This window comes from Barbus barbus, assembly GCF_936440315.1.
Source record: "Barbus barbus genome assembly, chromosome: 35".
NCBI classification, from domain to species: Eukaryota; Metazoa; Chordata; class Actinopteri; order Cypriniformes; family Cyprinidae; genus Barbus; species Barbus barbus.
This window is the reverse complement of record NC_136763.1, coordinates 24,522,898-24,624,032: the sequence shown is the minus strand read 5'-3', so window position 1 is coordinate 24,624,032 and position 101,135 is coordinate 24,522,898. Positions and strand designations below refer to the sequence as shown.

Sequence of the window (101,135 nt, the reverse complement as noted above, 5' to 3'; positions counted from 1 at the left end):
AAAAGCTCAATAAAGTCGCTTTAGTTGGCATGAATTCTCCTTTTTTACTGTGACTTCTTTGTGCAATTGTCTGGCACATGATTCAGCAACTGCTCGCATCTTTTTCCTGTCTTCATGTACTACTTTTACATGCTCTTTACTCAACATTTTTATTATTTAACCTTTCTCTTTTCTAATAGTAAATTCAATCCACGCATTCCACTAAGCATTTTTTGCCCTGCACTAGCAATATGTTTTGAAAGAAGATGTTGCTTTGCACCAAGTCTAAAACCCACAGTGTGTAAACACTCGCTTTCTGTGCTTGATGGGCACGAAAGATGTCAGTACACAAAACAAAATGCATGGCCCTTGGCCAGTTTTAGCCAACTTTAGTCCTTGAAAGTTTCAGAATTAGAGACACACATCCAAACTTTAGTTGAGGATAGTAAGAATGTGAGGGCTGTAGATACTGCTTTGGATGCGACTAGCTCAGGGAGTCCTGTACATTGATCGGTTCCGGTTGAGCCCGTGCAGCAGGGCAGCTGGGTGACTGTCAGGCAGCCTAGTCGCGGGTCAAAACACCGCTCTTCCGTTCCGATCAGAACATAAAACAGGTTCTCCCCACTCAGTGACGCACACACTGAGAAACCTGATGAATGTGCTCTGGTTATTGGCGATTCTATTGTACGGAACGTGAAAATAGAGACACCAGTCACCATAGTCCATTGTTTAACGGGAGCCAGAGCGCCTGACATCTTGGCAAATTTAAAAGTGCTGGCTAATGCTAAATGTAAATTCAGTAAGATTGTTATCCACATCGGCGCTAATGATGTTCGACTTCGCCAGTCGGAGATCACTTAAAATAATGTTAAAGAGGTGTGTGAATTTTCTGTGACGTAAGGTAGCGGCTAGCAGACTGGTTTAGCCAGTCTGTCTGTCTTGGGCCCCAGTTAGTCAAGTACGAACTCTAAGACTATGTGCCATATTTATAGAGAGAAGAGCGGCACCAACCCAGGAGGGATGAACACCATCTCTTTTCAACAGGTCAGGTCTGCCACAAAAACTCATCCAATTGTCTATAAAGTCTATGTTATTCTGCGATCACCACTTAGACATCCAGCCATTGAGTGACGACAGTCTGCTATGAATCTCATCACCCCGGTAAGCAGGGAGGGGGCCAGAGCATATTACAGTGTCAGTTAATTCTCAGCACATAGAGACTCCTTCACCCAGATATCAGAGACTGTGTCTGTTCCCCGAACTAGAAAATACAGAAAATGTCCAAACCAAATTAAGAGTAACAATTTAACTGATGTTCAACAAATAAAAAATGTTTACAATACAGAGAAACAATTGATAAAGCTTGGCTTACTGAATATCAGGTTCCTTTCTACAAAAGCACTTTTTGTAAATGATTTTATCAATGATAATAATCTAGATTTTCTCTTTTTGACAGAAACATGGCTAAAACCAGATGAATACATTACTTTAAATGAGTCCACCCCCCAAGATCACTGCTATAAAAATGAGCCACATCCGAAAGGTAAAGGGGGAGGTGTTGCTACAATTTATATTTCTCGGTAGTATTTCTCGGAGGGCAGGCTTTAAGTATAACTCATTTGAAGTTATGGTGCTGTGTATAACATTATCTAGAGAGACACGTGTTATTGATAAATACCCTGTGATGTTTGTACTGGCTACTGTATACAGGCCACCAGGGCACCACACAGACTTTATTAAAGAATTTGCTGATTTTCTATCTGAGTTAGAACTGGCTGCAGATAAAGTCTTAATTGTTGGCGATTTTAATAGCCATGTCGATAATGAAACAGATGCATTAGGATCAGCATTCATAGACATTCTGAACTCTACTGGGGTTAGACAACACGTTTCCAGACCTACCCATTGTTGAAATCATACTCTAGATTTAATACTGTCACATGGAATTGATTTTAGTGGTGTTGAAATTCTGCAGCAAAGCGATGATATCTCAGATCATTATCTAGTCTTGTGTAAACTCCATATAGCTAAAACTGTAAATTCTACACCTTGCTACAAGCATGGTAGAACCATCACCTCTACCACAAAAGACTGCTTTGTAAGTAATCTTCCTGATTTATTTCAATTCCTCAGCATATCCAACAGCGCAGGAAAAACTTGATGATGTAACAGAAACTATGGACTCTCTCTTTTCTAGCACTTTAGATACAGTTGCTCCTTTACGCTTAAGGAAGATCAAAGAAAACAGTCCGACTCCGTGGTATAATGAGCACACTTGCACCTTAAAGAGAGCAGCCCGCAAAATGGAACGCAGATGGAGGAAAACAAAACTAGAGGTATTTCGTATAGCCTGGCAGGAAAATATACCCTATCCTACAGAAAAGCATTAAAAACTGCTAGATCTGATTACTTTTCGTCTCTTCAAGAAGAAAACAAACATAACCCCCGGTATTTATTCAATACAGTCACTAAATTAACAAAAAATAAAGCATCAACAGGTGTTGGCATTTCCCAAAAGCACAGCAGTAATGACTTTATGAACTACTTTACTTCCAAGATCGATTCTATCAGAGATAGAATTGTAACCATGCAGCCGTCAGCTACAATATCGCATCAGATAGTGCACTATAGATCCCCTGAGGAACAATTTCACTCATTCTCTACTATAGGAGAGGAAGAATTGTATAAATTTGTTAAATCATCTAAACCAACAACATGTATGTTAAACCCTATTCCATCTAAACTACTAAAAGAGCTGCTTCCAGAAGTCATATATCCTCTTTTGGCTATTATTAATTCATCACTGTCATTAGGATATGTCCCCAAAACCTTCAAATTGGCTGTTATTAAGCCTCTCATTAAAAAAACATAACTTGACCCCAAAGATTTAGTTAATTACAGACAGATATCAAATCTCCCTTTTCTGTCAAAGATACTAGAAAAGGTAGTATCCTCGCATTTATATTCCTTCTTAGAGAAAAATAGTATTTGTGAGGAATTCCAGTCAGGATTTAGACCGTATCATAGTACTGAGACTGCTCTCATTAGAGTTACAAATGACCTGCTTCTATCATCTGATCGTGGTTGTATCTCTTTATTAGTTCTGCTGGATCTTAGCGCTGCGTTCGACACTATCGACCACAACATTCTTTTAAATAGACTAGAACACTTTGTTGGCATTAGTGGAAGTGCATTAGCATGGTTCAAATCGTACTTATCTGAATGCCATCAGTTCGTAGCAGTGAATGAAGAGGTATCATATCGATCACAAGTGCAGTACGGAATACCTCAAGGCTCAGTACTAGGGCCATTACTTTTCACGCTTTACATGTTACCCTTGGGAGATATTATCAGGAGACATGGTGTTAGTTTTCATTGTTATGCTGATGATACTCAGCTCTATATTTCTTTGCAGCCCAGTGAAACACACCAAATTGAGAAACTAACGGAATGCATAGTCGATATAAAAAACTGGATGACGAGTAACTTCTTACTGCTAAATTCTGAAAAAACAGAGGTGTTAATTATCAGACCTAAAACCCCCACATGTAATAACCTAGAACACTATCTAACATTTGATGGCTGCTCTGTCAATTCTTCTTCATCAGTTAGGAACCTAGGTGTGCTGTTTGATAGCAATCTTTCACTTGAAAGCCATGTTTCTAGCATCTGTAAAACTTAGTTTTTCCATCTCAAAAACATATCTAAATTGCGACCTATGTTCTCAACGTCAAATGCAGAAATACTAATTCATGCGTTTATGACCTCAAGGTTAGACTACTATAATGCTTTATTGGGTGGTTGTTCTGCAAGCTAGATCAACAAATTACAGTTGGTCCAAAATTCAGCAGCTAGTCCTTACTAGAACCAGGAAGTACGACCATATTAGCCCGGTTCTGCCAACACTGCATTGGCTCCCCATCAAACATTGTATAGATTTTAAAATCTTGTTAATTACTTATAAAGCCCTGAATGGCTTAGCTCCTCAGTACTTGAGTGAGCTCTTATCACATTATAGTCCTCCACGTCTGCTGCGTTCTCAAAACTCTGGCTATTTGATAATACCTAGAATATCAAAATCGACTGCGGGCGGCAGATCCTTTTCCTATTTAGCACCCAACCTCTGGAACAATCTACCTAATACTGTTCGGGAAACAGACACACTCTGTCAGTTTAAATCTAGATTAAAGACACATTTCTTTAACCTGGCTTACACATAACACACTAATACACTTCTATTATTCAAATCCGTTAAAGGATTGTTAGGCTGCATTAATGAGATCAACCGGAACCGAGAACACTCCCCATAACACATGATGTACTCGTTACATCATAAGAAGAATGGCATCTACGCTAATATTTGTCTATTTCTATTCTGTTTCTCAGTCCGTGTCCGGATCAGATGGTGGATCGGCGCCGGGAGATGATGTATGTGGCCCTGATCATCGGCGGAGGCCAGACACCTGGATGAGCCCCAAGGACATATCCCCAGTCACCGTAGCCACCCAATCCGGTCCGTATCCAGCCCAGATGGTCACTGCAGTCACCAGATCCAGTCCGTATCCAGATCAGATGGTGGATCAGCACCCAGAGACGACCTCTACAGCCCTGAACATCAGCGGAGACCAGGACACCGAGATGAGCGCCAGAGACAGATCCCCAGTGAGGACCCCGCCACTTAGACAGCCATCGGGAAAGACCACTGGAACCAGTTGAGCCCTTACAATCTGACTTTGCTGCAGTTGGAATTGAACTGCTGGTTCGTTTGGCCCAGAGGTGGAAAGAGTACAAAAATATTTTACTCAAGTAAAAGTACCATTACCTTAATGAAATTTTACTTAAGTACAAGTAAAAGTACCAGTCTAAAAATCTACTCAAGTAAAAGTAAAAAGTAGCTCATTTAAAATTTACTCAGAGAAAAAATTACTTAGTTACCTTTTAACAGTGGGAGGGACGCAAAAATGGGATAAGCCAAGGGTGTCAAACTTGCCACAGCCCTACACAGTATAGATATCAGCTGGATCAGCTGTGTTTAATTAGGGTTATATCTATACTAATCTAATCATTTAGGCTTATTTGAAAACTACATGGTATGTGTGTTGGAGCAGGGTTGGAACTAAACTTAAACTATTTGGAATAATAAGACATTTGGGCTGTTACCAGGCAAATTAAATCAATATCAGCAAAATTCATCTTTGCAATGCAGAGGAAACACAGAAGCTTCATCTGAAGTGGCATTTAGATGTAGTTACACATGTTTAATGCAGGACATGAATACATTTAACCTGCAGTAACAAATGCAGAAATAATGTTTTGATATATAAGACATAAAATGTTGAATGCTTATTTAAAAAAAATATATATATAAAAAAAAAAATCTAAATATACTTTAAATGTGAAATGAAAACCAGTAGGTGTCACCAAGTCACTGTTAATAAGTGAGTCATTGTGACTGAACCAAATCATTTAAAGGGTTGATTCATTCAAGAACGAAAACACCCTCATGCTGCTCAGAGACGCAAAACAGTGCAGTGGCTGTGTTTGGGATTAATTTTGTTGTCGAAATAGAGCAAAAACAGGCAATATGGTGTCTAAAAGGCAAGTCTCTTAATTAACTCCTTGTTTATTGAACTGTTGTTAATATATATATATATATATATATATATATATACACATATATATATATATATATATATATATATATATATATATATATATATATACGTAATCATGCTGATTTTTGGAGAACAACGGCACTCTTCATGTGATATTGATTTACTATATGAAATTATATAAATATACATTTTCTGCCCCTATATCTTCAATTTTGTGATCATTTTGAATGCATTTTAACAGACTGAATCACGAAAGAACACACTTTAAATGCGTGCGCACACTAGTCTTATCTAGACTTCACAGCATTCTGTAGGAGTTTGTTTGGTTTTTGGCTAAATACTGATGTCACTAATGTCAAATCGCACATCGTTAAAACAACAATTACAATATTATCGCAGATGATATATATTGCACACCCTGCACCACTGTCTTTTTGGCTAATTTGTGTAAAACCTTTTGCTAAACTGCCAAAGCTTCATTTTAACCACCAATGCAATGATACAAGTATTTAGCCAGTGTTGGGGAGTAGTTAACTACAAGTAGCGACGCTACTAACTTAACTACATTTTTCAGTAGCTTGGCAGTAGCTCAGTTGCTTTTTAAACAGTGTAGCTTTTCCAGTAGCTAACTACTTTTTGCAGCAAGTAGCGGTGTAGCGCGAGCAAAAGCATTTTTTGCCATTACCGCCACCAGTTGTTTAATCACGCATCTTGTGGCTAACGGTTCACTGACGTACAGAAGTGGGTTGACACACCCATATTATCCATGATGGAGCAAGACGTGGCGGCAGATTTGGAGGATGGAGAAACAACTAACGTTAATTACCCATGGCCTTATTTGTCCAAGTTCATGTCTCTCAAAGAAACGACAAGTAAAGGTTACACTTTTTGTAACAGTCTGAGATATTTGAGTGTTGTGTGTAATAAAACAATACTCTTTGAAATCATAATTGTATTGCATTGTTTTAAACACTAAATATTTTACTTAAAACATTCCTCAGACACTTATTCAGTTATTTATAATATATGTTGTTCAAAAAAATCTAAAGTAGTTTCAATGTAGCTAGCTACTTTTTGATAGTAACTTGTAGTGTAGCTAACTACTTTTCCAAAAGGGTAGCTTGACTGTAGTTTAACTACTTTAACTTACGAGTAGCTTGTAGCTTGTCAAACTACAGTTTCAGAGTAGCTTCCCCAACACTGTATTTAGCTTACCTCTACATACTTGCGAAGGGGTGATGTCAAGATTTTATAAGCTGCTAGTTTGGTCTCCCTAGACAATCCGTCTGCATCTTTCTTGTGTTTTAGCGCCTGTTTGTTCTCCGGCCCATTTACTGCAGTAGTTTCCAGGGAGCGATTTTTATTGATTTTTTTACTCAGTAATTAATGCGTTTTAAAATGTAGCGAAGTACAATACTTCAAACAAAATGTACTTAAGTAAAAGTAAAATATATTTATAAAACATATTTGAAAAATTACTTTAAAACTCAATTACAGTAATGCGAGTAAATATAATTAGTTACTTTCCACCTCTGGTTTGGCCAGAGGAGAACTGGCCCCCCGACTGAGCCTGGTTTCTCCCAAGGGTTTTATTCTCCTTTCCGTCAACGATGGAGTTTTGGTTCCTTGCCGCTGTCGCCTCTGGCTTGCTTAGTTAGGGACACTTCATTTCCAGCGATATCGTCGACCTGATTGCAAAGACACTATTTAAACTGAACTGAGCTGGACAATGACATCACTGAATTCAATAATGAAATGCCTTTAACTGAAAATCTTTTTTTTTATCTTTTCGTTTTACATTATTGACACACACTTTTCCTTTTTTGATATTGTGCAGTTGCTTTGACACAATTTACATTGTTAAAAGCGCTATATAAATAAAGGTGACTTGACTTGACTTGTTCCAATTGCGGTTTAAAGAATGAACCTGTACCAGGATATTGCCAGGATATGTCCTTAGGAGAGGGTGCTGTGGGCTGACATTAGATTAGGAGCGCCAAATGAGTAAGGTTGCTGATGTTTCTGCCACTCAGTTTATTACACCCAGCAGCTGCTATTTGTTCTTTCCAGGGGATGACAAAGAGGAGTTCTTTCTTTAGATCTGTAATTTCAGATTCCAGCAGAAGCTGTTAACTTGTGTTATTATACTTTTACGAGCCCTTCAGAGATGTGTCTAAAGTCTTATGCTTTTTGCTTGTTAAACTGTGCTCCATTCTGACTACTGTTGATGAACTTAAAATGATAGCTAATGCGCACCACCCATGAACACAGTCAAACGACTGCTCGCCAATCAAGACCATTGTTTGTAGGCACATTAATCATACAGTATACACATTTTAACCTTAAAGGGGTCATGAATTGCCTCCGTTTTATAATTTATACTGTTCTCTGAGGTCCACTTATAATGTTATAAAGATTGCAAAAAAGTTTCAAAACAGTGCCACCCAGCAGTGTGCAAAAATACTCTGTGTGCTGTTAGATTCCTTGGTTAATGCCGATTCTGACAATATGACCAGATTTAATAAACAGGGCAGGATTTGTCTGCTTATTCTACCTATTTCTCCCCTAGGGTATGAACTGTCACGGTTTTTGGTAGTTTAGACTGTGTTTGTACTATTTTCTCTGAGTTTTTCACATGGTTTCTGATTTGAGTTCGTCATTGTGTTCACAGCGTCAATGTTACATGTGTTACAACCTTCCCTCTATGTGGATTTACCTATCTGGGGATTTATTAATTGTGGAGTTGTGGAGTGTTTACCTTCATCTTCGTATTTTGTGTGTTTAGAACACAGTAACCCATGAGAGAAGACCTAGTGAACATAAGGTATAAGTGGCGTGTTTCTCTGCATTTTTTTTTCAATCAAATAAAGTGCTTCAGCTGCCTGCTGACACCAGCGGTGGATCCTCCATGCTGGATGCCAGTCTGGGATACTGACGAAATGACTTTGGAGATCTGGGTGCAACAGACAGGAAGTGACAAGACTCTGGATGATCAGCTGTGACATGACGAGACTCTGGACGGTCAGTTGTGACGTGACAAGACTCAGGAAGATCAGCAGTGAAGATCAGAAGTGAGATGACAGCTGTGACATGACGAGACTCTGGAATGGCGGCCATGATGTTATGAGACTGAGGAATGGCGGCCATGACAGGATGAGACTCAGGAGAAGTAACCATGACAGTGGAAGGCTGCAGTGTGGTGGCCATGTAGTGGTCCTCCTCCACCACACCCACACAGCAGCTCAATCGCAGTGCCAGATCAATATAAGTGTCCAAAGTCCAATTTGGGTCGTGTAGTGGCATGACAGTTTGTAGTGGCTCAGCTAGGCCTTTCCGAAAAAATATCATCAGGCAGATATCATCCATAAAAGTCAGATAGGCCAATTCAACAAAGTGCGCAACATAATCCTCAATAGAACAATCTCCTAGGCAAAGACGCATTATTTGGACTGCTGGATTCAAGACCTGGTCTGGATAACTCCATAAAAGCTGCTGGATCCGGGTGTGGCTGGTGATTGTGTAACGAGGGAGGCGTCATGACGATGGAATGGAGATCCAATTGCAGGCTTTATTGAAAGAGCGTGGTCAAAACAGGCAGAGTCAAAACATCAGTAAACAGAAACATCCAAGGCTCAAGCAAAAGAGTAATCCACAGAACAGTCAATGGTCAGGGCAGGCAGCAAACAATCCGGAAACCATGTAAAAATATAATATAAAATAAAATATAAAATAAAGATATAAAAACACGAAGGCAAGGCAAAACAAGGAAACACGGGAAGGAACACGGAAACTAGGAAACATTCAGGCTAACATTCAATCACCAGCAAAGTCACAGAGTGTGAGTGCTAGGCTGTATCCAAAATTGCCCCCTATACCCTCAAATAGTGCACTGATCCACCATCTGATCTGGATACGGACTGGATCCAGGTGGCTGCAGTGACCATCTGATCTGGATACAGTCTGGATCTGGGTGGCTATGGTGACCTCGGAATAGTGCAAATTGTGCACTATTTGAGGGGGCAGCCATTTTAAGTGGTATTCGAAATCATAGTGGATGTTCTCCAGTCCACTCATTCAATCCCACAATGCCCCGCAAAAACGAGTGTACAACCGATGTATAGAATCCCTAGAATACACTGTGGGAGTCGTGCGCCAAATGAATTCCCGGGTCTCGCCAGAAGATGGTACCTGCAGCTGAATCATCCATCCATTCATTTTAGAAGCGCTCGTCCACGGCGTAATACAGCGTAATACAACACAGGAACAAAATTATTTGTAAATTGACTATTAGGGTTAATGCATCATTTCCGTGACAGAGTTCAAGATAAATCCTTCAATCTTACTACTGGAGCTGCCCATATCAAATGATTATTAAACAGCAAACAAACTATGCAAAAGCGACAGTCCTTCCGGTGCACTCAGTGTCCGAATTCACTCACTTGTTTTCATTCACTCCTTGAAGTGAACTGTATGAGTGGACTAATGAAGGGAATGGTGAATGAGGCTATAGGGGCGATTTCGGATAAAGCCCTACTTTTAAAGTCCTTCTAATCTGAGACAGCTGTGAACTGATGATGAGATCTGATGAGAGACAGGTGACTGGGATTGATGATGACCCAAAACACCCAATGTACTTGTTACATCGTTAGAAGAATGGCATCTACGCTAATATTAGTCTGTTTCTTTCTTATTCCGAGGTCACCGTAGCCACTCAGATCCAGACTGTATCCAGATCAGATGGTCACTGCAGCCACCCAGATCCAGACTGTATTCAGATCAGATGGTGGATCAGCACCTAGAGATGACCTCTACAGCCAGGACACCTAGATGAGCCCCAGAGACTGATCCCCAGTGAAGACCCTGTCTCCAAGACGGCCATCGGGACAAGACCACAGGAACCAGATGAGTCCATTGCACAATCTGATTCTGCTTTAGCCAGAGGAGAATGACACTATTTCAACAAACTATTTCCCCGTCTAAATACTGTAAAGCTGAAATAAAGCCACCCAGCTTTATATCAAGCCGATGTAAAGCTGCTTTGACACAATTTGCATTGTTTTTTTTTTATATATATTTTTATTAGAATTTTGTATACAAGTAACAAAAAAAACCAAAAAAACAGACAGAAAAAAAATACAGAATAGAAACTATAAGCAAAACAGAACACAGACACAAAAAAAAAAAAAACGGCATATTTACAAAAAACAACAATAATTAAGTACACTGCTGCACCGCTGGCACTAGAATCTCAACACAAGTACTAAACAGAGATGGTGAAGGTGGTTGGCACTCTATGAACTCCCTTGCTGGTCAAAATCAGTATTGTATTTGTCAAGGTGAGCCAAAAATGGCTGCCAAATATCTGAAAATTTATTAAGATTGTCCATCATGTCATAGCGGACCTTCTCCATATGCAATATACCAATGAGCTCATTTAACCAGATCCTAAACTGAGGCACAGTATCTGACTTCCAAAGTTTTAAAATCATTTTCTTTGCAACTACCATTCCATACATAATTGTGCTTTGCATTGAAACACTGTGTTTAAGTAGAGAAGGAGAAACCCCAAACAATGCAATCATTGGGTCAGGTTCAAATACACAGCTGTAAAGTAAAGTAAAGTCAGTAAAGTCGTGACGTATTGTCAAGTATGGTGACCCATACTCGAAATTGGTGCTCTGCGTTTAACCCATCCAAGTGCACACACACAGCAGTGAGTAGTGAACAAATGCACACACACACACACACACACACCGTGAACACACACCCGGAGCAGTGGGCAGCCATGCTGCGGCGCCCGGGGAGCAATTGGGGGTTCGGTGCCTTGCTCAAGGGCACCTCAGTCGTGGTATTGAGGGTGGAGAGAGCGCTGGACATTCACTCCCCCCACCTACAATCCCTGCCGGCCGGGGACTCGAACCCGCAACCTTTCGATTACGAGTCCGACTCTCTAACCATTAGGCCACGACTTCCCCACTGTACATGTCAGAAAACCATTTAAATATGTTACACCAAAAATTATACAGTTTCGGACAAGTCCAAAAGATGTGAGTCAGAGAGCCCTCCGCAGATTTACATCGGTCACAAAGCGATGAAATGGTGGGAAAGATTCTTTGCAATTTGGTCTTTGAGTAGTGAAGCCTGTGCATCACCTTAAATTGAATTAACTGATGCCTGGTGCTAATAGAACAAGATCGGATCCTACCAAGGCCCTCCCCCCAAACATCATCTCCAATCTGCATTCCCAACTCCTCCTCCCAGGAGTTTTTCAAAGAGTGTGTAGCATAAACTGTTCGTTCAGAGAATATATTTACAAAGCCAGAGACCAATTTTCTAGAATCAGGTGGGCCCAACAAAAGCTTATAGATCATTTTATCTTCCGGAAGAGACTCAAAGTTAGGCACACATTGACGAACATAATTTCTAATCTGCAAGTATCGGAAAAAATGTGTTGCGGGAAGAGAAAACATTTTGTAACTGTGCAAATGTGGCAAACTGTTTATTAATAATACAACTATGCCATAATTATTCAACCCCTATTTAATATTGCTGCTTGTTTTAGTCACTTGTATGGTGGAGAACAAAATTGTCTTAAAAACAATTAAACCTTTAGAAACTCCATTAGAAAACAGAATTAGTTTGAGAATATATAATATATATGCTCAAGATAATTCTGTTTTCTAATAGTTTCTAGAGATTCAATTGTTTTTTTAAGACAATTTTGTATGCATGTATGCATATATGCATATATATATATATATATATATATATATATATATTTATTAATTTTTTTTTTTATTTTTTTTTTAAATCAAAGATGAAATTCGTTTGTTGAAAATCATTTAATTCAGATTGCACTGAAGATTAGTAATGAACTGTGAAATCTACTCAAAATTCAGCAAAGATCACAATATTTGTACATTTGTGCTAAAGCCTGTAAACTGTATTTACTTCAGTGGTACTTGGGGTGTCTGTAAGTCAACCCAAGAGGATTCAAGTCAAGTAACGCATCCAGTGCTGAAATCACTACTTATGTAATTGTACACATCCCAGTGTGTTGACCCATTTTTGCAGAGAGCTTTTAACACAGTTAACAGAACACTAGAGAAGTGGTTCATGACAACGACCATGACTACATAGTGGCAACAAAAACTGCATACACATTTAATTCACATTCAAAACTGTCTACATGTCACTGAATTAGATGACAAAATGAAATTAAGTGGCATCCAACAAATATAATACTAACGTTACATTTAGTAACTTTTCTGCAATTTAACTGTGACTTAATTGTCTAAATACTTTTCGGGACCACTGTATGCTACATCCCATTTAAACATGCATGTTTGCAGCTGCCACAATAACCACTTACTAAACCACAAAAACAGGCCTTAGAAGCTAACTTATATCAGTAAAGACATATGTAGTGATAGACATGGTAGTGACAGATGTTTATCTACAAACATACAAAGTGAGGACACGACTTCAGCTTGTACGCAATATATGCGCAACATGTAATATTAATAGGCACAATTCTTGTAAAGAAGTATGCTAAAACATATCTTATTACTGTTTTATGTTAAAATATAATATATCATGGACAATCATACATACCAGACCATATCAGATATTCCTGCGATCAGCAATCTATGAATATGTAACAAGTATTGTTAATATCTCCGCTCGCAGTTAATCGTTTAACAATAGTCATAAATAATCTGAAATCAATGGAATTCAACCAAAGTTTTCTTATGATCCAAGACGACATCTAGCACACATGGTGCAAGGCACGCTCATCAAAACTGAAATGACGCCAGGCCGTGGCACCCTGACTGAGTCCTTAAAGGAGCCTCGGCCTATCTTTGCAATTAATTAGATCCACAAGGGAATTCTTACTGTGATTTCATGTTTAAATACAATTTTCCTGTTGTTCATAAGGAATTTCTTACAATTGTTAAAGCTATTTCAACTGGTCTTGTTCACTTAATGAAATGTCATCTATCGTTTGAAGTGATTGTAAAAAGGGAGCCGAAATTTGTGGTTGATGACAAGTGTATTGACAAGTGTATGACCCAAAATGTAGTAATAACATTATAAGAAATGTGTTTCAGTCAAGGAAAAGAATTAGTCCAAGCGGAATTTTTTCTTTAATAGATAAGATAAATTGGATAAAAAGCATGGCTCTTACCTTATAAATTCTGTGTCCCCAATAAAGTTAAAAAAATCCATTTAAAGATTTTGCATAATATATTTAATCCTCGTAATTTGGTAATCCTCATCTGAATTGCAATTTCTGTAATGTCAGTATTGAGTCTGTAACGGAGGCGCGTTACATCTAGGCGGCCAAATATGGACAGGATTCCGGTAAGAGAATCAAGGATTGGAGAAGAGATTCTTCACAAAGATGCAATTATTAAACAGTCTTTGAGTTGTCATCTGCACCAGTTATTCTTTGGTAATGAGATCTGTATTAATGGTCTAAAGAACAATAAAGAAATACAATTACAATCGTATTCTGAAAATCATTTACACACTGGCATGATAGTCAAACAAAATCCATAAACAATGATTAGACACTCAAGTCTGCATCCATAACATTAATAGCAGCCTTAACAATGCAAATAGGTATGATATAATTGTGCAATGATACGTTATTAATGTAAACACCCTTAACGCAGTTTAGTAATACTGCCGCTGTTAATGCTGATTAGCACATTTTCTCTCACTGCAAATTACAGCCGCAACGGCGCTCAAACTCGCCGATGGTAATCGCAGAACGATCGTGGGACATCAATAACATACAATCTACAAACATACATGTGCAGATGTACTTACATCAAGGCATAAACGCATTATACAGAACATAGAACGAGCGTGCAGAGATGAACATTCACCAAACTGTCTTTCTGCGTGTCTCACTATATCAGTCCGTGTGATCAACAACTTTGGTTCTTAGGACAGGCTTTCGTACACAGCCGCCCCCAATTATCTGACAGGATAATTGTAAACACCAAGAAAGTTTGTCTACAGTGTTCAAGGCTCTTCCTCATAACTACAGAACTATCTGATCCTGATGTCTCTGCAGTGTCATCTAGACCGGCGACGACATTTCATGCTCCTGGTTACGTTAAAGCATCTGTGCCTTTGCCCCCAACTGCCTACTCACCTCAACCGGGTCTAGAGTTCCTGTTCGCCTCAGCCTATGGCGTTCCACGACCTACGTTACCAGTTTTCGAAAGTGGTGCAGAGAGTGACTTCGCTTTGTTTAAGTTAGCATCGGACAATTTGTTGAGTAATCACTATCATATCAGTGAGCAGTATAAATACCATGTTCTCTTAAGCCATTTGAAACTTTCCAGTGCTCATCAGCTCGCTAAAGCCTTCATGTATCACCCCCAGCCTTACACTGCTGCCCTGCAGGCACTTCAAGACAACTATGGACAACCATGACAGCTTGTTCAGTCCGAGTTGGGTGCCATCCTCAGCACCCCGCCTCTTAAGTTGGGTGACGCTAGTGCCTTCGACTCATTTGCATTGGCAGTACAGTCTTTAGTGGGTATGCTGAAGACTCTCGAGGGCCAAAATGGTTACGAGCTTTTGTGTGGCTCGCATGTGGACCGTCTCTTGAGTAAACTGCCACCAGCCTATCGTGACAGTTTTGTTGAGCACTGCCTAAGTAGGGGTATTTTACAGACAAGCACCGACAAGACCTACACACTTCCTGATTTTGCAGACTGGCTCCAGGTCAAGTCCCAAGCGAAACGTATCTCTAGCAGAGCTGCGGCTATGTTCCAGAGTGAAATTCTGAAGGCTCCTGGTAGAGCTAGAGGAGCACCTTATCTAAGAGAGCAGCCAAGGCCAGTTCTCCTGACCCGTGAGAGTGTAGCTAAGACTCCTGAGTCGACAGCCCCTAAGTCAAGCTCCAAGTCCAAGCCATACTGTCCCCATTGTGACAACAGGGATCACTACCTCAACTCTTGTGATGCATTCAAGAAGTTGACTACCTCCCAGATTGTAGCTTGGATTAAAGATGGTAAACGCTGCTGGAGATGCGGACGGTTCCATACTGTGGAGTCTTGCAACCTTAAACGTCCATGTAGAATCTGTAAAGAGCTACATCTTACTGTTCTTCATGATTCCATCAAAGACACCACCAGTGCTGTCCTCACTGTCAGCCTCCCATCGATCCGGGTTTACTTGGACAGACCGAACCGTACACCCAGAGTCATGCTGAAGGTCGTCAAGGTCCTCGTCCACAATGGACACCACACAATGGAGGCACATGCCGTTCTCGACGATGGGTCAGAGAGGACACTCGTGCTTTCCCCAGTCGTGCAGCAGCTCGAGCTTACCTGTACCCCAGAGTTACTTCATTTACAGACTGTCAGACAATCTCACACAGAACTGGAAGGGTCGTCTGTTTCCTTCGAGGTCTCAGCCGTCACCAAACCCATGCAGAGGTTCACTATCCCCAATGCCTTTACTGCGACCAGTTTGAGTCTTGCAGAACATAACTACCCAGTGGCTGCGCTCCAACGAGCTTATAGTCATCTGAGAGATCTTCCTCTTCCCCCTGTTGACAGAGTCAAACCACTACTCCTCATTGGTTCTGACATACCGCACATCTTAATGCCGATACAGCCTGTATGCCGAGGACCAGATGGATGTCCAATAGCCATCAGAACACAGCTGGGTTGGTCTCTTCAGGGTCCCATGAGCCCAAAGCAGCCTTCACGGTGTTATCAGTAGTGCCTTCATATCACCACCGCTCCACCTCATGATAATCTTATTCGGCATGTCGAACGACTCTAGCAGGTCGACACCCTCCCGTACAATGAGAGAATGGTCACCAGGTCTAAGCAAGACAAAGACGCTCTAGCCATGCTCCAGGAAGCCACCACCAGAGTAAACGTAGATGGCGTTCAACGTTATGCCACACCATTGCTCCGCCGTATGCCCATGACTATCTTACATGCCAACAAGGATGCTGTTCTTCCTAGTCTTCGAAGTACAGAGCGCAGATTGGCATGAGATCCTGAGCTAGCCAAAGCCTACTGCACTGAAATCCGCAAGTTGGAATATGCTGGATATGTAGCCAAGATAACCACAGAAGAAGCGCACAATGCTTTGGAGTCCTGGTTCATTCCGCATCATATCGTACATCACAATGGCAAGGACAGGATCATCTTTAATTGTTCCTTTCAACATCAGGGGCAGTCCTTGAGCAGTCAGCTACTTCCTGGTCCGATGCTGGGACCATCTCTGTTAGGTGTGCTCCTGAGGTTCTGACAACACACGATGGCCATGATTGGGGACATAAAGGCTATGTTCCACCAGGTACGCTTGTTGCCGAAAGACAGGCCAGTGTTGCGGTTCCTTTGGAGGAACATGTGCAGAGACCAGGAGCCTGAGATATATGAATGGCGGGTGCTTCCGTTCGGAACTACATGCAGCCCGTGTTGCGCCATCTACGCTCTCCAGCGCAGTGCCCAAGAACACCAGAGTGACCAGGTCAATCTAATTAACATAGTTGAGAATTCCTTCTATGTTGATAACTGCCTGCACAGCACTTCGAGCTCTGATGAAGCTAAGGAAGTAGTTGATGGGCTGTGTCAACTGCTGTCTGTGGGAGGCTTTGACATAAGACAGTGGGCCTGCAATGTACCCTCTGTCATTGAACATCTTCCCGCAGCAGCCTGGTCTGCTAACAGTGAACTGTGGTTGACCAAAGCCAGTACAGACCTACAAGAACCCACTCTAGGCCTAAGGTGGGACTGTCTCAGTGATACCCTGGGCTATAATTTGAGATCAACCAAGCCTCTGGAGCCTACTATGAGAAACGTGTACAAGACCTTGGCCAGCCAGTATGACCCGCTGGGATATATCATCCCGTTTACCACCCGGGCAAAGGTTCTCATCCAAGACCTCTGGAAGCAGAATTTGGGCTGGGACGATCCGATAACACCTCTACAGCTAAGAAAGAAGTGGTTAACATGGATTAGAGATATTCCTAATCTCCTTCAGATGCAATTTCCTCGAGTTTATGCCCCAGCCTGTGCTGATTACCCTAGTGCCGTCCGAGAACTCCACATATTTTGCGACGCATCAGAAAGAGCATACGGCTCAGTGGCCTATTTGCGCACTACTGATGATCAAGGCCACATCCATGTCGCCTTTGTTTTGGCCAGATCCAGAGTGGCTCCCAGGAAATGCCTCTCCATACATCGTTTGGAACTGAGCGCAGCTCTGACTGGAGCTCAGTTAGCCAAAGTGATCCAGACTGAGCTGTCTCTTACCCTCCATACAGTCACTCTCTGGTCCGACTCAACAACCGTGCTGAACTGGCTTACCTCTGAATCTTGTCGCTACAAGGTATTTGTAGGGACACGAACAGCAGAAATCCAGACCCTCTCAGACTCAGCTGAATGGCGGTACATTGATTCAGCTCACAACCCTTGTGACCACATCACAAGAGGCCTGACACTGACCCAGCTAGCAGGTCCCCACCAGTGGAGTTCAGGACCAGACTTCCTCCGTCAACCTTCTGACACCGGTCAGAATGGGCCATCCACACCCATCACTGAGGTCGAATCAGAGATCAGTGAGTTGAGGAAAACTGCATTCATCGGTACTGTCACAGTCTCCAATCATTCACTTCCGGACCTCAATAAATTCCACACATGGCTAGAGCTTGTTGAGGCCACTGTCAGGTCCTTACACGGGGTGGCTGCTGCAGACAGTGACTCTTCACTGCAAGCTGATGACTATGTTGAAGCAGAGAAACTAATCCTGGCTCAAGCTCAGCAGGACTCATTCCCCCTAGAAGTCCAAGCTTTGAAGACTGGACAGCCGATTCCAGCTACCAGCCGTTTGGTATCCCTTGCACCAGAGTATGATAAGGACACAGGTCTCATCAGAGTAGGGGGACGATTACGTAGAGTGAGTGACCTCGACCTAGATACCATCCACCCGATATTGTTGGAGCCTGGTCATTCAACAACGAAGCTGTTAATTAAAGAGACGGACCGCCGACTACGGCATCCTGGTTCTGAAAGGGTGCTAGCAGAGTTGTGTCGCCAGTATTGGATACTTCGGGGCAGGGAAGCACCAGCGCAAATGCCAAGATTGTCAGTTCTGATGAGCCAAGCCTGAAGTCCCCCAAATGGCCGATCTTCCATCCTGCAGGCTGCAGCTTCACCAACTGCCGTTCTATTCTACTGGGGTAGATTGTTTCGGCCCCTTTCCAGTTAAAGCTGGTCGTCGCCACGAAAAGAGATGGGGCATCCTTTATAAGTGCATGACAACCTGATGTGTGCACCTTGATCTGTTGGAGCACCTTGACACTGATGCCTTCCTGCTCTCTCTGCGTCGCTTTATAGCAAGACGAGGTAAGCCCATGGAATTGCTCTGCGACAACGGGACCAACTTTGTAGGAGGGGTTTGAGAATTACGTGACACATTTGATGTCATGGCACCCAAGCTTCAAGAGCTGCTTGCTCCACAGAAGATCAGATTCCGCTACATTCCACCTAATGCTCCTCATTTCGGAGGAACCTGGGAGCGTGAAGTCAAATCTGTAAAGACTGCACTACGGGTCATTCTGCGAGGGCAAACGGTGCCAGAACCAGTGCTGCAGACGTTGTTAGTGGAGGTTGAGGGCATTCTAAATGCCAAGCCCCTCGGGTACGTATCTTCCGATGTTGCAGACGTGGACCCAGTGACTCCGAACCTACTCCTTATGGGCCGTCGTGATGCCTCCTTACCTCAAGTCTTATTCGGCTCTACCAACCTGCTCGGAAGACGCAGATGGAGACACAGCCAGGTGTTGGCGGATCATTTCTGGACTGCCTTCATCCGGAATTACCTCCCAAGTTTACAGGGTCGGCATAAGTGGAGAAAGGATGGCAAAGAGCTGACTGTGGGCCAAGTGGTTCTCATTGTTGATCCCCAACTTCCTCGTGCCCTCTGGCCTGTGGGCACAGTGACTGAGACGTTGGTTGGACCTGACGGAAAAGTTTGCATGGCTCGTGTCAGAGTTAATGAGAAATCCTACACTCGCCCAGTTGTTATGAAATCCTACACTCGCCCAGCTGCGATGACGTCACAGCTGGCGAATGGGAAGGGAGCTGCTGGGGATTAGAAGACATGAGCTGTGGTGAGCCTGACTGCGCTGGGATGCAAGCTGTTGTGCGTTTGGAGAACCAGAGTCGGTAGGAACTGGAGTGGTTACCCTTATCTGCATTAGTTATGTCCACCAAGAACATACAAATTCTGTGTCACTACTTATGCAGTTCTTATAAGACAGTATAATAAGGCAATAATAAGTCTAAATGTCTGAAAGACACATCTGAAAGAAAAACGTCTCGGTTACGTACGTAACCCTCGTTCCCTGATGGAGGGAACGGAGACGTTATGTCGTGACGACATTAGGGGATTTACTTGAGAGCCCCGACTGCCTCTGATAAGAGAAAACGCCAATGAAATTTGGCTAGTGGATTTTGCATACCTGAGCCACTCCCCGTGCATACGGGTATAAAAGGGCGACAGGTGCATCCACTCATCAGGTTTTCCGCTGAGGAGCCGAGAACGTGTCCCTGGCAACCAGCGATGGTTCAAGATTGTGGCATGGGGACATAACGTCTCCGTTCCCTCCATCAGGGAACGAGGGTTACGTACGTAACCGAGACGTTCCCTATCTGTCGGTCACTACGAGTTATGTCGTGACGACATTAGGGGTCTATGGAAAGCGCCACAACCTGAACCCCGTCACGACCTTGTGGCATGCAGATGTTGACAAGCTAGCGCGTGACAGACAAATGCGATGCGAAGGTCGCAACCTTCCCGTCGCCCCAGCGCAAATTCGCTAACCTTGGTGCCCGCAGGGACCACTGAGTACATTGCTGCTGGAGATAGCCAAGCCGCTGTTCCTTTCCCCAGAAATCGGAAGGGATTTCGACCTTCTATGAAAGATTGCTTCAAGTCTTTCCTGTTTGTTGTTACAGCCCGGCAGTAACGACGGGGAAGCGAGCCTTCCGGAGAAGGGCGCTACGGAGGCCACACCCTGCCCGAAGGGAGGTAACGTGTGGAGACACTGGTATGGACTGGCCCAAGCCTGGGGCAGTGCTACATACGCCTGGACCCTGGGGCAGATCCTACCTAGGAGAAGGGAGGAAGGCTGCCAGCAGGGCCTGACAGAGCTCTGTCAAAGGGAAGACACGGGTTTACCATGAGGGAAACCGTACCGTGGATGAATACACGTGTGGGATCACCCGAAGGGAATCAGGCCGCACGGGCACCTAGCCGAGTACAGGGGCTGACCGGAGACCCGGGCAAGCTAACACCGGTACTGGGCCTGGCGTCAGACTGCTCCGCCCAGCCTGACTGCCGGGGGTGCTGGAGGAACTCCGCCAGGGTTCGCCGTTCGGGGAACTAACTGGAGGAGAGAATAGGCGCTCGTATCCCCGGGTAAGGGGGAATGGCGCAGCAAGCGTGACACCGGCCAACTCTTCCCGCCACTTACCTGTTACCCAACACACGGGAAGAGACTGGCTCAACGCGGAGACTGTAAAATCTCGCGAAGGTGTTCGGTGTCGCCCAGCCCGCAGCTCTACAGATGTCTGCCAAAGAGGCGCCGTGCGCCAGCGCATAGGAGGAGGCAACACTCCGTGTGGAGTGAGCCCTCACCCCGAGGGGGCACGGCTCGCCTTGGGATTGGTACGCCAAGGCGATGGCATCCACTATCCAGTGGGCCAACCTCTGCTTGGAGACAGCCTTCCCTTTCTGCTGACCTCCGTGGCAGACAAAGAGCTGCTCAGAGCTTCTGAAGCTCCGGGTGCGGTCCACGTATATGCGCAGCGCTCTTACGGGACACAGCAACGCCAAGGCTGGGTCTGCCTCCTCCGAGGGCAGTGCTTGCAGGTTCACCACCTGATCGCGGAAAGGCGTGGTGGGAACCTTAGGCACGTATCCAGGCCGGGGTCTCAGGACAACGTGAGAGTAGGCCGGCCCAAACACAAGGCACTCTTCGCTTACCGAAAATGCTTGAAGGTCCCCGACCCTCTTGATGGAAGTGAGCGCGGTCAGGAGCGCTGTCTTGGCCGACAGGAATTTCAGCTCGACTGAGTCCAGCGGCTCAAAGGGACCTCTCTGAAGTCCAGCCAGGACAATAGAGAGATCCCGGGAGGGCATCAGGGGTGGCCTAGGAGGATTTAACCTTCTGGCACCCCTCAGGAACCTCACGATGAGATCGTGCTTCCCCAGGGACCGGCCGTCCACTGCATCGTGATGGGCCGCAATAGCAGCCACGTACACTTTCAAGGTGGAGGGCGACAGCCCGCGCTCCAACCTCTCTTGCAGGAAAGAAAGCACCACTCCAATCGTGCATCTTCGGGGGTCCTCCCGCCGAGAAGAACACCAGTCCGCGAACAGACTCCACTTCAGCCTGTGGCAGGCCACTCAAGTCTGCCGCGTCCCATCCAGGAGCCGCACATGGCGGTTCCACAGAGCCGGACGCGGGTGCCGTATGGTGCCGAGCCCCTGAGAAAGAAGGTCCTTCCTCAGAGGGATGCGCCAGGGAGGGGCTGTCGCGAGGAGAGTGAGTTCCGGAAATCAGGTCCGGGTGGGCCAATATGGCGCAACCAACAAGACCTGCTCCTCGTCCTCCCTGACCTTGCACAGTGTCTGTGCGATCAGGCTCACTGGGGGAAACGCATACTTGCGCAGAGCCCGAGGCCAGCTGTGTGCCAGTGCGTCCGTGCCGGGGGGGGGCCTCGGCCAGGGGGAATACAGCTGGCAGTGGGAGGACTTGCGGGAAGCAAACAGGTCTACCTGAGCTTCCCCGAATCGACTCCAATCAGCCGGATCGTCTCGGGATGGAGTCGCCATTCTCCGGGGAAGTGAGCTGTCGTGAGAGCGCGTCGGCTGCACGATTGAGCTCCCCCGGAATGTGGACGGCGCGCAGCGATTTGAGCTGTGACTGACTCCAGAGGAGGAGATGGCGGGCGAGCTGTGACATGCGGCGTGATCGTAGACCTCCCTGCCGGTTGATGTACGAAACAGCCGCAGTGTTGTCCGTGCGGACCAACACGTGCTGGCCTAGGAGCAGTGGCCGGAACTGCTTTAAGGCCAGATGCACTGCCAACAGCTCTAGGCAGTTGAAGTGCCAAAGCAGTCGAGGCCCCATCCAGAGCCCCGAGGCTGCCTGCCCGTTGCATATAGCGCCCCAGCCCATGCTGGAGGCATCTGTTGTGACAACAACATGCCAGGACACTTGTCCTAAGGGCACCCCGGCCCGTAGGAAGGCAAGGTCCGACCAGGGGCTGAAAGAGCGGCGACACGATAGCGTGATGGTGACACGACGTGTCCCGCGGCGCCATGCCCATCTCGGGACCCGTGAGTGTAACCAGTGCTGAAGTGGTCTCATATGAAGCAACCCGAGCGGCGTGACTGCGGCTACGGATGCCATATGCCCCAGGAGCTGCTGAAACTGTTTCAGCGGAACCACTGTCCTGCCTCTGAAGGAACTCAGGCAGTTCAGCACTGATTGGGCACGCTCGTCCGAGAGACGTGCCATCATACTCACAGAGTCTAACTCCACACCGAGAAAAGAGATTCTCTGCACGGGGGAGAGCTTGCTCTTTTCCCAGTTGACCCGAAGCCCCAACTGGCTGAGGTGCCGGAGCACCAGGTCCCTGTGACCACCCAACTGTTCTCGCGATCGGGCCAGGATGAGCCAATCATCGAGATAGTTGAGGATCCTGACGCCCACTTCCCGTAACGGGGCAAGGGCGCCCTCCGCCACCTTCGTGAAGGCACGGGGAGACAGGGAGAGCCCGAAGGGGAGGACCCTGTACTGCCATGCCCACCCCTCGAACGCAAACCGTAGGAACGGCCTGTGTCGAGGGCGAATCGAGACATGAGAGTAAGCGTCCTTCAGGTCGATCGCTGCAAACCAATCCACGGAGTGAACTCATCTGCGTCAACATCTTGAACGGGAGCTTGTGTAGGGCCCGATTCAAGACTCGCAGGTCCAGGATTGGCCGAAGGCCACCGCCTTTCTTGGGCACGATGAAGTAGGGGCTGTAAAACCCCTGCCTCATCTCGGCTGGAGGGACCGGCTCGATTGCACCCTTTGCCAGAAGGACAGCAATCTCCTCGCGCAGGACAGGTGCATCTCGGACTGCCACCGAAGTCTCGAGGATGCCGCTGAACCTGGGCGGCCGCCTGGCGAACTGAATCGCATAGCCGAGTCGAACTGTGCGAATGAGCCAGCGAGACGGGCTGGGTAGCGCAAGCCACGCCCCCAGATACCGTGCAAGCGGCACCAAAGGCCCAATCGACGTGCCCGCAGTGGTGCAGCGAGGGGGAGTAAGGTTGGATGGAACAGAAGGCAGTGCGTTCTGACTCATCCCCACAAAACTCCCTAAGTCCCCGGGGGGACTGGCTAGAGGTGCGCGGGGAGGCATCGCGTCCCCAGACCGCACTCTCTTGGCCACTGGCAATATGGGTCTCGGGTGAGAGTGAGGAGGCATTGCGTCGCACACTGTCAGCCCGCAGACCTGGGAACCCGGAGGGAAGGGAAATTGCTCTTTCTTTGACAATGTGGGTACCACTGGCCCTTGAGCCAGTGGCGGAACAGAAAGAAAAGAAAACACAGGATTCTCCACCCGGCCCTCCTCCGGGGGAAGGAGCGACGCTAGCCTCGTCGTCTCCTGGGAAAGAGCAAATTCCTCCATCTCCGGGTTGTGCGCGTCAGGGCCGCTTTGTCGTCTTCCTGGAGGACTTGGCGGCCGGCTGAGGCGCAGGGGGCGCCGCACTCCTGCGAGAGGCTCGACGCACCGGCCTAGGTGACGACTCAGCACGGGGCGGAGCAGCTCTGGAGGACGCAGGAGGGCGCCCACGGCGACCAGCAGACTGGGGCCTGGCCCTTGGGCCAGCGGTGGCAGCTGGAGCATCCCGCCGTTTAGGGAGGATGTGCTGAATTGCCTCCGTCTGCTTTTGTACTGCCGAGAATTGCTGGGCAAAACCCTCGACAGTGTCGCCAAATAGCCCCGTCTGGGAGATGGAGGCGTCGAGAAAGCGTACTTTGTCGACGTCCTTCATCTCGGCCAGATTGAGCCAGAGATGGCGCTCTTGGACCACTAACGTGGACATCGCCTTCCCGAGGGACCGCGCCGTGACTTTCGTCGCCCGGAGAGCGAAGTCAGTCGCCGTGCGCAGCTCCTGCATCAACCCCGGGTCGGGACTACCCTCGTGCATTTGTTTTAGTGCCTTGGCCTGGTGAACTTGCAGGATGGCCATGGCATGCAGGGCAGAGGCGGCCTGGCCCGCAGCGCTGTAGGCCTTGGCGGCGAGTGCGGCCGTCAGCTTACAGGCTTTGGACGGGAGACGCGGACGATTCCTCCAGGTGGCGGCGTTTTGCGGGCACAGGTGCACCGCAACCGCTCTCTCCACCTGGGGAATATCCACGTACCCCCTGGCCGCCCCGCCATCGAGGGTAGTGAGGACGGAGGAGGGAGACGAGCGGTTTCTGGCCGAGAAAGGGGCCGTCCACGACTTCGTCAGCTCCTCATGCACCTCCGGGAAGAAAGGCACCGGGGCAAAGTGCGGCCGCTGGTCGCGTTTTGCGCCGATGAACCAATCATCCAGCCGCGAGGGCTCGGGACTGGGCGGTCTGTTGACCTCCAGCCCGATACTCACGGCTGCCCGGGCAAGCATGGCCGTCAGCTCTGGGTCCGGATCGGCAGTGGCGACAACACCCGAGGGGGGCAGCCCCGCCGATCGTTCATCCTCAGAGGACGAAAGCCCATCCCCCGATGCCGCGATCGACATCTGATCCTCGGGCGGCGCACCGAATGAAATGCTGGCGGCCCCGTGAGGCGAACCAGCGAAATCACTCGGGAACCGGACGGAACAAGCGCTGCGGGAGGAGTAAGAGGTCCGCGGGGGCGTGCCCGGCGGAGAAGCTCTTACCGTCACCCTCAGATCTCCCAGAGCGCCAGCCGGCGGTCCTCTGCTCGAGCCAGAGAGACCGGGACGGGTGGCGGCAGAGGGTGCCAATCCTTTCAGAAAGGAAAGGCGAGAACGCAGCGTTGCCATGTTCATACGCCCACAACAGGCGCATGACTCATCCACAAACGCATCTTCAGCGTGCTGGATGCCCAGACACTGAAGACAACGCTCGTGACCGTCATCCGAGGACAGGAAGCGACCGCAACCAAGAGAACACGGACGGAACGGCATCTTTAAAAAGACGCGAACCGCCCAGTGTTTTAGAAATTTGCTCTTTCAGGTGAAGTGCCCAGGGGAATCGCTGCTGCAGGGACACCGCTGTCTGCACCGTAACGCCACCCAGGAACAAACTTCGAGGCAGACGGCTTTGTGGAGATCTGATCTGCTTTGAAGATTTCTCATCCACTCGGCTCCGAAGCAAAAATCTGATGAGTGGATGCACCTGTCGCCCTTTTATACCCGTATGCACGGGGAGTGGCTCAGGTATGCAAAATCCACTAGCCAAATTTCATTGGCGTTTTCTCTTATCAGAGGCAGTCGGGGCTCTCAAGTAAATCCCCTAATGTCGTCACGACATAACTCGTAGTGACCGACAGATAGGGAACTAATTTATCTAAGTGTTCATGTGAAGCAAAAACTGTTTAAATGCTGATATAAGAGAAACCTAAAATATAATTGTTCATCTGTGCACAAAATGTCATAGATCAGTGGTCTCAAACTCAATTCCTGGAGGGCCACAGCTCTGCAGAGTTTAGCTCCAACCAGCCCCAAATCACACCTGCTTGGATGTTTCTAGTGATCATGAAGACCTTGATTATCTGGATCAGGTTTGATTAGGGTTGTAGCTAAACTGTGCAGAGCTGTGGCCCTCCAGGAATTGAGTTTGCCTTCCTAATGCCATCCAATATGTATATGATTTTCTTTATTCAAATGTTCACAAACTAAGAATTTTAGAGAAAAAAAAAGAAATCTCTCTGACATCTGGGACGGCATGAGTGTGAGTAAATCATGAGAGAATTTTCAGTTTTGGGTGGACTGTCCGTTTAAAGAGCCAGATGTGATGCAGAGTAACCTCTGGAAAGATGTTTTGGTTTTCCCAGTTCCTAAATGTAGTGGTCCTAAAACTATTAATGATTTCAGGGCGGTCGATCTGACTTCAGTTTTATTGAAGATTTTGGAGAAACTGGTCAGGTCTATCTTAACTAACTGTCAGTGCTTGGTTCGTAACACGACTGCCGCTAGAGTTCTTACTAGAACCAGGGAGTATGACCATATTAGCCCGGATCTGTCAACACTGTACTGGCTCCCTATTAAACATTGTATGCATTCTAAAATCTTGCTAATTACTTATATAGCCCTGAATGGTTTAGCTCCTCGGTACTTGAGCGACCTCTTACTGATTATAGTCCTTCATGCCCGCTGCATTCTTAAAACTCTGGCCATTTGATAATACCTAGAATATCAAAATCAACTGTGGGCAGTAGATTCTTTTACCATTTAGTGCCCAAACTTTGGAACAATCTTCAGCATTGTTTGGGAAGCAGACATTCTCCGTCAGTTTAAATCTAGATAAAAGACCCATCTCTTTAACCTGGCTTACACATAACACACTAACACATTTCTATTATTCAAATCTGTTAAGAGATTGTTAGGCTGTATTAATCCAACACATTCTCACTCCCAACTCGTCACATATTGACGCTTGGTCAGGACCCTTTGGTGTCACTTCTTGATGCTCAGGGTACCACTTTAGCGTAATTTTTCAACGTGCAGCGTCCTCCATTGCTTTAAATAAGAAACCCTTGGCATCAATATGCTGACGTGAAAGGCACTGGGAATTTTATCGTCATGATTAAATTATATGTTGGGTAATAATATTGCCATTATTGCATATACTGTATGTTGGGGTGTGATTTTTCAGTGCAAACAGTCACAACATTTTTATTTATGTTACACTATTTACACATTCATGAGCACATAAACCAACCCCTGCTCCTTAACCTACCATTAGTCAAAAAAACACAAGATATAACAAGCCAGATACAACTACAGTTATAATTTATTCAAAAATTATTAATATTCCAAGATTCCGAGGCAAAATTATTGATTTGTGAGAGGAATAAATGGGATCACCATCTCCATCCACCAGCTCAGATCCTGTCAAGTCAAGTCAAGTCAAGTCAAGTCAATATTATTTGTATAGCGCTTTTAACAATGCAAATTGTAACAGGCTGAAGTATCTTGGCGTAGTTTTGCCGAAAGACCCTAAACTAATTTTTAAGCTGAATTTTCTTGAGAAATTGGAGAAACTGAAGAGGGACATTGAAAAATGGAGGACTCTTCCTCTTTCTATGGCGGGTCGTATAAATGCTATTAAGATGGTTTCCTTGCCAAGGTTCTTGTATCTTTTTCAAAATTTACCTATTTTTTTGGCACAATCTTTTTTCAAATCTTTGGATTCGATAATTCTTCCTTTTATTTGGGGCTTTAAAGCACACAGAATTTCAAAAACCCATCTACATAAACCAGGGAAAATGGGTGGGTTAGGACTGCCAAATTTTCTGCATTATTACTGGGCAGCGAATGCCAGAGCCCTGGTTTATTGGCAGGAAGGATATAATATGCAGGTATCTGCCGAGACTCCCCCCTGGGTTGCCATTGAAATGAGTGATGTCAAAAATAGTTCTCTTCCGGCACTTCTTTTCTCAACACCCAGGCCTCCTGCAACTGTTAAGATGGATAATATGATTATCTTTAATTGCTTAAAATTATGGCAGCAAATTAGAAAGGACTGCAGACTACCAGACACTTCTATCCATGCTCCAGTATATCGCAATCATGCATTCTCTCCATCCCTCTCGGACGGGTCTTTTAACAGTTGGAGGCTAAAGGGTGTGGTCACTTTGAAAGATCTGTATATTAAGAAAATCTTATAACTGCATTTTGTATTGGTCTTCAGAAAAGTTTGTATTTGTAAAGTACTGCAGTCCCTGGGGGGTTGAATAATTTTGATTGCAACTGTACAATCATATCTTTTACAGATTTAGTATGGTTGTCAGATGCAGGTCATGAAAGACATTTTTCTATTTCAAGTACAAAATACAAATTTAATTATTGAATCGGGTTGCTTTTGATTTATTAAACCCTTAATATTAAAATGGACTTACCATCACTACATTTTATGTGAACAGTATATTTGAAGAACTTTGATTTTTAGTGAAAAGCAACCCTTACACTTATAGACCAGCTGTTTAATTTTTTGTCACATAATAAAGGAAATTGTGGATTTCCAATCGTTTGTAATAATCCTCACTTTTTGAATCTGGTTTTCAAAACATTGAAAACCAGATTCAATGTTTTGCCTTGTGGTTGCCCCCTGCGGGATTCAAGAAGTTAAAAAAGAAGGGGGAATATAAACTATTTTGGAGTTACTTCGAATCTAATTTCCACCGTGCTGTATCTTTCCTGTCATGACACATTTTATCTTTATCATTTTTATTTTTAGATTTGGACCACTTATTCTCTCAGATAGGACTGCTGTATGGACTTGTACATGATGAACTGTGAATTATTGGCCACATGCAGTGCACTGGGTTATCTGGAAGGAGATGTTTACCACAAAGAAGGGGGGAAGTCGTGGCCTAATGGTTAGAGAGTCGGACTTGTAATCCGAAGGTTGCGGGTTCGAGTCTCCGGCCGGCAGGAATTGTAGGTGGGGGGAGTGAATGTCCAGCGCTCTCTCCACCCTCAATACCACGACTGAGGTGCCCTTGAGCAAGGCACCGAACCCCCAACTGCTCCCCGGGCGCTGCAGCATAAAATGGCTGCCCACTGCTCCGGGTGTATGTTCACGGTGTGTGTGTGTGTTCACTGCTGTGTGTGTGCACGTTGGATGGGTTAAATGCAGAGCACGAATTCCGAGTATGGGTCACCATACTTGGCTGAATGTCACTTCACTTCACTTCAAGAACCAGACTGCCTTGGTAATGCTTAGACCTGCTTTACAGCAGGAATTTCAGGAAAATGTTTTATGCGTTTTATCTTTTGCATTAAGCATATTTTAAATATGATAATTGTATCTTATGACCCACTCATGGTTGTGATTTATTTATTATAGAGAGTGTGAAGGATCTGATTCGTTACTTGAGACATGAGGATGACACAAGGGACATCAGGCAGCAGCTGGGAGTTGGACAGATCCTTCAGAATGACCTCTTACCCATCATCACCCAGCACATGCAGGACAAACCGCTCTTTGATGCCTGTATCAGGTGTTTGAGCGCATAGTGTTTTTGATTAAAACAAATTTTGATATTTTCTGTATAAATTCTATCAAATAGTTGCTATTCTAATGACAAATTATCAAAATTATGAAGTTATGTAATGATCAAATCATTTAAAATAAGACATGACTGTTTCAAATATTTCTCAGGCTAATGGTGAACCTGACCCAGCCAGCACTGCTCTGCTTTGTAAAAGTTCCTGATGATCCAGCCTTCCGCCATCACTACCTCCAAGTGACATCATACCTTCAGGCCTATAAAGAGGTATAAATGCTCGCTCACACAAAGAACAATAACTATATTAGTATCTACACCTATGGTTCTCAAACTTGTTTTGGTCACTTCTAGGGCTGCACGATATATTGCATGTGATTGTCAGGCGCATGAAGGAGATGAACATAATTAATCATAACGGGTTGTTATCAATTATATTCATCCTCAGGAATTAACCGTAGCATTAATAGTACAATAAAATGATTTGTTCGTCTGCAGTATGGACAGTTTTAATCGTCTATTGACTCTGAGGAAAATTATTTCTCTGGCCACAAAAAATAATTTCCTTACTGATACATTGCTCACTGTTACATTGAGCAGCAGACAGACAACCAAGCGTGAATACATATGGATGTTTATTAAACTACACTACAAGGGAACATGCAACATCGAACTATACACAAACATACATACATTAAACATAGATGCCAACGCAAGGAAGGCATGGAGAGAGAGGGAGTGCTCGCACGCAAGAGAGTAGAGTGTAATGGCAGGATTTACCCATCAGCGAAGCACAACCTGTTAAGAACCATCAGAGAATCACATCACCTTAATTAAAAGGGGTCGAAGCCTAGAAGCGCATCTAAATAGTTAACAAGCGGTTACTTGCATTGGTTTTTGTTGGTGCTGAGTAAAGTGTCTTGGTGCATGTATAATGCGCAGATTCTTAATGAATTCCTTTGGGCGTGAAAGCTTCGTCATTCCAGCCATGGCTTGATTGGTCCGAAGTGAATCGACGAAGTTACTGGACTTAAAACTGCCAGAAGCTCGGACTCCCCCCGAAAGGGGAGTCGTGAGATTTCCAAGGTGATATGTGTGTCTCCAGAGCACCGAAAGTAAAGAGAAGACCTTGCCTTTTGGGTGTGGGAGAAGTTTTATCTGGTTTCCCTGTAACACCCATTTTGGTTAGTTTGACCAATAACAAGGCACATAGTTTCAGCGGGAAAATGTTTCTTTGTCCCACTTGACACCTCATTTGCATGTTTTATTACCGGTCTGGAGAATCTGTGTAATTTTTCCCACAGTACAGTAGTTCACGATTACATAGTGTACATCATTGTTTGAGGAATAAAGAGCAGATCATTTTGATATCAAGAAAGAGACATCTAAAAGAGATTAAATTTAAACCAGAGATACATCTGAATATGAGTGTTTAGAGCTTACTAATATGAATAACGAGTGGTAACTAATCTAATATAATAAGGAAACATACAAACAACACATGCATATACCAGATACATTTGTAACTGATTAACTATGGTCTAAATAAAGAAAATGTCTCTGTGTGTGTCATTTAGTTCTCTTGGAATGTGTTTGAAGTCAGATGGAGAGAACAGATAGTCAATCTGTTTAGCATCTTTTTGACAGTGGGGGGACAACCATTGGCAATTTAGCACCCATATAAAGGTAGAATGTGGGGCCAGGTCTGTGAAATATATGCAAATGTCAAAAGGCTAAAAGGGGTCTCTTAAGACTTAAAGTCCCAGTGACCATCAAGGATCATAAGCAGATGTTACATTGGTATCAGCGAATATGCCGCCGATATGAAGTTTTTTTTTACAGAACATATAATGCAGATTAAATGCTTCTGAATGGTGTAATTACTTAGTTTTTCCAGCAGAGCGCGCTCCATTGTTTGCTACTGGCAACCCAGGTCAATAGTGTAGAGATGCACAGATGTGCTCAAACTTGATTGGATGGTTCATTTTTAACAGCAGATTCTCTGACGTCAGAGCTGGTCTGTGCATCACTGCACACGTCTGCAGGGCATTACGGCTTCACTGCCGATCGCTGCCGCTCAGTCAGTGCTGGTGACTCATGCTTATAACTTTGGTCACATCACATTTCCTAACTGGGGGTCTACACTGGATGGAAGCGGAACAAAATACAATAGTCAAGTCACTATTATTTGTATAGTGCTCTTAACAATGCAAATGGACTTAATGACTTCAGACCTGTGGCTCTAACGTCTGAGGAAATGAAATCGTTTGAAAGACTGGTTTTGGATTGTCTGAAGGACAAAACTGGACCCCCTGCAGTTTGCCTACCGAGCAAACAGGTCTGTGGATGATGCAGTCAACATGGGACTGCACTTCACCCTGCAGCATCTGGACAGACCAGGGACTTATGTGAGGATCCTGTTTGTAGACTTCAGCTCCGCTTTTAACACCATCATCCCGAACACCCTGCAGAATAAACTGACACAGCTCTCCGTCCCCACCTCTGTCTGTCAGTGGATCAACAGCTTCCTAACAGACAGGCAGCAGTTAGAAAGCTTGGTAAATTCACAACCAACACAACCAAATCTGTTTGCTTGTTTTAATTACTTTTATGATGCTGTATCTTTTGTGAAGCACTTTGGTCAGTCTCGTGGCTGTTTTAAATGTGCTATATAAATAAAGTGAACTTGAACTTGAACACCCACACCATCAGCACTGGAGCTCCTCAGGGCTGCGTTTTCTCCCCTCTGCTCTTCTCCCTCTACACCAACGACTGCACATCTAAACACCCCTCTGTCAAGCTCCTAAAGTTTGTAGTTGACACCACACTGATCGGCCTCATCCAGGACGGCGACGAGTCTGCTTACAGATGGGAGGTTAAGGAGCTGGCTGTATGGTGCAGTCTTAACAACCTGGAGCTTAACACGCTCAAAACTGTGGAGATGATCGTGGACTTAAGGAGAAACACCCGTGCTCTCCCCTCACTCACCATCATGAACAGCACTGTGACTGCAGTGGAGTCATTCAGATTCCTGGGCACCACAATTTCTCAGGACCTGAAGTGGGACAATCACATTTACTCTATTGTCAAAAAGGCCCAGCAGAGGTTGTACTTCCTTCGCCAGCTGAGGAAGTTCAACCTGCCACAGGAGCTGCTGAAACAGTTTTACTCTGCCATCATTGAATCCGTCCTCTGCACTTCAATAACTGTCTGGTTCAGCTCAAATCTGACCTCAGAAGACTACGGAGGGTAGTCCGGACTGCTGAGCGAATCATTGGTACAACCCTCCCCACTCTCCAAGAACTGTACTTATCCAGAGTGAGCAAAAGGGCTGGTAAAATCACCCCTTACATCCAGCACACTCCCTGTTTGAACTGTTACCGTCTGGTTGACGCTACAGAGCTCTGAGCACCAGAACGACTAGACACAGAAACAGTTTCTTCCCTCAGGCAATCCATCTCATGAAAACTTGACAATAAACGTGGAACACACAACTATTATACATTATTTATCCACCACACTTTTTTTTTTTTTTCAAATGTGCACATATCAGACCTGTACATACATAATTGTCTATATTATATATTGTGTTTTTGCTCTTTTGTACCTACTTGGATATTATTCTTTATCATCTGTGTTCTGTCCTGTTGCTGTCTTTCTGTTGCACTGTGGAGCTTCTGTCACTATAACAAATTCCTCGTATGTGTAAACATACTTATATAACATACTTATACCAATAAAGCTCATTCTGATTCTGATTCTGAAATTGTGTCAAAGCAGCTTTACATCAGCTTGATATAAAGCTGGATGGCTTTATATCAGCTTTACAGTATTTAACCAGGAAATAGTTTGTCGAAATAGTGTCATTCTCCTCTGGCCAGACAAAATCAGCAATAGAACCCATTATAATCAGTGATGCTGTCTGCACTGGATGCGGCACGATGTGACATGACAAATCCTGACAGTAAACTGATGCCTCGTTCTATTTATGACATGCTGACACAAAGTTCAAATGATTTTCAACGGTCACTTTGTCACGTCCAGTGTAGACATGGCGTGTCAGCATAGTTTGTCTGTACAGTTAATAACATAGCAGATTGAAAAGTTATCTTTCTGCAGTCCAGTAGACTGCAGTGTGGTGGTGGCTTGACTCTGTTGAATGGTGATTTAACGCTACGTGTTGTCACCTAGTTGGAGAGACTCAATGCTAAAATAAATAAACAACAATGTCCCCGTCTTTTACTTTCACAATGAGCTTATCATACTCCTTTGCTACATTAGAAGGGCCCTGTGATTTCCGCGATGCAGAAAACATGAATTTACTGAAATTTACCGTATAAACGCGGATTTTCATGGAATGTCATATTTTTGATGAATAATAAAAAACAGGTCAGTATGCTTAAATTAAATCGAGATATAGACTACTGTTTGCGAATATTAAACTGCAAAAAGATTATTTAAATACTAATTCCTGTGTTCTGCATGTTCATTTGATTACCAGAAAAAAACACAACACAGAATTTAGAATGCCTTGAACTTTGAATTTTAATACACTAATAAATCACGTGCGTGCACTCTATGGGTGTGTTTTTGTGATATACTCGATAATGTCAGATTGCACATCATTACAACAACACTTACCATATTATCGCACAATATACTGTATATTGCACAGCACACCCCAGCCTTGACTTGAGTGGAAAATGAAATCATCCGTGGTTGTGCACGCACTTGTTTGCACTAGAGATCGGCCGATTTACCGATATTTTCCCGATATTTAAACGTTTTACCATAATTGGATATTGGTTTTGTAATATCGGATTCACAGATAAATGCTCGCATCTTGTGGGTGTTTTGAGAATTGCGTGCCGGATCACCATTGCGTGCAGGTACTTGAGTTGCCTGAATTAAATAATACGCAGCCATGAATGAGCACATGTTGGAAATAAAAGCGCTGAATTGAATTCTCTCTCTGTTGTCTATGCTCATCGTTAGTCTCGTGAAGTCGGAGTCACGTAGTCGTAGATAATCCGTCAAGTCCTCTCCCAATAAGGACGAAATTGTGCATGAGTGTACATCTGCAGTGACCTTCCTTCCTGATATTGTAGTACTGTTACTAACTGCACTATAAAGTTTTCTCACCGGTGAATGATATATGATGTATTGTAGTAATGTTGTGTCTGGTTGTCTAGTCTGTGTGCTTATATATGTTCAGGAGGTGTGGCTTTGGACTGCGATTTACAGGGAGGGTGGTAGGGGTGGGAATCACAGGGTACCACACGATAAGATATAATCACGATACATGACTCACGATAATGATATAATCACGATACAGCGATTCTGCCATAATCGATATATTCCTAGACAATCATATAATGATACATCACCATATCAGTCTATGAAAACAAAATGCCCGTGAAAAGTTTAAGTGCAAGTTTTCTTTCTTTATTCAAGTCCAAACTGTTAGAAAACAGCAAAAAAAAGTTCTGTAAATCAATTTTAACATGTTAAGTAAATTAATCATTTTATTCATGGACTTCTTAAAAGCTACACTTTTCTCTGTGTGTAAACAAACACATTTAACTGCTTATCAACTGATCAACTGGATGCGCTGGCAGCACTCTCTCTAACACATATAGTGAGGGAAATCCACCTGCGATTCGAGCGGAGAGGCTACTCACGGACTGAATATGCGCTCTGCAATAATAACATAATCGGTGTCTATGGTCCACGCTGATAGCTGTTCTGGCACTTCCGGGGCAGTTTTTTTAGTTCACATCTCCATAAACGTATATAATATAAAAGTAGAGCTAATACAGTGGCTGGCAATCTGTTTATCCTTCGGTTCCTCATGCTTCACCATCTTCATAGAGAACGTGGTTCATGGTTGCTCAGCGTGCTTTGGAAAGAAGCTGGAAATGGCGCGGCCACGATTTCCGTGCATTTTTGGGTCTGAGTAACTTTTTGGACTTACACGTATTACAAATTGCGAACTTTGTTGTCTTCACTCACAGTGAATCATGTTTAAAAATCACAGTCCGGTGGGTAAAATACTTCTTTTAGCAGGGTTCCCCTAGGTAAAATTTTCATTCCAGGGGTTAAATATGACATTATTGGGGTCGCATCAACCGCAGTCATGAAAAACAACCTGTGGAAACATTGTTGAAGTAGCAACTAATATCATTAAGAAACAATTTTGAAAATGTACATCTTTTAATATCATACCGTTTCATATATTCCCCTCGCATAAACCTGTTAAACAATAATTTTTTCTCTTATTGCCAGACACTCTTGTTTTTGTGGCTCTTATGTCGTTGAAGGACTGAAGTCCATTGGGGAGAAAGATGTGATTTTTCACCAAGGACTTCACAATGTAAGTATCACTTTAAAACCTTAAAACTTTCACATTACAATGGTCTTTTTAAAAAAAAGATTTCACCACCTCAGTTTCATTAACTTTTTTTTATGTCTAAAATCTAAAGTTTAAGAACTATTCTCATGATGTGGGTAAGCCCGTGAGGCGTGTACCTAAAGGCAAACAAATGGCTCAAGACTCGGAGAGCCAGCGACACTCAGCGTTGAATGTACGTCTCTTCCTGCGCGAGTTCTGCATCGACGTTTTGGAGAACTGCTATAATCGACTTATGTACCTTGTGAATGTGAGACAACAATCCAAATCACTGAAACTCAAATGTCTCTGTCTAGATGAGGTTTCCCCTTCATATACCTTGTTTTTTGAGCAAGAGGGGTTGATCCGTGAACGGGCCCAGCAGCATGATGAGACGTACTATCTGTGGGCTATAACATTCTTCATGGCTTTTAACCGTGGTCAGAATTTCAGACCGGATGTGGTGTCTGAGACCATATCTATCCGCACCTTTCATTTCATTGAGAAGAACATCACCAACTACTATGAGATGATGCTCACTGACCGGAAAGATGCCACATCCTGGTCTCGCAGGTTGTAATTTTATTGTTGGTTAAAGCTTTTTCTGAAACATGAACTGTGTTTTTGCTTAAATTCAAAAAGTGATGGAAATAGGAAACATTTTTGATTAAAAATTGCTATTAAAAATGTCTTCCTTAGTTTTGCTAACATAACTTCCATGTAAAGAAAAAATCTTTTTGAACCATAAGAACCATTATGCATATTTGACCATTTAAAAAGAATGAATACAGCTTAGTTAAAGGAGACATATTATGCCCCTTTTTACAATATGTAATATAAGTCTCTGGTGTCCCCAGAATGTGTTTGTGAAGTTTCAGCTCAAAATACCCCACAGATCATTTATTATATCATTTTGAAAATGCCTATTTTCAGTGGAAGCAGAAACGCTCTGATTTTCGTGCCTGTTTCTTTAAATCCAAATGAGCTGCTGCTCCCGCCCCTTTCCAGAATAGAGCTGTGCAATTTCAGCTCGTACTTGCTAAAAACATCTGTTTTGGTTCTGATTATCATGTTTATTGCGCTGAAATCATGCGAGTTTAAACTTCTGATATATGGTTTTCTGAGCACACACATCCGAAGCACACGGACAGAAAGCGGCTGTCACGGCATGCGAGTAAACTAAGTTCTCATTCACACACAATTTACGTCAAAAACACACGAGTTACAAAAACAGTCAAGTTGTGTCCGTGAAGGTAAGCAGCTGGGAAATAAATTGCATGATTATTTTAGATCTGTGTGGCAGCAGCATACAGTAAATAAATCAATAAATCCACTGCTCTCTTGTCTCCTCTGAGGCTGGGACTAAATAGTGTTCTGTGCTCATCTTTGCAGCCAAAGACAGAACAGTTAGCATGTTTTGCTCAAACTTTCACCATAACATTATAACTGGTACACTGTTGTCGCTTGCGGAATCAAAATGACGGCGTAGCGGGTGGAAATTTACAGATTAAAGAGGCAGTATATTCTAATGAGATCCCTTTGCCATGTCACCAAGGGAGCGAAATCAGACGGTCTCGTTTTTTCAGAAGCTTGCAGAAAAAGGCTTACTAAAACAAAGTTACTGGGTTAATCTTTTTCACGTTTCCTTGGTAGATGCACTGGGGACCTGATTATAGCACTTAAAACCTGGAAAAGTCAGATTTTCATGATATGTCATCTTTAAGTAAAGCCTACTTAATATGAATCTGTTGTTTTCTGTCTCCAGGATGCACTTGGCTCTGAAGGTGAATCAGGAACTGCTTCTGACAGTAAATGAAATGGATCGCTCAAAGGATGAAAAGATCCAACACAGTTCCAATGTAATAAAGAGTAAGTTTTTTTTTTTTTTTTTTTTCACTTATTCGTTTTTTTCTTTTTACATTTTTTTTTTTGTTTAATTTTATTTATTTTTTTACAACTCTCTCCTATTATTTTAAAGTAATAGATTAGATCATTGCCACTGTTTGAAATGTTTATTTTTCCTCTGTGTGTTTCATTTCATATTAGGGTAGCATAGCCATCTTTCTGTTCCTCATCTGTCACTTTTTGCTCCTGGTTGGTGCAGGCAATATCTTTTATCTGATGGAGTTCAGGGAGATTTTTCTGACTCTCTTACATAAATATGATGAGCGAATGCAGCCACGCTCATTTCTCAGAGATCTGGTGGAGTCCACACATCTGTTTCTGAAGATGCTGGAAAGATTCTGCAAGGGTCGAAACAATCTGGTTGTACAGGTGAAAACTGAGACTGCTTTGATACTAGCTTTGGATAAGCTGAACTACTTTTAAGTTAAAATTATATGTGGGAAGAAATTTACATTTATTGACCAATGCTTTTGGTAGACTTGCTCAAAGCGACTTACATTACATTCAAGATATAGGCGAAATTTGTAGGGCTGTAACGTCCCAGTCGATTAGTCGATTAAGTAAGGAATAATTGACGACGGGCCGTTGAATTATTAGAAAAATAATGCACACCCGAGGTGGTGATGCGGCCACGACGCGAAGCGAAGCGTTTTTCTAATAATTCAATGGTCCGGAGTCAATTATTCCGCTTATACTACGTTTGCCACACCTCAAGACATCGATCAGATTATATATTTCAAGGGATTCGTCCGGTTTTTCTACTTAAATCGCTATTGTGAGTAGGATTATTTCTTCCGCATCTCATCCAACGACTCTTTTGCTAGTTCCAAAACGTCATTTTAAAGCTGGCAATGGAGGCTTGAGCCGTTGATAGCAGACTAATGCAGTTAATAATGAAGTTATTAGAAAGAGAGCGAGAGAGACAGAGACACAGAGAAAGAGAGAGAGAGAGAGAGAGAGAGAGAGCTTGTATGAATTAGGCTATCTCTGTGTGTCCCTCAACAGTGTTCTGAAGCACCGTCTCTAAACTGTAAGTCTGCTTTAAGATGCAGCGCTGTTATTACCTCGCTAGTGAGAAATGTCATGTGTAGCCTTTAAGTTGCTACACTAGGCTAACTGATAAAATCGTCAGGGCAGCGCTGACAACGATGCGAAGTGATATGGAACTGTAATGCGGTCAAGAAAGCTGCCTGGAACTACGTTCGCCGTGCGTTTCCCTGAAAATAATTGCACACCTCAGAACGTTCGTCAGCCAATCAGATTCAAGCATTCAACGGCCCCGTAGTATAATTGGTCGATAAGGTCTGGTTCGACCAAAATTCTGATTGGTCGATTTTTTGCCGCGCTCATTTCATCAGGTGGGAAGCACTAATTGCTAATGGGGGTGTTTTCAGAGCACCCCTGTTTCACAGGTAACAGTCTGTTTTCAGAACACCCCCGTTGTTTTCACTTTTTTTGGATTAGCCCAACCCACTGGAGAAGAGAGACAGATAAGTAGGCTTTAGAAGGTTTGATGCTGAATATTATTTATTTAATAATAAGCTAGTGGACTCAGCGGTTTGGAACACATATCAATATACATCAGTCCTATTCTAACATGTCAACAACAAAAAAATCGACAGTGTGGCAGCATTTTGTTAAACTTAATAACGGGAAAAAGGTTGAATGTAAAGTTTGCAAGCAACAGTTTGCCTTCCACAGCTCGACGACAAACATGACGTATCATCTGAAAGCGGTAAGCTAACTTGTCTGCGTTAGGTTGCCCTGTCTGTTTTTGAGTAGGCTACATGAACATATCAGAATTGGCATATTTCAATATTTTAGTGTAATAATCGTTTTATAACTGCAGGCGCACACATCCGTAATGACGGTAGAATCCCCCAGACAAACCCATTTTTTATTTGGAATGCGCAATTGCGCTGTGCCCACTGTTTGTGTTAGTTTTGAGCTTAAGATGCTTTATTTTTCAGTTATGCACTTTATTTGGTTTCTGCTCTTGTTTAATAAATATTCTTTTTTTATTAAAGTGGACGCGCCTTTTGTGTTTATTAAGAGTAAAAGCTTTAAGTCTATTCGTGTCTCAGCCGCGAAGCTGAGCTCTTATGTTCAGCCTCGCTCTGTGCGAGCTGCGCAGAGCGGCTGAAATGATAGTGTCTGACAGTTATACTTATAACATATGACAAAAATAATTTTCTAAATTATGTTGCACATTCCTCAAAAGTTCTTGTGATATCACTAGTTGACAACATAGTACTGTTTTCAGAAATCACAGGCTATGATATTGTGCAGGTGCACGTGATGCACCGCTGTCAGAGACGACAGACTCGTGTGTCAGACTCATTTCAGTGCAAAATAATTAGGTCAAAAACGATTTAATATACTGCAAATAGCCTATTAGTTTTTTATGTTTATTTATAATTAATTTAGGCAGACAACAAGGCTACCAAGTACTGAGCACAGTACGTATCTAATTAATGTAACGTACGTTTTTTTTTTTCTCCACAACGTCATTTTTAGTCGAAAGTTTCAGGACTTCAGTCGACCAAGATTTTCTTTGGTTGATTACAGCCCTAGAAATTTGAAGTAGTTTATGCATACCCTTGAACCATGACCTAGCGTCATACTCTACTTTTAAATTTTTTTTGACATCTCATCATGTTATGATCATCAGCGTAACCCCTTAAAACATTTATGGAAACATTAATGGGAACAGCTTTTACAGTAGGGCTGGGCGATAAATCGATTTTATCGATTAACTCGAATGTGTAGTTTACATCGACTTGTTTGAATGAAAATCGGTTTTCTCTTTAACATCCGCCGACACTCCCCTCTGGGCTCCCGTAGTTCCGAATGGGCTCAGCCCTCCCCCCACGCGTTTGCCATATAGGGTTGGGCCAATAGACGATGCTACTGTCCATCGCCGATGGCTGATAGACATCACAATGTTAAGTCGGCATCGTGATCCACCCCCCGCTATCCGCCGCATCCCAATACCGTGTATGGAAAGAAAATGACGTGTACTACGGAATGCCTTAAAGGGAATAAATACGAGATGGGAGGAAAATATATATTTCAGTACTTTTCTCTCACAGTTTTATCATTGGGTAATCATACTGTATATAAAATTGCGGGCATCAGGGAGCCGCTATTATGCCTGGCATTGAAACTGCTTTTGATTGCACGATCACTTTTTAGTTTCACTTTCGAGATTTGCGATCACACGTACTCTGTTTATACTATGGAGCGACAGTACTTACTACTACACATTATACAAGATCAGATGCTTGTCAGTGGTGCTCAGGATCTGCAAATCATTCGTCATCGTCCCTCCAAAAAAAACCTACAGTCACTGATATTTAATGCTGTTGAATGTTTTGATTGCACTTTATCAGAACTACGTCCTATCTACTGAATAGCAAGATTTTTAAACTTGTATTTTTTTTTTTTACACTTTTTTTGTCATCTGCAGATTGATTTTAAGTAGGGGGAAAAAATCGATTTAAATCGTAAATTAGATTTTTTTGTGAAACAAATCTGGGATTTCTTTCTTAGGCCATATCGCCCAGCCCTATTTTACAGCTTAAATAATACATGTTTTAGCAGGGAAAAAAAACTTTATTTGCTGAATTATTATTTATTACTGAATGTTTGCATCTGTTGTGAACAGGACAATGACACTGGACAAAAATTGGCCAGTAATGTCTAATGTCTATTTTCCTGCATTTACAACATCACACATGTTTTTAATCAAACAAGCTTTTTGTTTAAATTATTAAATGAAGCAACAAAGACTTCAGGAGAGGTGCAGGCCAGAATACAAACTTCAAACATAAATTTGCTGCCTACCCAGGGAAATATTTCATACTTCATCAAGATATATTACACTGGGGATACCTGATATTATCAGCAGTTCATTAGAATCATCCAATCGCTGGCATCATCTTGATATGAAAAATTAATCTGATATACCTTGCTGATAAGATGATGTGTTGGTTATAATCAGGCACTTGGACAAATACACTCAAAATTTATTTTTATTTTTTTGGGGTCAGTGAACTTGAACACCTGATTAAATGAATTAAGATCCTGAATGGCCGTAATGAAAACCGGATGAGATATCCGCATCATGTGCATTAGATATAAAGTGAGAGCTCTACTTTTAAAGTGAAACCTGTTGTAGTCTGTGCCATTTATGTTAATCAAAGAAAAAGAGAAATCACTCACTGCTCTTTGCTTGAATTTTGTAGCTTGAATAAAGTTCAATCTATATTCAAATTATAGTTTATGCATATAGTTGTTATAAAGAGAGGGCAGGACGACAGAATATCAAGTGAAGGTAGGTTTAATGATCAACAGTGGGAATGGTATCAGGTAAGTGAATGACAGAATCTGGAGTCGCTGAACGAACAGTCTGATGATCTTGGGTTTCCTTCTTGCAGGAGAAGAGAGGGATGAGGAGGCTGTGACAGACACACACCGCAGACTTGGGGTTTATCCGGAAACGTTCTCGGAACAGATGTCACTGGAGCTGGGTCTGGAGATTGCCTAGGAGCGAGCGGAACAGGTAAGTAATCAACAGGTAAGTTTCTTAGGTAGGTACTGCACTATGACTGAGCGTAGTGAGTTAGTCCTCTTCGTAGAAACGAGACTGGACGACTGGTGTTGGGCGGTGTGTGTCTTTATGCTGCGTGGGTAATGAGAAGGGAATGAGTGGCAGGTGTGCGTGATTGGGTAGCAGAACCTGGCAGATCTGTAACATTACCCCCCTCTCCACGGCCCGCTCCCGAGGGCCGAAAACCCCGACGCCGTGGCGGTCTACCTCTTCCCCTAGGGGCAGGGCGATCTGGGTGGTTAGAGTGGAACTCTTCGAGTAGCACTGGGTCCAGCACATCATCCCTGGGGATCCAGGACCTCTCCTCAGGACCATATCCTTCCCAGTCTATGAGGTACTCTAACCTGCCGCCTCGGCGTCGGGAGTTCAAGATCTCCTTGATCTGATAGACCGTTCCATCCTCCAATACCAGCGGGAGAGGGGGTTCTTCCTCGGGACCAGGTTCTGCAGGGGGAGAAACAGGAGGGTGAAACGGTTTTAGCAGTGACACGTGGAAGACGGGGTGAATTCTATACTGTGAGGGGAGCTGGAGCTGGTAAGTGACTGGATTGATTTGTCTGATTATGGGAAAGGGACCAACAAATCTGGGACTGAGTTTCTTGCAGGGTAGACGTAACCTGATGTCCCTAGTTGACAGCCAGACCTTCTGCCCTGGATGATACACGGGAGCCTTGGAGCGGCGGAGGTCGGCTGTCAACTTACGTCTACTCACTGCGCGCTGGAGGTGGTGATGAGCGTTGTCCCAGACCCTCTCGCTCTCCCGGAACCAGTGATCCACGGCAGGTAAGTCTGAAGGTTCGCCTGACCAGGGAAACATGGGAGGTTGGAAACCAAGTATGCACTGAAATGGGGTTATACCTGTAGTAGGCTGGCGCAGGGAATTCTGGGCATACTCAGCCCAACCGATGAACTGGTTCCAGGAGTTCTGGTGGCCATGGCAGAAGGTTCGGAGGAACCGGGCTACTTCCTGGATCTTCCTCTCCGTCTGCCCGTTCGTCTGTGGATGGTAACCGGAAGACAGACTGATGGTCACACCCAGGAGCTTGAAGAACGTTCTCCATACACGGGACACGAACTGTGGACCTCTGTCTGAGACTATATCTTCCGGGATCCCAAAATATCTGAATACATGATTAAACATTAGTTCTGCAGTTTCCATGGCTGTCGGAAGGGCCTTAAGTGGGAGTAATCGGCAAGCCTTAGAGAACCGGTCTACAATCACCAAGATACAGGTGTTCCCGTCCGATGGTGGTAAGTCCGTGACAAAGTCAACTCCTAGGTGTGACCATGGTCGGTTGGGAACGGGCAGAGGAAGTAGCTTACCGGCTGGCAGATGTCGGGGAGATTTGGACATGGCACATTCCTTACATCCCTGGACGAATCTACTCACATCCTTGGCCATGTTGGGCCACCAGAAGCGCTCTCGTAGCAGCGAGAGGGTGTTGTTGGTCCCTGGGTGACCAGTGCCAAGGGAAGAGTGAACTGACTGAATAATCTGTGAGCGTTGGTTTCTGGGAACAAATTGTGTACCTGGTGGGCAGCCCGGCGGAATGTTGGAGGAGACATTGGAGGAGGTAAAGCTAGGAGAGGTCCACTGGATGGGGCAGACAAAAAGAGGTTCTGGAAGGACTGATTCTGGAACTTCATCGTATTCTTCATGGGATTCGAATTGTCGGGAAAGAGCGTCTGCCGCTGTATTCTTGGAACCGGGTCTATAGGAAATGGAAAAGTTGAAACGGGTGAAAAACAGAGCCCATCTGGCTTGCCGGGGGTTTAATCTTTTGGCTTCTCTGAGATATTGGAGGTTTTTGTGATCGGTGAGGACTAGGAACGGATGTTGGGCTCCCTCCAACCAATGTCTCCACTCCTCCAAAGCGAGCTTGATGGCTAGAAGTTCTCGGTTGCCAACATCATAGTTCCTCTCCGCCGGGCTGAGTTTACGGGAGAAGAAGGCACATGGATGGAGTCGTGGTGGAGTCCCCTGTCTCTGGGACAATATGGCACCCACTCCTGACGTGGAGGCATCGACCTCAACCACAAACTGTTTCTCTGGGTCTGGATGTACGAGGATGGGAGCTCGGGTGAAAGCATCCTTCAATTCTTGGAAGGCATTGGTAGCGGCTACTGTCCAGGAGAGGGATTTGGGCTTTCCCTTCAACAGGTTGGTTAGGGGACTGGCTATGGAACTGTAATTGTGGATAAACCGGCGATAGAAATTGGCGAAGCCTAGAAAGCGTTGAAGTCTCTTTACCGTGTCAGGAGTGGGCCATTCTCGGATTGCCGTAACCTTCCCCTCGTCCATCTGAATACCACCGTGGCTGATGTTATAGCCGAGGAATTGCACTGAGGGTCGATGGAACAGACACTTCTCCGCCTTAAGGAACAGGTTGAACTCCCTCAGGCGTTGTAGGACCTCCGCAACGTGGCGACGATGTTCGGCCATACTCCGGGAGTAAATCAGAATATCATCAATGTACACTAGTACAAACTTATGGAGAAACTCCCGGAGCACCTCGTGCATGAAATCTTGGAATACGGAGGGGGCGTTGACGAGCCCATAGGGCATAACGAGATATTCATAGTGGCCTGTGGGCGTGACGAAGGCGGTCTTCCATTCGTCCCCCTCACGTATTCTGACAAGATTGTAGGCGCTGCGGAGGTCTAACTTAGTGAACACGGTGGCACCTCGCAGATGTTCCAGAGCAGCTGGGACGAGGGGAAGCGGATATCTGAACTTGACAGTGATTCGGTTCAAGGCTCGGTAATCAATGCAAGGTCTGAGCCCTCCATCCTTCTTTGCGACAAAGAAGAAACTGGAGGAGGATTGGGTAACACTGCCTCCTTGTGTCCATATGGTGCTAGCCCACTGCAGCGCTCTACCCTGGAGATGCTGGATAATGAACGCAATCTTGGCCTTCTCAGTGGAAAACAAGTGGGGCTGCATCTCAAACGCCAGGTCGCATTGTAGCAGGAAACCATTGCAATCTTCCGCCGAACCAGCATAGGGCGCTGGTCGGACTGTCGAGTGGTTCGTGGGCAGCGAAGAAGAGATTGCGGAAGCACCTGGGCTGGGAGAGACCGCTGCTGGAGCGAGCGTTTGTTTTAAGATGTCAACCAGGTCCTGGAATGCGTCCGGATTGCTCATGCTGTTGATCGTTGATGTAATGGTCCAGTCTTCTGTTATAAAGAGAGGGCAGGACGACAGAATATCAAGTGAAGGTAGGTTTAATGATCAACAGTGGGAATGGTATCAGGTAAGTGAATGACAGAATCTGGAGTCGCTGAACGAACAGTCTGATGATCTTGGGTTTCCTTCTTGCAGGAGAAGAGAGGGATGAGGAGGCTGTGACAGACACACACCGCAGACTTGGGGTTTATCCGGAAACGTTCTCGGAACAGATGTCACTGGAGCTGGGTCTGGAGATTGCCTAGGAGCGAGCGGAACAGGTAAGTAATCAACAGGTAAGTTTCTTAGGTAGGTACTGCACTATGACTGAGCGTAGTGAGTTAGTCCTCTTCGTAGAAACGAGACTGGACGACTGGTGTTGGGCGGTGTGTGTCTTTATGCTGCGTGGGTAATGAGAAGGGAATGAGTGGCAGGTGTGCGTGATCAGTATTCTGGTGAGGGTGAGCGCTGTGATTGGGTAGCAGAACCTGGCAGATCTGTAACAATAGTACAATTTATAGTTTGTGAAGATTGTTTTAAGTTCACTTAAATTAATAACTTTATTTTTTCAAAGCCTATTAATGTTAAAAGTAAGGGCTTTTAGCTGAATGGCTGTAATGGCATAAATTCAGGGAAAATGCATTTAATATCAGTAGCAGTATTGGTATCAATGATACTGGCCTTCATTAATAATAGGCTACATAGTAAAAATATGCCATTTAACAAATTTTAAGCATACCATCTTTCTGTTGTTTCTATGTTAATTTGGAGATTCAGTGTGAAATTATGAGTGTAAATGGATCATTCCATGAAATTGGTGCCTTTTCCGCTTGGAAAAATAAACAAAATAAATTTAATCAACATTTTTTAAATATCCATTAAATGAAGCCACCTTTAAATGACAAGAATTTATTATTTTGACTATTTTTCTACCTCATGTTTTGGTATTTTTGTCAACCCTGTTACAGACACAAGCGTAACTATATACTAGGGGTGTAACGGTACACAAACATGACGGTTCGGTACGTACTTTGCTTTTGACATCACGGTTCGGTATGTTTTCAATACAGCAGGGGTAAAAAAAAATTACACAAAATTGCTTTTTTTATTATTATTAAACAATGGTTTACTGAACAAATTGTACTTTCTTTAAATAAATTCAATTAAAATTTAAATTATCATTCTTAGGGATAAAAATCTACCTAAGGTTATTCTCTAAACTATAGGGGGCACTTTTACATTACTATAAGGTTACAATTAACAACAGAGCCTAAACTTAAATTTAATTACTATTTATTTTTAAATATAATAATCAACACTCAACTTAAAACATGTATGCAAACATGTAAATTGCACATAATGCAGTTTTTAAATGAACTTTTTAATAAACTTTCTTTGTTGAAAAATATGTATTTACACAGTGGCTGTCATAGCTTGTTTCATAACAATTATTTAATGTATGTTTAAATAAATCTAAGACATCACTAAGGTTAAGTAAAATATGAGTATATAGTCCAATATTTCATGAAATGCTCTTCACTAGACTTCATTTCTCTAGCAAACTAATGAGCTGTAGTGTAGACACTGATGACTTGCGTGAGGTAAATTAAATGCTACGTGACATTTTTTTACAAGCTGTTTTATTGACTGTTTTACGGTTTTATTTTTATTGTTAAAAGTGTAGTAAATTGGAAGAGACGATCGTGCTCTGTATATTTGTTTACATAATGCTGTAAAGTTTTACCATTTTAAATTGCATTATATTGCTTTGCACTTACTTGGCATATTTGTATTTTCAGTTAAAGTCAGCTCATTGTTGATTTAGCACATTACATTTCTAAGAGATGTTTTAAGCTTATTGTAATTAGATAATGCGTTCCATCTGTTTGTCTGTGTCCCCTCACCAGGGGTGTAGGGTCTGGGTATGCAGGTGCATATGGGCCTGGTCACATTGGGGACCTGCCGAGGAGGAGCTTTTAATTGAAATGAGGGAATGAATAGAGCCCTGCACAGGCCCGACAATGGCCCGAGACGCTCAGGCTCTAGCCCGGCCCTTGTCCGACAGCTTATTCTCGGCCCGAGTCCGACTGGAGCCCATGTCTTTTTTTCTGTCTCTCTTCCCCATTACACCGCTGCTTTTGCAGCCATTAGAATAATTAAGTTTAGTTTTTTAATGGCAAAGTGGTTATTTCTTTTAGTTTCTTTAAGTTCATTTAGAAATATGTTTGGACCATTTTAAAATATTTTTACATATGAGCCCGGGGCTGATTGATTTGATATGCCACTGCCACTCACAAAACTTAAAATATACTGATCTGGTTCAATTATTAGGCAAGGAAGATGATCAAATCTGGGTCTTTCTGTGATCATCTGAAACTAGACCAAGATCTTGATGCTGAAATTTGGTTTGACATTCTTGAACATTGTAAGTCTGGGGCGAACCTTATAGAGAATGAGAGGAGTGCTTGTGTTTAAGTTGGAATCTTGGTTGAGATATTATGTAACCTCCTAGAAGTGATGTCACTTGAATGTACCATTACCTTACAAGGGCTGACATGAAATCAGGGAAAACCAATAAAATTAATTATATTTCATAGAAACAGTGTATACTTTTGCCAAAAACATTGCTTAACAATGAGACTATGTTTAGAACAATATGCAAATGTGATTTTATATCATTTTGCCTTCATTTTGCAAATTAAAAGTCCTACTGAAAAAGAAAAATCATAGTGAGGGACAGGCCAAAACCCTTACTCTCATCAGCATAAATGCTTAAATTATTTAAAATATTTAACTGACTTTAATTTGATGTAATATTGATGAAAGAATACATAGTATTTTTTTTTTTTATCACAAATTTGTTATATGATTTCCATGTTTGATTATTTCTTAGGGACTCGGTAACACTTTATAATAACGTCCAGTTATAAGTAATTTATAAGTGATTAGTTAATGATTAACTAATCGTTTACAAAACATTCATAAGCAATTAATAAGTGATATGCTAACAATTTGTGTATGTTTTGTTAATTCATTTAAAAGTCATTTACAAGTAATTAGCTAATGATGAACTAATCATTTACAAAACATGACTATGCATTCATAGATGATTAATAATTGATATGTTAATATTTTTATCTATGTTTTGTAGAATAAGTTTTGAATCATTTACAAGTGATTAGATGATGATGAACTAATCATTTACAAAACATAACTATACATTCACAAATGATTATGTATATGCTAACAATCTATAAATCTGTCATAAGTTATCTTTAAATATAGCATCATGAAATAATCAAACAGATCCTTAATGGTTAATAGTTAATATATTATTAATCACTTATAGATCATTGAAATGTCAACATTGTACTATTATCTCAATAAACATTATAAATCATTTACAAAGCTTTCTGCATCCCCTAATCTAAAGTGTAAACTAATCATCAGTTGTAAATGTTTTACAAACTTTATGGTTTCCAGTCGTGTGTGCGTAAATATATATATATATTCACAAACAACCTGTAACCTGGAAGGTTTGTAAAACATTTACAACTGATGAGTAGTTTACACTTTAGATTAGGGGATGCAGAAAGCTTTGTAAATGATGTATAATGTTTATTGAGATAATAGTACAATGTTGACATTTCAATGATTTATAAGTGATTAATAATATATTAACTAGTAACTATTAACCATTAAGGATGTGTTTAATTATTTCATGATGCTATTTATAAAGATAACTTATGACAGATTTATAAATCGTTAGCATATTACTTAATCATTTGTGAATGTATAGTTATGTTTTGTAAATGATTAGTTCATCATTAGCTAATTACTTGTAAATGACTTTTAAATGAATTAACAAAACATAAACAAATTGTTAGCATATCACTTATTAATCGCTTATGAATGTTTTGTAAATGATTAGTTAATCATTAACTAATCACTTATAAATGACTTATAACTGGACGTTATTATAAAGTGTTACCAAAATATATATATTTATATATTTTTTTTTTCAATTGACAGCACAAAGCAACATGTTTTACCTATTTTTGGTTCATGTGTTAAAATGATTCTCATAGAATGTTCTTTTCCAAAAAGGTAAGTTTACACTTTAAAAAAAAAAAAAAAAACAATCTGGCAACAAAGCTTTCATATGGATTCTGTCAAATTACAGTAAACTAGTTTGAGAAGATTACATGCAGTAAACTGTAAAGATGCAGAGCAGGGCATTTTACATTCACAATTAAATTACGGTATTTTACTGTTGATAATTGTAAATTAACATTGTAAAAACCATAGAAACAGACAAATTGTCAAAATACATTTAAAGTCCGTGTAAAGTCAATATTAAATGTGTCTTCTGAGTTTTTCACATGACAGAAAAATGTGTTAACCACCCAGCCGAATTTGAATGCTAAAAAAAAACGCCAAGTAAATAAAAGGTATCAAAATCTTGAAAAAATAAGCAGTATTCTCTGCTCTCAAATGCTGGGGGCGTTCTCTGCTCTCAAACGCTGTCCACTGGCGGCACTGAAACCACGCCCACTCGTGGGAAAGCTGCCGTCTCTCTCAACTGTCTTCCTCTAGCAGCTTATTTAATAAAGAGACCGGGCTGTTTTGTAAATGATCAGGTATTATGCATTAACGTGACGAAGGCATAGCTAGCTAGCAAACTCTATGCTGTAGTAACTAACGGGAATGACAGTAACTCGCGATTGAGCCGTGAACCACTGATGCTAATGCACTCCAGTTATTAAGTGTGTTTGACTTGAAGCAGTGCTGCAGAACGATCAGTGTATGACACGAGAATGATCTAAGATGCCGCCGCAGATGGCAGCTTTGCTCTTCAGTGTTTGTACTGTTTTTGTTTGTTTTTCCTGTTTTTTTGTTTCTCAAACACAATCAGTTTTACCAGAGATGACCTGCTGAACATTCGGCAGAACACACCACAAAATCTTGTAACGGATTTTGATTATTCGGACGTTTTGCTGGACATTGTAGTTGGCGGAGCCGTAGCGCTGGTCAAACTTTTCAGGACACGCAGACTCAAGTGCGGATTTAGAACGGTGTTGCCTAACATCCATCTAGCGAATCTCCGCTCTCTACCCAACATGAACGAACTCCTTCTGCTCTCCCGGACAAACATGGATTTTTTAAACTCTGCTGCTCTGTGTTTCACGGAAACCTGGCTGAATGACGCCATACCGGACAGCGTGCTACACAGTAGAAAAACAAAAAACATGCTGGTCAAAAACTTTGTATTTGAACTTGATTTTAATATACATTGCAGACACATGCACACATGCAAATAAACGTAGCCTATCTGTAGGCCTATACATTTATGTGGTAACACAATGCAAAAGATTTCATTATATAACATGAGTGAACAATGGACAATTTATTACACCTATTTATTAATCTTTGTTAATGTTAGTTAAGGAAAATACAGTTGTTCATTGGTAGTTCACATTAGTTCACAGTGCATTAACTAATGTTAACAAACACAACTTTTGATTTTAATAATGCATTAGTAAATGTTGAAATTAACATTAAGATAAATGCTGCAGAATTATTGTTCATTAGTTCATGTTAACTAAACTAGTTAATTATTGAACCTTATAGTTAAGTGTTACCCTTTGTATAAATGTATCTGTATATAATAAAGCCACAATACCAACTACCAATAGGAGGTTTCCGGCCTACAACAAACATTTATTTTGCTTATGTCACAATATAAGGTAAATCTGGCCCTGTACATGATACTGATTTTTGTTGACAAATTGGTTTGGAACAGTTGTTAACCTGAAATTTATGCCTATATATCTGCTTGACTGACAGTTTTATTGATCACTGAGAGAGCATTGACTTGGTATGATGTTGGTTCAATATAAAAATTATAAAAAAAAAAAAAAATTGCTTAGATGTAATAAACTACTTTTGCCATGTTGCTGTAGCTTAGCTTGCTACATTTCCCCGGGCTGTAGCTTTAGTGTAGTGAATCTTCATTTAATGAAGAGTAATTGTTAGCTTAGCTCACTAAATTTTCCAAGTAGCTTGCCCAACACTGGTGCTACATCTGCCTAACGTCCAGCTGATCAGAGCAGATCGCGACGTAGAATCAATGGGGAAATCGCGTTACAGCGGGAAGTGCTTTTACATCAATAAGAGGTGGTGTACAGATGTAATTGTGTTAAAGAAGATGTGCTGTTCTGATCTAGAAACGCTCTTCATTAACTGCAAGCCGTTCTACTCGTCGTGGGACTTTCTACACTCCAAGTCATACCGTCGTGTCTACATTCCAAGTCAAGTCACCTTTATTTATATAGCGCTTTTAACAATGTAAAAAAAGATTTTCAGTTAAAGGCATTTCATTATTGAATTCAGTGATGTCATCATCCAACACAGTTCTCCTCTAGCCAAACGAACCAGCAGTTCAATTCCAACTGCAGCAAAGTCAGATTGTAAGGGCTCAACTGGTTCCAGTGGTCTTTCCCGATGGCTGTCTAAGTGGCGGGGTCCTCACTGCACTGTAAACCCGGATAAGTTCTACTAACTCAAAAAAATTGAGGCAACTGATTGCCGCTATTTTTGTAAGTTTGCAAACTTAAATATCATCAGTAAGCATATAGCTACTTTGAGTACCTGTAAATTATAAATAAACATTAATTTAAATCAAAATATATATTTATTGTATTGCTCATCTTTACTTTAATGCAACTCAAAGTTTTGAGTACTAACAACTTTAATTATTTCACTTAATTAAAATATCCCTCAAATATATATCAACACTTTTAATTTATCTAAACTTACTTTAAAGAACTTTGTGTTATTAAATTAAATTATATAATTTACGTAACTTAAATTGTAGTAGTAATGTTACTTAAATATTTTGTGGCAACTGATTGCCTTGTTTTTTTTAAGTTTCCTGTACTCAAATATATACATTTTACAACACTGTAAAACCCAACAAGTTAGGGTAACTCAACCTGTTTGAGTAAACAAATTCCCTTTGGTTTAAACCATGTAAGTGTTAAAACTTGCAGTTAAGTAATTGAGTGATTAATTAAGTGCTGATTGAGCATTAGTGATGAACACCTGCTGTTAACAAACAGAATCACTGAAGAAAAGAGAAACACCATCGCCTTAGATGAACTAAATAAACTGAATAGACTGAAAGAAAATACATTAAATCTCTCAAAATCTGATTAAACAACCCCATAAACCACATCACCAGCTCCACTTATTAATAACCAGACTGAGACATCTACAGAAGATCTTATAGAGAATTAACTAAGGTTTAGATGTTGATTTATTGTTTCATTTGAAGTAACCATGTTAGAGATCAGTGTCTGCTTTAGTTGGGCTCTTGACCCTTGAGTTTATTTCTTCTTTTTCTCTGGCTGTTGTAAGCAAGTGTTCCTCGAATATAATTGTTGCAACTTAAAAGTCCAGAGAAAATGATCAGTTATTGGTAGTTACATATTTATAGTGACAATCATCTGTTAGCGAACTGATCTCATTGAGAGTGAACATAGACTCATTGTATCTAATCTCTGATTAAATGGATGTTGTATTGATTATAGAGAAAGTGATTCTGTGACAGTCAATTAATAAAGAGAACTTTCCAAACAGTTTGTCCAACAAAAAGTTTTAATCTATGGCATCAGATGGACTCACGCAGACATCAAGAGTCAGCTTATGAACCTCAACAATGGTGACCATTAAAAAAAGCCACTGATGAGTTTTGTCCTATGCTAGTACCCAGCATGCATTGCAACATGATTATTATTTTATTTTTATTTTTAAATGGTCACCATGGTTGAGGTTCATAAGCTGATTCTTAATGTCTGTGTGAGTCCATCTGATGCCATAGATTAAAACTTTTTTTGTGGACAAACTGTCTGGAAAATCCTTTTTATTAACAGACTGCCACGGAACCGTTGGCTCTTAGAATCACTTTCACTATAATCAATACAACATTCATTTAAGCAGAGAATTCGACTGTCTACTCTCTGCTTAAATGGCTGTTGAGTCTATGCTCACTCTCAATGAGATCAGTTCACGAATAGATGATTGTCACTATAAATATGTAACAATCAACTACTGATAATTTTTTTCTGGGCTTTTGAGTTGCAACAAATATGCTCGAGGAACATTCGCTTACAACAGCCAGAGAAAAGAAATAAACTCAAGGGTCAAGATCCCAACTAAAGCAGACACTGATCTCTAACATGGTTACTTCAAATGAAAATAAATCAACATCTAAACCTTAGTTAATTCTCAATAAGATCTTCTGTAGATGTCTCAGTCTGGTTATTAATAAGTGGAGCTGGTGATGCTGTTTGTGGGGTTGTTTAGATCTTGAGATTTAATGTATTTTATTTCAGTTGATTTCAGTTAGTTGTTCTTGTGTTTCTGTTTTCTTCAGTGATTCTGGTTGTTAACAGCAGGTGTTCATCACTAATGCTCAATCAGCACTTAATTAATCACTTAATTACTTAGTGAACTCAACTGAAATAAGTTCAGAGTACTCATAATTGTTAGTTTTAAGAAACTTAAACGGTTTAAGGTAATTAGTTTCATCAAACGGTTTGAGTTAGCTTAACCTGTCGGGTTTTTAAGGCAATCAATTTACTCAAACAGTTTGAGTCACCCTAACTTGTTGGGTTTTACAGTGTGGGGATCTGTCTCTGGCACTCATCTCGGTGTCCTGGTCTCCGTTGACGTTCAGGGCTGTATAGGTCGTCTCTGGTTGCTGATCCACCATCTGATCTGGATACGGACAGCCTAACAATCCTTTAACGGATTTGAATAATAGAAGTGTATTAGTGTGTTAAGTGTAAGCTAGGTTAAAGAAATGTCTTTAATCTAAATTTAAATTGACAGAGTGTGTCTGCCTCCCGAACAGTATTAGGTAGATTGTTCCAGAGTTTGGGTGCTAAATAGGAAAAGGATCTGCCGCCCGCAGACGATTTTGATATTCTAGGTATTATCAAATGGCCAGAGTTTTGAGAACGCAGCAGACGTGGAGGACTATAATGTGATAAGAGCTCGCTCAAGTACTGAGGAACTAAGCCATTCAGGGCTTTATAAGTAATTAACAAGATTTTAAAATCTATACAATGTTTGATGGGGAGCCAATGCAGTGTTGACAGAACCAGGCTAATATGGTCGTACTTCCTGGTTCTAGGACTCTAGCTGCTGCATTTTGGACCAACTGTAATTTGTTGATCAAGCGTGCAGAACAACCACCCAATAAAGCATTACAATAGTCTAACCTTGAGGTCATAAACACATGAATTAGTATTTCTGCATTTGACGTTGAGAGCATAGGTCGCAATTTAGATATGTTTTTGAGATGGGAAAACAAAGTTTTACAGATGCTAGAAACATGGCTTTCAAATGAAAGATTGCTATCAAACACCACACCTAGGTTCCTAACTGACGAAGAAGAATTGGGCTGTTAGATTGACATTCCACCGCAAGCGAACGCGAGATCAGCTTTACAGAAACTCGCTATCAGATCACAGACACAGAACAAAAACGCCCGGACTCTGTTTTAATCATTCTCTGGGACTTTAATAAAGCAAATCTCTCCCGCGAACTGCCAAAATACAGACAGCACATCACATGTCCCACCAGAGACAGTAATATATTGGATCACTGTTACACAGCGATAAAGGACGCATATCACTCTGTCCCACAAGCAGCTTTAGGATTCTCTGATCACTGTTTGGTTCATCTCATTCCGACCTACAGGCAGAAACTTAAATCTGCTAAACCTGTATTAAGAACTGTATTAATGAAACAAAGAAGGTTTTACAAGCCTGTTTCTCTCTCACTGATTGGACTTTAACATATGAGTTTCTGCGAGGATAAGTGCATTCCTACCAAGACTCATCTAAATTACAACGACAAACCATGGTTCACTGCAAAACTCAGACAGCTCCGTCAGGCCAAAGAAGATGCTTACAGAAAGGGGGATAAAGTCTTGTATAAACAGGCCAAATACACACTGGAAAAGGAGATCAGAGTGGCAAAGAGGAATTATTCTGGCAGGTCAAGGAACAAATTCTCTTCCAGTGATTCTGCTTCAGTGTGGAAAGTTATGAAAGATATCACCAGTTACAAAACGCCAGCACTCTGGAGAAACAACAACTGGCAGACGATCTGAATGAGTTCTACTGTAGGTTTGAAAACACCCCACACCCGCCTGGACATCTCTCCACACAACCGTTAACACCCCCAGCTACCCCCCTCTCCCCCACACCTGCCCTGCAGATAAGTGAAGATGACATGTGCCAGGTCTTCAGAAAGAACAAAAGAAGGAAAGCACCAGGCCCAGACAGTGTGTCACCAGCCTGCCTAAAAACCTGTGCTGACCAGCTGGACCCCATCTTCACACAGATCTTCAACAGATCACTGGAGCTGTGCGAAGTCTCCTCATGATTCAAACACTCCACAATCATCCCCGTCCCAAAGAAACCCAACATTACTGGATTTAATGACTACAGACCTGTGGCTCTAACATCTGTGGCCATGAAATCATTTGAAAGACTAAGGTTTTGGCTTATCTGAAGGCCTCCACTGGACCCTTACTGGACCCCCTGCAGTTTGCCTACAGAGCAAACAGGTCTGTGGATGATGCAGTCAACATGGCACTGCAAACCAATGACTGCACATCTAAAGACCACTCTGTCAAGCTCCTGAAGTTTGCAGATGACACCACACTGATCAGCCTCATCCAGGATGGTGACGAGTCTGCATACAGACAGGAGGTTAAGGAGCTGGCTGTCTGGTGCAGTCATAACAACCTGGAGCTTAACTGGAGCTTAACATGCTCAAAACTGTGGAGATGATTGTGGACTTCAGGAGTAACCCCCCTGCTCTCCCCCCACTCACCATCATGAACAGCACTGTGACTGCAGTGGAGTCATTCAGATTCCTGGGCACCACAATTTCTCAGGACCTGAAGTGGGACAATCACATTGAGTCCATTGGAAAAAAGGCCCAGCAGAGGTTGTACTCCCTTCGCCAGCTGAGGAAGTTCAACCTGCCACAGGAGCTGCTGAAACAGTTCTACTCCGCCATCATTGAATCTGTCCTCTGCACTTCAATAACTGTCTGGTTCAGCTCAGCTACCAAATCTGACCTCAGAAGACTACGGACTGCTGACTAGAGGTGTCAAGTAACGAAGTACAAATACTTCGTTACCTTACTTAAGTAGAAATTTTGGGTATCTATACTTTACTGGAGTAATTATTCTTCAGCCGACTTTTTACTTCTACTCCTTACATTTTCACGCAATTATCTGTACTTTCTACTCCTTACATTTTAAAAATAGCCTCGTTACTCCTATTTCATTTCGGCTCGTTTTCATTCTGGCTTGTCATAGTCATGGGCGTTGCTAGGCCATTTTTAGGAGGGCTTTAGCACCCCTAAATTTCTGCTCAGCCCCCCTAAAAATCTTGCGATTCTTCCCCTTTAAATTTGAAACGGCAGCAGACTTCGGCTCCTCCCCATCTTTCTGCGCGTTCTTCAATCCACAGACTGCGGTGGCGCAGAGGAGAGGACAAGGTGTGTGTTTATCGATAGATTGTTATAATATCTACATCTGTGCAGTTCTTTGTCTTAAATATAGTTTACAAAAAGTCATGGGAGAGCAATCGGTTTCCAATCTTCTGTAAAGTTTTCGCTGCATTCACCACTCATCACACCACAGCTGTTTCCTTCAGCGAAAGCCCTTAACACATTATACGCATACTTTATAAAACGATCACGTTATTGCTATTTTCATTTGAAAATTTAGCTTTCAATATAGAACTTAATATTACAGTGCATGTGGCATTAACTACCATACAGTTATGCATAGAAGTGATTAAAGACAGTGACAGACAGCACTCAGTCAGTGCACTCATTTTAATTGCATATCAGAGTGATTGACAGAGATTGAAACATTGTGTGTCCTTCTCACAGACTGCTTCAGCTTTGCGTTTTTTTTTTTTTTTTTTTTTTTTTTTACTTTTAAAAGTTAATCACAGCACCCACATAGTTTAATCCATTGTCCACCCTTATAGCTGTGTTGTTTATATTGCTAATATGGATAGTCAGTGTAAGTTTAAAGTGATATGATGTTTTATGTTTACAATTTTCTGTTTGTACTTGAGCATAGAAATTTTTGATAGAAAGATTTGTACTAGTAATGGAAACAGTAACATTTTTGGTTTGTACAGTAAACAGGTGTGTGTGTGTGTGTGAGATCAGGTAGACTTGTATTTGGCTTGTACTCGGATGTTATACCCATCTATGCAATACAGTGGAATACTGCAATAAGTTTAGTATACCATCCTACCCTATTAATACATTTTTTTGTAAATATTTATTTATTTTTTATTATTATACCATCATTGGGGGCTGAGCCCCCCTAAAATGAAAATCCTAGCATCGCCCTTGCTCATCGCTCAAAAAAAATAAAAAAAATAAAAATAAAAACCTATCCAGATAAATCGCGCCATCCGGATAGAGTGATTTGTGGTTGGATGAGAATATAAACCTATACCATTCCGACACCCTATTGGTTTGTACGCGATCCATCGCACCTGCACATGACACAAATCACGTCACACTCAAAAAAGATTATTTCTTAAAAGTTATTATTTCTCCACTACTGGCTCATTTATCAAACGGGTGCTTTCTCTTCGTCCGTTGCCCTCACAGATTCCTGCAGTTAAGCTTGTATGTACATTTACATTCCAATAAAGGTTATTGATGACATGCCTCAGAAGTTTGACTTTTTGCACCGTTACAATACTTACAGGCAACTAGTCATCATATCTTCCGCTCCATGAAACACGTTAATGCTCAGTAGTACACATATATGTTTTTTTAATGTATTTGCATTGTACTAAAATGCGTTAATTTTCAGTGGGCACATATCCGGCTGAAACAGGTAGCCTAGTGCATCCCACATTTTTCAACATTAACATTTTAATATAACATTATAGTCATTATGGCCTTTAGAAAAATGTTTTTTTGAGGAGGTGGGGTAGTGCACAATAGGCCCCTGTGCCGCGGCCTAAGCTTTTGTCCTTAATGGCATTTCTTTTTCCTTCCATTACTTTTACTTTTATACTTTAAGTAGTTTTGAAACCAGTACTTTTACACTTTTACTTGAGTAAAAAACTTGAGTTGATACTTCAACTTCTACAGAAGTCTTTTTAAACCCTAGTATCTATACTTCTACTTGAGTAATGAATGTGAATACTTTTGACACCACTGCTGCTGAGCGAATCATTGGTACAACCCTCCCCACTCTCCAAGAACTGTACTTATCTAGAGTGAGCAAAAGGGCTGGCAAAATCACTCTGGACCCCTCACATCCAGCACACTCCCTCTTTGAACTGTTGCGTCTGGTCGACGCTACAGAGCTCTGAGCACCAGAATGACCAGACACAGAAACCGTTTCTTCCCTCAAGCAATCCATCTCATGAACACTGGACATTAAACGTGGAACACACAACACTATTATACATTATTTATTCACCACACATACTTATGTTTTCATTTCAAATTTGCACATATCAGACCTGTACACACACAATTGTCTATATTAATGTGTTTTTGCTATTTTGTACATTGCCTATTTGGATATTCTTTTATTATCTGTGTCCTGTTGCTGTCTTTCTGTTGCACTGTAGCTTCTGTCACTATAACAAATTCCTCGTATGTGTACTTTGATGTCACACATCGATCGGTCTGTAGTGCTTCAAGTCGAACACATCTTTTATAGTGTTGGGGGAGGGGCCGTGCTCGAAGACAGTGAAAAACTGTCTAATGGTCTAACTCCACAATTAAGTACTACATATTTCACAGTCTTTGAAACATGTTTCAGCAGTCCATTTCTTACATTTATAATGTGTTTACAAACAATTCTCAGAATTTACTTTACACAGACTACCTTTCAGGTTACTCTTATATTGGTTAATTTAGTAAGCTGCTCTATCTACAGTAATTTACTTAAATTATAGTGTTAACCAGCAAAATTGTGTTTTTGTTTTAATAGGAGAATTTTCAATAATATTCGGATATAAAAAAATAAGGTAACATTTAATGATCTATCAGTATTTTGGAGAAAACATTTTTGTTTGCAAACTGAGTTGAGAAATTGTTGTTGAGCATCAGAAATTAATGAAATTCAGCATGTTTCCTCAACCCTCTAAGCACACCTTGGCAATGGAATTGCCATTGGCTTGTAAATGTTTTTGTTTGCTTGCCAGACTTGTCCTGGGGTCTGTTCTTCGTACCTCGTTTAATACATCTGAGATGATTTAATCGTGATCTCTGGCTTATTTGGTGTCTGGGCCCGTATGTATAAAACTTATCAGAAATACTCTTAAGAATAGGATAAAGCTTTGACTTAAGTGTCAAAATATTCTTAGTAAAAAGTAGGACTTTTAAGAGTAGGAGACTTATAAAGAAGCTAAAAGCAACTTTCAGTAAAGTCTAAGACTGATTCGTAAGTGTTGACTGAGGTGACACTTAAGTGTTGTGAACTAAGGACTACAATGATGTCAAAACAAAATGGCTGACCTCAACCTCTGAATCTGCCAGTAGTGAGCCTGCTCATGTGAAGTCACAGCAGCACAACACCAATCATTTAATGTAATTACAATAAAATCATTTAAGACACTGAAATATTCTAATATTTAAATGTATTTTTTTAAATGCTTCACATTGTGCCAAATTATCACACATTATTACTGATGCTTTGTTTTCTATTGGTATGTCTCCTTGGTTACAGTTGGAGCAATAATGAACATGAACAATGGCTCCAACAACTCCAAGAAAGCCCACAATCCTCATAAAAGTGGCTTGTTTTTGCAAAATGGTTTGGCGATCAGTTGGAAAGTCAATAAACTTCCATATAGTAGTGGCCAAAGTGATGTCTGGCTTAGGAAATTTGACGTCTTCATCCTTAATTAAGAAAAAAAAAAAAAAGGCAAGATTTTGTAAGCATATCGCATAGTTGCTTTAGAGTCAGTTGTTTTATTTGTGATGATAATGCAATGAAACATGCCAAATTGTGTGTTCATAATTTTTGCCCATGCTGTTATACAAAGAAATTGTGAACGCATGCAAAAACAAGAGGACCAATGAAATGTAAATAACTTTTGTAGTCAGTGTGCCAATTTAGTGATTTGTCACTAGATTTAGTGACTTCCTCATCCCTTTAGAGACTTTGTTTCAAAAGCCTAGCAACAAAATAAATTTCTTGGACACACCTTATCTACTAGAGATGCGCGGTTGGCGGTTACAGCCGCGGACTCCGCGGATAAACCGCGGATCGGGCGGATGACGTGACGAAAAATAATATTTAAATTAAATTCGGGCGGGTGGCGGGCGGTTGTACCAATCAAATTAAAAAAATATATGTATACATTGTTAAATATTATCTGACTATACCTACATCCAAAAAAATCAAGCACACTTTGAAATAGTCAAATTTTCATCAGGCAGTAATATGACTAGTCGAGTATATGCAGATCGACTGCTTGTTATTATCAGAGATGGCAACGCCGGCGAAGGAGGTACGTGACAAACTCAAAAAAGGAGAATTAAAAACAAAGGAAATAGGTAATATTTGTGAATGTGTACGTGACATTGCAAGCGTAAAATAAATTCGCATGCGCAAATAAGTTTTGTAAAGGTGTAAATCAAGTTATAAGCTCAAGAAAACAGGACTTGCATCATTGTACTATGTTTTGTAAATGTAAAACATGTGTTGAAAAACTGCAACTTCATATTAATTTGAAATAAATATGATCTGTATTCTTCTGACCTACATTTTTTCCGCGCTTGCTTTTTTAGCATGCAAATTTATTTTACGCTTGCAATGTCACGTACACATTCACAAATATTACCCTGCACATGCAAATATTATTGACGTCATTTTACCTTCATATATTTTGCCAGAATTTCTTTGTCGCAACTGTGATGGCGTAGTATTTCATTATGCTTCAAGTTTGAGGGGATGATCCTAAGTCCATGGGTTATTGGGGCATAGACTTGTCATACAGGCAATTTAGCTTGGTCAGACTTTATGTTCGCTCAAAGAGGGATGGCATATTTATTTTTCTAATTAAAGTTTGTGGGGGTGACTGAGCCTATAAGGCTTAGCTACGATATGACGTTTCTTATTTTTTTCAACTGTTTGTCAAAACATGCGACTATAGCCTATGCCTACATTAAGATATTTATTTTAATATTTTTTTACTGCCTGTTGTTTCTTTTGGCATATAAAATAGGCATTGTCTGATAGAGATTTCAATAAAGGTTCATATGTGTCGCAGAATTGGTGTTGTTTCCGATTTCTACAAGCTCAATAACATCCACAGCAAAAAATAAAAAATAAATAAATAAAAAAATAGTCGAAAAACTGTGCCCATTAATTAGATGTGCAAGGCAAGCAGGTAAGTTTTGTGGGTTGCTATGGACAACTACAAATGTGAACATTATTATAGGCTATAATGTAAATGACTTATTTTATTCGAACTTTCTATCTATTTGCTAAAAAATAAAGTGAAATGGGCATTTAGTAGTAGGCTAAATAGCAGCATGTTGAAATTATGTGCCAAAATGCGTTTTCTATTAGGCTACAATAAAAAAAAATTGTACAGTACAGTGCGTTTAATTTAGGCTATTTATTTATTTTTGTCCCTGTGCGCTGATTGGAGACGGAGTTCACTGCTGATATTCTGAGAGCTTTATAGGGTGCTTCTCATTTCTTATTTGTGCATCCTCGTTTCCTTTCCTTGCTTCCTTTATTCGTGTCTTAGCTCCACCCCTCCAGGATGCGAGGGAAGGATGCAAGGAAAAGACGCTAGGACCGAGGAATCGAATCAAGTGAAAAGACACATCTTCGTATCCTTTAGCGTCACTTCAAAGCGTCGTCAATTAATGCTGGATTTGGCTTGCACGTTTGGATTAACTACATGTCTACATTAAAGTCATTCTCTATTCTCTAATAATCAATAAAGAAACATTCATTTAATAATAAAAATTAAAAATAAGAATAAGCCATTCAAATAAAGAGCCCAATCAGCAGATGGCGTGCGGGTGCGGTTTTAAAAATTGGTCAAAAACGTTGGTGCGGATGGATGGCGGACGGATGATGAGTTTTGTGATGCGGTTGCGGATGAAATAATAGCCCATCCGCGCATCTCTATTATCTACATTCCGAGACTCTCCCATGACGTCATACCATAAAGGCGAGTTCACTGATCTATATATAAATATTTTTATAGCCCAAAATATGTAATTACTACTTTAATTTCTGAAGTTAGAGCATTGACTTGTTGAGTGGAAGAGGTTATTAAATTTCTTACTTTGTCAGTAACAAAAAAAGAGACCTTTTGAAATTGACAATCAAGTTTGTATCGTTTTATCAACTCCATATTATCATATAAGTCCAATGTGTCATATTTTTGCTGGAAAGTGTTTGTCTTCTTCTCTTTGCTGCCATCTTGTTATTCCTAAATAGGTTAGGAGACCTCTTCAGCTCTCTTAAATAATTTAGGAGCTGAGACCTAGTCTTAACACTTAGGAACCTTTATGAATCACTCTTATTCTTAAGTCTAGGAATAAGAGTAAAATTACGTCATTCTTAGAGTTTTGACACAGTTAAGGTCATTGCACACTGAGTACGTTTTTTCATATTCGTAATCCTAAAAATTTGTCACGCCACAGACACCTTGCACACTGAGTCCGATGCGTATTAATTTATCCGTTGCAAAAAAATTCGCAAAACAGTAGCCTACTAAATGGAGTCTTCAAGTATTGATGCTGATTTTGTTGTCCTCTCGAAAAAGAAAGGAAATATTGGGTCTATCCAATCCTGAGATGTAGAGAGGACGGAGAGTTCCCTCTCCTTATTAAGGAGCAGCAGGATCATCATGGGTGATTCAAAGTTTACTTCAGGATGTTAGTGGCTCAGTTTGATGCTAGCGATACTAGAGCCACATATTAAAAAGAAGACCACCAGTTTCTGTGAGCTCAGTGTGCAAAGGTCTATATACAGTGCTTTGTGCTGCGAGGCGAAGTGGGTAAATTTGACAATCGCCATTCTGGATTTTGGCGTTCGCTTGTACGGTGGCTCAGATCTGTCAAAACGCCTCTCAAAATGCTTGATATGGTTGCGAAAAACTAAAAAAAAAAAACTTTTTAATAACGGACGAAAATTTCGGAGGCAGTGTGTAAACGTGATTGACATAACGTGAGGTCGTATTTATTTTTTAACGTGCGAAAATTTCAAACTCTGTGTGCAATGGCCTTTAGGACTAAAATTTTATACATACGGCCCCTGTATTAAGTTGTATAAGAATACTGCGTGTTCTTGTGTTCCCTGAAAATGGCAGATGTATTGATACTTGAAACCACAATCAGCAATGTAGTGATTAGCTGGCGGCAAAACAGCAACGTAAGACATCATATAATTCAAAAAGACACCTGACAAAAAACCTGACAAATTTCTGGACCTTTATAGGGAAACGGCCAAGTGAACAAAACTACATAAATGTTATAATAGATAAATGAAATGTGCACTCTTTTTTTATTTTTATTATAATTTTAACATGATACCCAATTATTTATATTCACAATTTCTTGTAGGCCTGTTTGTACAGGCTTTAAATTATTTCAATGTTGTAATTAGCAATTCATTTAATTTAATCTCTGAAGCAGATTTGTTACGCTACAGCATTTAAATTTCTTGAGTGTCAAGATATCTGCATCTCCTGCACTCCATCAAGCCTCTCCCATAATAGCTGTCATCACTCAAATGAATGCATGGCTCAGATATGCGTGTAAGACTCCAAAACAATTATAAAGTAATTATTTTATCACAAATAAATTATTTAAATGAGTAAAACTGGCTGTCTATAGCATTCATTTTTAAATTATTGTCCCTGGATCAGTAGGGTACTCTTGTAATAAAGTAGCGGTGGCTGGGACAGATTTTAAGTATAAATTATATAAATGGGTTACTCATTTCTGTTGGAATTGATCAGGGCTTGTTTCTGCTGATTGAACATCGTGAAATTGCATTTGTTAGTTCTTGGAATGTCGGAGGAGTGACATACTATAATCTGATGGTGGTCAATATTGGTCTGCATCTTTTGTTGCAGTGTGAGATTTGCTTTTACACAGTTTTAACAGTCACTGATTAACACGGGACAGATTTGGTACTGGCCATGTATAATTGGTTGGGTTCCCCCAACCAATGGGGTTAACTTAATGGTTGATGATAAGAGGCTTAGTGAACCAAATTTTTAATTGGTTGATAGCAAAAAAATAAATAAATAAATAAACCTCAAGGCTAAGTAGAGAAGTCATGCAGTCTCTGATGAACATTGTTAACATGGCTGCCATATATTTGTGATGCAAGCTAGGAAAACCCAACACATGGTGAAATTTGATCTTTTTTTTAGGTTTTGATATCATATGAAAGCTGAATGAAGCATATGAAGCCCTTTCCAAAACTGTTTTTATTTTGTCCATAGCTTGACCGTAACGAAAGTTATAGATATCTGAAGTTGGCTGAAAGCTATGATTTTCAGGAATGGAATTTTGAGAAAAACGGGTTTAAAGTGAGACGGGTTTCACTTTCACTTCACGGGTTTAACGAGAGCTGTCTGTAAGGAACGCTATACTGCATCATTACACAAACAGACTAACGTTACCCTGAAGAGGACTGTTTTCCATTGTTTATCATGGGTATAGTCTCTGAATTTTTGATCACCCCTTGTTTGTTTAGCACGAATAGTGTACCTCAAAAAAGCGAGCGCAGCACAACTGTTTGAGCACCTGTGCATATACAGACTGTCATCGGACTCCTCTTTAGTAACTTTATCATCCGATCCTTCATCTATGGATGTGAAATAGTCCATTATAACATTGCTTTAGGGCTCTGACAACGCCAAGATTGAACAGACTGAGACGAGCAAGATCGTTTAATTGAGCAGCTACTTCAGACTGCGTTGTTTTCTTGCGCTCCGTTATCTCACAATATAAAAATGTATAAATAAATAAACTTTGCATGCCGTAGTTTACACAGGACTGGCGGGAAATGTGCATTGATACACCTTTATTATACATGTTATGTGGTTTATTTTGATGTTTTTGTGGTGTAAAGAGAAAGCACCTCCGCAGCGCTTTCATAAGAGAAAGACGGTCTTTTCTGCTTGCTCCAATAAATCGCTATTTTTCTGCACTAAACAAGTGAATTTTGACAAGATATTATAGAATAATAATTTAATGAAAACCTAATTTTGACCAAAAAATTACATTCAACCTATTTTTCGAATTTCCTGAAAACATCCCATCCTACGGGTTTTCCCAGATTGCATCACATTTATTCATTCTTTTTTTTTTTGGTTAACTTGACAACTGTTTTAGGTGAATATTATGACACAAGTTTAGTATAAAACTTTGCTTACAAAAGAAATAATAGGTTAGCAATTGAATGTTACATCGGAAACATTTGGAGTCCTGCCAAATGAGAGAGGTGCATGAGCCCATAAATTTAAGCCATATGTCAGCTTTATTTTCTGTTTTGCGAAGTGTTAGGCTACTCATGTCCCACAGTCCACTGTACGTTCTACAGGGTTCTTCAACTTTTGCTGTCTTTTGGTGAGCATGTGATCCAGTTACAGATTAGTATTGGAATAGTAAAATGACTGAGATTAAAGCGAAGAATGTCAAGAATGATGGTATTAAAAGTCCCTAAAGAATCAAAGTGCTGGAGAATAAAGTGCAGTCCTATGCTCAGTACATCATCCACAGACCTATCTGGTCTATAACATAGGTGGGTAAAGAAGCCAAAAACTGTACTCGGGTAAAAGAAAAAGCATGAATAGTTTATGAATAGCTTTTTACAGATTGGATGATCAAGAATTCACATTGGTTATATCAGTAGCATGAGAAACAAAACGGTTGTTCAAACTGGGAATAAATTATACAGAGAAACACCGAAGCACTCCATGACTTCAGCCTAAAACTGTTATGCATTTTCACAAAAAATCTTGATTATAATTACTGAAGCTGTCTACACTGCACAGTTAATCTCTTTTCTGCAGTTTGTTGTTTATGCTGATGAGAGAATTAGCGAATCCATCAGAATTCAGTCAATGCCCGCACACTGAACAACTCTGGAGTTCTCAGCGGTTCCAAATCAAAATGCCTCTGTTTGGATATTGCATTCATAAGCCCAACAGAAACGTGTGTATGTGAGATTGGTTATAATGCTCAACACTGTTGACCGTGCTCAAAAACAATGCGATCAACACTTTTCATTCACTTTACACATTTCATGTGACAGTCGATCTAGCTTGCCACTGCAAAGTATTACTTAAATTAAATCGAGTGTATAGCCTTCCTGTGGAATAGTTCACAGACAGCACACACGGTGTTAGGTCAATATGGCCTAAGAAAAAAATCCCAGATTTTTTCACACAAAAATCCAATTTACAATTTAAACCGATTTTTTCTCCCTACTTAAAATCGATCTGCAGATTCAAAAAAATACAAGTTTAACATCTTGCTATTCAGTAGATAGGAGGTAATTCTAATAATGTGCAAACAAAACATTCAACAGCATTAAATCAGTGACTGTAGAGTTTTTTGGCGGGACGATGAATGATTTGCAGATCCTGCGCACCACTGACAAGCATCTGATCTTGTATAATATGTAGTAGTATGTACTGCCGCTCCATAGTATAAACAGAGTGCGTGCGATCGCAAATCTCAAAAGTGAAATTAAAAAGCGATCGTGCAGTCAAAAGCCGATTCAATGCCAGGCATAATAGCGGCTCCCTGATGCCCGCAATTTTATATAAAGTATGATTACTCAATGATAAAACTGCGATAGACAGTATTGAAATGTATATTTTCCTCCCATCTCGTATTTATTCCCTTTAAAGGTCCCATGAAATCAAAATTTAAGTTTTTTGAGTGTTAGTATCAATATGTTAGTCTTAAGGTTATATATAAGCCAGTGTGCTCCAAAATGGTGACAAAATTCGCATTTAGAAGAGATAAACATTCAAAGTTTGCAAATTCATCACTTCCGCCAAAACGGCTCAACGATTTTTTTTTTTGACACCACATCGTACTTCATCTTCTTATCAAACTTTCTGTCCAATCAAATGCTCTCTCCCCCTACATTGTGAATAGACGCTTAAGCCGCTGCTGAGATCTGTCACTTGTTCACAGTATTTCCTGTATGGCACGCCCCTCACTGCAGAACAAAGATCCAGGGAGCGGGGTTGGATCCACATCTAGGGGGTGGAGATGGTAGGTTTAGGGGTGGAGAAGGGTAGGTTTAGGGGTCGGAATGGGTGGGTTTAGGGATCAGGGGGTGGAGACGGGTAGCTTTAGGTAAATGTAAGGTGGGAGGAGTTGGATCTAGATCCAACCACGTCCCCTGGATCTTGTGTTCTGCAGTGAGGACCATCTTGGAACGTAGGCGATAGGAAACGATTCAGACAATGTAAATATGCTTTCGATTGGGGCAAATGAGGTCCGGTTTCGTGTTGTCACACCAACCACGACAGTCTAATCCGGACTTTGGCTCCGGTTCAGAGACGCGATCGCACGCAGCGGATCAAATGCGCCAGTCGGCATATATTAAACACTTTTAAAACTACACAGCCTCAGCATGATTATGATCACTATTTTGTTTTACTAAGAGTTTCATATTGAATCTAGGGGGTAGAGCTGCCACTAATGACTATTTTTATTTCGATTAATCTACCGACTAATTTATCGATTTAATCTAAACGATTAATTTCCCACAAAAAATCAACAATTTTACTTAAGAATATTTTATTAAACCAAATTAAATCTAAATTTCTATGAAATTCTTTTTTAAATAAAAAGTAAAGTGCAACATAGAGTGCAAGAATCAAGTGTCCATCTCATAGTCCAAATCACTGAAATCAAAGTTCAGTATTATAGTGTAAGAATGACAACATATCCACGTGTTCTAGTCTACTAATAATACAATTATAATCAAAAACACTTTTTAAAGGAGTATTTACCAGAATTTATTTAGGTGAAAAAATGTAAATGTGCAGTACAGGTGCATCTCAGAAAATTTGAATATAGTGAAAAAGATTTTTTTTTTTTTATTGTAACTTATTTAAAAAACAAACGTTCATCTATTCTAGATTCATTACATGTAAAGTAAACCATTTCAAAAGTTTTTTGTTTTAATTTTGATGATTAAAGCTTACAGCTCATGAAAGTCAAAAATCCAGTATCTCAAAATATTATAATTTTTCCTAAGATCAATCAAAAAAAGGATTTTCTAAACAGAAAAGTTCAAGTTCTTTAAAGTATGTTCATTTATGCACTTAATACTTGGTCTGGGCTTCTTTAGCTCAAATTCCAGCATCAGTGAGGGTGTGGCATGGAAGCGATCAGCCTGTGGCACTGCTGAGGCACTATTGAGCCTTCAGCTCGTCTGGATTGTTGGATCCATTGTTTCTCATCTTTCTCTTGAAAATATCTCATGGATTCCATATGGGTTTCAGGTCAGGCATGTTGGCTGGCCAATCAAGCACAGTGATATCATGGTCAGCAAACCACTTGGAAGTGGTTTTGGCACTGTGGGCAGGTGCAAAAGTCCTGCTGGAAAAGGAAATCAGCATCTCCATAAAGCTTGTCAACAGATGGAAGCATAAAGTGCTCAAAAATCTCCTGGTAGACTTTGGACTTGATAAAACACAATGGACCAACACCAGCAGACGTCACGGCACCCAAATCATTACTGCCTTCGGAAACTTCACACTGGACTTCAAGCAGCTTGGATTCTATGCCTTTCCAGTCTTCCTCCAGACTCCAGACCTTGATTTCCAAATGAAATGCAAAATTTACTTTTATCTGAAAAGAGAACTTTGGACCACTGAGCAACAGTCCAGTTATTTTTCTCTTTAGCCCAGGTAAGATGCTTCTGATGTTGTTTCTGTTTCAGAAGTGGCTTGGTAGCCCTTTTCCTGAAGATGTCAGAGCGTGATGACTTTTGATGCACCGACTCCAGCTTCAGTCCAGTCCTTGTGAAGCTCTCCCAAGTGTCTGAATCGGCTTTGGTTGATAGTATTCTCAAGCTTGCGGTCATCCCTGTTGCTTGTGCACATTTTCCTACCCAATTTCTTCATTCCGGTCAACTTTACATTTAATATGCTTTGATACAGCACTCTGTGAACAGCCACCCCTTTCAGTAATGACCTTCTGTCACTTACCCTCTTTGTGGAGGGTGTCAATGATTGTCTTCTGGACCATTGCCAAGTCAGCAGTCTTCCCCGTTATTGTGGTTTCAAAGAACAAGAGATACACTGAATTTATACTGTAGGGATGGTCATTTAATGAAGCTCAAATATAAATATTCTAATATTTTGAGATACTGGATTTTTTATTTTCATGAGCTGTAAGCTCTAATCATCTAAATTAAAACCAAAAAAACTTTTGAAATGTTTTACTTTACCATGTAATGAATCTAGAATATATGAAAGTTTCACTTTTTTTAAATGTTATAATAAAAAAATGAAATTTTTCACAATATTCAAATTTTTTGAGATGCACCTGTATTTCTGAAAAAATATATATATATATATATATATATATATTTATTTATTTATTTTTATATAAAATCAATTAATTGGAGATGTTTTTGATTATTAAAATGTAATGGAACCATTAAAATGGAATCCAGAAAATAATGGAAAACAGAATTTGGTTCAGATAAAACTGTAAAACTCAATTAATTAGACAGGCTTTTTGATTAATAAAATTTAATTTAACCATTAAAACGGAGTATAGAAAAATGAAAATATAAAAAACTGAATTTGAAAATAAAACTGATTTCATAGGGCCCTATAATTATAATGCATTTGTTTGTGGTAATAAAAAAGTGAACAATAGCTTTTAAAATGACTTAAACTACATATATAATAGCAATGATGCAATAATAATTAGTTAAAATAAAGTATCAAAAGCAAGAAATCATATAGTTTTATTGAACAAAACTGTTCAAATACATAATGTATTATAAACAATAAAGCTAATGTACATTACGCATAACAACAAAGGCCTGCAGGGGCGCCAACGGCCCGACGATAGTTTTTACACATTACTGCACAATCTAATCCTTGTTTAAATATTGACCAATCACCATTTAATTCAAATGTCCACTTAATCATTAATATTTGGCCATTTTCTTAGGACAGAAATGCTATAGCCACTGTAATTAAATGAATATGTGGACATCAAAACGTCTAAAATCAGAGTGAGGGTTTGAGCTTTTCTTTTAAAAATCGCGATGTGTTCTCCTGTGTTTGTTTAGATTTATAAATTATTTACCTTACAAATCTGATGAAATGGCACACCTTGCGTTCCCAGATGAACGTTATAATAAACCCAAACTCACAACAACATGCAGAGATGGAGTTTGAGACGCTCCACACACATGTAAATGATAACAGTTTCTGCGGAACTACTGTGAACTGAGCCGCTGTGAGACGCACAAGCTTAATCTACACGCATGTAAATAATTAAAGCGCGTATACTGTGTTCGCATATAATTATTTAATTAAATCATAGCGTTTGTGAATTCACAATTATGCTTAATTATGATTTTTAAATGGGTTTAACATATCATGCAGCCTTGGAAAACAGTCTAATAATGTGCTTTATGGATTCTCATCAGTGATATGCGCCACTTTCGGTATTTTGCCGGTTAATCGACGCAAGCAAAATTAAGTCTGATTTTTAAAAATCGACTAGTCGACTAAAATCGACGAATCGTGACAGCCCTCCTAGGGGGGTAGTCTATTAGACTATGGCTGTCAAATGCGGCTTTACCGAGCTCAATACAGCTCTGGCCCGAGCAGATATAAACAAAACGCTATTGGCTATTTTAAAAAGGGGGTGGGGCTTTTCGATATGTCCTGCCCTGTCTTCTTGTTTCAGTTGAAATTATGTCACCACATAGAATAACACTGCGTGTTTCAAAGCACTTGGACCTTTAAGGAGTTCCGCAGTACACATCATTTTCTTTCCATACACGATATTGGGATGCGGCGGATTGCGGGGGGAGGATCGCGATGCCGGCTTAACATTGTGATGTCTATCAGCCATCGGCGATGGACGGTAGCATCGTCTGTCGGCCCAACCCTATATGGCAAACGCGTAGGGGGAGGGCTGAGCCCATTCAGAACTACGGGAGCCCAGAGGGGAGCGTCAGCGGATGTTAAAGAGAAAACCGATTTTCATTCAAACAAGTTGATGTAAACTACACATTCGAGTTAATCGATAAAATCGATTGTACCTACACAGTGTTCAACTAATAAAGATCCTCATCACAGACCAACAGTAGAATTTGCAGATTTAGCTTCAATTGCCTGTAGGTCTTTGTTCTCCGTGTTCTTAAATTGTGCATTTCTTAACATGAATTGTATAAAAATTAAGTAACGAGAGGAACATTGTCCAGTGTAGTGAAGTAAAAGTACAGTTTTTTCTTTAGAAATGTACTCAAATAAAAGTGCCCATATTTAAATCTACTCTTAAAAGTACAAATGTTCCAAAATTTCCAAAAAAGTAAATGTACTTCGTTACTACCCACCTCTGGTCTATAGGCAAACTGGAAGGGAACCAGCAGCCAGCCTGTAATGACTTTCAGGTATGGTAAACCATCCTCCTAAAGAATTTTTGTAACTAACGAGGCAACTTGTCTGTAAATGTTTAGCCCTGAGATGCAAACTTTTTTGGGAACCGGGATTGTAGTGAATTGCTTAAAGCATGACGGGACCTTGCTCAGTTCCAGTGATCTAGTAAGTATGTAGTAAAGATGGGAGCTTGTCTGCACAGCATTTCGGGCAAGAGGGGGACACCTGGTAAAGACCAGGGGCCTTACCAGGCCCTTAACGTCTTTATTGCAGAAAGAAGAATTAAATGGAGGCAGAGGGAAAAATGTTATAGGCTAGCTGATAGCCTTCTAAAACCTGCAGTAGAATATATTTGGTGTGATCCGAGTTGGGAGGTGGCGTTTTGTAATTGGTCAGACTTTGTAGGTCTATCTACGCCGACCCAGGGTCATTGGCTATAAATGTGTTTTCAGCTTCTCAAGAGTAGAGCCTTTTGGGAGTCCTGATTGCCATTAGTGTGTTTTTGGTTTTGTTGTACAGTGTCCTTGTTCCCTGTAAACTGCCTTGTTATCCTTCAATTTTTAATATTTCCTGCAAATGGTGGTGGGAATGCATACATCATCAAAAAAACTTGTATATGCTGACCTGCCAACACTGACATCTCTAAACTATGCAAAAAGCTAGCGAATCCTTTGTTTTCATTTGCCCTTACTACTAGGGCTAAACGATTTTGGAAAATAATCTAATTGCGAATTTTTTTACCAATATTGCGATTGTGATTTAATATGCAATTATTTTTTTAAAGCTTTTTATATTCTTTATTGTCAACAAAGACAAGTAATAAATCATTGTATAGTTTGCAGTTTTGAGCACGTTACTTTAAAAAAGTAATTAGTTATATTACTAGTTACTTCTCACAAACAGTAACTGAGTTACATCATTATAAAATAAACTAATTACCAGGGAAAGTAACTGTAACAATTTTATAAGCTCAAAAGGGAATTGACACGCATTATAGCATTGATAAACTTTCTACTGCTCGTAGTAAGGTGCATTCAAGCTATAGTCTATCTGATTTGATCAGAAACTGCATGTGTAAGACGTTAATAAAATTATGAGACAAACACACAAGTTTGATACTGAGTCTGCTTGCAAATAGTGTTTAAACGATTGCCACCGTTCTCCACCATTTATGTAACAATTTTATAAACTCAAAAGGGAATTGTATATAAATAATTATGATTAATTATGATTAATTTACAATTATTTATATCGGCTGAGAGTAATAACTGTCGCAGAATTAAATTGCCATCAACTGATCTGTCCGTCCAGCGAACATTCAGTGTAAGTTCGTATCAACTCTAAGAAAAGGTATTTCCTTGGCCACAGAAAATACTTTCCTATTAATGCATTAGAGCATTGTAGCAAGGGTCAAAATCGTAAAGGGACATTAATTTGCAAGGCAGAACCAGAAACTCATGTAATTTGTGCACACAACTTTCATTAACTAAACACTAACGCAAACTAGTCTAACAAGCAAGCAAACAAACAAACATGCATGCGTACAATCACTCATACATTGGGAAAGGCTAAATGATAGTTGATGGATGTAGCCATCAGGAAAACCAGAGAATGCAGTTATGGAGAAAGTCATTTAACCACCTGAGTAAAACCATCAGTGCCATTCATAATGGGGTCTATAACTTATACTAAACCTCTGTTTCGTTTAGTTAAATGTTATACTTGCACTGCCTTTGGTCGGGTCGAGTGTCCGGAATGCAGTCTCAGATGAAAGTCTTAATGGTTTCAAAGTTTTGGACTCCCGATCACGTTCTTCCGGGTTGAAGAGTGATGAATTCCAAAAATGTTCTCAGGTAGTAATGTTCTTCCAAGTTTTGAATGGAAAAGAGCTAAGAAAGAGATCATTCTGAGGTCCAAGGAGCTTGGTTGAATGGAAAGGCCGAAAGAAAGGCCTGGCACAAAAACTTAAGAGGGTCAGAAAATGTTCTAGCTCACATCCTCTAAGGATCTAACAAAACCGCAGACTGCTTGGGCATCTCTGAAGTGGGAGCTTTATCTGCTATAGAGGTCACACCTCTGGGGAGTCAAATACCCAATAGAGTCCTGGATTTTTGGAGGGAAAGTTTTATGACCCTTTGTCTCTGAACATAGTAATTTGCATAGGTAATTCAGCTGGGTTAATGCACAAACTTCTAAAGATTCTTAGGACACTAATATGTTGCATAGGTATCAACATGTAATATTCACTCTCAATTAGATCATCCGAAGACGAACCGATAGAGACTAAACATGATGCAGCTAAAGTGATATTAATTAGTGATCTATCATAAGCATGCAGAAAACAGTGTATAACACACAAAAACATATACAAGAACAGTAATGATATACACAATGACCTAAAGATATGTGTGTTCATTCAAAGAAAGGGTTTTCTATTATTTAAGCAGAGAAGAGTCCATTTTTATGGTGTAATGTGTCTTCCCTAAGAGGAAGTGTTGCTCTACCCGCATTCCATTGAGCAATAAAACAGGTCTTATCAGATGGGTTGCCATGGAACCAGAGGCCTGGAGTCATTGACAGACACATCAGCACCAGTATGTGTATTGGGTGGGGGGTCTGTGACCATTTGTTAATCTAATAACTAATTGATTTGTTAAATCAAAATCAAAATTGTGTGTCTGATTGGTCAAAATGCTACATAAATCCCCCCTTTCGAACGTTGTTGTCCATCCAATAGACAACAGCGAGCGATGTTAAAGATGCAGAACAATCAAACGCACCTGCCACCCACGGCTGGGAGACAGTGGTGGCTCTCTGGCTGTTGGTTGTCTCCAGGAGTGGTTGTGGTGCCGTGGCGTATGCTGTCAGGTGGCGTATGCTGTGGGGATACAGGCTGTAGCAATGTGCGGGTCCTCGAGCTTGTGCAGCAGGTGTCGAGGCAGTGTCACCTGTCGTTCTAAAGTGAGTTGGTCCGGGTCAGATGGTTGTTGATGTTAGCCAGTGGGCTATCTGTGGTACCCGTGGTGTGGAACAACCAGGTTAGACTCTCACTGGTGACAGTGCAGGTGGTTCCAGGGGTCACAAGGAATTTTAATGGAGATTTTGTAATGTGGAAAGTGTTTCAGACTGACCTAATGGTGATGGCAGGAGGGCAGCAGGTGGTTGTTAGACCTCTGTTCTGCTGGAACATCACCAGAAGTCTGATGTTTGTGTGTCGCTTTGCTCTTGTGGCGGCACCAACTTGAGCTTGCTTGAGTTGTTTTGGTAGAGGTTTCGCTCTTGAGCATGTGAGTCCATTGCTCCATCCAACGTTGTCTGGCTGCTTCTGGGGTGTCAACTGGTTTTTAAGGGATGCTCCTCCCTTGGAGGGGTCTGATGATGCGTTGCATCAGGCAAAGAGTTAGAGGTTTGTCCTTTGCAGTATTCCTCAGTTGAGTTTTGTTTAAGGAGCTCTTCTGCTAGTTTCAGCATCTCCTGAAACTCAGAATTAGGCGTGTCCAGCTGTCCTTGTGCAACATCCGTTTGGCACCTGTGTGAAGGGTGTGAAGGAGGATGTTGTGGGAGACTGTCGCTGGACATGCCGTGGTTTTCACAGAATGTGGGTGGCCTTTTCCATGGTTTCTGCCAGTGGTGGCGATGCTGATGAGTGGCTCCGCTTTTCTTGGCTCTAATTCCTTTTCAGGTGGTCTTCCAGAGCATTTATTTTAAAGTCTTTGTTTTAAGGTCAATTTGGCTTTCTCTAGTAGCTGTTCTGCAGACTGTAGAATTCTTCTCATGTCTTTCTGGGAAGCCTTTAGTTCTTCTCGTTCACGTTAAGCAACTGCAAGGGCTTCTTGGAGCTATCCAGATTTTTTCTTTGTTTCCTGCTCCACTCCGTCTGGTACCTTGACTTTATCCTGGGTTTTCACTTGGAGCTTGTCTGTGCAGCATGAGATGTGCAATAGCTCTCTCAGGAACTCAGTGGCCTGGTGCCTGAAATCATCTTGGACTTTCACTGCCAGCCTGTCTATGCGGCTTTGGGCCTGTGTCAGCTCCTTCTGACGATGGGTGCTGTGCTCGTCATTTAGTGTCAGCTGGGCTGTGAAGGCATAGGGTCTTGTTTAGCTCCCCGTTGTGGTGATTCTGGCTTGAGTCGTGTGTCAGGAGTCTCTTCCGAATCATGACTATTACTCAGAATATTAAAAGTTCAGTGGTCTTATGGGTGAGAACTATCTGTAATGCCGCTTAGCCAGGTGTTCACATCTCCTCCTTGGGTAGCGGGGTTTGCAGTCTGTGACATGCTGGCAGACCGGAAAGTGAGGACTGACACAGATCTGTATGGTGTTATAGGCCCATATGTGATGAAACAGCTAAGTGTCATTTCAGTGATTGCAAACCCAGAGTGAAGTGTGTTGTAGTGGGGCTTTGTGGTTCAGGTTTGCTGTTCGGAATTGACAGCAACCTGACATGCTCTAACATATTCCGCCACATCTTGCTGTATGCCAGCTCCGTATGTTACTTGTTTTAGTGTCTTATAAGTGTCTCTGGTACTGTGGTGTCCAGCACATGGTGTGTTGTGGGCATACATTTACCTGACCCCCCTTAGTCACTGTGGCACCACAAGCTTTGGCGCAGTGTGGTCATCAGGGACATATTATAGAATGTTGTTCATTACACACAGCATGTGTTTGCTGTCATGCAGCAGTTTGAGGGCTGGAGCAGCAGCCAGTTGAGCCGATGTGATAGGGTGGTTGGAGGGGTCAGGGAGGTGGCCAAGAATAAGTGTCCTTGATTAGTCAGAGGTTTGTTTAGGCAATGCCATCCATGGATAGTCATTAGGTTAGCGCCAGGGCTGCGAGGTGGGTACCCTGGAAGTAAAAGTTGGTCTCCTGTTGGTTACGGCTGCCATGTCATGGGTGGGTGGGTGGGTCTTAGTTGAGACCATAGCTCTCCACGCAATGCACTTGTGATGTTGTTGCATGTCTGAGACAGGTGTTGGTGCTTGACTGGCTTGTCCTAGCCAAGGAGGTGGCGTGTGGGGCTGAGCTTGGCATCATTTGAGTCTGTGTAAATGAGGAGTTCTCTGATGCAGTTCTTGTGAGCCGATACGATTTAAAGGGTGATCAGGATGGCTGTCACTTGTACTGTGATGACTGGGAGTCCAGTTTGAGGTGTTGCTGTGGGAGAGGTTTGCTGTTAACCCACAAAACACCTGCTCTGGGCACACTGTGCCTCACTATTGCATCCTTAAAATGCCATTGACCGTGTGGCTTTGGGTGTGGTGGTCCTCTGTATGGATGCTTTGGCTGTTGAGGGTCATTACAGGTTGGTGGCACATCTCTGTGATCACTTTCCATGTTCCACTGTAACTGGAGACTCGCTGGATGGTTCGTGAAATGCAGAGCAGGGCTCTTTTGTCATCTGAGTAGTTAGTGCTCCGGTGGGAGCATTGTTCTGCTGAAGTGGGCAACCTACCCTTTAGTTCTGGCCATGTTGTTGGTGTAGACCAGGACTAAGGCAGTAATTGGTGAATCCAGCTGTCAGATGAAACTCCTCGAGATGAGTGTAAATCAGGCATGGTGTAGAGTGCAGATGCCATTTGAGTTTGATGATGCAATGTGGTCTTGAATGAGTCCACATACTTGACATTAGCTCTGCATCGTTCCCTCTTGTGAAGAGCAGCTTTGGCACTTGGCCGTTGTCGGCAGGTGCAGGATGTCTCTTAGAAAAGGGGGTGTGGCTCAGAGTGGGGCCAGGTTCCTTCACTTCCTTTGAAGGTGTGTGGATGAGGGTTTGGTTGACGCTGTCTGAGTGTCACACTGTCTGAGTGTCACATTGTCGCTGTCCGTTCCCCTTTTGTGTATGCTGGTACTGCAGTCTCATATTTTTACCAGAGTAAACGTCTGGCGTGGTCTGGCCGGAGGTTCTTGCACTTTACAGGCCTTCCCCCAGGGGGCTGCAAGGTTTGCGAAGGCCGGTCTGGTGTGTGCTCGGTGAGTGCCTTGAAGCATGTGAGAGTTCAGGTCATGTCCTCATGGCTGGCTGTGAGATTTTCCCGTGACCTCGGTGACCTGACAGTCTGTCTGGGTGACCTGTCTGGCTGGAGTGGCAGGAATTCTCGCACTTCAGCCTGGGGTTTCGGCTGTCTCAATTTCAGCAAAGTGTCAGTGTGACCCAGCGGCTCTTTATCACTGAGAAGGTGGTATGCATGTATTGCTGCATGTTCAGTGCATACCTTTGGGCCTTAAGTGTTCAGTTCTGTTTCTGAGCATCAGCTTGGGGTCTGCCAAAAAGTTGAAAGTGACATAAAAGTTGGATTTACTCCAGTGTCACCAGATCTCTAAGTCTCGCCTTGTCTTCCAACATGCTGTTTCCTCAGGATCTCTGTTGCTGGCCCATGTGCTCTCTGGAGTCAGTTCTGGGTACTGTGCAGAGATAGGCAGGATTTTAACAGTCTCTATGGAGGCAGCGCTGTGTTCTCTGTAGGCCATATGGGCTGAGTTCCGCAGATGTCAGCTGGTAATTGTGCAGGGGAAGGCCGTGGCACTTGGGTGGTGACTCACAATGCGATGCGGATTTCGGGAGGAGGGAAGGTTCTGGAGTTGAAGCCTTCCTCCCTTGTGGCCTGTTCTGTCGTATGTGACAGTCGTATTGTCTCTGGCCAGCTTGTTGGGGTCTGTAGGCCACTTGGTGTGTGTGTCTGCAGTGATCCTCTGGAAGGGTCCCTGCCCCCCCTGTGATTGCTGGCTGGGGAAGTGTGAACAGTGGGCTCTCGCCCCCCCTTCGCAGGTTTGGACTCTTGGCTGGGGGCCCGGCCCGGCTTGTCAGGGGAAATTCTGTGTTGTGTTTTCCCTTTCTGTTGAAGGGCCTTGCATTGTGGCAATGCTGGGTGCCTTCTGGTGCCTGTTTTGGGTTCTGGGTTGTGCAGTTCAGAATCAGTGGGGTCTTACAAACACCTTAGGTAGAGGCCTTGTGCTTGTTAAAGGCCTTTTGTGTCAGGTCACGCAGTCGTTGAATAGGCATTGTGGGGCAGGCCATAATGCCTATATGGTGACTTACAATGGGGTGGAGGTTTCGGAGGAAAAGGCTCTTAAAGCTAGTGTCTTCCTCCATCCCAGGTTCACTGCGAGCTCCAAAGTAAGCTCGTCGGAGTCTGAGGTAGTAAGCATGGGGAGTTTCATGACAGCCCTGTTCAATGGCTAGGGCAGTGATCAGTCCGTGTTCAGACTCTGGCTCTGAGAATTCCTTTATGATAGCTTGTTTAAGCTGCTGGTAGTCCGATTGGATATGTCCTGGCTGTCGAGCCAGGAAGCGTCGCACTTCTGGGCTACAGGTGATCCAGAGTAGATAGAGTCTATCTTAGTGTTTCACACTGGTCCACGACTGCAGATAAAAGTCAGTCTCTCTTAAGTAAGCTTGGACATCATATTCTTCTGCAAGTTCTGGTTTGAATGCAGGGATGTTTCTGGCCATTCGGTTGAGGTCTTTGAGTGTCACTCCATGTGCCATTTCAGCGCTCGTCTGAATAAACCCCTTTCTTTCTGCAGCTGGAGAGGTTTTCAGGAGGCTGACTTGTGAAATGTCAAACAGATGGCTTTGGCCCCCCCCCTTCATATCTGTGTACAGGAGTGAGGGGATTTGCACTGCTGGCTGTGTGACGCGAAGCAGGGTGCCTTTCACTTGAGTCCATGCACAGGACTGTTTCAGTTCTCTCTGAACCATGTCAAGCTCCTCGTTAATGTTGCAGAATTGCTGAGTCAAAGTTTGGACTTCAGCTCTGGCTGCATGCAGATGGCGTTCTAAGGCCTTAGTTCTGGTGTCTCTCTCGTTAAGTTCCACACACGCTGTTTTTAACAGTGTCTTTGTGTGAAACAATTCTCTTTCCAGGTCCTGTCTGGTGGCTTTTTCACGCTGCGCTTGCTGTGCAGCAGCTGTTAGAGCCTCCTGAAGACTGATGATTTCCTTCTGTTGCGCCATTCTGTAAGGTTCTTTGCATCCGTTCTGTGCCATTTCTCGCTGAGCGGGTCTCAGTTCCCTGTAGAACTCTGTGGCTTGCAGGTTCAGTTCATTTACCTCCTGTCTCAGGCCCTTGAAGGTGCGGGGGCAAGGAGATGCTGATGCTAGTCAGCTCCTGGTGGTTCAGACTGGGTGTCAGGTGTCCACTTGTGTCGCAGTCTCGCTGTTCCTTTCTCTGCCATTGCAGGTCAATGGCTGCTTTGGGCTGGAGGAGTGCTCTGCCGGGTTTCAGGTGGTCCTGGTGAGCTGGCAGGGCTGGATGTCTGTGGAATGTCTGAGACACACTGGCACACTTGGGGGAACACCAGAGAGTGAGAGGCAGAAGGCAAGTGCAAGTACGTACAGAGGCGTTAGGCTATCTGTATGATGAGTGGCACTATAAGCCGTGTAAGGTGTGAATAGCTGGTGAGGGGCAGCTAGTGAGGTAGGGTGCTAAGAGCACAAGTAGAGGTTTTGAGTAACTTTGTTGACGGGGCTGTAAGCAGGGGTCAGCTGATGACTATACGTGTGGTCAAACTATTACTCAAGGCACTGATGGTTCACAGGTTTGGTCACTATGAAGGTATCAAATAAACAAAACTGAAATAAAATCAGGAAGTTAAATCAAAAAGGAAAAGGAAGAAAGAGGATTTTACCTATTTAGTTCTGCTAGGAGATATGGCTAAGCAGGTGTCACTTATGGGTGATGCTGCAATAGACTCATAAACCTAGGGTTACATTGTTAGCTAAGCTAGCAGGGGACACCCCAAATACCTCAAAGTCAAAAAGAAAAAGAAACAATGGGAAGTGTTTCTAGTTCAATCTGGGGCCTACATTGTGTTGAACAGTAACTGCACTTCAATGTACTAGGCCTGTCACTGAGGAGTGAGGAGGGGCAGAGAGGAAACAGGGATTAGGTTACTAATAACCTGTACAACTCATTAAGGAAGCAACAGTTGCTAGAACTACTGTAATCCTATTCAAAGAGGGAAGATGGTGATGGTAAAATGACTAAAATAAGGTAAAGGTAAAATGAAAATGTCCTAATAGCTTTAGGAAACTAAAAGGAATTTAAAAATTTGAATAAAATAAACAAATTGATTTAATTAAAAACAACTTAGCTGAATTGGAACATTCAAGCTAAACAAGGGTAACTAAATTAAATAAAATCAAAGACAGGTATAATAAAGTCAAAATAAAAATAACACAAATAGAACCAACATATGTGAGGAGGGGCCAACTAGAATCTCATCAGAAGGTGATAGGTCAAACAGGAAATGAAACCAAGAGTGAGGGACAGAGAGAGAGAGAGAGACAGAGAGGGAGGAGTGGTTCAGACGCTACACTTTACACTCACACAGTGTCAGTTAGTCGGATGCTAATAGTTGAGGTAAAGGGCTTAGTTAGCTTATATGCCTGCTCGGCTGCTAAAGAGTTATCTTTGGCTACACTCAGTTGCTTGTTTACACAAGGGTCTGTGACGTGTGTGCTGTTATCAGATTGAACCGGAAGAGGCTGCTCTCCACTCCCGGGGTCATACGTTGCTAAGAGACCGATGCGAGTTTACAACACGCTCAAGTGGAGCAGAACTTGCACCGCTGTAAGCATGCATGGGCACTCACACGCAATCAGTTATGACGCATCGAAAACAACTTTTTTTTACTAGTTAGCTAGGCTAGAATTACACCATTAATTCGCTATTCAATTGCATTACTTCAGTGACTTCAATGATATGCGAAAGTTACAAAAAGGCCTTAACTCTGGGAGATGAGGAACATCGCTCAAATCACCATTTAACTAAATATACTGTAGCAAGATTTCTTCGTTTCCCAGTTTTAATATCACTACAAGTGGGATTGCTTCGCCACGCAGATTAATTTGTGCTGCTAATCTGAGATTTGTTAATCAGAGAAGATTTACACATTTAAAGATGAAATGGGGATTTCTTCGCCCAAAATCAGATTAATTTAGTCTGGTACCATCTATACGGGCTGCTACTCTGAGATTTCTTCGTCAGAGAAGACTTACACTCTACTAACAACAGAATTTAGGATTTCTTCGCTAATATCAGGTTAGTTCCTTATCGTACGATTTAAACACGCATTATAGCATTGATAAACTTTCTACTGCTCGTAGTAAGGTGCATTCAAGCTATAGTCTATCTGATTTGATCAGAAACTGCATGTGTAAGACGTTAATAAAATTATGAGACAAACACACAAGTTTGATACTGAGTCTGCTTGCAAATAGTGTTTAAACGATTGCCACCGTTCTCCACCATTTATGTAACAATTTTATAAACTCAAAAGGGAATTGTATATAAATAATTATGATTAATTATGATTAATTTACAATTATTTATATCGGCTTGTTATATTAATTATTTATATCGGCTTGTTGTATTATTAATTATATTAAATTGCCATCAACTGATCTATCCGTCCAGCGAACATTCAGTGTAAGTTCGTATCAACTCTAAGAAAAGGTATTTCCTTGGCCACAGAAAATACTTTCCTATTAATGCATTAGAGCAGGGGTGTCAAACTCAGTTCCTGGAGGGCCGTAGCCCTGCACAGTTTAGCTCCAAACCCAATTAAACACACCTGATCCAGCTAATCAAGTCATTAAGGCTTATTTGAAAACTACATGGTATGTGAGTTGGAGCAGGGTTGGAACTAAACTCTGCAGGGATGCGGCCCTCCAGGAACTGAGTTTGCCACCCCTGCATTAGTGCATTGTAGCAAGGGTCAAAATCGTAAAGGGACATTAATTTACAAGGCAGAACCAGAAACTCATGTAATTTGTGCACACAACTTTTATTAACTAAACACTAACGCAAACTAGTCTAACAAACAAGCAAACAAACAAACATACATACGTACACTCACTCATACATTGGGAAAGGCTAAATTATAGTTGATGGATGTAGCCATCAGGAAAACCAGAGAATGCAGTTATGGAGAAAGTCATTTAACCACCTGAGTAAAACCATCAGTGCCATTCATAATGGGGTCTATAACTTATACTAAACCTCTGTTTCGTTTAGTTAAATGTTATACTTGCACTGCCTTTGGTCGGGTCGAGTGTCCGGAATGCAGTCTCAGATGAAAATCTTAATGGTTTCAAAGTTTTGGACTCCCGATCACGTTCTTCCGGGTTGAAGAGTGATGAATTCCAAAAATGTTCTCAGGTAGAAATGTTCTTCCAAGTTTTGAATGGAAAAGAGCTAAGAAAGAGATCATTCTGAGGTCCAAGGAGCTTGGTTGAATGGAAAGGCTGAAAGAAAGGCCTGGCACAAAAACTTAAGAGGGTCAGAAAATGTTCTAGCTCACATCCTCTAAGGATCTAACAAAACCGCAGACTGCTTGGGCATCTCTGAAGTGGGAGCTTTATCTGCTATAGAGGTCACACCTCTGGGGAGTCAAATACCCAATAGAGTCCTGGATTTTTGGAGGGAAAGTTTTATGACCCTTTGTCTCTGAACATAGTAATTTGCATAGGTAATTCAGCTGGGTTAATGCACAAACTTCTAAAGATTCTTAGGACACTAATATGTTGCATAGGTATCAACATGTAATATTCACTCTCAATTAGATCATCCGAAGACGAACCGATAGAGACTAAACATGATGCAGCTAAAGTGATATTAATTAGTGATCTATCATAAGCATGCAGAAAACAGTGTATAACACACAAAAACATATACAAGAACAGTAATGATATACACAATGACCTAAAGATATGTGTGTTCATTCAAAGAAAGGATTTTCTATTAATTAAGTAGAGAAGAGTCCATTTTTATGGTGTAATGTGTCTTCCCTAAGAGGAAGTGTTGCTCTGCCCGCATTCCATTGAGCAATAAAACAGGTCTTATCAGATGGGTTGCCATGGAACCAGAGGCCTGGAGTCATTGACAGACACACCAGCACCAGTATGTGTATTGGGTGGGGGTTCTGTGACCATTTGTTAATCTAATAACTAATTGATTTGTTAAATCAAAATCAAAATTGTGTGTCTGATTGGTCAAAATGCTACATAACTATTGTTGCTTTTTTTTTTTTTTAATGTTCAAATATGTCAAATAACTTGGACGCCCCCAATTTTAAATATGTTAAATGAATGAAATGGTCACTAAATAGAATAAATTATTATTATAAAACATTGTGCAATAATCTACACTATTTTAATGTTTCTGTGGGACAATGTGAGAGACACCTATCAAATTCAATTGATTATTGTAAATATTAGCAACCCTCTACTTGGCAATAGAATCTCCATTGGCTTGTAATTTTTTTTTGTTTACTCACCAGACTAATATTAATTATCTGATATGCTAATATATATATATATATATATATAAAAATGGAAAATGGCACATTGTTTTTTAAATATCTCACTTAGCATCAGTCAGTCAAACATTATATGATATTATGATAATTTAGCATTAAATGATGATAGAACTTACGTAATTAGAATAACCATGCATGAATGCATATTTGTCATGTTGACTGAACTTAGGTCTGGTGGTGGTGCTTAAGATATTAATAATTAATAAATTAATGAATGGTCCAGTGACTCACTCATAAAGGCAGTCACTTGTTGCCATCTACTGGCATAATGTCTGAATTTGCTGAAAACTCCCACCACAAATACACAAACTGATAGTCTGTCTACAATGTGCAGAGACAAGCTGAGTGGTATAAACAGTGACAAGTCCCAATGCTGATGCTTTTCAGGTATCAAAACATTTGGAAGGCCTCCTGTCTAGATACAAGGAACAGAACTAACTATATTTATGATAATGAATTTATAAACAGTTTGTAGAATCTGCAAAATGTTATTTTTATCATAAAAATGTATGCTTTTTTTAAGTACCGCCTGATTGCGTGAATTTACACTTTTACATGTTTAAAAAAACAAAACAAAAAAACAATAGATGTTTAAAAATGTGTCCACAAATGATCCACAACTGTTGTTCTTGAGTCATTTCTTTAACCTGAGCAGTTAAACTGCCCACTGTTCTTCAATTTTTTTTAAATGTATTTATTTATTTTATTTTATCTTTTTTTTTTTTTTTTTTTTGTGGAAGTGTTGATGAAATTTGAAATTTTACTTGCAACAATTTACTTGCAACAAATAAATTTATTTTTGTGATCTTTAGAAAAAAAAGAGTGAAACGAAGGAAACGTAGCCAGAAGACCCTTCAAACAGAGCCCACAGCTGAAGACCTGGCGCAGACATGGCAAATAGTGTCTCAAGAACTCAGAACATCTGGCTTTCAGGTGAGTTATGGAAAATGTTTTTTGTTTTATTTTTTTTAATTAACAAATAGTTAAGTAAAAACATGAAAAAAAAGCCTTTAGAATCTTTCAGACCTGCCTGTGAAGAAGGATTGGTGAGGATTATCTTGAGGGTGTCGACGAGTTCCTGAAAGGGGTCAGTGGCACTCATCCTGTATCCGATGTTGGTCCGATCTTCTGTAACAGTAACTTCTCAACACGGAGGTGGGTGTAACAGAGGTGATGTTTATTTTTACAGGATGAGTGGGGAGTGTGAATGGTGAGGTGAGTCGTGAACTTGAGATGTCTTGCAGGTGATGATTCGTGCTTCTAAAGTGTCTTTTCGTGTCTTCAGGTGCTGGCCGAGGCGGTGATGTGGAACACAGGAGAGCGGGGTTATCCAAGGACACACAGGACGGTCTGGAGACGGGGAAGACAAAGAGGAAGAGAACAGGAGGTAAGTTTCAACAGGTAAGGAATGCAGAGGGAATACTCAACGTCTGGAGATTGTCGGGGAAGAGTCCACGTTGCGATAACGAGATCGGACACTGAGTGAATGGAGGTGAGTGCTTTTATGTGGTTCTGGGTGATGATGGTGATGGGGTGCAGGTGCGTGTGATCAGAACTCAGGTGACGTGGATCGTGGTAATTGGCTGACGGGAGAGCCTGGCCGTTCTGTGACAGTACCCCCCTCGCTACGGCCCGCTCCTGAGGGCCGACCTCGGCGTCGTGGTGGTCTGCCTCGGTTTCGTGGAGCTGGGCGGTCAGGATGGTTGGTATGAAATTCGTCCAGCAGTGCTGGGTCTAGGACATCCTCCCTGGAGACCCAGGAGCGTTCCTCGGGACCGTAGCCTTCCCAGTCGACTAGGTACTCCAGTCTACCACCACGGCGCCGAGAAGTCAAGATCTCCCGGACCCTATAGACGGCACCTTCGTCCAAGATGAGCGGGAGAGGGGGCTCCTCGACCGGGCCAGGCTCTGGGGACACAGAAGGGAAAAATGGTTTCAATAATGAGATATGGAATGTGGGATGGACCTTATACTGTGCAGGTAGTTGAAGTTTGTATGTGACCGGGTTAACCTGTTCCAGAATGGTGAAGGGGCCAACGAATCTGGGACTGAGTTTCCGGCAAGGCAGGCGCAGCCTGATGTCCCGTGTGGATAGCCATACCTTCTGCCCGGGATGGTAAGTGGGCGTGGCAGAACGGCGGGCATCCGCTGTTATCCGTTGTCTGCGCACTGCCTGCTGCAGCTGATGGTGTGCTGCGTCCCAGACTCCCTCACTCTCTCTGAACCAGTGGTCGACTGTGGGTACGTCTGAGGGTTCCCCAGACCAGGGGAACAAGGGCGGCTGGAAACCGAGTACGCACTGGAAGGGAGTGAGTCCAGTGGAGCCCTGGCGAAGGGAATTTTGGGCGTACTCGGCCCAGCCTAGGAACTGGTTCCAAGAGTTCTGGCGGTTGTGGCAGAAGGTTCTCAGGAATCGCCCTATTTCCTGGATTTTGCATTCAGTCTGCCCGTTGGACTGGGGATGATAGCCGGAGGTTAAATTTATGGTCACACCTAGGAGGGAGATGAAGGCTTTCCAAACCCGGGAGATGAATTGGGGTCCTCTATCCGGTACTATGTCCTCTGGGAGACCGTAATATCTGAAGACATGATTAAAAAGTAACACAGCTGTTTGGAGTGCAGTGGGTAAACTAGGCAGAGGAAGGAGCCGACAGAACTTGGAGAAGCGGTCCACTATCACGAGAATACAAGTGTTGTTGTCCAAGGGAGGTAGGTCAGTGATAAAGTCTACTCCTAGGTGTGACCAAGGGCGATTGGGTATGGGTAGTGGGAGAAGTTTACCGGTAGGAAGATGACGGGAACTCTTGGAAATGGCACAATCTGGGCAGTCCTGAACGAACCTTTTCACGTCCCTGGCCATGTTGGGCCACCAGAAGCTCTCCTTGAGCAGCGAGAGAGTGGCGTTGGCCCCTGGGTGTCCAGTACCGAGAGAAGTGTGCGTGGAGTAGATGAGTGGTGTGCGTTGGATCCTGGGAACGTACTGACGGTTTGAGGGACAGCCCGGCGGATTGGCAGGTGGAGTGTCGGAGACAACTGGTGGAGAGGTCCACTGAATGGGGCTTGCAATAATTTCCGCTGGTAGAATTCCCTCTGGTTCCTCATGATGCTCCACGGAGGTATGAATGAGGGATAGAGCATCCGCCTTGACGTTTCTAGGACCAGGACGATAGGAGATCTTGAATTGGAATCTAGTGAAAAATAAGGCCCATCGAGCCTGACGAGGGTTCAGCCGCTTAGCATCACGAAGGTATTCAAGGTTTTTATGATCCGTGAGAACTATAAAGGGATGCGCTGCCCCCTCCAACCAGTGTCTCCACTCCTCCAGAGCGAGCTTGATAGCGAGTAGTTCTCGGTTGCCGATGTCGTAATTTCTCTCCGCCGGGCTGAGCTTCCCAGAAAAGAAGGCACATGGATGGAGCTTGGGAGGCGTCCCCTGCTGCGAAAGGATCGCACCTACTTCCGTGGTGGAGGCATCTACCTCGACTACGAAGGGTAACTCGGGGTTCAGATGGATGAGGAGAGGTGCGGTAGTAAAAGCTTCCTTCAGCTGGTTGAACGCCTTCGTGGCACAGGTGTTCCAGGACAGAGACTTGGTTCCTCCTTTGAGTAAATCGGTAAGTGGGCTGGTAATGGAGCTGTAGTTGGCGATGAAACGGCGGTAGAAATTTGAAAAGTCTAGGAAGCGTTGGAGTTCTTTGATGGATGTGGGTAGTGGCCAGGATGTGATCGCTTCCACCTTCCTCTTGTCTATGCGAATGCCACCACTATGGATTACGTAACCGAGGAAATGAACAGAGGATTGATGGAAGATGCATTTTTCTGCCTTGAGATACAGTTGGTATTTCCGAAGCTGGCTGAGGACCTCCGCAACGTGGTAGCGGTGTTCGGCCAAGCTCCGGGAGTATATTAAAATATCGTCGATATAAACGACCACGAATTGATGCAGATACTCCCGGAGCACCTCATGCATGAACCCCTGGAAGACAGAGTGGGCGTTGACGAGCCCATAGGGCATCACCCGGTATTCGTAGTGGCCCGTGGGTGTCACGAAGGCTGTCTTCCATTCGTCTCCTTCTCGGATGCGAATGAGGTTGTATGCGCTGCGGAGGTCCAATTTGGTGAATATGGTGGCACCGCGGAGTTGTTCCAGAGCTGCCGGGACAAGAGGAAGGGGATACCTGAATTTGACGGTGATGTCATTGAGTTTACGGTAGTCTATGCAGGGTCGCAAGCCTCCGTCCTTTTTGGTCACGAAGAAGAAGCTGGAAGCAGCAGGGGAGGTAGATGGTACAATATACTCTTGTTTGAGTGCCTCCTCGATGTACTCCTCCATGGCCTTCTGTTCATGTAGAGAAAGGGGGTATATTTTACCCCGTGGTACTGGCTCACCCGGAAAAAGGTCTATGGCACAGTCCCATGGCCGATGAGGTGGAAGTTGGTAAGCCCTTTTGGGGCAAAAGACGTCGCTGAAGGAGGTATAATCTGAGGGGATGTCTACTGATTGCTTCTCAATTGGACTTTCGATGGAGGTGGCTTGGAGTGGTATGGGTGTAGGGACTCGGTGTACAGGACGAGGCAGATTGGGGAAGCACCGAGGGAAGCAATTGTTACCCCACTTCAGGACGTCTCCTGACTTCCAGGACAGTGTGGGATCATGGTTCACCAGCTAGGGACGGCCCAAGATGACATTCACTGTGGAGCCCTACAGAACCAGCAAATGGATCGATTCATGATGAAGTTGGCCTATTCGGAGCTGTAAGGGTCCAACACAGAATTTAACCAGGCGACGAGTAAGGGGTGTACCTTTTATGGTTTGGATCTGGTAGGTGGTTTCTGTGGCGATGGTCGAGAGGTGGAGCTGTTTGCAGAGATTCCCAGAAATGAAGTTCCCCGCGGAGCCGGAGTCGAGGAGTACGGTAACTGTCAGAGCAGTGGTATCTGTGATCAGTTGGGCATGAGTGGTTAAGGGGTTCATTTTGGGAATAAAAGGCCGAATTCCACTCCCCATCAGCCGTGGAGGATGAAGGGGACATGCCAGGATCATATGACCACCACAATACAGACACAAACCATTCATTATTCGTTGCTGACTCTCTGCAGGCTCTAGACGATGCATATCAGTTTGCATGGTTTCTGGAGGGTCTCTGGCCGCTGGCTGGTGGCTGGGAGGAGTGGCAATGGCAGTGATGGTTGCTGGATCTGGTTGGCAAGCTCGCATCCGATTCGAGCAGCGGATCGCTAACTGGATTAATTTTTCGAGCCCATAGGTGTCATCATATGCCACTAGCTGTAACTTTAACCGGGGATTCAGCCCTTGGCGGAAAGCGGTCAATAATGAGGGCTCATTCCAACCGCTCGCGGCCGCGAGAGTGCGGAATTTAAGGGAATATTGGTGGATGGTCATTTAGCCCTGTTGCAGCTGATACAGTTGTTCGCCCACTGAAGAATCCCCCGGAGAACTACTGAACACTTCACGGAAATGGGCCAGAAATAGGGCGAAGGATTGGGTAGCGGGACCGGCTTGATTCAAGATTGTCTCTGCCCACTTAAGTGCGGGACCCGTGAGTGAAGTTATAACAAATGCAATTTTGGCTTGATCAGTGGTGAACATCTGTGGATGTAAGTGAATGGTGAGCGAGCATTGCAAAAGGAAGCCATTGCACTCCTCCAGATCACCTGAGTAGGGCGCTGGTCGGGCCATGGGACTGGCGTACATTACCGGAGAAGAAGAGCTGGTGATGTTGTTGACAGGAGTGGATGTGGGTGCTGCTGCTGGAGGTGAAGAAGGATTGGTGAGGATTCTCTTGAGGGTGTCGACGAGTTCCTGAAAGGGGTCAGTGGCACTCATCCTGTATCCGATGTTGGTCCGATCTTCTGTAACAGTAATTTCTCAACACGGAGGTAGGTGTAACAGAGGTGATGTTTATTTTTACAGGATGAGTGGGGAGTGTGAATGGTGAGGTGAGTCGTGAACTTGAGATGTTTTGCAGGTGATGATTCGTGCTTCTAAAGTGTCTTTTTGTGTCTTCAGGTGCTGGCCGAGGCGGTGATGTGGAACACAGGAGAGCGGGGTTATCCAAGGACACAAAGGACGGTCTGGAGACGGGGAAGACAACGAGGAAGAGAACAGGAGGTAAGTTTCAACAGGTAAGGAATGCAGAGGGAATACTCAACGTCTGGAGATTGTCGGGGAAGAGTCCACGTTGCGATAACGAGATCGGACACTGAGTGAATGGAGGTGAGTGCTTTTATGTGGTTCTGGGTGATGATGGTGATGGGGTGCAGGTGCGTGTGATCAGAACTCAGGTGATGTGGATCGTGGTAATTGGCTGACGGGAGAGCCTGGCCGTTCTGTGACAGCCTGACAATGGGGAAGCAGATTATCCTCTCCAGTACCAGTGCTAATGATCCCAAAATACCCTATAAATGAATTATACATTAAAAGACTGACATCAAATGAGCACATAAAGTACATAAAGTTAACAAACAGTAAAAACATACAATATCAGGGCCACCAAATGGTACATAATCAATTAATTACATAATAAAAAGTCATATCAGTAGAAATGAAGACCAGTAGCATAAAGAACATCTTAGGCCTGGGACACACTTGACGATTTTCAAATCTTAACTATTTTTAAAACTGGTGGAGACCACAGACTTAAGCACCGTTTCAACCGATGTTTAACACCATACACAATTTGGCCAGACTGTGAGATCACACACCTTCTGATTGAGTATCATTTTCACAGTGATACGAGATCTCACGGAGCCTCGTGAGATCAAAAATGACTTGTGAAGAAAAACGAATGGAGGACAATCGACGTTGTCAGTTCTCCTGGCATGAGTTTTGTTTTTTACGGGAAGAAAAGCAAAGAAGAAATAGTTTGGGTGATCTCCTTCCGTGGCATGTTTGTGGCTGCCAAGTTTCAGCTATAGAAGCGCGCAACATCCGGTTGATGAAGCTTGCTCACTCTCATTGGCCATCTGCAAGCTAATCCTCTCATTATAACAAAGTGTAGACACAATGTAAATAAAAGATTATTATGCATTGTAGAAAGATTCATTGATTGTAATTGAATTTTCTGCGATCGTGATAAACCAAAATGAGTGACCACTCAGTGGCTACGTTTACATGCAACCAAATAATCCGTTAGTAATTGGATTGACGACTCAATCGGACTGAAAACCATCATGTAAACACCTTAATTGATTTGATTGAGCTCAATCTGAATGAAATTTTCGATCGGATTAAAAACAGAAACAGAAAGGACTGAGCATGTACATTAGCGTAGAAAAAGCATAATGACGTATGGCACGCAGATAAACTGTACTTCCCATTGAATAAAGTGTTGTATAAATGAGTCAACCTGATCACTTTATCGTATGTTCATGTAAACACTACATTCAGATTAATCAAATAGAAGGAATTCAGCTCTTTGCATGCCTCCTTTGGTATAATCCTTTCAGAATTTTAATAAAAGTTATGATTTTCATGCTGCTAGGCAGACCACCCTGGCAAACGTGCTGCAAAGTTTCGGGATTGACACCCACATTTAAATCTCAAAATTGCACTGATTTGACATAGTAATAAACATAATGAGACTGGTGTGTGGCGCAGTTGTCACATTAAAGGTCTCATATTGTACACCTTTCTGTAGTTTTATTTTAGGTTTTGATGTCTTTAAAAATATATATTTGCGGTATAAGTACCAAAAACCATCTCAATATACACTCACTGGCCACTTTATTAGGTACACCTTGCTAGTACCGGGTTGGACCGCCTTTTGCCTTCAGAACTGCCTTAATTCTTCGTGGCATAGATTCAACAAGGTGTTGGAAACATTCCTAAGAGATTTTGGTCCATATTGACATGATAGCATCACGCATTTGCTGCAGATTTGTCGGCTGCACATCTATGATGCGAATCTACCGTTCCACCACATCCCAAAGGTGCTCTATTGGATTGAGATCTGGTGACTGTGGAGGCCATTTGAGTAAAGTGAACTCATTGTCATGTTAAAGAAACCAGTCTGAGATGATTTGAGCTTTGTGACATGGTGCATTATCCTGCTGGAAGTAGGCATCAGAAGATGGGTACACTGTAGTCATAAAGGGATGGACATGGTTAGCAACAGTACTCATGTATTCAGGCGTTTAAACAATGCTCAATTGGTACTAAGGGGCCCAAAGTGTGCCAAGAAAATATCCCCCACACCATTCCACCATCACCAGCCTGAACCGTTGAGACAAGGCAGGATGGATCCATGCTTTATTGTTCTTTACGCCAAATTCTGACCCTACCATCTGAATGTCGCAGCAGAAATCGAGATTCATCAGACCAGGCAACATTTTTCCAGTCTTCTATTGTCCAATTTTGGTGAGCCTGTGCGAATTGTAGCCTCCGTTTCCTGTTCTTAGCTGACAGGAGTGGCACCTGGTGTGGTCTTCTGCTGCTGTAGCCCATCTGCTTCAGGGTTCAACATGTTGTGCGTTCAGAGATGGTATTCTGCATACCTTGGTTGTAACGAGTGGTTATTTGAGTTACTGTTGCCTTTCTATCATCTCTAACCAGTCTGCCCATTCTCCTCTGACCACTGACATCAACAAGGCATTTTCGTCCATACAACTGCCGCTCACTGGATATTTTCTCTTTTTCGGACCACTCTTTGTGAACCCTAGAGATGGTTGTGCATGAAAATCCCAGTAGATCAGCAGTTTTTGAAATACACAGACCAGCCCGTCTGGCACCAACAAACATTCCACATTCCTTTCTTCCCCATTCTGATGCTCGGTTTGAACTTCAGCAAGTCGTCTTCACCACTTCTAGATGCCTAAATGCATTGAGTTGCTGCCATGTGATTGGCTGATTAGCAATTTGTGTTACCAAGCAATTGAACAGGTCTATCTAATAAAGTGGCTGGTGAGTGTATTTTTACAGCTGTTCTCTCAGGAGCTCTGTTAAGAACAGGTCGATTTGGCCTGTCTAATTAATATTCATTAGCCTCTCTTCTGATTGGCCTGTTGTTTTCTGAATGACGCACGGCTAGGCCAACCACAGTTAACTAGGGTCATGTAGGGCCGACGTCACAATTATGTCACCGTGCTAAGCTGGAAGCAAAACAAAGGGAAAACTGCCCATTCAAACCAGCACAGATTCGGTGCAGCACAACACTGACACTTTTGGCACTTATACACTCTTACATAGCAAATTTATCACCGCACTTCATGTTGATGCTGTGCGAAAACCCCTTTATAAGGAAGTGGTTAGTCTGTGTTTTATGAAAATTATCTAACAGGTGCTCATTTGCATCTCTCCGAATGCATTAAAATTGCAGCAAGGTTAAAAAACAAATGTATGTGTGTGTACAGGTGGGAGTTTTCCTAGACGAGAAGTTGCGCTGCACGCTCAGTTAGGAAGGATCAATGCTGTGCAGTGCCAACCTGCATGACTGTGCTCTGGTGGTAATTACTTCTGCTCACATTTCTGCACCAGTGCACAAACTCCAATTACTTACGGGACAGAATGTTCTTATTATTTAATTTTAATTTTGGTTGAATTAACCCTTTAAATCTGATTGTATTTCTTTCACTACTAAAAAAATGCTTTGCAAAGCAAGTTCTTGCATTTTAATGCATTTTATTTTCAGGGCTTGCATTTTTGGGGGCTGAAATTCAAAATGTTTGTGTATTTAAGCTATGAATATTTAAATTTAAACATTTCTCACAATTTAGTTTGTTCTGTTATGAAGATTAAAGTGTTTTGCAGAAATGGATGATCTCATTTTTCAAATAGTCTTAGCTTATTGTGCAAATGAACACAGTAAGTTGTGTGATGTTTTTCATATTGGCTTACAGCTGTCAGAGAGTTTGACAGAGGGTGCTGTGCCCTTTGATGCCACAACTGACACTCCAGTGGATGAGCAGAGAACAGAAGCACTGGTCAGGATTCAAGACTGTATAATATCTCACGCAGGACCTGAAGCTTTGAGTTTACTCCGTGCTGCACGGTAAGGCAACCACACCAAAAAAACCTATAGTGTATTTTTATGTTTCTCGCCATATTTTAAACACCTAACTTTGGCAGAGCTTCATTACAGCATGCCTGTTCTACACACAGGAAAAAGTGAATGAAGCTGTTAGATTTTTAATGAATTGATGGATTCACCTGGACTCCGAAAGATGTCCTTTATCCGAATTAAACCTTAAAGGGTTCAGAATAGATCTGCCATTATATTATTAATATAATTAACATTTTCATATAATTAACAACAAAAATTCTGTCATCTGTCTGCCGATTCTGTCATACTATTTTATATTTATACCATCATTTACTCACTCAAAATTAGTTTTAAATCTAAATGAGTTTCTTTCTTCTGCTGAACATAAATGCGGAAAACCAAACAGTTGCTGTCCACAGTGACTTCCATAGTATTTTTTTTTCCCTATCAAAGTCAATGTGGACCAGCAACTGTTTGGTTACCCACATTCTTCAAAATATAATCTTTTGTGTTCAGCACATGAAAGAAATTAATACAGGATTGGGACAACATGTGAGTGAGTAAATAATGACAGAAATAAAATTTTAGGGTGAACTATCCCTTTATTGACAGTCAGTTTCATGTTTAGTTCTGTCTCTTTAAGACCTGCTCTTTTGTGAGTGCGAATAAGTGCAGTGTCCAGTGAAAGTAACTCTACCGCTGAGTTAACACTGAATGGGTGTGGCATAGTACAGTATATAGAGATGGCGGCGCCAGAACTGCAACTGAAAGAATGTGCGCTGTAGCACGATACTACGATATTTCTTCAAAAGCAGATCGTGGAGACATTTTTATCATCCACGATCAAAAATCGTCATATCGCACACCCCGGGTACTTATATTCATCAGATTCATCGTTTTTGAATCTGATTGTGATTCTTAGAATCTGAATCAGATCGGTTAAGAGGTGCCAAAAGAGTCCCAACCCTATCTATAATAATGTAGTATGTTTTTTGAATTGTAGAAAGAAACAATGCTACTTATTCTCTTCCAAAACTGTTGTTTTGAAATAGAGCAGTGTGGCCTGAAGGAGATGCATTTGGATCTGTTGAGGTGGAACCTGAGGAGGAACTAGAACTTCTGAAGCAGATACTTTTCACTAAACTCCCAAGTAATCTCACACTACACATATTACTGTACCTGATGCCTTCACATACTACATTATATTTCTTTACCCAAGACCATTACAGAGAAGACTGCAATTTACTGCTATTTCTGGCAACATCATTAACAATACTGTTGTTCAACAACAATACTATCTACTATCTTACTATTATAAACATTATTTTAAACGTTATGCACTTTTTTCAAAGATAGTCTTGTCTTGTTTTTGTTTTTTATTGCTTTGAAGAAACATGCTTTAGAACGGTAATATTTTAGTTACGGGGTTGACGAGACGTGAGACGTGTGGATCCATTTGCAAAGCTTTATTATAAAACATGGTCAAGACAGGCAGGGTCAATAAACAGCAGACAGGTATGGCAGAGGCAAGACACAGAGCAATCCGAAGGGCAGCGTGGGTCGACGATCAGCATTCAGTATCCAGAGGGCTAGGCAGAGAGAATAATCCAGGAGAATGAGCAATAATCCGAACGAGCAGCAAACAGAGTCCAAACAGGGCAAGACAGAGAGAATAAACCAGGAGACCGGGCAGGAATCAGAACACATGAAATATAACCAGGAAAACTATGAACAGAGAACGCTTTGTAGAGTAGCAGGGCTAAACAATACTCGGCAGCGAACAAGAGAATGTCCCAGGTTTATATAGCATGAGTGCTTGTGATCAGCAGTGCAATCAGGGTAATGAGAGATTGGTGCCAGCTGTGTGTCGTAAGTGCAATGTATGATGGGAAATGGAGTTCAATGTGCTGTGTAGTGTGAAAGTCCATGTGGTGAGCGGGTGACCTCTGGTGGTGAATGAATGGAATTGCACGGACCAGATTCGTGACATAGCGCCCCCCCCCCCCCCCCCCCCCCAAGGAGTGGCTTCCAGACACTCCAATACAATCCAGGAGGGCGGTGGAGCGGAGGCGGAACAGGGGGAGGGACGGAGGGCCAGGTTCATGTGCAAATGGAGGGACTGGGAACTGAGGCAGAGCGGGGAGCCAGGGTACCAGAGCAGAGCCCCCCAGGGCGGAGCAGTAGACCCCCAGAGCCAAACAGCTGACCACCACGGCGGAGCAGACAGAGCCGGAACCCACCAGTGTGGAGTAGACAGGGCAGAGGATCTCCACAGTAGAGCAGACTGGTCAGGGAACCATGGCAGGATCAGGGATCTGGGGAGAACAGAAACAGACACCACAGGGAGAGCAGAGACTGACTGAGCCCCCCTGGGCGGAGCAGGAGACACCCAGAGCCAGACAGCTGACCACCACGGTGGAGCAGACAGAGCCGGACCTCACCAGTGTGGAGTAGACAGGGCAGAGGATCTCCACAGAAGAGCAGACTGATCAGGAAACCATGGCAGGATCAGAGATCTGGGGAGAACAGAGACAGACACCACAGGGAGAGCATCCATGGTCTCAAGAGTCGTGGCAGGGCAGGACAAGGATTCATAGACGCCTTAATAGCCGTGACTGGGCAGGACAAGGATTCACAGACGGCCTCCATAGCCGTGACTGGGCAGGACAGGGATTCGCAGACGGCCTCCATAGCCGTGACTGGGCAGGACAAGGATTCGCAGACGGCCTCCATAGCCGTGACTGGGCAGGACAAGGATTCGTAGATGGCCTCCATAGGCGTGACTGGGCAGGACAAGGATTGATGGGAGGATACCACTGACACCTCTGAAGGTTGGCCGTGACAGATTCGTGACAATTTTGCTGGATGCACCCTCTTGTGGCCTCAGGAGTGAAGCCAAAAGCTTTTTCCCCCTAACAGAAATTATACCTTTTAAATTAAAATATAATTCAAATTTTGATCATATTTTAGTACAAAATTTAAATAGTTTTTCAGCCAATTTTGCAGCCCTATTGACTACTATTGCTACTTGCTGAGTGCTACAGTTCAGAATCCTAAATGCATCTTACCTGACAAATGGACCACTTACAGACACAAGCGTACTGTCGGTCATATAGCCAAGGTTATGTTTTAAAGAGATCGTGAATTGAGAAACCAAAATTCCCTTGATCTTTTGACATGTAGTACAAGGACATGTCATTGTACTATAAAAACATCCTGCAAGTTTCAGAACTCAAAACTTTCTCATCTAAAAACAGCTTATATTGAAGCCAATATGCCAAAACGACATAATAATGTGGCTAAACACCACCTCCGCAGAAGATCAATGCCTGCTTCCACATTACTGCTTGTTTAGCCCCGCCCACCAATTCTACATCACAGCCTGTTTAGCCCCACCCGCCGGTTTACGTATATAGTGTAAATAAAGAGAGAGGTGATTGCAGGTCTATGCAGAAACCAACAAGATACTGTGCAGCACTAAGCTGTCTTTGCATTGCCTTCCTTCTGATACTAACGTTAGCAAGGAGTGGATGAACTTATTTTTAATTAAGTTCCAGACCGCGTCAGTAAGTACTTGGTCCTTTGTTCACTTCTTTTTACAGCGGATTCATTTACAAACAAGGCACAATTTGACATGGGATTTTCAGAAAGATTGAAACTAAAAGACATGCTGTGCTGACAATATTGGACCTGACAGTAATGTCACAGCACACAAGTGTGAGTAACAGTTTTTATTACATAATCGCTATTGCTTTGTCTGTTATTAAAGATCGTTTAATATGTACTGAGAATTTATGTGTCCATCTGTGAAGGATGTAGGCTCAAACATACATGACTGTTAGCCAATCATAGCAGTTTACTTCTGCGTCTACAACCCGCCACACCTATTCAAACAGAGCGTTCCAATGAGAAGGGTCAAAACAGGACAGAAAATAGCCTATTACCTCTAAATTATGATGATTTTGATGTAAAAAATTATTTTAAGTGGATATTAGAAGACCTCAGAGAACAGTACAAAATAATAAAAAGCAGTTCATGATCCCTTTAAATGCAGAATAATGTTCATTCTTTATTTTATTTTACTTTATTTTAGTACAGAGCCCCACTCATGACATGCAGACAAAAATCTATTTATTTTAGCCACCAATTAAGAATTCTAAGGGCCCAAGCCACTAAGGCTCAGGGGCCTATTGTTTTCTTCAGGATTATTATTATTTTTATTTTATTTTAACTATCCGGGCAATTTTTGGGGCCTTAACGTGCTCAAAAACTCTTGAAAATTGGCACGAACATTGGACCCAGGCGTGGCACAGGAGCTCTACAGCGCCCCCTGGAACACAGTCAAAAAGCTTGATGTATAGCTCACACATACTTACACGTATTCATATGAAACTCGGTACACATATAGAACTCATTGAGCTGAATAACTTTCGCACCTGCATGTCTTAGGCTCCGCCCAACAGGAAGTCGGCTATTTAGGGCTGTTTAAAAAGCGCATGCTCTGGAATTTGATATACTCCTCTGAGGATTTCCAAACGATTGCCACCAAACTCGGTGAACATGATCTCAAGACATTGGGGACGCTAAATTGCGAAGATATTTTTGATATCTCGAACCGTTTGCCCGGGGTGAGGCGATGAAGTTATGGCGAAAAATGAGACCCAGGAAATGCCTAATAACATCCACATACATTGTCTGATGTTGATCAAACTTCAGTGGTTTGTTCGTTGTATGATGCCGATCGGATAGATGTGACTTTTATGACTGAAAGTTATAGCGCCACTAACTGGCAGCAGGAAGTGTCATTTTTCAAATGCTTTGAATTCAGCATCTTATTTTTACTCGATTTGCTTCAAACTTCACCAGAATAATGTCAAAACACGGCCGATGTAAAACTGTGAAGGGAATATTGATATCTAAAATACTGTTGCCATGGCAACGTGTCAAACGTGAAAATTCTTTTCTGGTGATTTTGAGGCAGATAACATTTTTAGAATGTCTTGAAACTCAACACACATATCGGTATTAATGATAGATAGACACTACCAAAAGCTCATAAATGGGCGTGGAGGAGGCACTCTATAGCGCCACCTTTTGTCAAAAGTGGGGGGGTAGTTTTAGCTACAGACAACAAACAGGAAGTCGGCTATTTTTATTTTAATGTGTTTTTTTTTTTGCCAAATCATGCTGTAAATAAATTCATACTCCTCCAAGCAGAAACAAGTAATTCACACCACACTTTTTTCAACATGATGCCAAGATACTGAAGATGCTAAATTGCGAACGGATTTAGGATATCTTGAATGGTGTTTTAATGGCAATTTATTAAAGTTAAAGTAAAAAAGAGAGCACAATTATTTTTTTATCTTTTAAGAGCAGCTTCCAAACACTTCATAAAAAATTACATACACAGAACAAGTCATTCTGATGAAATGTGATTAATTTCATGAATTTACAATACACTATGGAAAGCAGAAAATATAAAAACTGTCAGACAGTTGATGTCACTTTGCTTCTGTGAGTGGGGTGGGTGACTGTGTGAGTTCAGTGTGAGTTGAGGGGGTTGGTGAGAGAGAGAGAGGGTCTGTTTAAACTTTTGATGCTTTAATAGTGGTTTAAAAGTAACAGTTAAACACTTCAGCTGACAGATGCAGACTAAGCTGTAATGCAGGAAAAAATATTTCACGAATGCTTAGAGAAATAAAAACGTTGTTAAATGCTTATAAATCATTAAAGGTTTTGATAACACTTTATAATAAGGTCTCATTTGTTAACATTAGGAAATGCATTACCTAACATGAAAAATATATTTTTACAGCATGTTAATTCTTCATTGATTGTATGAACTATAAACTAACAATGAACAAAACATTTTTTTTACAGCATTTATTAATCTTTTTAATGTTAAAAAAAATAGTCATGTTCAAAAGATACAACTTTAAATTTTAATAATGTATTAATACATTTTGGACTTAATATTAATTAACATTAATAAATGGTATATAATTATTGTTGATGTTAACTAACAACAGTTAAATAATATAGTTTTTTAACATTGGTTAATTCACAAATAACATTAAGTATGAACCATATATTTTTACTTTATTGATTTGTGTTAGTAAAAATTATTCAT

General features: G+C 42.0%; 1 protein-coding gene across 1 annotated transcript; it reads left to right on the top strand.

The window, feature by feature from the left end:
• Positions 1 to 29,145: 29,145 nt before the first annotated feature.
• Positions 29,146 to 99,363, top strand: LOC306855111 (protein timeless homolog; the record flags this gene model as incomplete). Its single annotated transcript, XM_079393562.1, has 13 exons — positions 29,146 to 29,240; positions 29,726 to 29,875; positions 30,037 to 30,151; positions 35,074 to 35,153; positions 36,167 to 36,254; positions 36,364 to 36,540; positions 36,622 to 36,842; positions 38,035 to 38,138; positions 38,374 to 38,543; positions 85,815 to 85,934; positions 94,860 to 95,011; positions 96,055 to 96,152; positions 99,305 to 99,363. The coding sequence occupies 13 exons, from the start codon at positions 29,146 to 29,148 to the stop codon at positions 99,361 to 99,363; spliced, it is 1,629 nt and encodes a 542-aa protein (XP_079249688.1).
• Between the last annotated feature and the right edge of the window lie 1,772 nt (positions 99,364 to 101,135).